The 144,179-nt window shown below is 44.0% G+C and overlaps 1 protein-coding gene and 2 pseudogenes across 1 annotated transcript; all 3 read left to right on the top strand.

The window, feature by feature from the left end:
• Nucleotides 1–3,795: 3,795 nt before the first annotated feature.
• LOC136642511 (5S ribosomal RNA) lies at nt 3,796–3,915 on the top strand (annotated as a pseudogene).
• A 6,198-nt stretch (nt 3,916–10,113) lies between these two features.
• Nucleotides 10,114–10,232, top strand: LOC136642730 (5S ribosomal RNA; annotated as a pseudogene).
• Nucleotides 10,233–74,299: 64,067 nt separating this feature from the next.
• SLCO4C1 (solute carrier organic anion transporter family member 4C1) lies at nt 74,300–134,050 on the top strand. The gene is made up of 15 exons (XM_066612557.1): nt 74,300–74,516; nt 82,064–82,327; nt 98,624–98,821; nt 101,646–101,742; nt 103,008–103,129; nt 104,075–104,190; nt 106,977–107,121; nt 109,021–109,216; nt 114,503–114,659; nt 123,671–123,852; nt 125,303–125,367; nt 128,072–128,209; nt 130,071–130,174; nt 132,337–132,399; nt 133,991–134,050. The coding sequence occupies exons 1-15, from the start codon at nt 74,300–74,302 to the stop codon at nt 134,048–134,050; spliced, it is 2,124 nt and encodes a 707-aa protein (XP_066468654.1).
• Nucleotides 134,051–144,179: the final 10,129 nt, after the last annotated feature.

Raw genomic sequence — 144,179 nt, 5'->3', positions numbered from 1 at the left:
TCCTTGACTGAATTGCTTAAGCTTTCCATCTGTTTTGAAATGTGCTTTGAGAAACATGAGTCTTGCAACTAACTGAAAAAGAAAAGTTAACCAAATAAGAAATATTACTTGTTCCGTTTAAAAAAACAAAAAAAAAGGTATGACAGGCATTACAAAGTGCACCCGGAGAGGTTGAAATCATCTCTGAAGCAACAACACTACTACATCAGAGAAAGCCTAAAAAATGAGATGTCATATATTTCCAGAGGTCCTTGTTTCATCCACCGCATTGTTCAGACAATACCCCGTTCCTCTAGCAATTTCCTCAAGGACTTTACAGGTTTATGAAGCCAGGTGATGGCAAGAAAAAGACGTCTACCTGTTCGGTAGGAAGACCAGTTTCTGACATATTATCCTGTAGATTTTCATTTCAGCACAAAGATTATTTGTGACTGCCTAAGAGGGCACTTGAGAATCTCAGCAAATCATGTTGTTGTTTTTTTTGCTTTTTCTGCTTCATGGGTAAACCAAGGAAGGTGACCAGAGTGCAACAGCACTTCTGCGTGGATGTCATGACTAGAGTGGGCGTTTGATTCATAAGTCTCATCTTCTGAGAGAAGCAGATGCATCCATCATAATTGTTCCGGCTGTTTGCTGCGAAAGCATCTCTAAAGTTCAAGTATAAATGTTCTCATAGAGAATTACCAATAGATGTGGCACATAATTCATCAGCAATGATTTGGGTTTTTTTTCCCCTGAAAAAAATGTTTTTTTTTCTCCCTTCTCATAAAAATAAATATAATTTCTTGCGTTGGCATTTGAAAATCGCATTAGTAATGAATACTTCTGGAAACAATTAACAATTATGAGTACACTTTAAATACTTGTGTTTCTTTTTGATTTATACATCTGTCCTATCAGTTACAGTTCCAGGTGAGTTAAAGTACTTATTCTCAAGCAAGACAGTTTTCTGACTCCCCCACCCACTAGGCTTATACTAACAGATAGGTAAAGGATAGGAAAAAATGGCAAATACAGAAGATCTAGGTTCGAATCCCTCCTCAGCCACGAAGCTTCCTGGGTGATCTTGGGCCAGTCACTTTCTCTCAGGCTCACTGACCTCACAAGGTTGTTGTGAGGACAAAAGGAGGGGAGCAGCTGTGTATACTTCCCTGAGCTCTTTGGAGGAAGGGCAGTTTAAAAATGTGAAAAATAAAATAAACAATATTAAGTATAAATGACTGAGGAGGCACACTGACTTGGGAGTAAGTCCCACTGACCTCACAGCAAAATCGGATGCATATCTATTCAGAAGCAAATCCCTTTGTGTTTATTGAGGCTTACTCTCAAGAAAATGCATATAGCATTGCAGCCTCAGTGAAACCTAACTCTGATGAATGTGAGTAGAACCAGAGTATGAGAAATTCAGCCTGAACACCCCCACCCTCACATCAAGCTCAGCGAACACACAGATTATTTCCTTCATAACTTGTGCCACTTGCTCTGCTCGTTGGTAGATCAGGCACCGTGGCTCGAGCACCATGATGCCAGCTCACAACAATTCACTGCCTGAAGCAGAGCACTAAATGGTGCCCCTTTCCCTCTGGCATACCTGGGGGATCAGGGAAGCAAATGTTCTAGGGTACCTCCCAGCAGGGGCACCACCAAGACCCCCCACACACACTTTTTTGTTTATTTACTTAAGGTTCCTTTACAGGGTCATAAAAAAGGCTTTCAATGTAGGCTTTCAGTGTAGGCTTTCAATGTAGCTGGGGTAACCCTAGCTGTTACCCCGCACATGCCTGATCTTGTCTGATCGTGGAAGCTAAGCAGGGTCAGGCCTGGTTAGTACTTGGATGGGAGACTGCCCGGGAATACTGGGTGCTGTAGGCTTATACCATAGTCTTTCGAGACTGAAGGTTGCCAACCAGCAAAAAAGGCTTTCTGAGGGCCGGGAAGGTCACATACGGCCCCCCTGGCCTACAGAAGTCCTAAAAATGTCATTGCCGGTTTTCTCAGAAAACAGGTGTGATGTTTTAAGGTGGGGGGGGGATGGCGGTGGCATTTTGCAGTCCTGGCTCCAGGCAGCACAGGGACTAGGATTGCAATTGCCCCTCCTTTCCTCAAATTTTCTGTTAAAACCTTGTCCCCAATTCTTTCTTTCCCTTACATTTCTCCGCCTTTCTTTTCTACTAGGAAGGGAAGAGGAGCCTCTGCCAACGGTCTGCCAAGCAAATCATGGATTCCCAGTGTGCCATGGATGGGACCCCAGAGCCCAGCAAAACCTGGGCCTGGTTCAGGATGTTGGTAATAATAGCCTATCATATTTTGTTTGCCACACAATGCTATGTCGTTCCTCTTTTCCAAAGTGTTCCTTGTACGTTTGGCGCACACTTTGACAATATAATCCTACTCTGGTATTTGTTTTTTTCTGAAGGAATAAGATAAGGTCATAAATTGTACAGAGTGATCTACCTCATGGGGTGCTTCCTAGCTGATGATCTGAGAAATGGCAAATCCTGGAGCATTTATTTTCTTTGACACAGGGTCATGATTGCTGTGTTCAAGTTCTCCTGTGTTCTCCTTGGACAACTCTGAAACTATTCAGAAACTTACAACATTTACAAATGGGCACTAAATCAGTTGATTTAGAAATTGGCCATCAAGTTGGAGGATTCTTGGACCAGAAGGTAACTGGCTAGACTGATTACCAGTCACATTCTTGAGAAGAGAATAGAGCAAACTCAACCTGGTCTTGATGGCTAGGTGCTGAAGCTCAAACAGACCGTAACAAGAGTTCAAGAAGAGCACCGAATCCTTACATGGTCCAGCAATTTTGGAGGATAAAGATAAGGAAGTGTTCAGATCCAGAAAGTGCAGCTGTTAGCCAGAAGTTTCCTACAGAGATGGGGTTCCAACTATCCAAGGGGTGACATTGTCATAAGGCATTCAGATCTTGATTCAGGCCAAAGTCAGTGGAGCTCATTGAGAGGCAGCACAATACTTTGCTAAGCAGGGAAGCAGAGTATTAAAACAGCCGTGTTTCCAACTTGAAAAATTCCTGGGGCTCCTGCAGCAGCCTTGAGTAATGTGTTTCTATATTAAGTGCTGAATGAGGCTTAACTGTACTAACAACATTGCAATAGGAAAATCCAGCTGAAATTAAATAATCAAAAAGGATAGGTGAGTGGTGATTTCATGAAGTAAACAGTGATTGAGGAAAGGAGAGCGAACAGCAGGTCTCTGCGTGAAGTAAATTAATTCATGCTGGAGTTTTATACTCCTGAAGAAATTAAATTGCCCACGTCTTAATCAGCAAAGTCCCCCGGTATATCATTTCCTTTGCTCTCATGCCCCCACTTTTGTCTTAAACTTTAGTTTTTTTATGTGAAATCTCCACGATCATTGACAAGAACCAAAGCCCTATGTTGGAACCATGCCAAATCATGTTTCACTATATTTTTAGCATTTTAAGAAGGAAATGGGTGTTCCTTTCCATAGTGCAGATTGTGATTTCCCCCCAGTATTTTAGATCTCTGCATGGTTGGCGGGGAGGGTTCATACTACTATGTGTCTCATGTACTGCTGTGGGGGACAGCATTGCAATTCTACATATGGCTGCAAGTAGCAAAGCACTGACCAAAGAGTTCTTCTAGAAGTGTCCACGGTAGCTCATTAACTCCGTTGTAGCTCGCTAAACTTGACCCCAGCTTCAGACCATAAGATTCCTGATTCCATGGCAACTATAGGGCCAGTTCTGATGGCAGCCTACCTTTGTTACAGTGCAAGCCTATCAGAAATAAGCCCCACCAAATTTAGTGCAGCAACTGTTACCCTGCACATGCCCGATCTTGTCTGATCTTGGAAGCTAAGCAGGGTCAGGCCTGGTTAGTACTTGGATGGGAGACCGCCTGGGAATACCAGGTGCTGTAGGCTTATACCATAATCTTTAGAGACTGAAGGTTGCCAACCAGACAAACCATTCAAGTTCAATGAGACTTAGGGTCTGATCCTATGCGACATGCAACGGCCTGGCACCAGCATGCACTGTCGCAAATGTTTCATAAAGCACGCCTGTGACAGACTCTGCCAATCCAGTGCCAGAGAAGGCTCAGCATGATGACCACCAACCACCGCCCAGAGCTCCGGTTGAGTGCCAGGAAATGGAGAGGTAAGCCTGGGTAGGAGGGGGAGGCATTCCGGAGCAGAAGAGGGCAGGGGGAAGGCTTGGTGGGGAAGGAGCAGGTCTGGAGGGGGGTGGAGATGGCAGCAGTTCATACTGCCATAACCGGACCCCCCTCCAAGCCCAGGAGACCCAACACTGGTCTTCTTGAATGTGCACCGGCTCAACAGCTGGCACAGATCCAAGGAGGCCCATTGAGGAGGCCTGACCTTTAAGCTTCCTTACCCCATGTAGCTCTGATGCTGCTTCCCAGCCCAGCTGGATGCAGCAGTATCCACTTTGGTGCCTCTGCAGCCCTGGGAAGCTCAGGATTGAGTTGTTACTCCCACGAAAGTGGGTATAGGATTGCAGCCCTAGAAGGCTGCATCTGCATCTTTGAGAGCTTCTTGCAGTAGAGAATTCCAGCTTTAAAATGTTAGAAATAATGGAGACATTCTACAGGTGCACCTAGGATATGTTCCCATCTGGAGTACATTTCAGGGGCCAAATCCCAATGCTAACAAGTTGTACTTAAAGATTAACATAGGACATTCCAGGGTTCCAGTCATGAGGAGGATAGATCTCCATTTTTGTATGCAGCATTTAATCTTGCAAGGGTGAGGGCATGGCTTCAGCAGTGCATTGCTAGTAGGGTGTGGCTACGTCAGGTGTGCTACCAGGAAGTCTTTGCGCATAATGGAATGTCTAACCTCTAGGCAAGTCATCCGTATTGCTATATAACTAGAGCATTGGCCAACAGAAAATGCCCTTGGCTACTGCTATAGTCTGATGTTCAGGCACCGTAACAGATCCTAGTAGCACCCCAAGGCTGAGAATAAATACCCCGACAGTCTAGGGAAGACTGAACACCATAGGCCTGCCAGTTATCAATGACTTTTGTCAGCTTGTACATATTCAGTTCCAACTCACAGACGTGGGTCAGGCCAGATTTGGATGCAAACCAGAAGGAGCTGGGAATTGGCGGGATAATATGCCACTTTTACTCTCAGGTATTGAATCATTCAGCATCATTGTTCCTAATCTAACTGAGTCCAGATTTATGACTGCATTGCCAGTGGAAAATGTAAATCGTTGTTATAAGCTGTATACAGGTTTGGGTATAAATCACAGTATTTTGAAAGTGACATCAGCTTTGGCAAGACTGGCAGCCAGAATGTAGACATTGAGCTTCATGCAGTATTTCAATCTTGGGTTGGGTTATTTGTTAAGGTTTCTATAAATAAACCCGGCCGCACTTGACTTCCTTGCATACATTACAATACTATTTTAATAATGTACTGCTTATATGCCTTACAAAATGTGGTGGCAAAAGGGTGCGTGCTCAAAAATAAATATTTTATTTGTGAGTTAGTGGAATGCCAACTGGTCAATAGGACATGGGTGGCATCAGGAAAGTTGTCTGTACAAAGTGCAGAATTGGGATTTCTGCAGTGGTTAAACAAAGACTTGACCTATACAGCTACCAATCTAGGCAGGCTAGGTGCAAAAATTACAGGCAGACACTGACCCCATTGACCCCACAGCCGTACAACTTGGGAACCACTTCCCTGTATTTTTGTAGTATTTGCCTTTTGCCCCAATTCTCCCGTTCCACGTTGTAGTGTGCAGCTGCACCAACTGAGGCTGCACTGCATGGTAGGGTGGGAGATATACCGTATTTATCGGCGTATAACACGCACAGGCGTATAACACGCATCTTCATTTTAAGAGGGAAATTTCAGGAAAAAAATAAGGGTAGCTGCATTCTGTACAACGCCAATCATAAGTAGTGAGGCATTTCCCAAACGTCAGTATTTCTTTGCCCCCACCCCACCTCACCTCCATCTCTTCCCCCACCCCACCTCACCTCACCTCAATCCCTCCCCCTCCCCTCCCCAAAGAAAGGGTCTCCACTTACCATATTCATCAGCTGCCAGCGGCTGTGATAATATGCGGCGGGCGCAGCGCTGACATCACGTCACGACGCTGCGCCGCCGCTAGGCACTATTGGGAACGGGATCCCTTAAAGAGGATTCCGTTCCCTGGACATCGGCGTATAACACGCATACATCATTTGCCCCCTATTTTCAGGGGGAAAAAGTGCGTGTTATACGCCGATAAATACGGTATACATATAAAAACACATTTTTTACTTAAACCCCGGTAGACTGCCTGATTACCAGATTGACAGCTGCCTAATCACCCATGGGTCTCCTTGGATCTGTGCCAGCTATATAGCTGGTGCAAGTCAGAGGAGAGCCAAGTGGGCAGAAAAATAAGATCTGGAATGTGTGACTGCTGCCAGATCCACTCTATGACACACCCCCTGGTTCCTCCCCAAGTATGTCCCATTACTCCCCTCCACGCCCATGAACTGCCCCCGCCGTGCAGGCTTACTTGCTCCAGTGCAGGTCGGCAGCTGTGGCAGCAGGCCTCCAATGCTGCTTTGCTTGGAAATGGTGGTTGGTGGTGTGTGTAGCACACTGCCAAAAATCACTTTACAACAACAGGAGTTTGTCCCGGTAACACTGGGCAGCCCATAAGATTGGGTTATTGATACTGAAACCTCATACTGGAGGCAGGTTATTGCAGGGATGGAGCACGTGGGTTGATTGTGCTTGCACATCTCACACAGTGGCAGAGCTGCTTTTTGAAAGACTGCTTTTTGAAGGACTCTGAAGGACTCTGACTCACCTGCCTCCCCCCCACTGCCTGTCTCTGGGTTATTGGCATGATTGCAGTATCCTGGGGCATGACTGGGTCAACATTCTGGAAGGATCTATGTGATTTATCCTACATAAGGACAGCCCCACTGGATCAGGCCATAGGCCCATCTAGTCCAGCTTCCTGTATCTCACAGCGGCCCACCAAATGCCCATATCACCAAATCCTGCCCATATAGAACCTCCAGTATTCATGCAAATGTCACAAACGGTGTGAGATAACAACAACATAGGGTCGTGGCTCCCACAGTACCGTAGTTGAGGTGTAAATAAGGCCTTGGTTGCTTTTACAGTTATTTCAGGTCAAGCCATTATGATCCCTGATATAAAAGGACTATAACTGTCTCTATTACGAGACATTGTGGGCCAGCAACCTTAGTCAGAGCAAGCACAGGGTTCATTCTACATTCTTGCCAATTCCTGTTTGCATCTCCATCCTCTACTTACTCTCTTGCTAGCTTATAGCTCACCAAACCTCCTGAATAAAACCTACTAGACCAGTGGTTCTCACACATTTAGCACCGGGACCCACTTTTTAGAATGAGACCCACCAGAAGTGATGTCATGACCGGAAGTTACATCATCAAGCAGGAAAACTTTTAACAATCCTAGGTTGCAATACTACCCAGGCTTGAGTCCCATTTACTTTCATTGTTAAAAATATACATAGTAGCTTGTTAAAAATACAGGTCTGTAGCATTTCCCCAAATGCACTCACATGCCGTGGTAGTATCAAGTCTAATAGATTAAAAATAAAATATTGAAATGAATGGGAATGCACTTAAAACCCACCCACAGTTTGAGAAACATTGAAATGAATGAAAACCACTCATTGAAATGAACGGGAACCCTCCTGAAACCCACCCACACAGATTGAGAAACACTGTACAAGACTTTGGACATATGCACTTGGCTTGGCTTGAGTGTATGCTAGTTTAATAGCTCTGATGCCTGTTTTTGCCATAAATGTGAATTACGAGGGCAGTTACAGACAGCAATATTGGTTTATTTCACCAAGCAAGTCTATATTACCAATATTCACTTTTCTTTTTCTGTGGCTTGCAGTTTCATCTATGGTCTCCTAATCTCTTTTAAGAATGCTGTGGAACATCAGGGGTTAATCAGATCACTCACCAGAGACCTCACCTGGCCAGGCTGCCCTGAGCTAACAGGACAGTTAAAAGACGTGTTCCATTAGGGTTGGCAGGGAGACACCAATGCCCAGTACAGGGCTTCGCTCAAGGGCCCCCAACATGCTGGTGATGGCAATGGCTCTGAGCCCAGTCCTATCCAAATTTCCAGGACTGATGCAGCCACACCAACAGGGTGTGCCCTGCATTCTGCAGTGGGTGGCCAGTTACAGTTATTTGTTCCCTTACCTTGGGGCTGCACTGCACTGCACTGCAGCTGCATCAGTGCTGGAAATTGAAATTGGTTCTGAATTATAAAGCCGGACCTCCCTGGATTGAATCTCACCTCTGCCATGAGCTCACTATGTGGCCTAAGGCATTCCCTCTCAGCCTCAGTTCCCCAGCGGCAAAAAGGGAAGAATTATACTCACCTTACCTTAAGTATGCCAAGAAGCCTGGCTTCTATATTCCTTCTGTATCCCTTTGGCTGAGTTGACTCTGATGTCTTTATAGGCTCACCTTTTGGCAGGGGCCTGCTTGATTAATATTACCAAAGCGATGAAGTTGCCAACTTGAACAAGCCTTTTGTTTTCTTGGCAAAATTTCTCCTTCCCCAATGTCTCACTTAAAATTCCTTCCGACAAAGTCACAAGCTATTGTTAGCACAAGTGATTTTTGATAGGGGTTGACACACTGGTAGCAGTTTTTCGTAAAGCTGCTTAACCTCCCTGCTTTCCCTCATGTAAAACATGTTTTATTTTCCTCCGTGAAAATAACTGGAAGTGCCGTTCCTGTCTCCTGTGCTGAAGAAAGAGAATAAATGGAGTCCCATTTACATTCCAGCCACGGCATTCCTTTCCGCTTTCTTCTTTTTTCCTTTTGAGCAGCTAACATGTGGTCCCAAACTTCCCATTACTCCTGACATACTGGGGATCACTTCAAGTACTGTTCTCTTTCATTCTGACAAGTGAAATTAAAAAAGACCCAAATGATAAAATTTGTATTTGACACAGTCAAAAAGACTCGACAATTATTCTAGAAGTCTTTTGTGCCCAGTCTCGCTTCTAGAGTCATAAGTATAGGTATATTTCTTGGCAGCGGCTGCTGTGTTATGAATTCAAAATGCATTTAACATATTGTACCTCCTGGGACGTATACAAAATGCTCTCAATATGTGCTAGTGGAAGTCAGATTATCATACTGCCATTGTCAGGGAGAGGCAAACATTGGCAAAAATGAAAAGTGATTCTCTACCCCAAACCTTTTAAATGGAAGCAAACTTATATTTCAGTGGTAGGAAATATTCTTTATGTCTGTTCCTATCTATTAATTGAAATTTGCTCTCGAGTTCTCAGATGGGGCACGGCACCATATAAAACGGTGACATTTTCAGAACTAGAGTTGCAACAAGGTGGACAGAATTGGTGTAAGGCACTCTGGTTTGAAAGTTGTCATCATCCTGACAGGAAGGGCAATTGCTCAATAGAAGAGCATGTACTGAAGGTGGCAGGTTCAATCCTCTGCCCCTCTGGGTAGGACTAGAAAGGTCACACCTGAAAACCTGGAGAGTTTGTTTCAGAGAAATAGCCATAAATGACTGTTGCAAGAAATTCTTCGCCAATAGCCCAATCCTCAATAAATCACCCCCTTTTCCAATGCAACCATGACACCAGAACATCTGTTGCATCCTCCAGGGAGCAGTCCAAGCAGTTTCTTCTGGGTAAGGGAACATTTGTTCCCTTGCCAGGGGGTAAGTCTTTGGTGCCTGAGTGAGTCTTCTTGGACCTGCACCAGTGATTTTGATGGTGCAGATCAGAGTGGACACAGGAAGGCAGATTGAGGCCTGGAAGGGGGATAGGATATCGGTGCTGCTGCTGCCACCAATACTACCCTGTTCCCAGACTCAATCTGCCCCTTCCTACCCTGCCCTCTTCCTCCCCATCCCTGCCCTGTTCTGCCCACCCTGCCCCACCTACCCCCTGTGCAGTATTAATGGCATTGGAGCTCCTTGGCTCTACAGCATCTTCAGGGAGTATCTTTGTCCCAAACTGTTTATTCTTCAAATAAAATCATTCAGATATAGTTTCCCAAAGCATGCAAGTCTGTAGGAAATAATTCTTTTGAAATCAATGTTACCCTGCACATGTCTGATCTCGTCTGATCTCGGAAGCTAAGCAGGGTCAGGCCTGGTTAGTACTTGGATGGGAGACTGCCTGGGAATACCAGGTGCTGTAGGCTTATAGCATAGTCTTTCGAGACTGAAGGTTGTCAACCAACCAATGTTGTTTAAGTTAGGTGTAGCTAACTTCTCTTATTGATTGTTTAGGGGGACTTATGTATGACCAAGTACACGGCATATGGTATAATATTCACTCTATTGTTTTTCAAATTCAAATTCAAGAGATGTTCTATCACAACAGCATGCAACCAATTTCATATTGCTTCCATCCCAGGTAGCACTCTGTCCCCCACTCCATGCAAATACATGTTATTGGTGCTTCTTTTTTATTTCTTCACATTTTCATGTCTCTGACAGGTATCTCATTTTTCTTCACACATTTACTACGCTCCTATAACCTTAAATTTTCAACTGTTCCTATAAAGCTGCTGCAAGTAAATTCAGTTTTTCACAAAAGCTATAAATTTGGGGGGAGACAGATGCATCAGAAAACTTGCAATTAAAAAAAACTCATGTGCAGTTCTTGGGCACAGCTAGTAATGTGCTAATTCAAGAACTGTCCTACTGGTAGCACTAGTACTACTTATGTAAAATAAAGTAGTTTCCTACTTGTGGTAGTTAAATACATTTCTATTCCTGCTGGGATTGGGATAGACATGAATTATGGGAGCAAAATTAGGCTACAAGTCTAAGCACCTCCTAGTGAGGAAGTTCCATAACTTTGTATCCTAACCCATCTGTACATGGAAGGAAGTTCCCATAAAGGAACTTCCTCATCTCACAGAAGACCTCCACAGTGCTTCCAAATCCACCTCAATGGTCAGGAGACCATAGGACACAATGGATATGGCCCAACGGGGTATTGAGGTGGGACTGGGTACAAAAATGTCTCCACTTATGCATAGAAAAGTGCAAAAATGCAAAAGATCTTACCCATTGAATACAATGGGACTTGCTTCTGACTAAACCTGCATAGGATTGCACTGCAGGTTATGGAATTTTACAAAGATCCACTTGCCATGCTACAGCTGTATAAACAATTGTATTTAGTTGATGGATAACTTGGTTTTAAAACAGATCAATCAATCCATGTTTTTTCCCCCAATCATTAGCATATTACTAAAATCATTAATAGAAAGAAGACGCTACCCTGACTCAGCCACAAACGATTCTGTAATTGGAATTATATCTAATCCAATATGTGAAATAATTGGTTATGAATTAGAATTTACTCCATACACTTAATTATATATTGGACTGCATTTTAAAACAACTTCATGCATGGAAATTGAATTCCACTGCACAAGCATGTTCAGCAGATATTGAAAATTCATGAAATGTCCATCACAGAAAGAACGGGCAGACAATATTTACTACCGCAAAATTAACTCCTTATAGGAGAGTGGTGAATGAAGAAATGAACTGATTTTGCTGATAAACACCACTAATTCATTATTTCAGAAATAAGAGTCAAAAGAATTTTCCATTTATGAATCACTGTGATTTCTTGAATGAGTTTCAAGTGTATATATGAAAACAATGAAAATGACAAAAAAAAAATAGGAAGGAAATTGTTTTTGACTTGGTGTGTGTGCTGAATGCTGCAGATGCCTGGTGTGGTAACTTCACTTTTTCTTCCAGTAGTGGCACCTGGTGGGCATCACTGAGGTTGCTGACTTGCAGGCATTCCATTGTTTTTTGGGCCCACAAGGCAGCAAGCACCAACAGCATTGTCACCCATCTGGGCCTTGGTGAAGTGGCCAATGTGAGCTGGGTGGCTAGACAAGGAATGTGGTGGAACCGGTTGCTGCCCATGGTTTGGGAGTGTTTGTAGCAGCAAGTCCCTCCTCCTCCCCTCAGGACCTCCTGATACAATTGGGTGAAGATTACTTATGCCAGAGGACAGATTTGTCCTTGAGGTGCCAGGCATCTCACAATCGTTTAGGAGTGGATCTCTGGGGGGAATTATATTCTCGTTGAATCTGCTACAGTGCACGGTATGATGGGGTGTAAACAGCAAAGGAGAGGATAGAAAGAGCCAGGAAAAAAGGGTAATAGAGATCTGGGAAAGGCAGTGGTGGCAATGGGTGGTGCACTTATTACATACCCTATCATCATGTTTTCACAGCCTGCATTGTCCGGTAGCAACTGGGTGCACTAATTGGAAAGCAGTAACAATTTTGTGTGATTTGGGGCACAATCCTAACCAACTTTTCAGCATCAAAGTAAGGGCAATGCAACTCCAAGGTGGAAAAGCTGGGGTTGCCAGTTGGCAATCTCAGGTTTAGGCCAGGTGGTAATGCTCAAAGGGGAAGCAACAGGACTCCTGTTTCCTCCAGGCTAAGTTGCCACACTGAAGAGGAGTCTCCTATTAAGAGGACCTGCTGCATGTTGGTTATTAGATGTATTAATCAATAAATGTGGCCCATATTACCCAGAACAGGTCTGATCTTGTGCCATTTGTGGGGAATGCCTGGGCAAATGGAATGGCAGATACTCCAGCGTGGGTCTGTCTCCTCTGACTGAAGCTAGCCCTGGAGGTTTTCTTTCCCAGTGTGATGTGGTATCATTGAGCCAAGGAGGCTCTATTGAAGCCTCCAGGATTGCTTTCAGTACTCTCTGGAAGTTTGATGCCAATTTCTGGAGACTCCAGGTCAACCCTGGAGGGCTGGCAACCCTACTCTGGTTCCTACTAACACTTGACACAAGGAAGAAAATAATAATTGGAATGCATTTGATGTGTTGATACTAGATAAGTGGGGTAGGAGAAGAGCAGCTTTTTGAATGGAAAACCTATTTCAAAATTCTGAAGAGAGTTTCATGGTGTTCTTCATTCTTCATGATTTCCTCAAATTGTCTTATTTCTACATAGTGATTGCCCAGACTTCACCATCTCAGTCTTCATAAAGAAAATGGAAACAGCATCTACTTTTTCATACGGTAGTGATTTTTCTCAACAGCAAATGTGTAGGAAACTTCAGTAGTTTCTTTTTACACAGTCTATTGTATATTGTTCTCTTCTCTCAGCAGTGGAAAATGGGCAGATACTGCTGACACTCTTCTCAAAATGATCTTATTTCCACAATGATTCCATGACTCATGTTGATTGCTTTTCAATGATGGGTTTTGCAAAAGTTATCCCCAGTACTTTGAAAGTGCATCATTGTGCATGGAATGGTTTTGTGGCTTGCAGAAATGTTTTGAACAATAACACGCTTGCATGTTTATAGCACATATTGTTTTATACAAATAGTTTTTAGAGATCTGAATGGATCATTGTTGGTATAGGATCTCTGATGCATTGAATAAATGTATCTTTTAGGTGGCTCACATTGGCACCTGGGGCGGAGGTGGGAAGGCACCAGGCAGGCCTTCATCTAGGACAGGGGTGCCCAAACCCTGGCCCTGGGGCCACTTGCGGCCCCCAGACTCCAATGAGCTTCTGGCCCTCCGGAAATTTGTTATAGCCCGCATTGGCCCAACGCAACTGCTCTCAGCATGAGGGCAACTGACCATTTGCATGAGCTGTGGGATGAAGGCTCCCTCCACTGCTTGCTGTTTCACATCTGTGATGCAGTAGTGGCAGCAAAGGAAAGGCCAGACTTGCTTTGTGCAAGGCCTTTTATAGGCCTTGAGCTATTGCAAGACCTTCATTCATTCATATAAGTTCATCTTTAATATATTCATTTATGTAAACTTATGTAAATTTATTCAAATTTTAAATGTAAATTAATTCTCCCCCCCCCCGGCCCCTGACACAGTGTCAGAGAGATGATGTGGCCCTCCTGCCTAAAACTTTGGACACCCCTGATCTAGGACATAATGTGTGAAGCAAGTGGGATGACTCCCCAAGTCCTTCACTTGAAAAAGGAGAGAAACAATTTTAGGAATTTGATTTGTATACCTGCATCACAATGTATATGCCTGTATCCAAATGTATTACGAGGCAGGTGGTAGTGTGAACTGCTCCTCTACCACATAGACATGAGAAACAATCCCAGAAAATTATAGAAAATATTGATAAATTTGGCCAACTGCTTTATATATGAAGAGTACCACTATAGCAGTGATTCTCAAACTGTGGGTTGGGACCCATCAGGTGGGTCGCGAGCCAATTTCAGGTGGGTCCCCATTCATTTCAGTATTTTATTTTTAATATATTAGAATTGATGCTACCGTGGTATGTGACTGCATTTGGAGAAATGTTACACACCTGTACTTATACATCTGTAACAGGCTACTATGTATATGCTTTTAACAATGATAGTAAATGGAACCTACTGGGTAAATGGGTAGGATTGCACGTACTGGGTAATTGTGGATTGCACTTACTGGGTAAATCCAGTAATTACTGGGTAATTGCACTTACTGGGTAATTGTGGATTGCACTTACTGGCTAAATGGGTAGGATTGCAGCCTAGGATTGCTAAACAATTTCCTGCTGGATGATGCCACTTCCTGTCATGACATCACTTCCGGTGGGACCTGACAGATCCATATTTTAAAAAGTGGGTCCCGGTGCTAAAAGTTTCAGAACCACTGCACTGTAGAATTCCTGATGCTGCACATTTTGGAGAACAGTGTAATATTTTGGCCGTTTGTTGAAGTACTGAATGGGCATTCCAAAGCCTGTGATTGGTGTTCCCTGAAATTTTCACAGGGACTGCGCAGCGCCCTAATGGAGCTGGCAGGGGTAGCTCTATAACACTTGGCAATAACATCATCATAATTACTGAGCTCTGGAGCACCTTGATGGAAACTGCTTAAGACTCTAATTCCACATAAGACTGTGCACTTTTGCGGGAACACTGCTTGTGATTTCTCTGTATCTAACTAGCTGCTGATGACTGTGTTACACAATACCTCAACCTAAAACTATGGGAGCCAGAAGGTGCATATTTACATAGTAAATCTTTACACCCTCTGGTTATATTATTATTATTATTATTATTATTATTATTATTATTATTATTATTATTATTATTATTATTATTATTATTAACAACAACAACAACAACAACAGTATTTATATACCACTTTTCAACTAAAAGTTCACAAAGTGGTTTACAGAGAAAAATCAAATAACTAAATGGCTCCCTGTCCCAAAAAGGGCTCAAAATCTAAAAAGAATACCAGCAGACAGCCACTAGAACAGACACTGCTGGGGTGAGATGGGCCAGTTACTCTCCCACTGCTAAAAAAAAAAAAAAAAAGCATATGGCTGATTTAAAAACTGGGTGCATTAAAATCTTACCTATAGGGGTCATAAACTGTAACAATACCTCTTTGATCACCATATGAAAATGTAGAAACCAAACTTGTTTTTTTTCAACAGCTAACAATTCTTGACTTCAAAACATTGCTCAATCCAGTTGAATCCCAGTAAGATATAGATGGACAAAAAAGACTGTTTTTCCGGCTAATGAACCCTGGATATTTCTCACAGGAAGAATCCTTTAAGGTGAAAAGGTGAATCAAAACCAAAAGGATAGTTGAATCAAAGGTAAGGGGGAAGGTTTGAATTAAGATTCTATTTGTCATAATCACATAAAAAATACAATTTTTTCCCCTTGGTATTCTTGATAGTATGAAAACAATTGCCTCTAAAGACTACAAGAAACTGAACAAAATGGTATCATTAGGGATGGGTGATCAACCTACACTACATTGTTGCTCTCTGTTTATTCGAGAACCAGTGTATTACGTTACAGGTCAACCTATGGATTTCTTTTACCTTCAACTGGCCTGAGACTGGCTCAGTGAAAGTGACATTAGAGGCAGGCTTTAATTTGACTGTTGATTAAAATGAAGCACAAGATCGATTAATCAAAAATTACTCAGTTTTATAGCTAGAAGGACCTGAAGACTAAATCCATGGCTGATGTTTCATCTAAGTTACACTGTTGAAAACTTATGGGCTATTTTGGCCTTCATTTCTGCTGTACAAGATTTGTAGGCTTGTAACTCAGCTTGGACTCTCAGATTTCTTCCTTTGTAGTTCTGCTTTTTCTTTGCTGACTCTAGGGTACCTTAGAAACTCCTCCCCATCCAAGTCTAAGGCATGGGAAGGGAAGTTTTCTAGAATCCAGCCTGTACTAGTCCTGTATTCCTAACCCACCGGTACTCTGGTTTCTTACTGAGCTAGGCAATCGGTAAAACCGATTAAATGACAACAGAGTTGCCATGTAGTGCTGCTTGGGGCTCTGTCTGATGGACCTAGTCTGAATCTGGTCAACTGATTCCCACAAGTCAATGGGTATGCATCAGTCCTATATAGTCTTTTTCTCAGGCTAGTTCTCCAATCGGAACTACTGTTTGCTTGGAGAAGCTACAAAGACTCACACTTGTCTGCCCAATTTGGAATCCAATCTCAGCCCATCCCTGACCATATCTTCTGTATGGTACTCTGCTTCTTGGCCAGTATCCAACACTAGTCCCTCTATGGCTATAACTTGTATTTCTGGCCCTCCGATTCATGTTTGCCTGCTCTAGAACCAGCATCTGGTTCCAGTTTTGACCTTCAGAAGTGGGTCAAGGTTCTAGCTCTAGCTTGCTGAGGCAGGATCCCCATAGGAATGAAAGCCTGACTCTATGCTACAGCAGGGCCCTCAGCTCCTTTCTGGGAGTATAACAACCTCTCTTCTTTAGAGAACCTCTCTAAAAAGGTTCTATAGAACTTTTTAGACAGAACCTCTCTTCCCTACACATGTTGTAGGTTGGCTACCCATAGTCCAAGTTCTTTAAAGATCAAACTGGATGTTATATGAAATCATTAACATAGAATGGTGCTTTTAAGGTTAAACAAAAATGGCCAGGGAACCATAAAATGGAGCAGATCCATAGTGGTGTGGTGGTGATAGGGTGTTTTTAGGACTTAGTCTTATGATGGTTCTGATCCAGATTGCATCTCCCTGCACACTATTTTAAAAAGAAAATAAGCTTTTACTGAATGCCAATGTAACTGCTGCCACCGTCCTTCCCTGTTTTGCTAACCCCTGTTTTGAAACAAAAAACCACCATGCCATGTCACTCACTTCCCAATCTTATACATGCTCTCTGTCTCTGGAACCAGCATTCTGACAATGGAATACACTTTCTGCCATCACAAATGGTGATCCAGAAGCATGTGTACTCACATACACCCAGACCGTCACCAGAGAGGATGCAGAGGCCCCAGGCACAGTGGGAAGGCAAAGAAGGCCCATTGACGATGGTGAATTAGCAGGGTGGGCAGAATGGTAGAAAGGGGCAGAACAAAGGGAGAGCAGGAAGCATGGTGGAGGTGAGAGGGGTGGTACCCACCGTGAGTGACTTGCAGCAGAAGCTATCCCCCCTGGAGTGAGTCGCCATACCCCCTTTGTCTTTTTGGACTTGTGCCAGCTATAGAACTGGCTCAGGTCTGAGATGACCTATTGGGGGGTCACAGGGCTTATAGAGGGGTAAAGGAAAATTACCTTTCCTTGGGAGGGGGAAGGAAAATGTTTCCCCTCCCAAGCCTCCAAATCTCACACACACACACACACACACACACACACACACACACACACACACACACACACACACACACACCCCCGACATAGCTTGCAGCACAGCCCATTTTGGGCTGTGTTGGGAAAACCCTCATTCTCTCTAACTTCTAGTTTGACCCTTAGAATTGTGGCCAAATTCAGGAAATTATAAAAAACCTAAACTCTACCAGAAAGCAGGGTGTTTTGCTTTGCAAGCTGACATTGATAACCTGATCAATGAGCAAATAAGAGAAGGATACAGTTGATGTACAATGTCAAGTCCTCTTATCAAAGAAGAGATTCCTAAAGCAGAACTGCCAGGACGTGAAACTGCTTAATAAAATCTTCCTTTGTTTTAACTATTAGATGTGGCATTTTAAATAAATAGGCAAAGATAATGTCCTGTAGTAATGTGATCCTATTTACCAGGCAAGTGCTTACGTTAACATGCCCAAAATGTTAAAGGAAATCCCAGCCCACCTGCAAAGCAGCCTTCCTACCCTATCAGTACGGCAAAGGAAGACAACCCCCAGAACACAGAAAGAACAGGATGCAAAATTGTGTCTGTTTGAAGAGCAATTGCTAAAGCACTTTCATCATCATTTGGGTTATATTCATTTACTTCTGAATTTCCAAGTCTGGCAGTAAATGGAGATGTGTATTTGGGGAAACAGATGAGGCATGGATACATAAAAATTGCATGGATAGATGCAAACCACCATCACGCACAAATCCAGTAATTTTATAGCTTGTTAAAGAACCATCTGAGAAATTATTATGCATCATCGAGCTTCTGAATTCAGAGAGGAAGATTAGCAATGTGCATTTAACCTCTGTCCTACAAATGCATGGGCTTTCATTTTGCAAGGCGATAACCCATAGCTCAGCATCTTTCTTATCTAGCAAAATAGACCAGTGATCAAACTATGATTAAAAATGCATGGTCTTTTTATGTATTTTGATGCTCTCCTTCATTACCTTTTGATAATTAGTTGCTTGATCTTTTCATCAAGTAGTTTTTCTTCACTCTTTACATCTCATAGAAACTAAAGCTCAAATGAGCTGACTATTTGAACGCTCACCCTTCAGAAGAAATGATTGAACTATATATTCTTTTTTTTAAAGTAGTTTGCATGTAGATATGTTTAATGTTTCACCAGTATATAATTCTAATGCAAAAGAGCTCTCTTTGTGGAGAATTCAGCCTGCCACTAGATGTTTAAATTTTCAGTGTCTGTTGTCATGGCAACCAGAACTGAATCTGGTACCCACTGTGTTCAACATAAATTAATTTAAAGTCATAGTATTTGAAAGATTTTATTCATTTTTTTCAAAAACTCTTACACTGCTTTAATTTATGTGTAGTTCAAGTAGCTATATTTGAAATATCATTAAAATACATTTATCCTGAGATAATTAATACTTTTATTGACAGGATTCCATACTTTGAACATAATGAATGATGCATTTAAGGAAACTGCTTCCTAGATTTCTTGAAATTATGAAAGACGAAATTAAAGGACTCAAATAACCTAAACAGGATAGCTAAATGAATTTTCAGTTTTGCTCTTAAGCTTATATATTCCAGGCCATTCCCTTTAACATTCTTATTGCTGTATGAAATTTAGTAAATGAAATGTTAATGTTTATATTTTCCTCAAATTTATTTTCTCCTTTGCTGTCTCGCAATCATTTTATGGAAGCAATAGAACTATTATAGCCACTTCTTAAATATCATGTTTACTCCATTAGGTATGATGAGAGAGAGAATTTATTCTTAAATTTAAGATACTAATCAGAGGAACATAAATTTTTCATGGGCTTTTTCTCTCATGGGGTTTCCAGATTTGTGCAGAGGATTACAGTAAGGATAATGTATAAAACAGCTGAAAGAGAAAGGGTAAGTTTATAGGTGCATAACGCAACTAGGTTATGGTATCTGAGCAACATTCAGAAGTGTCACGTACAGTTAATTTCCTCACCTAATTGTATTGTATTTAGCTCACACAAATCTGCACAAAAGCATAGCTTATGAGGGGCTGCATTAACTCTCTGCAATGGCTAGATGTTAGAAAGACGTGGTTAATGATGATGCTATTTTGCATATCATATAAGATCTTTTAACTCTTTCTGTATAACCGCTCCTGTAGCTGCAGAATCCTGCATATTTTTACAACTGTTCCTCATTAGAAAACCACAGATTAAAACAATGCCTTCTTTCAAAAGGCTCTAGTCCTTCAAGAAGGTTAAAATTACTTTTCATCTTACTCTGGCTCTGAGGTTGATTTATGGACTGTTCAATTAAACAAATGTTGCACTTAAAAACTAGACACGGTAGAAAGAGAAAGCAGCAAAATGTTATCAAAGGACAAAAAATGGGGGGGGGGTCCATGTGTTAACAACATTTTGGTGTGGAGATTTTTGATTCTAGAATCCTTCAGATGCAATTCCCATTTAAAATGGAATGGGCAGTCAACTGCCCCATATGGCGTTCTGTGCAAAGGAACATATTGTGAAAACACAGTGAAATGCTGTTTTCAGAATGTATTGTGTTAAGTGTTAGAAGAGCCTGCATATTAAATATTTAGATTGCCAGCACTACCGCTGCTGCAAACATCTTTAATGTCATTGTCATCGTCTCTGTGTGCCTGGTAGTTATAACCTTCCCATATTGACACATGCTGTATAACGAGACATTTAAGAACACAGCTCAGCATGACTCATTTGCACCAACCACACAGGGTCATTAATAAATGCAGCCAACTCTTAGGATCCCTGCAGGGATTTGTTGTGCAGTCTTTTCTGCTGCAACATGAATGGCTGGAAACTTTTTTGCTCATTTGCCTTCATTGCTCTCCATTTTAACAAGCATGCTGTCACTCATTATGTTAAATCTTCTTTAACAAGCTCCGGATAAGATAGACACTCAGGCATAACAGATGAAACAATGGAAGATTCCTGAACGGATCCTTTTATAGCTTTGTCCAATACAAGCTGAAAACAAAGTGGGACCTTCTGATCATTACCAAGGAGGTGAGGGTGAGAATTAAAACACACACCCCCCTTCAACAGTTCAGTGAAAATTGGCACGTTCAAAGAAAAGATGCTGCTTAAAAGAGAATGCTTATGTAAATGGATTGGGAAAGGTTCACACCAGTGAACATAGCCACGCTTGGGTAGACTGCATCAATACTCCACTTTATTTGTTTTAAAGCTCATTTGGAATGGCTGATAGTTGACTCTGAAACAAATGAATTGATCTCAGTCTCCCTTATCAATTATTAAGTCTTATTGGGCAGGCGGCCATCATCAGAATGTACCAACTACCTTTTCTCTTTGCCCACCAGAATAATGTTTGTACAATTTTAGCCAAAAATGAACATGAAAAATGCAGCCACTGGCTGCAACTGTATGACCCATCTGATACTTTTGCAATACATGGAACATGCTTTAGTTTCATTGGTCACATGGCCACATCAACCATACAAACCCTTTTTTTTTTTTGTTCAGATCAGCAGGGAATGCTTGGCTCTTTCTTCCATCCATTTAATGATGTTAAACAGGTAGAACAAAGCCTAGGACAAAGACTAGGGGGGTTTCTGTTATGGCACTGATCTTCTGGAGCTCCTTTCCAAATGAGGTTTGCTTGAAGAGCTGAAAGCCTTTTTCAAAAAGGAGATTTGGGGCTGTAAGCAAAACCTACTGCTGCTCCTTGAATGCTGATCCTGTTTCACTGACTTGTACTATGAATTCCAGAGCGGCAGCCATGTTAGCCTGTTGCATGTAGCAAGAATAACACAGAGTCTTGTAGCACTGCTATGAAAGCTTATACTAGAATACATGCGTTAAAATCTTTAATGGCTCAATCCTATCATGCATTGGGTTGGCATGCGGAAGGCTTTACAACAGTGGAACACAGGCTTGCTGTTGTAAAATATCCTCCTGAGGCAGTCACTTTAGGTGCACTGCTGCACCATGTGGAAGTGCTGGAGGCCTGCCACTGGTTTTATAAAGATAGGTGTGACACAGAGCCTCCAAGAGGAATCCTATCAGGGGATACAAAGTTTCTTTGGGGCCCCTTCCCACAGAGGTAGGGGGTAAAACAGATGGGAGGGGGAGATGGCGTGGGCAGCCTTCTGTAGCAGCTGCAGCTCCACAGCTGTGTCCCTGAGCTTGCATCCACTTCTTCATGGCAAGCAGATCCAGAAGCCAAAGAGCTCCTGGAGCAGGCCAGCTTCCTCCCAGATGTGACACTGTTAAGGAACATATGCATTCCTGGGCCTGGTGCATGTAGCTTCTGGCAGTACTTGCCACCATGTGCATCTCATGTGGGCAGTGAGTCTGGGTGAGATTGGAAAATGTAAGATATCAAGAAATTTCTGGGCCCCCTTCTTTGGCGTGGGAGCGTGGGAGGATGGAGGCCAGAATGTTAAACCAGATCGGAGTGTAACACCTTGAATGTAGTGGTTATTGAAAGAAAGAACCTTCTTTCAATTTGTAAAAATCCCTGCGTGGATTTAATAAGCCTGCCTATGTAAACCGCCTTGATTAACGTCTTGAATAAAGACCAAGAAAGGCGGTATATAAATACTGTATATTATTATATTATATTATTATATATTTGGCACCTGGGCCCCCTTTCTGACCCTGACCCTGGGTAAAAATTACCCCCTTTACCCCCTCTCCTGGGCCCTGGTGTGACAGTGGCAGAATGAGGCCAGGAGGGTGGTGGACTAGGGGATGTATTGGTGACACTCATGTGCACCAATATCCTAACCCCATCTGTCTTCCTTACCACCACTATTATACCTGTAGGTATAACAGCAGCAATGCATCTGGAGAGACTCATGGCGGTGTGGAGGATTTCCTCAGGGTAAGTGAGCAAACGTTCGCATTCATTACCCTTACACAAGTCTTGGCACTATGGTGAGAAGTGGTCTACGAAGCCATCAAAAAACGGGCTACCCAACTTTTCTCAGATGTGTCTGTGATATGTCTGCAGATGTCTTGCACTCCATACCTCATCCTGGCCAGGGTTAATGATAAATGGTTCATTTTCATTTTTGTTTCAGGTAAGTCACTGCCGTAATTTTAAAAGGTCTAACACAGTGGTTCTCAAACGTCTAGTGTCAGGTCGCACTTTATAGAATGAGAATCTGTCTGGACCCACTGGAAGTGATGTCATGGCTGGAAGTGACATTATCAAGCAGCAAAATTTTTAACAATCCTAGGCTGGAATCCTACTTACACTTTCCCAGGAATAAGCCCATTGACTCTAATTGTTTAAAGCATATACATAGTAGCCTGTTAAAAGTACTGATCTGTAACATTTCCCCAAATGCAGTCTAATACATTAAAAATAAAATATTGAAATGAATGGGGACCCACCTGAAATAGGCTCATGACACACCTAGAGGGTCTCAACCAACAGTTTCAGAGACACTGGTCTAATATCTTTGCAATGTAACATTGAGTGTGCCGGAAGTCTGGAAAATTTGCAAGAAAATCCCGTTTCACATAGATGCTCCAATCTGCCATCTAAGGGCCCAATCCTATCCAATTTTCCAGCCCCGGTGCAACTACAATGCAGCCCCATGGTAAGGGAACAAATGTTCCCATACCTTATGGAGGCCTCTGTGACTGTATGCCCCACATACAAGACTGCATGCCCCATTAGCACAGTTGCACTGGCACTGGAAAATTGGATAGGATTGGGCCCTAACATGACAAATGTCTATTAGAAAGTGAATCAGAATGTGAGGAAGCATCCCACCAGTGATTCCTGTATTATGCTTGGCACACATGGATTGTAAAGGTGCAGAGAACAACATAGGGACGTATTGAGACAAGGACAGACAAACCGAGAAGAACAATGACAAATGGTGCTGGTGTAGGCACAGCCTAAATTAAATACCATCTTTAAACTCCAGGTGATTATTTTTGACAGCATGAATAGCTTGATATCTCTCCTGGTGTAATCATGAGCTCTGCTACCTGTTTATCAGCAGTTTCACCACTGAATAGGAAAAATGATATAAATTAAGAAATCAGTTGGGTGTTTGCAAAGGCAAGCATGTGATTCCTTCTAGGACAGCTTGTGAGTCATCTGCACAATGACGCGATAGCCTTTTGTGCACAGAGCAATTCCATATTCAGAGCTGCTAATGATTCCCACTAAACAAATTATTCTCAATAATCTGTGTGTGTTATGATGAGCCAAGTACCCTGTGTGTCTTGTAATGCTACGTTTGGAACACAGGAGAACTTGAGATAAGTGTGTTGTTCTTGCTTATGAGCAAACTATCTTCTATTAGGCACAATATTGGATTGAAGAGCCCTCCGCCTTCTCCCAAGTTCCAAAATAAACTTTTGAAATTCAATTGTCATCAGTCTGAGGTTTTACCAAATCCAATCTGGAAGCCTCACTGTAAGGCTGCAGGCATAGTGCAGTCTCTATGGAGACCTTTGCATCACATTTCTCTGCCCCCGGAAAAGAAAAGAAAAAAAATCCAAAGCCACCCGACTCTATTAAAACTTGACATTATAGCTGTAGGTTACAGGGATCTTTTATATTCTTCATTGCATTTGCAATCAATGGAAACATTTTATCCTTAATTGCTATTTAATACCACTTGCTTCTGCCATTTGAAACACGCCTGTCAGAGAGCGCAGAGCAGTCCGAAGCTGGAAAAGAGACAGTCAATTTATTTGCAGTGAAGGCACTCGCATGCCAGCAAGTGTCTCAGTCCTCTCTTCCTCCAAAAAACATTAAAAAATTATGTCAGTGATGACATTGCTCCAGTGTCTGTGCATCCATGTGTCATTAAGCTGTAGAGTGGGTAATGTTGGGTACATTCATCATCTATTACTGGGATCTGGAATGTTCAAAAACAGTCTGTGCTATGATGAGACTGGTTTCTTCTGGATCCTGATAGTGTATGTTGGAAAAAAAAGAGGTCCTTAGTATTCAGAATTTTCCGGTCTTTGATCTGGAGGATCTTGTTTTCCTATCATGTTGTTGCTTCCAGGCATTGGCTGAACCACCCAGAAGGATCCAACATGTGCTTGGCAAGCCATAAAAATTGAGCCTTTTCTGCGCACTGAAAAACAGGAATGAGCCAGCTCCTGGTGGGTTGCCCAGGTGTTTACAAGGGTTCTGAATATAGGAGCTACTGTATGTAGCCACATTAGGAACATACCTTTGTGTGTGAGTGCTTCTTTTTATTTCATTTTGGATAAGAACCTGTATATTTTTATCCTGATGAAAAAAGATGAAAAAACCTCGCTTGTTCTAAACAAGGGGAGGCAACAATTGATATCTTTGGACTCCAGTTGAAAATACAGTCAGTTCTCGTTAACCACAGAGCGGTGGCGTAGCTCGAGGGGGTGGAGCACTCAGCCTGGCAGGGAGGTGGGTGAGCCGCCCCTCCCTTCGGAGCCATTCCCGGCGGGGGGACGACGACACAAAATGGGTTCACGCCTGCCTGAACCCTTGGAGAGCGGCTGCTAGTCAGTATAGACAATACTGAGCTAAATGGACCATAGAAGGCATATTCATTTGTAAAAGGCAGGTTCATATGTTTTGTGTTCATATGCCATTCCTGCCAGTCACTCTTTTAGGTGGCTGTCCTATTCATAGAGTAAACCCATTAAACATGGCTCCCTAGTTCTGCTGTTTCCAAACTCTCAGGGAGTTTGAAGACCACAGTAAGTCCTTGCAGGGGAGGGGAGGGAGGCAGCGGGCGTGGGGAAAGGCAGCGACGCAATCTCCAGGATTGCGTCGCTAAGGGGGCTGCAAGGACTGGGATGCACTCACCTGTCCCTGCAGCAGTTTCCTGGGAGTGCAGGGAGCCCTGCGCGAGCGTCTGCAGGGCTCCCCAGCCTTCCAAAAGTGAAAGTGGAGTGATCGCACTCCTCTACCGGTTTTGCAGGGGTGGAGTGCGATCACTCTTCTTTCACTTTTGGAAGGCTGGGGAGCCCTGCAGATACTTGTGCAGGGCTCCCTGCACCCCAGGAAGGCTGCTGCAGGGACTGGTGAGTACATCTCAGTCCCTGCAGCCGCCCTGAGAGATACAATCCTGGGGACCGCATCACTGCCTTCCACCTGCCCGTGCCCCTTAAGGGGGTAGAGGGCAGTGGTCTCAGGCTGGGGGTTGCGACGCCCCAGTTTGAATAGCTCTGCCCTCGTTTCTTTATTCTGCAGCAACTAAATACATTGCACAGGGTGGCCAAATACGATGGAGGGCATAGTACCTATATTTTTAACCATTGTACAAAAGAGGGAATTTTGATAGGGGCATCTTAAAAAACCCTTCCATGTTGAGCTTCTATCAAACTGTTTTTTATAGATAAACCCATTTTCATTTAAGGAGCTGCACTGTCTCCACTTTAAACCTGCCTTAAGTTCTTGGCACCAGAATACTGGAGTGTAAAGTGGGCTGAGAGCTTGAAAACCTGGAAAGGAGTGTGCCTCCCTCAAGGATCCTCCTTCAGGGTCTCAGGTCAAGAACTTTGTGGCCATCACAACTTGTAGTTTCTTGATGGTGTCCTTACAACAACCCTATATTATTATTATTATTATTATTATTATTATTATTATTATTATTATTATTATTATTATTATTATTATACAACAACCCTATAGTATTATTATCCCTATATTGCAATTAGAGACCTGAGGTTCAGTGGCTTGCTTGCCTGGTGAGTTCATGGCAGAGGTGAAATTCAAACTCAGAAAGGCCTGATACACAGCTCAGACTCTTAGCCACTACACTACACCAACTTGCAGGGGTGGGTGGATAAGATTTACACAGTAGCCAAGGCGCAAACTTTCATCTCAGTCACTCATCTGACAATTCTTGGACAATTTTTTATTCTTCTGGATTTACTGTGAAGGATTCTTTGGTGTGTGTATTTTGCTGAATCTGTTTACCTGATATGGACTGAGCATAACATTTCAAAACAGATACAATGGAAATTGATGATGAGGTCATAGAGCACTGGCCAGCTGCAAGTCTCATTAAAATAAATTTCTGAATTGAGGCTTGCCAGTGCATGATCGTACATTTTAGCGTACTGTCCAGATTAATTTGAAATTACCAGAGCAATAAAGCTCACACCACTTCCCTTGGGAGATTATTCCACAACCTCATAGATCTCCCTGACAGGCAGTTTTTCTAGTGAGCCAGCCTACATTTTCCTTTTTAAATTTCTGATCAGTTCATGTTCAGGATCTTAAGCTTTTTCATCCTAGTCCGATGTTTGCTTTTCAGATTTTTCAGGGGAATGTTTGAAGCCAACAAAGAGGCTCTTCACTGGTATTTAAAGAAATCAAGCAATATTATTAATATTTGTTTTCAAATTAAAATATTTGATTTAGTTCTTTTAACTTGCCCTATTCTCGTTTGCATTTTTGTATACTTCAAAATCAGAAAGTTAGTGCCAACAGTCAGTCTTTCCTTTGTGATGAATTTACAAATTAACCAAGTATAGGAACTTCTGAGTGCAGTACCAGTACCACACTTTTGTAATATAAAATGCATACGCATTATCCATACTTATGTGGGCACAGCCAACTGTGTTGGATGGATCAATATAGGGCTTAATAGAACCCCAGTTTGACCTTCCTTCCTCAGTGTTTGAACACAGGGCAACATCAGTGTGCCAGGCCATTATAGGGAATGGGAGGCCTGGCACACTGATGTATAGGGATGCATTAGAGGTCAATCATATAGGGATGCATTAGAGGTCAATCAGATAGGGCCATGGTCAAGCGTCCCCAGGGCATCAGCACTCCATGTGTCTCTCCTGTATTTTCATTCAGCCTCCACTTTTGTCTGGGTGCTCCAGTTTGTGCTAATAGGCCAGTTCACTGGGCTATGTGTATGTTAAGGACTTAAAATATGGAGTTCACACATATTTCATTTTTGCTGTGACAGTTACTCCATTTCATTGAGCACATACATTATCTTAGCCCCATGAGAACCCCCATTAACTTGCCTGCTCATGTTATTTGTAGACGAATTCTTTGCAAGTTGATAGCAGTGCACAGCAAATATATTCTGGTCCTGGTTGGATGAGACAGTAACCCATCTTAAGCTCTTTATCCAGATTCAGGTTGTTTGTCTGGGAAAGACCTGAAGCTCTACCTCATGGGGGTCATGAGGCTGTTAACCAGCTACAGGAGAAGATCACTAGGAAATTCTTCCTCTTTCATGTCTCCTGAATCAAGTTATGGCTCACTGTTAGCTAAGCATCAAGCTGTGACAGGCCCAGCTAGGAATTTTACAATAAATTAGGAGGGAGAGGGAGATCTCCTTCCTGGACCAAATCCACCTCCTCCTTGACCCTGTTGGTACCCCATTCAACCCTTCCCCACCCCATTCTGCCCTGTCCCCACCCTTTCCTGCCTCTCCCATCAACTTACCTGGGTCAGCCGGACTTAATGGATCTATTGCTGTGTATATGGTCATTCACGCCTCCCCACAGGCATGTTGGCAGTATGTGGCTTTGTGCAGTGCTGGAGATGTGTTTACGAATGCCATTAAGTAGTTGTAGCTGGCAGAACACTCATTCTGCCCACAGCAGTGCCCAATACGATTGGGCAGTTAATGACTGTCACAGATGAATTGGCTACTGCCAATTAAACCTGTTAGATCAAATATCCCAGATCTTGCAAAGCATTTAAGCAGGAGCTTCAGTCACTCTATAAACTAATGAATGTCCTCGCTGAGCCTGAATTTTCATGTTACTTTGTCTGACATGTCAAATCACCACAAAATGATTGTCTCATGTAAATTGAATGTGAAGAATGTTTTGTGTGAGTATGCAAGAGAAGTTGAGAATTGATGTGGATCACCACACCAGACAAAAACCACTGAATTCTAGAATTCATCTTGATTTAGTAAATACAGAATTTCAATGAATGGTGATGCATTTAGATCAGCGGTTTTCAATCAATCATTTCAATCAGCGGGAATTAGAGGAGAGGTCCTCTCATGGATTGAGAACTGGTTGGAGGCCAGGAAGCAGAGAGTGGATGTCAATGGGCAATTTTCACAATGGAGAAAGGTGAAAAGCGGTGTGCCCCAAGTATCTGTCCTGGGACCGGTGCTTTTCAACCTCTTCATAAATGACCTGGAGACAGGGTTGAGCAGTGAAGTGGCTAAGTTTGCAGACGACACCTAACTTTTCCGAGTGGTAAAGACCAGAAGTGATTGTGAGGAGCTCCAGAAGGATCTCTCCAGACTGGCAGAATGGGCAGCAAAATGGCAGATGCGCTTCAATGTCAGTAAGTGTAAAGTCATGCACATTGGGGCAAAAAATCAAAACTTTAGATATAGGCTGATGGGTTCTGAGCTGTCTGTGACAGATCAGGAGAGAGATCTTGGGGTGGTGGTGGACAGGTCGATGAAAGTGTTGACCCAATGTGCGGCGGCAGTGAAGAAGGCCAATTCTATGCTTGGGATCATTAGGAAAGTTATTGAGAACAAAACGGCTAGTATTATAATGCCGTTGTACAAATCTATGGTAAGGTCACACCTGGAGTATTGTGTCCAGTTCTGGTCGCTGCATCTCAAAAAAGACATAGTGGAAATGGAAAAGGTGCAAAAGAGAGCGACTAAGATGATTACGGGGCTGGGGCACCTTCTTTATGAGGAAAGGCTACGGCGTTTGGGCCTCTTCAGCCTAGAAAAGAGACGCCTGAGGGGGGACATGATTGAGACATACAAAATTATGCAGGGGATGGACAGAGTGGATAGGGAGATGCTCTTTACACTCTCACATAACACCAGAACCAGGGGACATCCACTAAAATTGAGTGTTGGGCGGGTTAGGACAGACAAAAGAAAATATTTCTTTACTCAGCATGTGGTCGGTCTGTGGAACTCCTTGCCACAGGATGTGGTGCTGGCGTCTAGCCTAGATGCCTTTAAAAGGGGATTGGACAAGTTTCTGGAGGAAAAATCCATTATGGGGTACAAGCCATGATGTGTATGCGCAACCTCCTGATTTTAGAAATGGGTTATGTCAGAATGCCAGATGCAAGGGAGGGCACCAGGATGAGGTCTCTTGTTATCTGGTGTGCTCCCTGGGGCATTTGGTGGGCCGCTGTGAGATACAGGAAGCTGGACTAGATGGGCCTATGGCCTGATCCAGTGGGGCTGTTCTTATGTTCTTATTTGGGGAAATATTACAGATCTGTACTTATAGCATGCTACTATGTATATGCTTTTATCAATGATAGTCAGTAGGACTTACTCATGGGTATGTGTGGGTAGGATTGCAGCCTAGGATTGTTAAAAATTTTCCTGCTTGGTGATGTCACTTCTGGTCATGTCATCACATCTGGTGGGTCCTGACAGATTCTCATTCTAAAAAAGTGGGTCCTGGCTCTAAAAGTGTGAGAACCACTGCTTCTAATCTTTTCTCTAAGTTCTTGCTGCATCTTCATTCATCAAATGGTACTATCAAATGCAAAAAACAAAATGCCCTAAATAACCCTAACAAACATATTAAAAAAATAGGAGGGCTGGTTATTAACAAATGTTGGCAGCGCTACAGTAATCAGGGAAGATGGTCATGAAAGACCCAGCACAGTTAATGTATGGAGGCAGAGTGTCAATGAATTTTAGGGAAAGGAATACCCACACTGTATGACTCTCTCAAGACCAAGCCCTATCAGCTGTGATGCTGCCATCTCCATAAGGCAAGCACAGCATGAGGAAGGCCTTAATCTTTGTTTGCCATATCATGCTGGCAACTTCTATCTATTGCAACAACTGCTGTCACCACAGAGCATGCTAATGACTGGGCTATTACTCTGGGCTCTGGCCCACAATAACAGCAGCCTAATTTGGTGACTGCATTCTTCCTGCATGGCAGCAAAGCCTGAGGAGCAAGCAAAAGGTAGGCCAACCATTTCTTGTTCCATAGTAGCAGTGACCTGCTACACCAAGGGCTTCTCCTCCCTTGTCCCAAAATGTCATCTTAAAATGATGGTTGTTTCACATTTGCAATATGAAGAAAATTTAGTGAATGAGGATAAACAGGTACTTTGGAAAACTCATACTCAGAAATAAACTACACCAGGGATGTCAAACTTATGGGCCGAAGTTAGCATTCTTGGCACCTGCTGGCTGCCAAAAGTGACAATTAAGCAGGAAATGACATCATTAAGCATCATTAAGCAGGAAATGGTGCCATTAAGCAGGTGATAACCAGAAATAAGCATATTGCTCTCACCTAGGAACTCATTAACTACAAATGACAGAAAAGAAAATATGCAAATCTTGATCATATTTTCAAGATATGGGAGAGCCCAATTATCACAAAGGCCGCCCTTTCAGCAATACTGCTTCCCTCTAATATCTTCCCAACCATGTGGAGCAGTTAATGACCTGAGTAGTACCTAACCACTGTCACCTTAAAATGGGCAATGGCAAGTCTGACCTCTAGGCAGTAAGTGAAACACTGCTCATGCACCACAGCAACAGCAGTCAGGTGGTGTGTTTATATAGAGTTGTTTTACATGACATAACAGTATTTTAAAGCAGCCTCCAATGGTGCAACACTAGTTATCAATGGTGATCCTGGCCCCTCTGCCGCCCAGGGCCAGGACTGCAGAATGCCACCACCCCAGTTGAAGGCCTCCTTGGGAGCCTTGGAGGGCCGGAGGGAGACCATGGGCAACCTCTTCGGCCTCCTTCTGAGGCTTCTGAAGGGCTTTTAACTTCCACTTCCGGTTTTCACTGAAACCAGAAGCTACATTTTAAGGCTTTCTGAGGGCCGGGGAGGCTTCCCCAGCTCTCAAAAGGTCTTCAAAAGGCCTTAAAACGTCACTTCAAGATTTTAGTGAAAACAGGATGTGGGTGTTAAAGGTCCGCCGGAGGCCTCAGAAGGCCTTTGGAGGGCTACTGAGGCTCTGTGTGGCCTTCCCGGCCCTCCAAAGGTCTCTGGGGGGGGGGGTAGGAAGGTGACGGTGAGGACGGTGGGGTGAGGACGAAGGTGGGAGCATTTGTCCCCTTACCCCCCAGGTACACCACTGCTAGTTATGCTGGTGGGGGTGTGGTATAGGATTGGACCGTCAATCAGTTTTGTTTCTCTTATGCTATAATGTAATATTTTAAAGGGAGAATAATATTTAAAACACTGTGGGTGCAATACTAAGGTGCCCTTGCACCAGCCCAGGAGGGTCGCAAACGTGCTGTAAAGCACGTTTGCACCTCCTCAGCAATAAGGCGCGCCAGTGCACAGAGGTGCGCTGGAGTACAGAGGTTGCATCCAGCCTCTGTGCTGGCTTGCCCCAGGAAGGTTGTGTCAGCCTAGCTTGGCTGATGCAGTGGTCTGGGGAAGGTGGGGAGGAGGCAGGGTGGTGGCGCGAGGGAGGTGTTCCAGGACGGGGGGTGGGTGGGTGGAGGGTGGATCCCGACCCCCATTCCCAAGCAGCGTGGAGTGGCCGCAAGCTGTTCCGCTCTCCTTGGACTTATGCCACCTCTAGAGGTGGCCCAAGTCTGAGGAGGCCCATTGGGGCTGCTGTGGCTTAGCCGGTGGTGAGGAGAAGAGTTTCCCTTTACCTCCAGCTGAGCCACTTTGGACACCGATCTTGCTCTGGATATAGCACAGGCCTCCTGGCCTGCCTGTTCCAGCACAAGATAGGATTGCTGCATGTTGCCAAAAGTTCATTACAGTGGAGAAGTTTTAGCACGCATGCTATTACTATGAAGGCTTTTAGAGAGAGCTTGTTTGAATGCAGCCCAATCTTCTCCGGCAAGCAGAGAGAAAGGATCTCACTGCTGCAATGAAAGTCAATCGAAGACAACGACAGGGTTATGGTCAAACCCAATATAAAGAAGCCACAACTCATTGAAGGGTATTTATTGGTTTCGTTTGCATTTAATTTTAATACTCCATTTGAATAATGTATAGTGGTCTGAGAGAATAACAACATTCAAGCTATTGATTTGCTTGATCCAAACAGAACAAAAGATTGTATTCTGGTAGCTATTTTTCTTATGAGAATTAAAATTAGGAGTGAGTATTTTTATGTTTCTACAGGGACTTCAAACACTGAAAATGATATTGCTTTTATGTTCTTCAAAACCAGTGACACAATATTAATTGCACAGTGAGTGACAAGAGGGAATTTATTTAAAACAGTTCCAAATGATTATATTGTTCCTTCTGACATGGCTGATGAGGTTAGTAAAATTGGTTTCCTTTGTAATTTTTTTTGTCATATTTTAGCTAAATGCTTTACTAAAAGAAGTATGTGTGTGTTTGTGTATACATGTGGGTGCATGTATATGTACATATATACTTTTTTTCTTTACAGTTGTGCTTCGTGATGGAGCAAAGTCAACTTCAGCATGGATTTTGAGCTTAGTTCAAGTGGATGTAAGAAATAGAAATATTCAAGATATACTTGCAGGTTATTCAGCATTGTTTTATAGGCATTATTAGACTATAACAATGACATAAATGCATATTGACTTGCACTCTCCCAGTCTACAGAGAAATGAAATGAAATGGAAGGAAAAGAAGATCACTACAATTATTGGAATGAAACCAGGTATAAAGAAAAAAGATTGAGGGTGAAAGGTTAGGAGGAAAGCAGGTAATCTTGCCATTGCTAAATATTTGAAGGCAGGAAATTTTGTACACATGTGCACTAGGAGTCAAGCTGGGGCATCAGCTTGCATCTGCTCGTGGAAATGTGTATCCCCTCATGTATATCCCCAGAATTGTGCAAGGCTTGAACCCCTTCCCACCTGAGCATTTAGCAGACTGGACGAGGCTCAGTCAGGTTGAGACAAGACTCATGACCATCGGAGGGTTCATCTTGTGGTCTTATCCCTGAACCACCAGCACCAGCAGCAGCAGTTGTAGTACCCAATGCACTATTGGGCAAATGCACTATTGGGTAAATGGGGGGTCCCATTTGGGATCATGGGGGGGGGGGGGTCAGGTCACCCAGTTCAGTTCACCAGGGCCTCTGAGAAAATTTTTACCAGGGGGTATGAAGTTTCTTTTGGGCCCATTTGCAAATGGGGAGGGGTGAAAAGAGCAGGGGAGGGGTGTTGGGCCGGCAAAATAGGGTCAGGGAGGAGCAAAACAAGGTTGGGGGAGGGTGGAGACAGCTGGAAAAGTCTTTGGAGACCAGGTCTACCCACCCATGTGGCATCAGCAGCTACATACCGTAATATGGAAAACAAAACATGCTCCTAAGTGTCTCTAAAATCTTTCAAATATAGAAAATCATGCAGAAAATTAGCATCATTATATTTAGGCTCACACTAGAATGGAAAGTGTCCTGTGCATACCAAAATTTGCTTCTGCAGCAGCTGTAGTCTCGCAGCTGTGTCCCTGAGCTCCAATACACTCCTTCGTGGTAAGCAGATCCACAAGCCAAAGAGCTACTGTAGCAGTCCAGTTTTCTTCCAGATTTGACAATCTGGAGTGTCATGTATGCATTCCTCAGCACTGCATATATGGCTTTCCAGTAGCTGCAGCCACACACTTGTGGTACTGTCCTCAGGATTCCATGTGGGCAACAAGTCTTCTTAGATAGGAAAATGTAATATTCCAGGAAATTTCTGGGCCCCCTCCTTTGGCTGCTGGGCCCCCTTTTTGACCATGGGCCTGGGTACAAATTACCCCCTTTACCCCCTCTCCTAGGCCCTGCAGTTCACCCAGTTCAGACTTTGCCCCTGCAGCATGCCACAGGTACTAGGCTCTGACAAATGCAGCCACAGCAATAACATGGTGTCCTCTGATTTTAAGATTAGAGAAAAACAAAAAGGGGACATGAGAAAATGAGATGACTATCAGGACCTAAGAGAATTTTAGAAGAAGGGACAATAAGATTTGAAATGAATGAGAACATTTAAATATTTAAAAAGAAATGTGGAGTGAGCAGAGAACATGACAAAGAAAAGAAAGATAAATGAGGAAAGATGGGAAGGAGAAAAACCAAGAACTTTGGAGATATGTGACATTCAAATGTAGGTAGTTGGGTGAGATAGGAGATTTTTGCCTCATGTCACCAGCTGCAGTTTTAAGTGAGTATCTAGAACAGTGTTTGTCAAACTGCAGTTTGGGAGCCAGTAGGTGGGCCGCAAGCCAATTTCGGGTGGGTTCCCATTCATTTCAGTGTGAATTTTATTTTTAATATATTAGACTGACTGCTACCATGGTATGTGACTGCATTTGGGGAAATGTTACAGACCTGTACTTTTAACAGGCTACTATGTATATACTTTTAACAATGATAGTGAATGGTGCTTACTCCCATTCCAAGTGCAGATAGGATTGCAGCCTTTGGGATGTTTGGGGAATTTTTTTTTAAACAGATCAGCAACTGCTTGGAAGGATTAGGGTCTTCCTTATTTTAAATAAATTTGTAAACTTATACATATTGTAAACTTTTAATTTACTTAGGCTGCAATCCTATGCACACTTTCCTGGGAGTAAGCCCCATTGAACACATGGGAATTATTTCTGAGTAGACATGCATAGTATTGTGCTGTTACTTAATTTGATTTGATTTTGATGTATGGGGTTTGTTAAAAATTTCCTGCTTGATGATGTAACTTTTAGCCATGACATCACTTCCAGGTTAATGACATCATTTCTGGTGGGTCCCAACAGATTGTCATTCTAAAAAGTGGGTCCTGGTGCTAAATAGTTTGAGAATCACTGATCTAGAAGTTTCTAGCAGCTGTTCTTGCCTGTGTCTAGCAGGCTTCAACATGCTCAATTGTTGTGCATTAATTGTGAATGAAGTTGCTTCTGAAGGACAGGCCAGCCGCGGACGTCTACAGCCCCGTGCCCAGGGCAAAGTTCTGCGATGGCGTCCCCCGGGGGCTATCGCTGCCCCCGGCAGGCAGAAATCTGCCCCTCCTACTCACCAGAAGCTCACAGAGCCTCGCACAACCTCCTCCCACACCAGGGAAACCTATGTGAGGTTCCTTGGTGCTATAAACTGTGCTTCCAGCAAACCGAAGCACAGTTTCCGCCCCTGTTGGGAGCTTCAGAGAAGTTTCCACGGGGTTCCAGCAGCTGGCACCTGGGGCTTTTGCCCTGTCCCAGTTTATGGCAGACACGGAACTGGGACAGGACTTTGATGACAATTTTAAAATCAAACTTGCTTACCTGGAAATTGAACATAGTTGATTAAACATTGGTTTTTGATGCTGCCATGGTGCATGTGTTGAGTACTGATTGTCTAAGATTACATTCCTACATTAGAACAGTAAAGTTAGCCAGACATCTGGGCAATCTGTTACAATCTATCACTTCCCCAGCTTCCCAGTGGTCACTCCCAGACATTACTTTTACATGCAAGCTGTCTCATCCTTTCACACAGGTGCCAATTTTAGGTCCTCTTGTAAGCTAGTTTGCTGTCGCATCTAGACCTGCAATTTGGAGGGCCTCTGCTGAGCCTAATCTCTAATATTCTTTACAAAAGGTGGCACTTGTTTTCAAAACAGTGATATTCTGAAATGGGGACTGGCCTGGAGAGACAGAGAAAGGAGCACATTCTTCATGGGCATTTAATGGAAAACACAAAGAAGCTCCAGAGCAAATGCAGCAACAGTATGTGAGATAAATGCAGTTGAGAAGTGCAGTGATTGAGGAAAAGGGGGAGGGGTTTGATGAAAGAGAAGGTTCAGCATTCCTAGCATTGTGTAGAAGGTGCCTAAATCAGCTGGATTGAGGGGGCATCTGAATACGACTGGATTCACATGGCTGCATTTTCCATTATAAGGTGATCTTTTTAAAGCCACCACATCATGGAGCAAGGTGTGAGGGCCTAGTCTGTGAACATATTCAATACTAACCCATGGCTTCTCCCCCAGCCCTGGCTGGCCATTATGACTTTTTCACTGGGATGTGGATCTTTTATTGCAAAATTCATCTTTCAATGAAAACTGTCATTGTGGAAATCCCTGCTAACGATGAGAATAAGGCCTGTGTGCTCTCCATCTCACATGCAATTCTGCTCTTGAAAGTCATTACACTTTGGTGGGGTTCCTGGATCTCCCTGCTGGGTTGGACCATCAAAGCAGAAGGCAAGCAAAATTATTGATCACAGAGGCAGGCTGGGACCAGTTCTCACACAGTAAGATGAGTGTTGAGGAGCAGGACTGGAAAATGAAGGCAAACAAGGAATAGGCTCACAGAGTAGAGGGAATACACAGGGTCAGAGCAGGGCAAATGCTTGTGAGCAGCACACAGAGGAGCTATTCCACAGATGAAGTCAGCACACCAGAAGGAGAAGTTATATATAGAAAGGCGAGAGAAGGGACCAATACCTGGCTCTAAGGCAAGGGTTTATTAAGGTATTTAGGTCCAAAAGTCTATACTTGAGCATAAGGATTCAGGGCACAATCGTAACCCACTTTCCAGCACTGACATAAGGGCAATGCAGCTCTGAGGCAAGGGAACAAACATTCCCTTACTTTGAGGAGACCTCCGTGAGTGCCACCCAACTGCAGGATGCAGCACATGCCCCATTGGCACCGCTATGCCAGCATTGGAAAGTTGGTTAGGATTTGGGCCTCAGTTGCTCAACAAGCAAAGGGTCCAAAAAAACCAGTCCACCCATTACTGGTACCTCCCAAGAAATTTCATCATCATCTGAATATTAAGCCAGACTTGCATTTCAGGGGGTAAATTCTGTCTTTTGTGGTTGACTGCATCTCTCCCACTCAAACTGCTTCATTGTGAGCCACGGTGATACGCGATAGTTCAGTATATCACTACGAAATGAATTAGGGGAGTGCTCGGTGATAACACTGCTTGGTCCTCCCTTGCCACGGAAGGCTGCCTCTTTGTTGCACGGGTTCAAAAGCAGTTCTCCAAATAATGGGAAATTCCATTTTTAGCCACAGCAGAAAGATGGCACTGCCTGGGAGTACTTTCATTCTAAGGCCACAATTCTATACATGGGTACCTAGGAGGCAATCCTATTGAGCTCAGTGGGGCTCACTTCTGAGTAGACATGCCTAGAACTGCGCCATAAGAGACCTGAGTTGTACATGCTTCAGAAGGAGGTAGGAATGACATGGGGCCCAATCCTATCCAACTTTCCAGCATTGGTGCTGCCATCATGCAGCCCCAAGGTGAGGGAACAAATGTTCCCTTACCTTGAGGAGGTCTCTATGTCTGCCCCTCCACCACAGGATGCAGTGCATGCCCCATTGGTACAGTAGCACCGGTACTGGAAAATTGGATAGGATTGGGCTGATGGTCAAATGGACTGTGCCATTTCCGAGAGCAGGTGGAAAAGTATAAAATTGTTGAATACTTCCATATGCTAACCAAAAACAAAACAAAACCTTCCTATAAGTAGAAAGCCAGTCCAGCAGAAAGTAAGCTGGTAGCTACAGAGTCTGGTTAGTCTTAGATTTTTTTTTAATGGGGGAGAATGAAAATAACTATAATTCCTCCACCTGCAGTGTCATTCAATCAATCGGCTCAGAATGCTGTCACTTCTGCATCATTTCTGCCCTACTGGGCCACATTTGAACTTGGGTTCTTGAAGCCTTGTTCCTATGTAGCACAGAGGGGTTCCCCCCACCCCACCATCCAACATTATTTAAAACGTGAGTTCTTTTGCAAAATTGTTTGTAAAAGTCAAACTTTCTCTCTTCCTCCTCCCCACCCCCGAAAAAAAAGTGGGAAGCAGAACTTCATTAACCCAGTAAAACATAACTGAGTTTCCTTTTAGTTAGAAAAATCTATTAAGACTTAATAATATAACACCATCTTGTGGTAACTAAAGGAAGTTCTAGCCTCCTGTAGCCCTTCTTTAGTTTCAGACAAATTCTAATGCAGGGATATCAAACCTGTTTCATACAGCAGGGCAAATAGCACCCATGGTGCCTGCTGAGGGCCAGAAGTGACATCATTACATAGGAAATGGCATCATTAAGTAGATGATAGTAAGAAATAAGCACTTTGTTCTCACATAGGAACTCATTTAGATGCAAATGATAGATGAGAAAATAAGTAAATCTTGATCATATCTTCAAGATGTGGGAGAGCCCAATGATCATGCAGGCTGTCATTTAAGCTACACTGTTTCTACCAAGGTATCACTTCACAGTTCAGGTGCTCTGTAAAGTGATGCCAGGGGGAGAGCCCAATTATCACATGGACCAGATAAAGAAATTCTGTAGGCTGTATGTTTGACATCCTTAATGCATTTGACCCTGACTGACAAGAAGAGCTTAACCGTCTATACATATCTACTCAGAAGTAAGCCCAATTGAGCAGTGAAACTTACTCCTATGTAATTGAGGATAGGATTTCAGCTTACATTCCTTTCTTTCCGCTAAGGCGGAGCTTCCCAAACTGGGGCATCGTGCAAGGAAGACCTATCCCTGTCCCTTTAAGGGGCAGGGGAAAGGTGGAAGGCAGGAAGTGATCCCCAGGATCCGGCTGCAGCTGGGAATGGGAGGGTTATTTTTTTTATTTACCGTAAACCAGCACAGGAGTTCAGGGGAGTTGGGGCTGTCTGGGAAGCCCGTCACACGACTCCCCACACCTCCAAACATCTTTTAAAAAAAGGGGTCGGTTGAATCTCTTTTACATATATTTTTCTACTGCCCTCAGTAGACAATAGTGCCCGCTCCACCTATCTAATGCCCATCCTGGTTAATAGGGTAGGTCTTCCAGACATGGTAAAAATTAAGCTACTATTAAATGATTGCTCACCTTCGGAGTTGGAAAAGGTTTCAGAATTTTTGATGGCAGTGATAAGCCATAACTACTGAATGTTTACAGTCTATAACCGAGACTGTGGCAGTCTATCTGTAGCAGATGGTGGCAAGTAGACCCAAGAGAGGCTATCCAGTATATTTTATATGTTAGGCCAGTATGTTCTATATGGGACAAATATATTTGATTTATTTGGTTGTTATGTATCCTTATCATAGGCTTATACTCACTACTGTTGTTCTGTTTGTTGTGTTGTTGTGTTTGTGTTTGTTATGCATGCCAATAAAGGTCTTACCTATCTTTTAAAAAAAGGCACTTCCAATTTTTATCGCGGAATCAGAAGTCCCCCCTTTCTCCCCCCCCTTTTTTTGTTTAAAATGTTTGGAAGTGCAGGGAGACTTGTAGAGGAGGGCTCTCTGGACTTCCCGGACCGCCCAGAACTTCTGTACTGGCTCATGGTAAATAAAAAACCCCTCCCATCCCTGGCAGCATCACAATCCTGGGGATTCTGGAGCTGCCTTAGCCCCTCCCCCTCATACGCTTACCTTGGGTCTCCAACTCCCCTGGAGTTGGAGAATCAAGGTCTTAAGGGGTACATGGCTTCTTTCTCCTTGAAGGAGGAGAGTACCAAAAGCCTCTTCAGATGGCTCCTACTTGGTTCCTACTTCAGATGGCTCCTACTCTGACACTTGTAGAGATCTGAACAGTTAAGAACATAAGAACATAAGAACAGTCCCACTGGATCAGACCATAGGCCCATCTAGTCCAGCTTCCTGTATCTCACAGTGGCCCACCAAATGCCCCAGGGAGCACACCAGATAACAAGAGACCTCATCCTGGTGCCCTCCCTTGCATCTGGCATTCTGACATAGCCCATTTCTAAAATCAGGAGGTTGCACATGCACATCATGGCTTGTAACCCGTAATGGATTTTTCCTCCAAAAACTTGTCCAATCCCCTTTTAAAGGTGTCCAGGCCAGATGCCATCTCCACATCCTGTGGCAAGGAGTTCCACAGACCAACCACACGCTGAGTAAAGAATAAAGCAAAGTTCTTTGTTCACCATGGCATAGTCTGAGATTGCCTCTTTTAGATTGTTGAAGATGTTTTTGATGAGCTAGGAAGGAACATCAGGGACATATAAAGAGTGTGGTGCAATTTATGCCATAGGTTTTTAAAAACCTTTCCATTGAGGTTTTAACATACTCATATCTCTATACAGAAAATAAACACCGGCAAGTGCGACTTCACAAATTAAGGTTTGGTCTAGAGTTTGTTTGGTCTTTGTCCTTTTGGGACAAAGGACAAAGGGTACTGATGTCCTGCCCTGGTTGACAGAAGTCAATGAATAAGCAGAGCCCAGGGATTTCTGTCATGGGGAATGATCAAGAACGTTTTCCTTTGTTCAACAGTGATGACCCTACTTTAAGATATGACCAATGCATATACAACCCCCTCTCTAAATACACAGGCCAACACACATTTTGCTTCCTTAAACATTACACCAATTCCTGGGTATATTTGGGGTGCTGATTCCAAAAATGGCATCTGTTTTGCTCTATCACATCTAGTTTCAGAGACACAGCATAGCCTCTTTAGTGAATGGTTCAAGCAGCTTCCTCATGAGGAAGCCTGCACCACGGCTTCCTCATGAGGAAGCCTGCACCATGGCTTATGAGGAAGCTGCTTGAACAATTCACTAATGAGGCTACACTATATCTTCAAAACTAGACGTGATAGGGCAAAACAGATGCCATTTTTGGAATCAGCACCCCAAATTCATATCAAACCACGATAAAGTTTGGGAAAAACTTTTCTGACCCTCAGTTTTGTAGGCCTGTGTTATCAACAGTTGTAAACTGGAAAAGAGAAATACTCCAAGGACACAACTGTAAACAAACAAACAAAAACACTTTAAATGTGTATAATGTGTATACAACAATTTATTTCAGATACAAGTATTGGGAATTGTTTGTTGACATTGTACAGAAGTTCTGGCAATGCATTCCTGGTACATCCTAATCATGTAGGGGAGGAATGTTGGTGCGTTTGTCCCATGGTGGTATCTAGTCCACAAGTTGAGGGGACATTCATGTGATCAGTGCTGGGGTGGCAGGCTGGATGGAGGGCAGATATGTGAAGCCACATTCCTCCCCTAAGTGACTGAGAGGGATGGTTGGAGTAACATCCAAACTGATTCTGTTCCAGTAAAATAATTCTGAGGTTCATAAAGTGACTCACAAGGAGCATTGTAAGATATGACCACCGAAAAAAGAAGATAGTAGAATAAGAACATATCATTAATCATAAAGGCATGGGCCTTTTCTATCAGCAGCTTCAGCGCCTTTTCATGGGCTGTGAAATTTAACAAGTCACAACCATATCAATCTGGATTTATAAGTACAAGCCACTGTACAGAAGATTAACTTTCTGGGGCCATTGCATCAGTGAACTAGCTGATTTAATTAGATTTAGGAGCATTGGTTTCTGTCATCCTGGAGCCTGAAAAACCTAATTAATATTATTGTCTGTTAAACACTGATAATGTGTTTGAAAATGCAAGCTGTCAACATGCTACCCTGAAAAACTCTGGCATTTCTATGTAGATGCAGCTGAAAGGGCAGATGAATCAAGAAACTCATGGAGGAAACAGCAACTTCAATAACGTTCCCTTGCTCTGTACTTGGTATAGGAAGGACCTCATAAATTGTTCAAACACCTGGCAAATGCGATAAAGCTGTGTGAAAGAACAGAAATTATGTTGGTGCCTGTGTCGAGTGTGTTTAAATATAGCTTGTGGCTGAAAAGAGGGATGATTTTGTTGTTCACAATATTTTCAAAAATGGTCTGGATCTTTATTATTATTTTATGAGGGGATCCTGTAATTGGAGGTGAAAGTGTTAACCTGGTCCTAGGAGAACATGATAAATTAAAAAAAACAAAACAAAAACATTTGTTGCTTATAGTTAACAAGAATGACTCCTGCACCATTTTCTTGTGAGAATATGATTACTAAGTTGTCCAGTGTGGGTGTTTTATGTCTTTCCATGAAAGCCTCTCGTTCTGAGTCACTTCAGTGACAAATTTAACCTGATAGGGCAATTTCTGCTAGAAGATGGATAATGCCACATTTCATCAGGAACTTAACGCATGTAAGTTCGACAGGGATTTTTACAAGCACGGTATAAAGTCTGTGATCAAGAGACTTAGAGATTCGTTTAGCCAGAAACAAATAGCTGCACTGGGAAAACTGCAACTGACTAGGCAGATAAACCTGTCTGAGTTAGAATAGCTAGAGATTTCAGCATCTGTTAGGTGATATAACTGTGCACAACTCGGTGCCCTTCGATGCAGGCAGGGGGGCATCAGGGATAAGTTAGGTTGAACAATGACTACGTGCCCACAGCCATCAGAGACCCCATCAGGCTAGGTTTACTCCTGAACCCTCAGTACTGAAGATAGTGGTAGTATCCAAAGTACCATTAGGAGATAGGCAGAAGGATCTATGGGGTTGGAAGAGAGCAGGAGAATCAGCACAGGAGATGAGGCCCTTCCTTCCCCTGCACTGCAGTTCTGACCTTCTGCAGCAGTTTTATGAGAAAGCAAAAGAGTTCCCTCATCATGTCTAGTTTAACTCTGTGACTTTACTACCTGACTTAGCAGAACGTTAATCTGCAGATCCTTCTCTGCTCTCTGGAAAGATCTGGTGATGCAGTGAATGAATAGGTTCACTGCCTACTCCCTCCCCTGAACCACTCCCTCCCCACCCATGACACACTCTCCTCTGCCACCTTATCATTTTCGATGTGGGTGGGTGAGCCATTAGTTGGTGTGCAGGGCCTGCGGCCATTCGCACCAGTGGTGCCAGAGCGCCTGATTGTGGCACACCTTTTACACTGCTGTTTAGTGGGGGATAAGATTGGGCCAAAACCAGATTTAGGGGAAAGGGCAGATTTTATTGTCTCATAGCCTAATCATGCCTTTAAAATGAACTTGCAAAACGTTGTATCCACCACATGCCATATTTTGGTGCCCACCAATTATTGTAATTTAGATTCCTAGCAATTATCATTTTTCTTCCTTAGCATAAACCTACGACACATGCAGCTTTGGGTTAAAAAAAACTATTTTCAAACTGAGGGTTGCTTTGTCTTTCCTCATCAAACCATAAATGAGGTTACGCTTGATGGTCACTGTTTTAAGGTCCAATCCTATCCAGTTTTCCAGCACTGATGCAACTGCAATGCACCCTAGAGGTAAGGGAACAAAATTCGCTTACCTTGAGGAGACCTCCGTGACTGCTTCCCCACTGCAGGATTCAGTGCATGCCCCATTGGCACGGCTGCATCAGCACTGGAAAGTTGGAGAGGATTGAGCCCTTAGCTAAGTGAAGTATTTATTTTGAAATTCCATAATTGTGTTCTTTTCTCTCCCTGTTGTTTCTCTGTTGTTGTTGTTGTCTGAGACTCCGTACTCTTTTTCTATATAGTTGCTTTGAAGATGGGGAGCATGCCCCATTGTTGTGATGTGCCTGGACCTTATCTAATATACTCATGCTGATTTCATCCACTTTAGCTAGAAATGGAATTTTTCTTTAATTCTTTGTGGCATGATTTTATTACCAGCAAACCATTTCCAATCTTCTCTTCAGCAGCTAAGTTGTAATCCAGGTTGTAGCTGGGAAAATTCTGAAAGGGTATATGTTTACTAGTCGCTGAATGAATGATTCTCGCTTTTTACATGTAGACATTCCAAGCCCTGATATTCATTTCTCAGTATCAGTCTTCCCACACTTATCCGATCCTGTTAGCTTTATGACAGATCCACCCACTTCTTTTTTTTCATGAAGGCAAGAGATGTGTTTGTGATTATGATCTTCAAAGGACAAAATGAATACAATCAGCCTAATCAGGGATCAGAATATTTCTGAATGATTCATTGAGTTTTCATGACACAGAGAAACAACAGATTGTGTCAATCACACTATTCAACACTGTATTTCTTCTATCTTCATCCAGTGTGCAGTGAAACGTTTTTAAAAAATCAATTGAGTCTCAAAAATTATCAGTCTGTTGTCAATCTTATGAAACAGTTGAAATTAAACAACATCTAGTAATCAGCAGTAGTTTCTATGTAGAATTTATTAACTCCCTCTAAATATCTAATATAATATATGGAATAATTTGATTCATTTTACTCTGTAAATCACTTTGTGAACTAATTTTGTTGAAAAGTGATATTTAAATATTCTTCTTCTTATTATTATTATTGTTAATAATAACAATGACAATAATACTGAAGATGGTATTCAGCAGTTCAACCCCATATAACAGTTACAGTGAAGGAGAAATTACATGAATGACCATCCCAGGTGACTGGATTTATACTGGGCTGCACCAATAGCTCAGTACCTACCAAACCTAATGTCAGAATCCTGACAATTTTTTCACTAACACAAGACACATTTCGTCTAAGCAGGGGTAGCAGGTTTGTGCCAACTGGTCTCACCTACTGAATTCCTTGTAGTGGCTGGTCCATTTCCAACCCTCATGCACCAAGGCAAGGGTAACAGCTGGGTTTCTACACACGCCCAATAATGTGTGTGTGATGATGATCAGGAACATGATCAGGAACCTAGCTGGAGTGTTCCTGCTCTCCCACCATTCATAAAGTCAGAGTTCAGTGTTTGTGAGGACTTATAGAGCCATATCTCAGTGGAAGAGCACCTGCTTTGCATAGAAAAAGTCTTAGATTCATCTCCTGGCATCTCTAGGCAAGATAGCAAAAGACTCCCACTTGGAACCCTGGGGAGCTGCTGTCAGTAAGTGTAGCCAATACTGAACTAGGTAGACCAATGGAATGACTCAGTAGATGACAGCTTTCAGTGTATCCAAGGAACACCTCCCCCCCCCCCAAGTATAAAGCATAAACCTACGTCACATGCTTCTATCACTGTAGAAACAAAATTGGGATTTTTATTAGTTTCACAGTTTGTTAGCAGTGGTGGTAGGGAAACTTTCATGGACTCATGTGGGTTATCCTGCCATACCATAGAAAATATTTGAAGGAGCAAGTACTTGTGATCTTTTGGCTTGTCTGTTGTTTTTGTGCCTTCAGCATTCAGTCTAGAGGTGGTGTCAGCCTGCTCAGGCACTGGCCAAGGACCACGTCTTGGCCTACTTGGCCAGGATGACTCCTGAATCCTCAAAACCAATGGTAGAGGTTACACTATTAGGGAGCAGGTGGGAACCCCATGGGTGGTCCCCATGTGCAGGGAACCCCATTCAGTGTCGTCGTCCCTCACAAGTCATCCAGCAATCTGTTGTCATCACTGATTCCTGTAAGCAGCTGTTCTTATTTCCAGTCTTAATAAAATGTTGCTATAACGTGGTGTGCCATGTTATAATTGGTCTTTAGGAATGTTTACCATTTGTCTCCTTTGCCCAAAAGTATTGTTGCCAAGCTATATAATGGTGTTTTCTGACCACACTCTAAAAACCAACCAAAATCCAGAAAGGGCTCACAACTTTTTAACCCTGTTACCAGCACCTAAGCTGCGTAGAGGTAGTACTGACACATATCTTTGGTCAATGCTACCAATGCATGTAGCCCAAGCCAAACCAAAGGTGATGCTAGAAGCCCATTAGGCTACAGTTGGATTGAAAAGGACATCCCCCCCTTTAGACTTTTCCTCTTGCCTTCCTCCTTGCTTGGAGAAACTTCAGGAAATTTCCTGAAGTGGCTGCACTTATATAATTGCATTATTGAGATGTGCAGGGCAAAGCACAGCCATTTTGATATCCTGCCCCTAGAGAAAAACAAGGCTATTTACATCAACAAAGGAATGGTGATCTCATACCTCTGAAACCTTCCACCACACCTTAGGCCAAATTCAATTTCCTGGCCATCTTCAGTATCCAAAGAGAGAACAGCAACCAAGCCCCTTTTGAGAGACTGAAGATCTCAACCTTCAACTCAGCCCTTAACTCAATCCGGTACTTGTGGTACGCAGGAGTACCACAGGATCTGCCATTGTAGCAGTACCCTCTGAGCAGAGCTGCCACCAGTGTAAGGGCTGGAAAGCCATGTGCCACCAGCAGCACAGTGCGGAATGGCTGCCAGTGGGTTTTTGCAGCTGGAGGAGCCAGGAGTGGGGAGCCAGATGGAGGAGCCAGGAGTGGGACAGAATCACATGGCATCAGCACCTGTCATATCCCAAACCTCTGGTCCCTCCTGGACACAGCTCCAGCAGGTTCTTTGGAGGAGTCCCATTGGGAATCATGCAGCAACTGGAAAGGCAAGTAAAGTTTTTCATTTCTTGCCTCTAATCTAATTATATCAGGGAAGTTGAACTTGCCCAACCCTAAAAATGCTGATTGTAAACAGTCAGACCTTTGGGGGACAAAAGACAGGCAGAAATGAATCTCTCTTGATTTAGAACAGGGGTCTCCAAACTTCTTGGCCAGAGGGCTGCATCAAATATCTGGCATGGTGTTGACGGCTGGAAAAAAAATTTAAATATAAAATTTAAATAGAGATGGAATTTAAATGAGTGAATAAATGAATGAATGGGGTCATTCATTCAACCTCTATGGCCCTCAGAACACCCTCCAGACACAACCAGAGCACAGCTCTGGTCATGTACAGTTGAGTGGACCAGAGGCTTTCACTGGACAAGAGGTTGGCCGGGGCCAGATAGAGGCTTGTTGTGGGCTGCATCTGGCCCCCGGGCCAGGGTTTGGAGACCCCTGATTTAGAATATGCCTTCTCTACATTCAAAATATAAAAGATCTGGCCACCAAAGACCTCCTGGTGTGCATTCTCATTCTCTCGTCCAAGAGTCACCCACTGTGCTGTGCTGCTACACAACCACTGCATTGTCTCCCCATAAATCTTTGTGCCAAACCAGGTACCTAGAAGGTAATTGCCTCTAGTTCCTTTTCTTGCTTTTATTATTTCCTCTTCTCCTGTGTCACCTCCTGCTAGTTATTCTGTTTCCATTGGGACCAAGTGACATACTCCCCTGAGTTATGTAATCACTCCGGGCACTCCAGCAAACACCTCAATTTCCCTTGCACTAAGTGCCTTCGGAACATTGTGGGCCCTCTTTCCCCCCGTTAATCACTTCACAACACATACATTTTGTTGGTTGGACTGATAGTCTCCAGCTTGGAAATGCACTTGTTTCTCGGAGGTGAATTCTTTATCTCCGTCGCCCAGCCTTGAGATCCCTTCCTTTTCAATCTCTGTGTTCCAGCACATCTCAAAAGTTGTCTCAGCAGAGTAAGGAGAGGTAATCTTGGCTGTTGGCCCTACTTCCTATTTTCCTCTTTCCTGCATATGGACAATTGGCAGGGTAATTTTCTGCTCTTTCTTTCCCTACTCCTGCAGGAAACTAACAGCCCAATCCTATGGGCCATTGCAACGGTGGGAGGAGTGTCTGCTGCTCCAAAATGCCCAGTGACAGTGCCCAGAGTGCATCACCACTGGGCGAGATTGAGTCCTGCTGCTGTGGACCATGCAATGCTTCAGATTCAGTAAGTCAGCAGAAGGGGCATGTGGAGGACAGGGAGGGGGAAGATCGGAGAGAGCAGAGGACATTCTGGGGGAGAGAGGGGGTGGATTCCAGTGGTAGTGACTTGCACCAGCATCCTATCCTTAAAACCCCACGGCTCTCCCTGGACTTGTTCCAGCAAAATGGTTAGTGTGGGTCTGAGGAGAGGTACATGTTGGTAAATAAAAATGTTAACTCCAGTTTGTTTTCAGGTCACACACCCCCATAGCATGCAGTACTGCCTTTTTGGTGTAGCTATATTGTATACTGTGGCGAGGGGATAGGATTGGGCTGTAAAGGACTCTCTTTCTCCCTCATTCCCCTGGAGAAATTGTAAGGTACAGCACTATCCTATAGGCATTGTGAATAAAACCATAGATGATTGTTCAATCTCATCGATTGCATTTTTGTTTTTAATTCTCTCTTCCTATTGTAAGTTTACATCCCCACAATAAATAATGCCACACTAGAATCTATATTTGACTCTCTCACCTTCCGTGAAGACTGCCTTTCTTTGAGGTATACCACAAGCCAGTGGTCAAGGGTCCCTTCAAAGTGCCTGGTTCAGTTTACATGTAAGTGAATTTACACAGGTCACTGAGCAAGTTTTGGTAACACCTAAACCCTCTCACAGAATGATCATCACATAGATTGCATGCACAAACTTGACCTAAAGTTGCTACCATGAAAAACTGCCACCATGAAAAGGAACAACTTTGAATTTTGAAAGCAAGTGGTAACTCAAATCTTTCAGAAGATCTGCCTGAATACTGACTGACCACCTAATATTTATATTAAGAAACTAACATAATACTTGAACACAGTTCTGAAATTATCAGTGGCATAGCAATTGGGACATGGAAAGTGCAGCCTGCCCTGTGTACCAGGCAAAAGAGGGTACAAAGGGGGTACCAGTGTCACTCTTGCCCCTGCCACACCAGCCTGGCAGGAGAACCAGTGGTACTCACCGTGGCCAGAGTCAATGCGCAACCACACATGCGTCCTCCACCCTCTAGCAACTTGGAGACTCAGCAACCATGAAGTGATGGGATGATGTCATTGCACTGCTGCCAAACTTTGGTTCTGCCAAGTTCCACAATGGGTGCCAGCACCCCCAGCGATGCCACTGGAAGTCATAAACTGCTGGAAACCAATTGACATCATTAAAATGAAAAGTTGATTCAATTTTTTTTTCTGAATGGTCACATCATACTTTGAATTTTGGTCACAGATGGTAATCTGATACTCTCACCTGTGGCAAAGACAACTGGCATCTGTGAGAGAGTAACAGAGACTACTCTCAGTCTTAAAAAGGAACATTTCTTTCCCTCCACAGCCCAATCGTCAGTGCTTATACCTATTGGTATAATCCTTCATTCCACCATGTAGCAAGGAAATTGCCCACCCAGCATTCCCTGGTGCCTAGATGGCTGGCTGACCGCCTCCACATCAATCAAGGAATGAAACTATGGGTACTTTTGGACATAAATGAATGCAGTGTCAAACCATGATTTGACATGACAAGAATGAACCCTGAGGAGACTTGGACTCTTGTGCTTCCCCTTGGCAATTGAACTTTTCTTCTTTATAGCATTTGAGTTTCCTGAGAAACCAGTCCACCTGCTCAGATGAAACTGCCTATTATAGTTTGCTACAAATGAAAGCTGGTAATTACAATCATTGCATGGACTGAGAAGAGAGTAAGGGCAAGAGGAGGGAGGTTTGTGCCTGCTCAGTTTCATCTCAAACCATATTTCCTGAGCACAGTAAATCAAGCCATTTCCTTGGCTGTCCTGCGCTAATTAAATAATGTGGCAGGAACAATGATGATCTTTGATCCTTTGGAGGAAAGGCCCAATATGACCATGCAATGCAGAAATGAAGCAGGTGACCATTCTTAGGAGGAGCGAAATGTGTGAGCTAATTACAATGATGCAGTAATTGGTATCACCAAGGCTAGATCATAGTATAATCTCTCTAGCTGAACATTGACTGTTTAACAATGTAGTGAAAGAGAGGGAAACTTCATCTTTGTTCAAGCCAAAGGGAAGAGTCCAATTACTTGTTAAATTCTAGTTGAGCAGTCTCTTGCTGGAGGTAATGTTTATTTATACACAATATTGGACTATATTCTAGAACAGGGGTGTCAAACTCATTTCATACGGAGGGCCACATAGCATTCATGATGCCTGCTGAGGGCCGGAAGTGATGTCATTAGGCAAGAAGTGATGTCATTAAACAGGTCATAACAAAAAATAAACACTTCTTTCTCACTTAGGAACTCATTAGCTGCAAATAACAAAAGAGAAAACATATGAATCTTGATCATTTTTCAAGATATGGAAGAGCCCAATTTTCATGTGGGTTGCCCTCAGCACTACTCAGCAGCTGAAAGCCTGAGGGCCGTATAAAAAACTTCCGCGGGCTGCATCCAGCCCTGGGCCTTATGTTTGACACCCCTGTTCTAGAACAAGGGTATCCAAACTTTTTGGCAGGAGGGCCACATCATCTCTCTGACACTGTGTTCAGGGGGGGGGGGCTGGGAAAAAAAGAATTAATTTACATTTCAAATTTGAATAAATTTACATAAATGAATATATTAGAGATGGAACTTATATGAATGAAAGAAGGTCTTGCAATAGCTCAAGGCCTATAAAAGACCTTGCACAAAGCAAGGCCAGCTTTTCCTTTGCTGCCGCTGCTGCATCACAGATGTGAAACAGCAAGCAGTGGAAGGAGCCCTCATCCCACAGCTCACGCAAAAGGTCAAACAGTTGGCCGTCACACTGAGAGCAGTTGCATCAGGCCAGCATGGACTCCCGCAAGTCTCCAGAGAGCCAGAAGCTCACTGAGGGCCGGATTGGGAGTCCTCAAGGGCTGCAAATGGCCCCAGGGCTGGGGTTTGGGCACTCCTAGAACACAGGCCTTGCGAGGTTTGCCCCCCCCCCCCATATCAATAATTAGCAAACTGCTCTCCTATTTTGAGTCAGTTAAGTGCACTTGCATTGCACACACCCATTCACAGGATGATTCATTGTCCCACTCACATAATTCTAGAGATGTTCCTGGGATAGCATTACTATGAATCCTGTCTTGTGAGACAAAAGACAGTTTTCTATCAGCAGAAGGGATGATATTTGTTCCATTACTGCTGACAACATAATGCTAGAAAGCCAGGCACTTTGTTCTCTTGGGAGTGATGATCTATGATCTTTTCAGCAGAAAATATTTCCTGAAAGTTTCTCATTGCATCCCTCTCTATTTATCCAATATTGCCTTTCTGCAGACACTGTTTATTTTTAGAGATGAACACCAGGCCAGATCTGTGGCCAGGCTATCTTATTTAAGCCATTCTGCCCAACGTTGCATAAACACAACAGGGACCAAATTTGTACACTGTGGGCCAGGCAAAAATGGGTTAACCTAGCCATTATCATTCTTATGAATAAAATTTTCTGCCAACTCATCCCCTTGGTTACTAACTGAATTCTGCCCCCCTTCCAAAATCCAAGGTAATTTGTCGGGTGGGCCGGAGGAGGGTTGAGGGTCAACTTGTTATTGAGAATAAAAATCAAAAGTCTGTGATCAAGCGAAGTTATGCAAGCGTCCTTTGGGCAAAAGTCTAAGCACATTTACGTGGAAGGAAGTGCCATTGAAATAATTGGATTTACTTCTGCATAAGCATGTGGGGCAAAATCCTTGATTTCTCTGTAATGCTTGTTTATTTTTCTCTCTTTTGGGGACACTTTTGCTTGGCAACCTTCAGTCTCGAAAGACTATGGTGTAAGCCTACAGCACCCGGTATTCCCAGGTGGTCTCCCATCCAAGTACTAACCAGGCCTGACCCTGCTTAGCTTCCAAGATCAGACGAGATCGGGCATGTGCACACTTTTAATCCCCAAGAAACTTTCTGGTGTCACAGCACCATTAAAGCTGCTGAGACCTCCTCCTACAGTAGCTCTTGCCCTTTTTTGCATGTAGCACCATTCCAAAGGGCTCTATGGCATCCCAGATAAGCACTATGTAGATTGGTTGTCTTCCTGGCTGGATTGCCCCCTAAAAAAGAATTCTAGCCAGCTTCTTGCTAGTATGTTCCCACCAATAAGGCAGCTAGGCCCATCTGGTTAAACAGAGAGGCAGAATTGGATTCCCAGATGATGCAAATTAATCCAACTGAATGACCTGATGACATCAGCAGCCCTAGTTTTTTAAGTTCACACCCAAACTAGGGTTTTTGACTCTGGTTCAGCATGGTGCCATATCCATGTATTAAAACAAGACTTATCCATGCCTCGTATGAGTGCAGGAACTGGATATCTAGACAGTGTGAAGGATAGTAGGAAAATAATTCATCTGCATTCAGTGACTTTTATTTTCCTCTTGTCTTTTAAACTCCATGCCAATTTTTTTTTACTGGCTACCTGTCTTTGTCAGTTCTGTTTTATCTATGATGAGAGTCTAGCTGCTTGATCCACTGCACTTCTCCATTCCTTTTATCTTCCTTGTTTAATCAGTTCTTTAAATAAACTCCTTTCTATGGTTCTTATGGCCCAATTCTATCCAGGCTTTGTGCTCATGGAACATGTTCCATCTGGGCAAGTCCCAGGCTGCTGGTGTGGCAGCTGCAGTGATGACACACGGGGTGAGAATTTCCAGGGTGTCTCTCTCTCTATCTGGCTTCCCAGTCTTGGCGGTGGCAGCAGAGACCTACCCAATCCCCAAACTCAGGGCCTAGGAGAGGGGGGTAAAGGGGGTAATTTGTACCCAGGCCCACGGTCAGAAAGGAGGCCCAGGAGCCAAAGGAGGAGGCCCAGAAATTTCCTGAGATCTTGCATTTTCCGTTCTGACCCAAACTCGCTGTCCATGTGGGATGCTGAGGGCATTTACTGTGGGCACATGGCAGCGACTACTGCGACAAACCATACACACCAGGTCCAGGAATGCATACATTCCTTAACAGTGTCACATCTGGGAGGAAACTGACCTGCTGCAGTAGTTATTTGGCTTGTGGATCTATGAAGGAGTGTAAAGTAGTTCAGAAACACAGCTGTGGGACTGCAGCTGTTGCAGAAGTCAGTTTTGATGTACCCAGTCCATTATAGTGTGAGCATAAATACAATTTCCTTCCTTATGAGGAAAGGCTGTGGTGTTTGGGCCTCTTCAGCCTAGAAAAGAGACGCCTGAGGGGGGACATGATTGAGACATACAAAATTATGCAGGGGATGGACAGAGTGGATAGGGAGATGCTCTTTACACTCTCACATAATACCAGAACCAGGGGACATCCACTAAAATTGAGTGTTGGGCGGGTTAGGACAGACAAAAGAAAATATTTCTTTACTCAGCGTGTGGTCGGTCTGTGGAACTCCTTGCCACAGGATGTGGTGCTGGCGTCTAGCCTAGACACCTTTAAAAGGGGATTGGACAAGTTTCTGGAGGAAAAATCCATTATGGGATACAAGCCATGATGTGTATGCGCAACCTCCTGATTTTAGAAATGGGTTATGTCAGAATGCCAGATGCAAGGGAGGGCACCAGGATGAGGTCTCTTGTTATCTGGTGTGCTCCCTGGGGCATTTGGTGGGCCACTGTGAGATACAGGAAGCTGGACTAGATGGGCCTATGGCCTGATCCAGTGGGGCTGTTCTTATGTTCTTATGTTCTAATGATATTAATCTCTTACAATGATTTTCTATATTTGAAAGATTTTAGAGAAACTTAGGAGTGTGTTTGGTTTTCTGTTAACTAGCTGCCAATGCCAGGCAGGTAGAGCTGCCTGCTCTGCAAAGACTGGTAGACCTGGTCTCCAAAGACTATTCTGGCTGTTGCCACTTTTCCCCTGCCTGTTTTGTCCTCATTTTGACACTGCCACCACCACCCCCTTTGGGAAGGGGCCCACAAGAAACTTTGGACCCCCTGATAAAATTCCTCTCAGAGGCCCTGCCCAAACTAACCAGTGGGAAAGCGAAGAGGAAGAAGAAGGGTAGGAGGTTTGGTGCTAACCCCTAGAAACAGCATCCATTTTGCCCTTCACCCATGCTTCCAGCATAAGAACATAAGAACAGCCCCACTGAATCAGGCAATAGGCCCATCTAGTCCAGCTTCCTGTATCTCACAGTGGCCCACCAAATGCCCCAGGGAGCACACCAGATAACAAGAGACCTGCATCCTGGTGCCCTCCCTTGCATCTGGCATTCTGATACATAGCCCATTTCTAAAATCAGGAGGTTGCACATACGCATCATGGCTTGTAACCTGCAATGGATTTTTCCTCCAGAAATGTGTCCAATCTCCTTTTAAAGGCGTCCAGGCCAGATGCCATCACCACATCCTGTGGCAAGGAGTTCCACAGACCAACCACACGCTGAGTAAAGAAATATTTTCTTTTGTCTGTCCTAACTCTCCCAACACTCAATTTTAGTGGATGTCCCCTGGTTCTGGTGTTATATGAGAGTGTAAAGAGCATCTCACTATTCACTTTATCCTTCCCCTGCATAATTTTGTATGTCTCAATCATGTCCCCCCTCAGGCGCCTCTTTTCTAGGCTGAAGAGGCCCAAACGCCATAGCCTTTCCTCATAAGGAAGGTGCCACAGCCCAGTAATCATCTTAGTCACTCTCTTTTGCACCTTTTCCATTTCCACTATGTCCTTTTTTAGATGTGGCGACCAGAACTGGACACAATACTCCAGGTGTGGCCTTACCATCGATTTGTACAACGGCATTATAATATTAGCCGTTTTGTTCAATACCTTTTCTAATAATCCCAAGCATAGAATTGGCTTTCTTCACCGCTGCTGCACATTGGGTCGACACTTTCATTGACCTGTCCACCACCACCCCAAGATCTCTCTCCTGATCTGTCACAGACAGCTCGGAATCCATCAGCCTATATGTGAAATTTTGATTTTTTGCCCCAATATATATGACTTTACACTTACATTGAAATGCATCTGCCATTTTGCTGCCCATTCTGCCAGTTTGAAGAAATCCTTCTGGAGCTCTTCACAATCACTTCTGGTCTTCACCACTCGGAAAAGTTTGGTGTCATCTGCAAACTTAGCCACATCACTGCTCACCCATCTCCAGGTCATTTATGAAGAGGTTGAAAAGCATCGGTCCCAGGACAGATCCTTAGGGCACACTGCTTTTCACCTCTCTCCATTGTAAAAATTGCCCATTGACACCCACTCTCTGTTTCTTCAACCAGTTCTCAATCCATGAGAGGATGTGCCCTCTAATTCCCTTGCTGTGGAGTTTTCTCAGCAGCCTTTGGTGAGGGACCGTGTCGAATGCCTTCCGAAAGTCCAGATATATAATGTCCAAAGGTTCTCCCACATGCCTGTTGACCTTTTCAAAGAATTCTATAAGGTTTGTGAGGCCTTATCCTTACAGAAGCCATGCTAATTCTCCCTCAGCAAGGCTTGTTCGTCTATGTGGTTTGAAATTCTATCTTTCAGGCAGGAGGTCTGGCTCAGTCAGTAGAGCTGCTGCCTTGTATGCCTGAAGATCTGATGCTGCCAGTTCAAAACAACCGGAAGTACCCAAGAACTGACGACACGCTGATATACTGATGTGCTGACCCTCGGTGGCAGAGAGGAGTTGCCATCAAGTGGAGCATGGGAGGCAAAGGGCCAGAGAGAGACCAGACCAGGAAGGAATCCAGCTGGAACGAGGAGTTCTATGAAAGACGAACTATTCAATTGTAAAAATCTAAAAGGGGTTTAGAACAGCCTGCCTATGTAAACCACCTTGGATTAAAGTCTGAGGAGAAATCTGAGGACCAAAGAAAGGCGGTATATAAATACCTGTATAAATAATAAATAAATCTTTGATGAGGCATTCCACCATCTTACCTGGTATAGATGTCAGGCTGATCGGCCTATAGTTTCCCGGGTCCCCCCTCTTTCCCTTTTTAAAGATTGGTGTGGCATTTGCTATCCTCCAATCCTCTGGCACCATGGCCGTTTTGAGGGACAAGTTGCATATTTTAGTCAAGAGACCAGCAACTTCATTCTTCAATTCCTTAATAACTCTTGGGTGGATGCCATCAGGGCCCGGTGACTTATTGATCTTTAACTTATCAATGAGGTCTGAAACATCTTCTCTTTTAACCTCTATCTAATTCCTTGGTCAGGAGGGGCCATTCGGGCAGCGGTATCTGCCCGAGGTCTTCTGCCGTGAAGACAAATGCAAAGAACTCATTTAATTTCTCTGCCATCTCTAAGTCTTCTTTTATCTCCCCTTTCTCTCCCTCACCATCCAAAGGGCCAACCGCTTCTCTGGCGGGTTTCCTGCTTCTAACATACTTGAAGTTTTTCTTATTCCCCTTAATGTTGCTGTCCACGTGTTCCTCATAGTCTCTCTTGGCCTCCCGTATCATCTTCTTACATTTCTTTTGCCACAGTTTATGTTCCTTTTTATTCTCCTCATTAGGGCAAGACTTCCATTTATGGAAGGAAGCTTCCTTGCCCATTACAGCCTCTCTAACCTGGCTGGTTAGCCATGCGGGCACCCTCCTGGACTTAGTCAAGCCCTTCTTCCTTTGTGGTATACACTTCTGCTGGGCCTCTGTTGTTTTAAGCAGCCTCCATGCACCCTGGATTGATTGGACTCTTTTTACCTTCCCTTTCAACCTCCTTCTAACCAGCCTCCTCATTTGAGGGAAGTCCGCTCGTTGGAAGTCAAGGGTTTTTGTGAGAGATTTGCCTGGTGCTCTTCCCCCGACATGCATGTCAAAACGGATCGCAGCATGATCACTGTTCCCCAATGGCTCCATAACATTGACATCTCTAACCAGGTCCTGAGTACCACACAATATTAAATCCAGAGTCACCTGTCCTCTGGTGGGCTCCATGACTAGCTGCTCCAAGGCACAGTCATTTAGCATGTCAAGGAATCCGGTCTCCTTTTTGTGACCAGAACACAAATTGACCCAGTCTATATGAGGATAATTGAAGTCCCCCATGATTACAACCCTGTCCCTCCTTGACACCTCCCTGATCTGTTTCCTCATTTCAAGGTCCCTTTCCGGTTTCTGGTCTGGAGGACGATAGTACGCCTCCAGTATTACATCGCTCCTCAGGCCTGGTAATTTAACCCACAGAGATTCTACGGTGGAGTCAGACCCACCTTCAATCTCTACTTTGCTGGATTCTATCCCCTTCTTAACATAAACGACCACCCCATCTCCAAAACGCCCCTCCCTGTCCCTCCTGTAGAGTTTATAGCCCAGGATTGTGGTATCCTACTGGTTCTCTGCATTCCACCAGGTTTCCATTATGCCCACTATGTCAATGTTTTCCCTTGTCACCAGACATTCCAGTTCTCCCATCTTTACTCAGAGACTTCGGGCATTTGCATAAAAGCATTCGTACATGGAATGCCCCAGGATGGGCTGCTTATTAGCTACTTTATCCCTGCACCCGTTCATTGTGCCAAACCGTCTATCACATCCCATCAAGCTACCATTCCCAATTTCTTCTCCTACTCTGTCTTTGCTTGTTGTTCTCTAACCTCCCCGTCGTCATCCCATAGGGACAGATGCCCCTCGGCTCCTGCCGGCCTTCCCCCAGGGGAAGTACTGGCAGGTGTGGGCTGCATGCTTGTATGACTGGCAACTCAATCCTACAATCCTAGGTTACAAAAGAAATCCTGACTTTCACTACATGTGTTCCTCAAGCAGGTGAGACTTTGTTTCTTCATTGGTTACATCATTCTGAAAACTGGGGGGGGGAGGGGAAACCAACAGTATGTTGAACACATGCACACACATATATAAGTAAAAATAATGCTCTCCCTGAGCCACACTCCCCATGTGTACATTGTTTGCCTGCAATGACAAATCCTATACCGAGAGACCCAGTGTTTCACATCATGCTGATGTTCTCTTTATGTGTACAGAGTTTGTCACTGCAGACTGATACTGCAGTGTTGAGGTTTTGAGAGCATATCAGCCTGGGATTTTGAGAGCACACTGGTACAGGGATGAGGCATGCTCTCATCCCCCCTCCATTGTGTGGACAACATCTATGCGATTGAAATGAGTAAATAGGGTTAGAGAGACTATATCAAGAAACTTACTCTTAACAGTTGTAATTAAAGAGACTTTGACTGACCACAAAGGAACACGAGTATTCTTTTGTTAAATCTCAGACTCTGATCATGCACTGCTTTCAGACAAATCCATAGGAGCCCTATTCACAACAATCAAGCAGCAATTCCACAACAACCCTCTCACTTTTGTGCAATCACTTAGTGCACATTTGCACCTGTGCTAAGTGGCTATTCATGTATCTGGAGGTTCAGATGTAGGGTTGCCACCTCTGAAGCTATTTTTTCACTACTGGATTTCTTGGAGGCCTTGTTCAAATCTCCAGTATAACCTGCCCAGCCACAAAGTGACCTGACATGGGTTGCATCAGTAACAGATGACAGAGAAGTGAAGGGGGCAGAGGATTTGGATGCCCTTCACCCTCGGTCTGCTACTGCCTCTCTCCAGCCCACTGTGGATATGAGCACATTGATGCAGTTCTTTCCCATGCCCTGTCTCATAGTTTTCGCAAATCTGGAGGTGCAGGACTTCTGGTTTAATTTGCAAAGAATGTGTGAACGAAGGAGCACCTTCATTTGTGTGGTCCCTTTAAGCCATTTCTGCCAATGCTGCATATATGCATGTATGCAACAGCCATCAAATGTGTACAGCTGTGGGCTGGGCAGAAATGGGATAAATAAAACTAGAATATATACACATATTTGTTTTATATGCTATTTGTTATGTTAATTTAACTTATTTGATTGGTTTTTCAGGTGAACTTCCCTGAGCTGTCTCTCACTGGAATGGTAATATATAAACTTTTATCCCCTACATCAGAGGAAAACCCATTTTCTGAAAAAAGCCATTATCCAACAAGAGAATAGAGTACTCCTAGTTATTTGCAACACTGCATTTGATTTGTAAATTAAAAGGTGGAGGGAGATATATCATAGCATAGCCATCAATGTGTTAAATACTGGAACATTCTATTATGAGGTTGATTTCGACTTAACTATGAACTTTTCTTTCTTGTTTCTTTTCAGGTTCTAAGTCACTTCTCAGTTTACAGTAAAGAAGCATGCTTGTTGACTGCATGGAAACATGAGTCAGAGTTATTTCTTCAGAAACATGAAGCCCTATACAAATGGATTCAAGTTAGCAAATATTTTCACTTCTCTTTTTACTAAACTAGAAGTGAAGGAAGAATTCAGGCCCCAGGCTAAGACCTGCTAAGTCATTAGCTGGCTAACGAGTAACTGGATCATGTGTCTCTATTGTAAAAACAGTCACAAAGGACTGATTTGCTAAGTCAAAGGGTCAAGTGTAAAAGAACACTGGAATAATAATATAGAGCAGTTTTTCTCAAACTGTGGGTCAGGACCCACTAGGTGGGTCGTGAGCCAATTTCAGGTGGGTCCCCATTCAATTTCAATATTTTATTTTTAATATACATATTAAGCTTGATGCTACCATGGCATGTGACTGCATTTGGGGAAATGTTTCACACCTGTACTTTTAACAAGCTACTATGTATATTCTTTTAACAATGATAGTAAGTGGGACTTACTCCTGGGTAAGTTTGGGTAGCATTGTAGCCTAGGATTATTAAAAATTTTCCTGCTTGATGATGTCACTTGCGGTGGGTCCAGACAGATTCTCATTCTAAAAAGTGGGTCCCGGTGCTAAAATGTGTGACATATAGTAATATATTATGTTGGAAATTAAGGTAAAGAGGATGTTTTTAAAGAGTAAAGATGGAGATTTTTTGCTAGATAGGGAAACATATAGCTTTATGGACAGGAAAATAGAAAGGACAAATGCGCATTACATTTTGGGCAAGTCTTTTTCTTTCCCTGAGGTTCTAGAAGTTTGCAATCACAAATTTAAGAGAAGCTGTCAGTGTTTGACTGTAACACTGAAAACCTCAGCATCCTTACAGGAAGTCATTCTCATTAAAACAAACAGGAATTTCTTATGCAATACCATTACTGCAAATATAAAAATACAGTTCTAATTTCAGTAATGATTTGAATGAAGAATATACATTTGGCATAAGAGCCACCAAGTGGATAATACTGGGCAAGCATTTCAGGGACATCTACTAAAATGGTACGGTCACACCACAGGTTTTTGAGCTGTCATGTGTGAAGTAAATGGGAATTTGAATGATTTGTGATATGTCATGTTTATCCCAGATTTCATAATCATTCCAGTATATTTGAATGTCTAATATTGCCAAATTTCTTGAGCAGGCACTCAAGCACAGGGAAATTCCTTTCATGGACTTGGTTACCACTGTGTAAATCATTCATCTGTGCAAATGTGTGAGATGATTCTCTTTGTGCTTTTTTTTTTATAAAAAAATTAGCACTTTGGCAGAAATATTTGCTTTAGAAAAACTTTTAAAATGTCATAATTTCCTAAATTATGTCAGATTCAGTAAATCCTAAATTGGTCAGATTTTCACCATGCTCCGGTTCCACTAGTACTGCTCGGAAATTCTTTTATTGCATGCCAGCATAGAAAACCGAAGTTTCCTAAGCTATTAGGTTTATCCAATTTGCAGCGAACACTGTGAACTAGTTTATATCCTCAAAAGCAACTCATGAAAGAAATTCTGGTTGTTTTAACACAGCATTTCTCAAACTGTGGGTCAGGATCCACTAGATGGGTTGCGAGCCAATTCCAGGTGGGTTCCCATTCATTTCAATGTATATATTATTTTTAATACATTAGACTTGACGCTACCATGTTATGTGACTGTATTTGGGGAAATGTTACAGATCTGTACTTTTAACCAGCTATTATGTATATGCTTTAAACAATGATGGTCAATGGGGGGCTTACTCATGGGTAAATATGGATAGGATTGCAGTCTTTGGGATGTTTGGAGAATTTTTTTTAAACAGATCAGCAGCTACTAAGGAAGGTTAGCAAGGGGGATCATAATTTTAAATATTTTTTTTTAAACTTGTAAAGATTTAGAGTGCAATCTAACCAACTTTCCAGCACTGGCATAGCTGTGCCAGTGGGGCATGTGCTGCATCCTGCAACTGGGGGGCAGTCATGGAGGCCTCCTCAAGGTAAGGCAATGTTTGTTCCCTTACCTCGGAGTTGCATTGCCCTTATGTCAGTGCTGGAAAGTTGGTTAGGATTGCGGCCTTAATTTACTTAGGGCACAGTCCTAACCTACTTTCCAGCACCAACATAAGGGCAGTACAGCTCCAAGGTAAGGGAACAAACTTTGAGGAGGCCTCCATGAGTGCCACCCAACTGCATGATGTAGCACATGTCCCGTTGGCCCAGCTATGCCAGTGCTAGAAAGTTGGTTAGGATTTGGGCCTTAATTTAATTTAATTTAGTTGTAAGGGGGGGCGTTAATTATCCAGCTTGATGATGTCACTTCTGGCCATGACACCAGGTTTATGACATCACTTCCGGTGGATGCTGACAGGTTGCCATTCTAAGAAGTGGGTCCTGGTACTAAAAAATTTGAGAACCACTTCTTTCAGGGATATTGACTGAACTGCAATGTCAAAAACTCAGGTTTGTGTTGGTAGGGCTTAGTTCACAGTTGGGAATGCTAATGGACCTCAGAAAAGCTTGCAATCTTAAATGACGTAAATGGTATATAACCTCATTATTTGATTCTAAAATAAATATGTATGGATGAATGCATTATCATATCAGTGGAAACATCTCAAGAAGATTGAAGGGATATCACTAGCCACCTTTGAGTTCTCTTGGACACAGATCACAACAACATAATCCTCATTATGCTATTTGGTTTTGCAAATCCAGCACAGCAGGGAATGAGTCTTCCATTTTCAGAAGAAAAGGTAGAAGTCACTTCCTGAACAGCTAGGAGGTGGGATGAAATCAGTAGAAATGCTGAGAAACTAGGAGCTTGCAGGAACTCCAGGGACCACAACATAAAAAGTTATGCTTATAATTTGAATATGGTGGGGAAGGTCAGCTTCAAGAAGAGAAGAGGGTGCAGTGAGAATTGCCTGTTTGTCCTCATGGTATTTAATTGAGTTCTCTGAGCTAGGATGCAATCACTATTTTCTTCCTGCAAATTGGCACTGCTGGACATTGATGACATGGTTCTGCTATTATTATATATACACTTAACCCCAAGAGATCTATGAAACAATTATAGCTTCTCCTCTGCTAGTGAGTCCTGCAGCACTGGCAATCAGGATTGCAGCCTAAGAATGTGATTCTACATGCAGTTAGGTTGCTTAACTCTCACCAGCTTCAGTGGGTCTTAGGCAACCTCAAAGCAGCCTGTATACTGGTAAGCCTGCACAGACCTGATGTATGGAAGTAGGCCTACTGTAAGGGAAGCTGGAGGGCAGAATGGAAGTAGTGCCTAGCAGTTAGCAACAACTTCCACTTCTCTATTCTTTGTTTCCCTCTCCTTACTGTGTTACTGGGATTTACAGGGGAAAAGGTAGTCTTTCTTACCACCATCCAAAGAGGCTGCCTTGGGAAAACCTCTCTCACATATCAAGAAGGAGCCCCTAAATCCAAAGATCCCTCTAAAAGCCAAACTTTTAGGAAACTTGAATAGTCTGGTGGGCATGGCAACCCGCTTCCTCCTGATATCAGGCTCTATGGTAGGCATAAAAGAGGTTTATTTCAGAGGCATATCAAAATGGGTTGTGGGGGGCAGCTGAGAGAAGAAAGGGGAACCATGGGGGAAACTAGGACATTGTTGGTCAAGGGGGGGGGCATTTGATGCACTGTCTCTCAAGTAGTGAGAGGTTTTGGGTAAGCCCTGTTGGGTAAGAATCAAAAATAAGATCTAAGATGATACAGGGATAGGAGCTCTTCAGGAGGTAACTCATGGTGTTAAATGGATTTAAATATGTAACACAGATGTGAAAATAACTATTTTAAAACAGCGAACAACCCAGTTTTAAAACAGTGCTCAAAACAGATGGCAATGAATGTTTCAATTTTTGGACCAGCTCTCTCATTCTCTTTTGTTTCTGTTCAAGGAAGCTTTTGTGAAGTAAGCTGATACTTGGAACAGAGGCATGTCACATTTTTGCTGTAGAAAGCCAACAGAAGCCAGAGCTATATTTGAGATTCGGTTTGGTATTTATTGGTCACCCACTTCCTTGTAGCTAGAATATATTAGCTGTGCCAGATTCAATTTAATGGATGGCGAAGCACAAAGCCGAGGACCATGTGTTCTTAGGGAAACAAGAGTGAAAATGACCCGAGTTTCGAAACACAAAATCCTCACTCAGGAAGGATCTTGCAGGATTTCCAGATGAGCTCCCTATCATAGTTGTTCCACTTGCGGCTTCATGAAGAACTGCAACATTCCTTCAGCTCTTTAGTAATGTAGAACAGGGGTGTCAAACTCTTTTCATACAGCTGGCCAAAGAGCATTCATGATGCCTACTGTGGGCCGAAGTGATGTCATTAAGCAGATGCTGACCAGAAGTACTTTTTTCTCATTTAGGAACTCATTAGCTGCAAATGACAGAAAATACGCATATCTTGATTATACAGTATTTTCAAGATATGGGAGATCCCTTTTATCACTCTGGCTGCCGTTTCAGCAGTGATACCCCAGCCCAGTTCAGCAGCTGAGAACAGCTGGTGGTGGTGCGGGGAGAGCCAGAGAGCCAGATAAAGAGCTTCCACAGGCCACATCTGGCCTCCAGACCTTATGTCTGACACTCCTGATAGACTATTTTCAGGACACAATACATTGTGTTCCGCCTGTGCCCTCTTCTTTTACGCTTCTCAAAAGGGCAGGCATAATTTGCAAGAGGCAAGTTCCATAATACCCCTCCCTTTTTATCAGGTGAGAGTCAAGGCATTTATAACTTTCACTCATGCTCCAAAAAGCAAGGAGATTGTAAGTTAAGGAACACACACGTTGTATACTGGCATGTATTAGGCTTGCTTGCAAATTAGGCCCCATGGACCAATCACTTGGAGCCCAATCCTGAGCTTTGCGCGCCGGCGCAGGGCAGGAGGTCTGGTCTAGAGGGTAGAGCCTCCGTCTGCCTGAAGATAACATCCACAAGGTCACCAGTTCGAGGCCACCGGCACCGTGCAACCTTGGAGCAGCTGACAAGCTGAAGCCGAGCTATTCCATCTGCTCTGAGCGTGGGAGGATGGAGGCCAGAATGTGAAGCCAGATCGGAATGAAACACCTTGAATGTAGTGGTTCTTGAAAGAAAGAACCTTCTTTCAAATGGTAAAAATCCCTATTTAATAAGGGATTTAAATAAAAGCCTGCCTATGTAAACCGCCTTGAATAAAGTCTTGAATAAAAAGACCAAGAAAGGCGGTATATAAATACCTGTTAATAAAAATAATAATAATAATAATAATACTGCTGGTGCACACTGTTGAAAATGTGACATAAGGACCGCTGAGCAGCGGAGAGGTGTGGGGGGAAGCGGGGAAGAGGCATACCGGGGGAAGGCAGGCGGAGGGTTGGGGGAGGCATGCTGGGGGTGGGGTGGGAGGGAGGCTTCGCTCCACTGGATCCAAAGCCTCCATGTTGGGCTTGCCACCTGACATGGAGGCTTTTACCTCATTTTCGGAGGCTTTTACCTCATTGCAGGGCTACTGCGCTTACCTGGGGAAAGGGGACGAAATTCCCTTCTCCCGAGGTGCCACCGGCGGCTGCTTTGGGCATGCAGGATGCGGCGGCGGCCATTTTCAGTGCCACCACAGCCATGCGCCCTGGGCAGCTCAGGATTGGGCTCTTGGTCTTCCAACTCGACATTGGATTGGATTGCTCATTTAGAATGTTTCAAGTTTCAATGGCAGAATGGAGTTTGATCTATCCAGCTGAGGCACTCCTGTGCCTGAATATCTTTTATTGGACAATAGTGGAAATCCTGACTTCCAAAGGCTTGTCACCATTCGGGGAAGGGACGGGGTATTAGTTGATCTTCCGCTTGTATTTCTCAAAGGAATATGTGAAAGATAGGATAAACTTTTATCCAACAGAACAGAATTTAGACCGCTAGGAAAAAAGTGTTCAAAGGCTGCAGTCCTTTGAAAACCTACCTGGGAGCAACTCAGTGGGATTTACTTCTGAACAGACAAGCAGAGCTTGTGCTGTGACTTTTGAATCTGAAAAACATTACAATTTAAGATTTATTTTTGTGAAATAGCTTTTTCATTATGTTTCTATTTAAGATGCAATTAGACTACCTTTTAACCAAAGGTTTCCAAAACAGGTTACTAAAAATATTTTTGTGAAATAGCATTTTCATTATGTGCAGTCTCAGTGTGCAAAACACCTCATGTGTATTATTATGATATTAAGAACAACCCTGTAAGGCTGGTAAATACTGGTGTAGCTGGGGGAAGTGACTTGCATAATGAAAAAGGTGCTTGAATTTCCAGTAATATTTTACGGCCATCTGTTAGCAAACACTCATGTGAGAAGTGCTGCCCATTGCTATTGGATGCATTGGTGCGAAATCAAATTGCCTAGGCAATATGACTTTGCATCAAAGTATCCAATATCAACAGGAGTTCTCACATGAGTGTTTGCTAACAGAAGGCAACCTTTGAGTGGCTCAATTCAATATTAAACTTCCAATTCATTCCCTGCAGTTAAACATGAATATTCTCATCAGATCCATGATCATGGCATGGGAGGAAAGGGTTAAATACCCTTCCCAGTATTCTGTGGTCCCAATCCTGGTTGCTGTAAAAAAAATTGTGGGGCTAAATTATGCATTTATGTTTTTTGTGGGAAAATACATTAAAAAAAAATTATATCTAGCCTCATGCAAAAAGGCCCAAGGTGGCTCTATATTAAAGTAACATGTGGTTTGGCCCTAAGAGGTGAAGGATGTCATTCCCACTCAAATGTCCAAGGAATGGCTAGCTTACAGAGAAGGTTATACAAACATACTACTGTGCCCTGTGCCCATGCTTGGCAAATAGGGCAAGTCTCTCCAGCTATTGCTGTTTGTCAGCTTAAAATCCTACTCTCGAAAGCTATTGCCAAATGTTAGGTGTTAGCTATTGCCAAACAGAGAGTTCATTATGGAGCAAGTCACCACCAGTCCTGTTTTCCCCACAGACCTATCCACCCAAATTTGTTATGGCTTTGCACAGTGCCCATAAGCTGCATCTAGTATGTCTCTGATATCCTAGTCCCAACCTATGGGACTGTTGCCATGCTTATTTACAATAGCCATGCTGCTGCAGCCTAAACAGCAACAGGGGATGAGGGTTGTTAATCATGTTCATCAATGGCCAATGGCTGCCAGTTTGTCATCCTTTCTAAGCTGATACTCGCAGTAAACTGTAGTTAGCGGACACAAATTGTCCATTTTTTCCTTTCTAGTATTCTTATCTAAACTATATGCGGTAATTAGCTACTCAATCAACAACTCATTTAAAAGGACTTGAGTATCCTATAGTGTCAACTCCTAGTAAGATACTCCAATCCTGTTAGCCTCTACTCAGCTGCAACCCTATGCACAGATGAGGGACTACAGAAAGGGGATTTAAGCCTTCTGCACTGCAGTGAGTATCCTTGGACCTGCACCAGCTCTTTAGGTGGTGCAAGTCTGAGGTGAGAAAGGAGGCGGGAAGGCTGTGGTCAGAGGGGACAGGACCCAGTGCACACCTTCACTGCTGGATTCACACTCCTCCTGCAGCCTCCCCGCTCCGTTCCTTCCCCCGCTTTTGCCCCTGCAGAAGCAGTTTAGCCAGAGGCAAGGGGAAACTTTTCTCCTTACCCCTGGATAAGGGCTGCTGGCCCCTATGGGACTCCTTGGACTTGTGCCACCTCTGGAGGTGCAACAAGTCTGAGGAGAGTGGAGCTGCTTCAAGTCGCTCCGTTCTCCCTGGGAACGGGAGTTGGGATTCGGCAGAACTGCCAGATCCCAGCCCCGCCTCCCTCTCCCTGCCCACCCGCCCCCAGGGCCACCCACTCTCCCTCCCTCCGCCCAGGAACACCTCCCTCCCACCTACTCCACGCCTACCTTTTACTCTTGTGTTGGCCCAGTTGGCCAATGCAAGACTGCGGGGAAGCCTCCACGGAGGCCGGATTCAGCCTTCGTGTGTCAGCACATCTCCTTGTGCCAATGCGGTTTCTTCGTAAGGAGGTGCAAATGTGTCTTAGGGCACATTTGTGACCCTCCTGGGCCAGCACAAGGGACTTGAGTCGGTCCAAGGTGCAGTTAGGATTGCACCCTATGGTACACTAGCTCTCAAAAGAAACTTGGACAAATTCACAGAGGACAAGTCTGTTTGTGACTTTTACTCATGATGCCTACAGGCAGGGCCTCCAAGAGGAATTCTATCAGGGGTACAAAGTTTCTTTGGGGCCCCTTCCCAAGAGGGAGGGGGTGAAACAGAGTGAGGGGGGCCAGTGGGGGTGGGCAGTACTTCTGCAGCAGCTATAGCCCCACAGCTGTGTCCTTGAGCTCCCATCCATTCTTTCATGGTCAGCAGATCAACAAGCCAAAGAGCTCCTGGAGCAGGCCAGCTTCCTCCCAGTTGTGACACTGTTAAGGAATGCATGCATTCCTGGGCCTGGTGCATGTGACTTCTGGCAGTAGTTGCCACCATGTGCATCCCGTGTGGGCAGTGAGTCTGGGTGAGATTAGAAAATGTCAGATCCCAGGAACTTTCTGGGCCCCTTCCTTTGGCTCCTGGGCCCCCTTTCTGACCCTGGGCCCGGGTACAAAATACCCCCTTTACCCCCCCTCTCCTAGGCCCTGCCTACAGGCATTCTGTCTCTGAACTGCAGAGGGGCAGTGGTGGGAGAAGGGTATGCCTTCATCTTTTCCTTCTGGACCTCTAGAGGCACCTGGTTCATCACTCTGGATAACAGACCAGAGGATCTGGCAGGTCTCTTCACGTGTTCTTACATTCTTAGGACCTTAGCTATAGTCCTTCAAGTAGAGAGAGTGAACATACACGTGTGTGTGTGTGTGTGTGTGTGTGTGTGTGTGTGTGTGTGTGTGTGTGTGTGTGTGTGTGTGTGTGTGTGTGTGTGTGTGTGAGAGAGAGAGAGAGAGAGAGAGAGAGACCCTCTCCATGCCCTTGTGAGGCTTTCTGCAATAGCAAAGTTCCCAACTGCAAGTACAGAACCTGTGCACATCCTTTTTCTGCACACGTCATTTGTAGAGAGGCTCATGAGCCTGTGTAGGTTGGAGGCAGAGCTTGCTGCTGAGCTCCCACTCTTCCCCCCCACCTTGCATGCACATTCGCTCTCCATGCTTTGAATATCTGAACAGTTTATGATACACATAAATGCAGATTTCTTCTATAAGGGAAACTACCTTGTAGCCAAATCAATTCCAGGCATGACCTTTAATAGGCCATTCTTAAAAAGTGACATTTTCATGAGTGCTGATCTAGATCTAATTTATTGGCAGGTGGGCAGGATTATAACAGATGACCTACAGTGTTTCTGATTAAAGTGCCCCTCTAGCTCTAGAAGTTTATATTAGCTAGGTGATTTCAGCTGTGCCCTTGATTTTTTTAAGCAGAATGCCAGCACATTAATCTCAAAAACACATCACTTGTCACTGAGGATTCAGACACGTTGAGTATAAAGCCGCACAACAAGTTTGCTTAATCACTTTTGTTCTTCCATAAGAAAAACTAATGCCTGCACCGTCTCCTGTTAATGTCAGTGGGAGTTTTACATTCAACCTAAAGAACAATATTCACAGGATTTTTTAATCCTTTTGCTATGGGTATTGAAGGGCCTTCAGTATGAATTATTTCAAAAAGAGATGTATTTATTTTTTGCAAGTCTTTACTAGGTCTATTTACTTCTGCATAGACCTCCTGGTGACCAATGAGTCTCTTCAGTTCCATGCCAGTTAAACAGCTGGCATAAATCTGAAGAGAGAAAGGCACAGCAGCAAAAAAATGGGGGGTAGGAACTGGTGTGTGCTTTTGCTGCTAAGATCTTCTGCCTCCAGTCTGCTCCCTGCCCTCCCTCATCCCTGCCCCAGAATGCCCCCAAACCTGCCATTAACTCACCAGTGCCTGCGGAGTCTCCCGGAGCTTCTGCCACATTTGCCGCATCTCTTTCTGTTTGCAGAAGCCTGGCACAGCATGACAACAGCCCGGGTTTTTCATCACCATAAAGTACCTTGTACTACTGGAATGCTTGTTCCGGCAGAGCAAGGCCACAATAGGATTGGGGCCTGAATGAATTATCTCCAGACAATTTTGAAAGAATTACATTTGCTAGCGATACTTGCATGAAAAATCTGAGGTTATGGAAGAGTCCATGAAGCAGTTCTCTTGCACAATGAGTAGGCTCTTTCCAACAGCAGATCCAAAACAACATGATGAGGATTGGCATGCATATTCTGGCCTTATAGAAGCCATTTCACAAAACACAAATTGTAGCACTGTAATTCATAATAACCTTAGAAGCACTAGTGGTGTCAAGGGTTGGTTAGGTTGGACATTGGCCATGGGCCTACACCAATCAGAGGACCCATCTGGTTAGGCTGATCTATCGGTACTGGGGGCACTGATAGCCACCCAGTGCATCAACAGGGAATGATCAGGGGCCATCAGCAGGGTCCCTGTGCAAGGCCTTGCCACAGGATTCCAGGCACCTAGCACCAGCACTACTCAGAAAGTAAACAATTTCATTCAGTGTAGCAAAACAGGGATTTTTTTTTCAAGTTAAATAAAGTTCAAAAAAGTGACACACAAATATCTTGACACTTCCTACTTCATCTGAAAAAAAAATTCTGCCTACATTTTTTTAAATACCCAGCTTATGAATTCCGATAAATGTAGTATTCAGAAACTACAGTGGGTGTTTCCCATATACTAATGACAGTACAAATTGCGCCATACTACATGTGTGGGAATGAATCATGGCCATGAGCTATGATTTCATGCAGTAATTTGAGAGACGTTCTCCACCCTGCAACTTTCTAGCTATGTTCTCTACCCTGGGTCTTGGCCAGAAGTGTGACATTTTTAGAGTTGTATAAAAGTGTCATCACTGTCTATTGTGCATACTGACTTCCTCTCCTTCCCACCCCCATCCACCCATGTTTCAGTGCAGATTCTGGTCAAACTATTTTTTGCTATTTTTCATCACAACCTGATTCCTCTTTCCAGACTAAAAGAAGAATATTGATTTTACAGAGGCGTGTCTTTCTGTCAGCTCTTGACCAGTGTCAGTGATTGCTGGAGCCAAGACTCCTCCTGCCAGACCTTAGGGAAAAGTTTCACCATTGTTTCTAAAATGGTTTTTACCATTTTTCACCATTGTAAGAAAGTGAAGAATGAATGCATATAAAAGGATGCAAACCCTTGCGAACTGAGAAAAGAAGCACCTTTGGAAGTGGTGTCCCCTTATATTTAGGTGGGGGAGAGCAATTGCCCCTCTTCATGGTTTCTTTTCCAGCTTGTTTCACTTATGCATCTTTATTAAGATTGTGAGTCCTTTGGGGACAGCATCCCAATTAGCAATTAGCATCCCAATTCTATCTGGGCTCAGTGGCATAGCTAAGGGGATGCAGGGGGCAGCAACTACACTGGGCAACAAGCTTTAGGGCTTGACACTAGTGGTCAAAACTGTGAATACCTTGGTATTTTCAAAAAATACCATCATGTTCTATACCATCAGATGTGGAATTTAATGTAGAATGCAATGAAACAAACCACATCAAAATATCTCTATTCTATCAAACATTATAGCTAAACAACCAGAAAATAAAAACACAACTGTACTATGTAACAAAAACAGGATTTTCTTAACTCAAAACTGACTGATGAGATTGATTGTTCAGAGTCAATCAGGTGTTTTTATGATACAGCAGGGAACTGATAAGGTTTTAATATGGGGGGGAGCAGAAGAAGTGGGCAGTGAGCTGCTGAGTGAAGGAGGCAGATTTTCCCCCATTTTCATTTTTTTTTTTTTAATTCAAGGCCTGACATTACTTCCAGGACATCATTTTAAGCTCAGCACCAGTCTACACAATCATTAGCTATGCAACTGCCTGGACTATTCTGCAGCAGAACACATGCTTGTTTTACCAGATTCCAAGGCCAAGCTCTGCCTAGAGAATTATGCCCACTTTCAGCTAATCAGCTCCCCTCCTTTCCCTCCAAAGGACCCTAGTTCTGCCTTGCAGCACCACTGGATCCCACCACCAGGGTAGCTCACCTGTTCAACCTACAGAGATCATCCTTCCTTCCCTCTCCTGCCAGCAGCTCCTCCCACCACTACAGCAGCACATTGGTCCTCCACAGGTCTTGGGTGTGGTAGCCACACACCACTCCAGCAGCCTCTAAAGTCCATTCCCACACTAGTCTCAAGCTTTCCTCCTTCTGCTACCCACACTAAACTCTCCCTTCATCAGGTGCTTTTATGTCTGAGGGCCCTATTGCCTTCAAGTGGCTGCAGCTGTACAGCATGCTCTCCGCTGAATGCCGAGGCCTTAACCCTTAAAGGGGACACAGCTGACACCACATCCTACCTCCTCACCAGATTTTCCACATTTCCAATACAATGTTCCACTGGTGGAAAAGCTGCTGTGGCGCATGTGATAAGGCCACCAGAGCACATGGCTGGTGGCTGCATGTGCAAGTCAGAAGAGTGGCCTCCCACTGCCAGCACCAATAAGTTGGTTGCCTGGACAGGGGGTGGCAGGAACAGAGTAGGGAGGAGAGGGTGTATCTTGACAGAATCCTAACCCTGTTCTTCTCCCATTCCCTCCCTCTTAGTTTCCTTTGTTTTGCGCTAGCAAAATGGCTAGTGCAGATTGAGGACACCCATTGGGGCAGTAGAAGCTTGCCCTGGAGCAAGGGAACAATGCAACATTTAGTTCCTTTGGCACGGCTGCATTAAGTTAGGATTGTACTATTAGCTATGTAAACCACTTTGTGAACTACTTTTTGATGAAAAGCAGTATATATGTAAGTTAATAAATAAATGCATGACTCTATAAACAAGAAATAATTGTGCAACCTGGCCTATTCATCTACAATGTTTGGGCCTTTCAAGATTACTTTAAAACTATTTTACCCTCATCACCTCTGCAGCAGTGGTTCTGCTAAAAGGGTAGCGCTGGGAGAGCCCAATTATCATGTGGGCCACCCTTTCAGCCACCACCCTCAGGCGGGCCTTTTGTCTGACACGTGTAGAATTGGTCCACGTGCCTTATATCCTTCCTTCTTCTTGGAGGCAGGAAAATCCCTGTGAATAAAGTGAAGAACTGCAACACACGACATCTTGTGAAGGAGACAATAAAGGCTTTCTGGGAAGCACTGACATTGTCCTGTCTGTATCTGAACACACTGTGGCTGCCTGCTACTGAACTTGTCTTCACAGCAAACGGGTTTACCCCTATTAGCAACATGATGTCTCTATTAGTAAGACAGGCCAAATATGCGTGACCTGCTTTTACCTGTTCTTCAGGTTCAGAGAGAAATGTTAACATAACCCAAAGTTGTGATAAGGAGAGTTCAACATTCCAAACCCTGCCAGAACATAGACGGAATGATGTAACTTCGATATAACAGCAAGAGTGGGGAGAAAAGAGCCCTGTGTTTACACACTGAATAGGCACTTAGGCTGCAATCCTAACCAATTTTCCAGCACTGACATAAGGGCAATGCAACTCCAAGGTAGGGGAACAAACATTGCCCTACCTTGAGGAGACCTCCATGACTTCCCCCTAACTGCAGGATGCAGCACATACCCCACTGGCACTTGTTATGTGCCAGTGCCAGCTATGCCAGTGCTGAAAAGTGGGTTAGGATTGCACCCTTATTCTCCCACCAACTTTAATCAATTCAGTGAAAACAGTGAGGGTAACTATAGTCTAAGGCAGTGGTTCTCACACATTTAGCACTGGGACCCACTTTTTAGAATTAGAATCTGTCAGGACCCACCTGTCAGGACATGTTGTCGTGACCAGAGGTGACATCATCAAGCAGGAAAGTTTTTAACAATCTTAGGCTGCACTCCTACCCTCACTTACCCAGGAGTAAGTCCCATTTACTACCATTGTTAAAAGAATATACACAGTAGCTTGTTAAAAGTACAGGTCTGTAACATTTCCCCAAAGGCAGTTACATCCCATGGTAGCATCAAGCCTAATATATTAAAAATAAAATAGTGAAATGAATGGGGACCCACCTGAAATCGGCTCGCAACCCACATAGTGGGTCCTGACACACAGTTGAGAAACACTGGTCTAAGGCCCTCACTTTAACATGCAGTGCAATCCTATACATGCTTCCTTGAAAGCAATTTCAGCTATTTCAGTGGGGCTTACTCCTTTGTAAATGAACATAGGACACAGCCTTAAAAGCCACAGGTGGTCTAACGTTTACTCCTCTGGATTAGGTTCAGAAAGAATGCAACTTTGCAGTGTTCGCGCCTTCATTGCAGTAGCCAGAGAGGGTGCAAAGCACTAAGTTTTGCACAGAGCCTCACTGCCTCTCTCCGCCTTTGGAGCCATTCTGGGCAGGCCTCTGTTTTGCTCCCCCCACCTGGTATAACTTCAAAGGGGAAGGGGGGCCACTTGCACGTTGTGGTGAGGCTCCCTTCAAAACTTAGAGCTTTGACCCCCTCTAGCTATGCCACTGCTTCACTATGGTCCAAATTGACTGCACTACCACAGCATCTCTGGGCAACTGTCATTCTTAACTGTCATGGAATAACTTGCCCAGAACATTCCTGATGTAGCCATGTGGAGAGATGCCTGCACCAACTCTTGGATGCACTATCCCTATTAGAGGGATGCCTATGCACTTATTTTTTGCCCGCCCTGTTGCCACACACGAAAGCATGTGCCTGCATGTGATGGTTACGCGCAGTCGATGCACATGCAAGTGTCAAATGACCTGTCCAGTGGAGTGTTATTTTTTTAATAAATCGTGTTGTGACCCCAGCCTGACACTGCACATGCCCTCCTTCCTGTGATTCCAGTGCAGACTCCAAAGCTCAGTGTGGCCCACACGCCACACATTGCATGGACACTGGTGACCCCTGCTGGTGCTTTGGGGTCCTTCCTCTGGAAGGCGCGCTGGGGGGCCCCCAGGAGGGAAGGCAGCCCATTCTTGGCAGCTGGGGGCCCGGGACAGCTCCTGGGCTTCTTCCCCCGCGATGGGCAGTGCCAAGAGGACTGGGGCTTCCAGCAGAGGCGGCGGCAGCGCTTGAGCCGTGCGCGGAACGTTCCCACCTCCTCCGCCTCTCTGCCCCCGGAGCGTGCAGCGAGTGGCTGGCAGCCTCTCCGCCCAGCGGAGCCAAAGCCTGCGCGCCAGCCAGCCAGCCAGCAGGTGCTCCGGCGCAGCCATGGCCAAGCGCGGCGTGGACAACCCGGCCTTCGAGCCGCCCACCCCGAGCCGCGGCAGCGAGGACAAGCTCTCCCAGGACCGCTTCGACCGTTCGCCCAGCTACCTGCCGGAGGAGCAGCTCTGCGGGATCGGCAGGTTCGTGCCGCCCGCCCTGCAGATCTGCAACAACGCCAAGGGCTACCTGCTCTTCTACAGCCTCCTCTCCGTCTTCCAGGGTAAGCGCCGCCCGCGGCGGGCGGGGGGTCCGCGCCTTGGATGCTTCCTCGGAAGGGAAAGGTGATCACCAGGTCTGCCCCCCCCAGGAGTGCCCCCCCAACCACCCATCTCTCCCAGCTCCAGCCACATCATCGCACCACGCAGGCCCACCAGGCATCCTGGCCAGCAGTGACCTGCGGCCCCCCAACTCTTTCCTCTTCTTGCCCCCCAGCCCCCTCCCCTTGAGTGCCTCCCTCCAACCACCCATCTCTCCCATCTCCAACCACATCATCACACCACGAAGACCCACCAGGCATGCTGGACAGCAGTGACCTGCAGCCCCCCAACTCTTTCCTCTTCTTGCCCCCCAGCCCCCTCCCCTTGAGTGCCTCCCGCTAACCACCCATCTCTTGCCTGGGTGGCATCCTGGGCAGCAATGACCTGCACCCCCCCCCCAAACATCTTCCTTCCCCCCAAGCACACACCTTCCTCCACCTCCTGCTGGATGCAGCCACTTCTGGGCTGGAGCCCTCTCCCTGAGAGTTCAGCGGGTTGAGAGTGAGAGTGCCCAGTCTTGCTATAGCAGCCACAACTCCTTTGCAGACATCTCCCATCTTCTGTGAACGCGCTTCGAGCAAGGGACCCCCCCCCCCAAAATAAAAATAAATTATTGGCATGATCTCCAGGAGCGAGGCAGAGGGGAAGCAACAGCCCTGGCTGCAGAAAGTTTAAGTTTGGGGAGCCAGCCCAGCTCTTAAGGGATCTGGACCGACTTTCAAGCGATCCAAGTGGATCACTAGAATGTAGTAAGAGGTGCTCTTACTGGAGTGCTGGAGGGGAGCAGTGGGGGAGAAATGGGCAGGGCAGAGATGGTAGGTCATCACTGGCTGTACAGAACCCAGTGGGGGTGGGCTGAAAAAGCTTAAGAGTCCCCCCCTTAAGGACTGGCCACTCTCTTCTTCCATCATTAAAGATCAGGGCCCTCTCCAGGCTTGTTGGAGGGAGAGGTGGTCATCTCCATTGGCAACCTGTCTGTTCTACACTTGATCTTCATCCTTTCTCCTCCTGTAAGCCCAGCATAGCCAGGGAGGTTGCTCTACCTACTGTTTATATCTGATCCCTGACTGATGTTCACCCCTGACTCCTCAGTACTGGGTGGCAGTGAAAATTCCCAATAAGAACATAAGAACAGCCCCACTGGATCAGGCCATAGGCCCATCTAGTCCAGCTTCCTGTATCTCACAGCGGCCCACCAAATGCCCCAGGGAGCACACCAGATAACAAGAGACTTCATCCTGGTGCTCTCCCCTACATCTGGCATTCTGACTTAACCCATTCCTAAAATCAGGAGGTTGCGCATACACATCATGGCTTGTACCCCATAATGGATTTGTCCTCCAGAAACTCGTCCAATCCCCTTTTAAAGGCGTCTAGGCTAGACGCCAGCACCACATCCTGTGGCAAGGAGTTCCACAGACCGACCACGCGCTGAGTAAAGAAATATTTTCTTTTGTCTGTCCTAACCCGCCCAACACTCAATTTTAGTGGATGTCCCCTGGTTCTGGTATTATGTGAGAGTGTAAAGAGCATCTCCCTATCCACTCTATCCATCCCCTGCATAATTTTGTATGTCTCAATCATGTCCCCCCTCAAGCGTCTCTTTTCTAGGCTGAAGAGGCCCAAACGCCGTAGCCTTTCCTCATAAGGAAGGTGCCCCAGCCCCGTAATCATCTTAGTCGCTCTCTTTTGCACCTTTTCCATTTCCACTATGTCTTTTTTGAGATGCGGCGACCAGAACTGGACACAATACTCCAGGTGTGGCCTTACCATCGATTTGTACAACGGCATTATAATACTAGCCATTTTGTTCTCAATACCCTTCCTAATGATCTCAAGCATAGAATTGGCCTTCTTCACTGCCGCCGCACATTGGGTCGACACTTTCATCGACCTGTCCACCACCACCCCAAGATCTCTCTCCTGATCTGTCACAGACAGCTCAGAACCCATCAGCCTATATGTGAAGTTTTGATTTTTTGCCCCAATGTGCATGACAATGTATCAGGGTGGTAGGGAAACCATGGGGTTCCCATTCTCAGGCTTTGCTCCAAGGTCTGCAGTAACCTGACAGTGCACCAGCACGGCTCATGTGTCCACATCTTTTGAACTTGAGAAGAAGGGTGTGGAGGCTGCCACTCCCTCTCACCATCACCATCACTTACTCAACTGAGCAGTGGATCTGGATGCTAGGAGCAGCCTTGTGCACTTGCTGACAGCACAGGGCACCCCATTGCGCCACCTGAATTGGAAACTGAAATGGTGGAAGCTGCTCCTTGCAGCCACCTTTGCAGCTCATTTTCATGCGGGGAGAAACAGGTGGCCTCTTCAATGCTGGTTTCCCAAGAGCTGCAAAGGCAGCTGCCAACATTTGTGCTTCCACTTCAGGCAGAGCGATTGGAGGTGGGCTCATTGTGCTGCCCAGAGGGAGAGAGCTATTGGACTGCTCATTGCAACCATCTCTATTGCTTCATCTTCCACTGGAATGAGCAAGCAGTGGAGGTGGGTGCACGGGGTGGTGGCTGCCTTCACCTCCTGGCCCTGAGGGAGAACTGGACTTGTTGAGGAGGAGCTGCCAACATCTCGTGCTTGCAGGTGTGCAGAGCTTGGGCTCGGGAGCATCAGATCCAATCCTCCCCACAGCGTCTGCCTGAAGGAGAGGGTACATGGTCAGTGCTTGGTCAGTGCTTTCCTTCCAAGTGGTCAGACAACTGGCAGAGGTAGCTGACGTGAGCGTTGAGTCAACATCTTGCCTCCATTTGTGGAGGAATGTTCTATCAGAACTTGTCTCTCTTCTGTGTGAAAGGTTTTTTGGTGCCATATCCCTTTTATACCCTTACCATAAAGTTTGTTGGCTGGCCGGAGTTGAGATTTCAGTTACCACAGTGACTTTTCCCTTTTGGAGCTGTCAACGCCATGACTCAAGTCTCAACTCTCGTCTGTTGACTACAATTCATGCACAAACTGCAGGCAACTTCTTTTTCCTGTGCAGAGATCCTTGTGTCGTTGCATTGTTTTGCCTCCATTCTCCTATGTAGGAGTGCTGCTCTTTAAGGTGAGGGAGGCTGACACTTTCCTGTTTCACTGATACTGGCTGACACTTTCCTGTTTCACTTCATTTGCATGAGGTTACATTCTGACTCTGCAGGAAGAGTCATTGATTTCATTGCATGATATCGGAAACTTTGTTCTTGTTTTGCAGAATCCATCTATATGCTAATAGGTGGTGGAGTGCCTGTCAGTTTGTATGCAAAATGGGGCTACCCACAGAGAAGGTAGTGGTTTCTGCATACTCAGGGGACTGCCTAGGCACACAAAAGTAGGTGTGTTTGTAAATTAATAGAAAAGGAAGGAAACCTCTGACGGCATGATGTAGACTTAGCATCCAAGGCCACCCCTAGGAGTCTTAGAATGTTGAGGTGTTGGTTGGAGGTAAAAGGAAAACCATAGCTAGACACATTATAGGGAGAGAGTTGACATGCTTGAGCAATTAGGACCAGGAAGGCAGAGCATTTCTTTGCAGGGTCCTCTTGCGGGATTCTAATTGGGAACTCATGGCTATAATATACATGTGTCTTGTAACATTCAACGTTTTCTGATGCTTTTTCAAAATGTGAATCTTAGATTCTTCCTGCATGGTTATAACGGAATTTCTGCTTGAAAATCACCAAGTTGAGCCTATATCCATTTTATGCACGGGATGTCATTTTACAATGTTATTTTTGAAGATTGGTGTGCATTAATTTTTTCAAGATGAATACATGTGCACTTTTTTTGAAGATGAGTGCACATCTTAAGATGCTTGCAGGTATCATGCATAAAGAATTGCATGTACCTCTGTTCCTAAGACAAGCTCTGTAAATCTTCCCTTCCTCTAAAAGAGATACAGTGATAGTACTTTTAAAAGATTGAGAGAGGAAGTTGGGATAACACCATGGTGCTCTTTTCCTGAATCCAAAGGCCCAACACATTTATCAAGGCCATATGGGCTTAGCCATATTTTGCTTCCTAAGGCTTCAGTAAATGTAGGTACGGAGGAAGATATGATTGCAGTGGCAGGCCCCTCCCACTCCATACATTGGTCAAATGTGTGCACAGTGACCTGTGCATACAGATCCCTGTATGTGTAAGGTCCAGTTCACAATCCATCTACTTTTCCGGTGTCCAGGTCATGTGTTTTCAGGTCAGTGCCTTCACACAAGTACTGTGTGTACATTTGACAAACATGTGGAGGTCAAGTACGAAGGTGGGCTCCAGTGCTTATTGCTTGTGCAGTCTCTTTGCATCTGTACAGAAAAGAATGTCTGCACAGATCTGTACTGTTTCTGTACTGTTTCCTGCCTCAACTGACCCTGTATTGTATGAGCACATTATGCTTCAGTCTTTCAGCAGGTTTTAAAAATAGAAGCTTAATGTAATTCTGTTTATTTTCAGTGGGTCTAACTCTCAAGAAAATAAGCATAGAATTGCAACCCTAATATAGGAGGACAATATCAAAGTAAACTCTAGCAATGGATTTCAGCTACATCTGCATTGTGACACTTTTGACCCAATCCTGTGGGCCATTTATGACAGCAGATGTACTGATAGCCCTGCAATAGAGCAAATGTTGTGCTGTTGTTACATACAACAGAGCCACTGGCAGAAATGTCCATCTGCTCACACACCAGAATCATCTGGATGCTGTGCCAACCCAAGGAAGGTGTGGAGGGGGTGGTTCAAAGGAAGTTTGGGGTGGGAAAGGAGGAATGCAGGGATGGGGAGCAGAGTGCAGGGGGTGGTTCTTGGTGGCAAAAATGCACACCAGATCCTATCCCTGATTTTTCAGTGTACCCTTCTTCTCCTCAGACTTTGCTGTCAAGGGTCTGAGGAGACCCACAGGTGATCAGGTGGCCTACTGGGAAGTAAGTTAAAACATTTTTTACTAACCTCTCACTGGTCATCTGATCACCACCACCACCCCAACAGCATGCACTCCATTAGCATGGCTGCATGGTGAAAGATGGTGGGGGATAGGATGTCACAACTAGGATAACATGTTGGTTAAATAGTCAAAACTAATTTGAATTGGTATCGTGTCACAGAATTGGTATCATCATATATATGATGACGATATCAGATATGTGAGAGTTTTCCCATGTGCAATGTGACTGCACTTGCTCCCGGTGTGGAAGGGATTGTCACTCCCGAATTGGCCTTTTCAGCCACACTAGACGCTGTTCCAGAACCACCATTCAGAGCGCGATACCATAGTCTTTCGAGACTGAAGGTTGCCAACAGGGGCAATGTGAACACACAAACATTGAGGAAGTGAAAATACATAATCATACAGCAATTACGTTTAATTTCTTTACATTCGGCACGTGAAGTATTAGTGGGTGGAGGGCCTGCAAGACAGGTTCTACCTCTTCTCGATAATCTTCCAAGTTGGCATGTGACCACGCTTTAGTCATTTATAACTGATATATAGCTTCTCGAGTGACAATTTTGAATTAGGCAACTATTTATTAGATTGACTGTTATAAATGCCAACACCTAATATTTTTCATGGAATTCTATTGCTTGCCCAAGGGTTCTTGTTGCAATGATACTGACTTGAAAAGTAATAAGACTGAAACCGGTTGCTTGATTGGCATTAGAGGCCTCAATTGTTCTATGTGGGAAGGGCTACAGTGGCATACAGTGGCATACAGAAGGGCTACAGTGGGATAGCTCAGTGGCAGAGTTACCATCTTCAATCCCCAGCAGCTCAAACTGAGCAAGTCTCTGGAGAGAGGTGATCCATTTTTGGTTCCTTTATGCAGCAAAGCTACGAAGTTATGATTTAACAAAATGGTCTTATACTGAATTAGGCCACTGATCCATTGACTACTCTGCTGTGACTTCAAGGTTTCAGACAAGGCTACTTCCTAGCCTGCCTAGATTTACTGGAGACGGGGCATAGGCCCTTCTGCAATATGGAAAGACATAGAAACCATTTAATCAATGAAGGGCCGCTTTACACAGGCACTCAATGCCCCCATCCAGGAATGCCAGTGGTTAGCAAGGCCCTGATTGGCTCCCCAGATCATTTGATCTAGCTCAGGGGTGTCCAAACTTTTTGGCAGGAGGGCCACACCATCTCTCTGACACTGTGACAGGGGCCGGGGAAAAAATAAAATTAATTTACATTTCAAATCTGAATAAATTTACATAAATGAATATATTGGAGATGGAACTTATATGAATGAATGAAGGTCTTGCAATAGCTCAAGGCCTTGCACAAAGCAAGGCTGGCCTTTCCTTCACTGCTGCTACTGCATCACAGACGTGAAACAGCAAGTAGTGGAGGGAGCCCTCATCCCACAGCTCACACAAGAAGTCAAACACTCGCCCTCATGCTGAGAGCAGTTACATCAGGCCAGCATGGGCTGTAGCAATTCTCTGGAGGGCTGGAGGCTCATTGGAGACGGGGGCCTCCCCATGGGTCAGATTGGGAGTCCCTGAGGGCCACAAGTGGCCCCTGGGCCGCGGTTTGGGCACCCCTGATCTAGCTGGATGCAGATCAGGATGCAGTACACCTTCCATCTTTAAGATAGGCTGTGATCATCCCAGCAGTCTCTTCTACTTGCAAGCAGCTCCAGCTTGCATGTAAAGCACCTGAGCCCTGATGCCAGATTCCCTGACTACAGATTACCAGATTGCTTCCCTGCTCCATTTAGGAGATAACATTGACCAGTTTGCTGCTTTGTAATTGGGACTGGGTCCACATTTGACATAGGCTGGGGGCAAGCAAAATGCCCGCTACTGAACCCCTATATACATTACCTCCTTGGACACCGAGATGAGCACTGACACCGTTATCATTTCTGTCTGCTATTGCTGCTGCCCATCCAGGCCGACTCACATGGGGACCCATCTGGGTGACTTCTGGGGCTGTTAGCAGTGGTGGGCAGAGGCAGCAACTTCTGCAACAGCAGCAACACAGCAGCGATGGCAATAGCAGGTTCAAAGCTCAGCTCTTTGTTTGTGCTTGCATGTGTCCTGGCTCAAGTTGATGTTTCGTTTCACAATAAATGAGTGCCTTGTTGAATAATTTTGAATTTAAAGGACGGAAAAAGTAACCTAGCACTAGGGGTTAATTAGCATTAACCCCTGCTAATTGGGTAAGAGGCACTTTTTCAAGTGGGTGCTCCTTTTTTTAGCAGGGGGAGAGTAACTGGCCCACCTCACCCCAGCACTGTCTGTTCTAGTGGCTGTCTGCTGGTATTCGTTTGCATCTTGTTAGATTGTGAGCCCTTTTGGGACAGGGAGCCATTTAGTTATTTGATTTTTCTCTGTAAACCGCTTTGTGAACTTTGAGTTGAAAAGCGGTATATAAATACTGTTAATAATAATAATAATAATAATAATAATAATAATAATAATAATAATAATAATAATAGCACAAATGAGAAGAAATTACTGTTTATGAAAGCAATGATCTAGACAAAATTTGATTTTTTTTTCCTAATTTCTATGTCTCTTTTAGGCACTTTGGTGAATGGATTAGTCAATGTGGGCATTTCCTCTATCGAGAAGCGTTACGAACTGAACAGCTCCCTCACCGGCATCATCTCTGCCGGCTACGACATTTCATTCTGTTTGTTATGCCTTTTTATATCTTTCTACGGCGAGAGAGGGCACAAACCAAGATGGCTGGCACTAGCAGCTTTCCTGATAGGATTAGGAGCACTCGTATTTTCTGTGCCACATTTTACTGGTGGACTGTATACATATGGAGATAAAGTGGAGGGTAAGCTCTTCTTACTTTTACAGTTTAATTATTAAGATTAATCTTTTAAAGTTACTTTTGAGGTGTGATTCCAGTGACATGCAATATTATTATACAATCAATACGTATGGTTGTTTTTTTCCTTGGGTTTCACAGCACTCATCTGAGGATTTTGCTTCCAGTGTGCATCTTCTCTAGATGGAAAGAACACACGTGCACATGTGCTGCTGGTTTGAACAGAGTACTACATAACATAGCACTAGCACTTATTAGTTATTACTTGTGCAGTGCAGTCCTGACTTGTGCTGGAGCGGGCAGACCAGCGGGCCCAGACAAGTTTGGGGCCAGAAGTGGCGCAACCCGAGGCAAGGGGGAAAGTTTTCCCTTACCCCGTGTCACGCTACACTGGCCCCAATGGGTTTACTTGGATCTGCGCCACCTCAGGAGGTGGTGCAGATCTGATTACAACAGAGCAGCAGAGGTTGCTCCGTGCCACCCGGGAATGGGGTCAGGATCCGGCATAACCACTGGATCCTGGCCCCACCTCCCACTCCCTGCCCGCCCCCAGGAACACCTGCCACCCTCTCTCTCCCACCTGAAATGCCTCCTCCATGTCCTCCCCATGGCCCTCTAGACCCCTCCATTGGCAGAACTCAGCACATGCAAACTTACCCCGCTAGACCGGGATCTGGCGTGCGCTGGCCTCCCCGACTCCTGAGTTGGTGCAAACATGCCTTATGCACATTTGTGATGCCCCTGGGTCGGCGCAAGTGACCTGTGCTGGCCTAACAGAGGGGTTAGGTTTGCTCCCTTATTTGTTTATGCGTAATAAGCAGCATCTAGTGATAGTATGCAACACTGCAGACCGATGCAGCAACCTTCAGTCTGTGAATGGCAATTATTGACACCTAGTGTTGGAACACAGAATTGCCCGAGATAGAGATAGCCAAGCCTCAAAACAACTGCTCTTTCCATTCCGACCTGTGATAAAGCTTCTCCAATTCAGTGGCTGTCAAACAGAACTATTTTGGGGGCTGGATCTGCATTATCAGTTGGCTGTTCCTAGCCTGAACTGTACATATACAGTATTGACTAAGGTTGAAATCTGAAAAAAGAACTGCCACTCTGTCTGCTTCTGAGAACTCATCTGAGAAATGATTTGAGTCTTTGGCAGAAGCAGGCAGTTGCAACAGAAGGGAGTTGGAATCTGTTTCTTGGAATTTCCCTTTCAAAAAAATTGAAATAAACAGGTTAATAATCCTTTTGAATGTCTAACATACAAACTCAAAATACGTGCAGGAAATTGATTTATTCTAGTGGTAAAACCTGTTGCTTTGGATGATGTTTTCAGAGAAATTTGATGGCTGGTCACTGACGATTCCTTTGCTGGGCTCATATCATCACCCAAGACGATGGACTGATGGGAGTCAGTGGTTAGGACAGGGGTGGGCAAACTTTCAACTTTAGGGATCCTGAACTTTTAACAATTGTATAGAAGAGGGAATTCCAGCAGGTGCAACTTGTCATCTCAGAAATGACAAGCTGCCCCTGCTGAAATTCTCTCTCCTACACAATTGTTAAAGATCCAGGATCCCTAAAGTTGAAAGTTTGCCCACCCCTGGGTTAGGAGATAGTTCCTTGGTAGCTGAAGAATCTCACCACATGTGAGATTCTTATTCAGACACCCCCCAGCTGAGAACGGCAGGTGTTTGTGTCAGATTGAGTGAGAAAGCATGGAAAACACATTGGCAGTTTGGAAAAGATACAGATGGGATTAGCTGAAACTGAGAGTGCAACCTGGTGTTGTCCAGATTTCTTGCTGGGGATCTACCTCATAGGAGTGCTTGTTTATTACCATCATGCTCTCTTTGTACTTTTGTAAATAAAGCAAATATGACATAGTTGCCAAAAATCTCCAATGCTTTCTCATCCAAAATAAATTGTATTTCTCATTGCTTGAGGAATAGCAGAACATGCCAGAGCAAGTGGAGTAGAGTGGCAAACTAACTCAGGCTTTGTATTTGTATGTATGAATGAAATGAAACTTTTTCTTTGTAGTGAGAGTAATTTCTAAAAAGTGATAGTGTTGTCAATTGGACCTTAGGTTGTTTTATGCAAAACAATCATAGTCAGCTATTTCCCTATGAAGTACAGTCATTTCTCTTTACATGCAAACTAGCTATCTGCTAATTTGCCTGTTCTCATTATCTGCAATTCTGTTGTTGTTATCTGCGAATACTGTGCTGGTGCACTTGGGAGGAAGGGCTTGGCACAGCTACAAACAGGTAGGGGTGAGAGAGGTTGTGGGAGGAAGAGGAGAAGAGACAGTGACCTTCTCACAAGCTGAAGCTGGTGCTGGCACCGTGTTGGGGCAAGAGGAAGAGATGCCTGTACAGTATATGGTCAGTGGGAGAGGGGGCATTGGACCGTTTGTGAACTGGACACATTTGTGTCAATTTCCAGACTTGCCCCACCATCTTGGGCACCATTTTGAGGATTCCAGCTGAACGTTTACAACCCTCTGGAAGGCTGCCTGCTCTGGGGCTGGGGCAAACCCAGGGAAGAGACCAAGAGACCAAGGTGTAGGAGAAGGACAGTTGTAGCAACCCCATCCCCACTGCTGAACTCTGAGGCCTTGTTGTTAAGCCAGCTACCTTCAATGCATTGAGGGATGTCCAGCATGGAGGAGGAAGCATTAGATGTTGGGGATGTTGATGAGCACTTGCTGACACCCAGCTCCACAGACTTCAAGTAAAGATTCAGGTTCATAAAATTAAGAGTGTATGGTGAAGAAGAGTCCCTAGAACCTAACCCTATTTTCCCCATAGGCTCAATGATTCAATATCCGCTTATTCAGTATCCACTAGGTTTTCCAGGAACCTAACGCTAGCGGATAATGAGAACTGACTATATAATGCAAGAGGCATACTTAATGTGATAGTAACAAAGATATCTTTTCAATCATTCCCCCTCTAGGACCAAGCTAACTCATGTAAGCTAAAATAGTTCTTTTAATGACTAAATTATGACGCTTTAACCTGTCTTTGCATACTGAAATAAACCTAGAGCTTTCATTGTGTGCTCTAGGAGATGTTTGGAGGATTAGTAATGATTTGCCTATTTTCAAAATGACCTGTTATATCTGATGCATTTCAGTGATAATAATGTTCGGCTTTCCACTTAAGGTAGGATCACATGTAATTTGTCAATCATTAAATAACATGGGGAATATCCTTTTCATCACTCATTAACAGAAGTTGAGACCTAAGAAGAAGGCAGTGGACTTTGAAAGTTAAGAATTACTATTTAGTAGATCATATAACCTGCCTGCAATATACGAGAGCATTGTCTTTTGTTAGGCTCTGGGAAATCAAACAATTATCTATTTTATATTGACTTTTAAATACTTGTGAATATGAGTGATGTTTAGTTGACTGTCTCTAGGAAGCACATTTTCCTTACTTTTCTTTTTGTATCACTTTTGTATTCTTTTTGTATCACAAAAGTATCGCTTTTCTTTACTTAGATATTTGGGTGGTGGTATTCCCACTTACAGTTCTGATCATTGTTTAACGACTTATCTAAAACAGTGGGAGCCTCAATGATATGAGTAGCTAAGCACTAGCCAGTCTCAGCATGAGAAGAAGCTTTCTGCCACAGCCATTTGGTAGCTTTGGGTTTTGTCTTGAGCGCTCTGCAATGTAAAGTTGGTGTGGGCACTGTCAATGTGATGGGGAAAGGTGAAAGTGCACTAATAAGGCCCACTATTTGCTGGCTTATTCATGATGCCCCTTCCACCACATGTCCAGCATTTATCAGCACTGACAAATGCTGTATCCAGGGAGATTTTCTCCCCAGGATTGGGAACATTGATTGCCCTTTATTCTCAATCACAGGGAACAAGTTTCCCCAGGTATGGCATTTACCAGTGAAAGTAAATGCTGTGCACACAGGGAGATAGATAGGAGACATGGTTTACCAACGTGGTCTTGGCCGCACCCAAAGTATGGTTACCATCCATGTGAAAGTTAAATCTTAACATGTCTTAGGGTCCATTTGGGGTCTTAGCTGGTGGAACTCATGTTCCTGTGACATAGTGCCCTTTGTGGCTATTGAAAATACAACTCTGCTGGAGGGTGCAGCCTGGCTGCTGCTGGAAGCAGCAAGCAGCCAAGTCCAAACAGTGATGAATGCTAGAAGATTGCCTCCTCAGGTAAGGCTGTGCAGGGGCTGGGAGGGAGGCAGGGAGGCAGGGCAGAGTGGGGTGGGAAGAATGGGCCAGTGACAGGGCAGGGAGGAGGGTGGCTTGGGTCTGGGGCGGTTCAGTGACAGCAGTGCCAAAAAATCACAACCCCTTCCTGAACCTGATACACCTTCCCAGGTCAGTGGAGACTTGTGCCAGTGATGTTGCTGGTGCAGGTTTGAGTTGACCCACCAGGCCCACAGGGGCTTACCCTGAGGAAACTTCCTGAGGCTGAAACTTTCCTCATGAGATTCCGGGGGGGGGGGGGGAATCCGAGATTTGTGGTGGATTGGGCATAAAACCACTTTTATGTATGAATCTGATAATGTAATCAATCATTTGGTATCTTCCTATGTTTGCATACTCAGGAGAATGTTTTCAAACTCTTTTTGTTGCTCTTCTTATCACAAGCTGTTGGTTTCTTCTGTTTTCACCTCTGATTAAAACAGCTGGGCAGGAACTGCGATAATCCTTTGCAGAGGGTATCCTCAGAAAAAGAATTTTATTACTCAGCTGCTTTGTCTTAGATCTCTTTCATTTGAGATAATCCAAAGCTTGGTTACCTAGGAAGTTTACACTGGAGAACAAGTCTTCCCGGAAGCATTTGGTTGTCCATTCTGGGAAATAGGATGCTAGATGACTTTTGGGCTGATCCAGCAGGGGAGGGGGTCTTATGTTCCCATAAAAGTGGTGAGAAGTTCCCTACTTATATCATTGCTTTGCTCCTCAGTATTGGTCAGCAAACATTCTTACTGCTGGCAGTTGATCGATCAATCCATAATTATGCCAACATAACATAAAACCAGTGATAAACCTATGCTGAAGTTAGGAAACAGAGGGAGTTGGCATCCTTCAGTCTTGCAAGACTATGGTATCGTGCTCTGAATGATGGTTCTGGAACAGCGTCTAGTGTGGCTGAAACTGTACAATTTATTGTACTGTGCAATTTTTTAACTGCCCATATAATCAGTCCTTAGTTTTGTTGCTGGCATTTAATTGGAATAGTTTAAGCAGGTCATTATGACCAGGTTGAAATAGCATTCATTGAATAGTCCTTTTAGCAAGATCTTATTTGTCAAGATTATTAATCATTTTATTCATTCTATCATTTGTATGAAGTCTCCTGTTCAAATGTATTTGAACATATGCATATGCATATGTTCTCAAAATGCATATATTCTCCTATTTTTGACATCTGCATTCTGAACTTTTTATCATTAAAGTTATTTTAGTTTTCATCAGTTTGTTTGCCTACTTTTAAAAATAAAGCCTCTAAAACAATATTCAGGCAGGAACCAAATATTAAAACTTCTTTAGTAAGATCTTTAACATGTCAAATTTCATTTGAGTAAAACTCTTCTAAGTATTTAATCTGAAGTTCTGAACAATGCCTAATTCTTACTATGTGCTGTATTTGTTTCATTGCTCCTAAAACTTAGGAAGGTGTGTGCTTGGACTGCACGTGATTGCAAAATGGGATTACACTTGCCCTCCATTCCCTCTGGCCGCCCTGATGTCCCACAGGTTGGATGTCATGTTTGCACAGGGATCTATATATGATTGATAGCCCTCAAAATTGTGGGGGATAGATTGTATGGATTGGGCCTGTGTACAGTTAGCCCTTGTCATCTGTGAGTTTGACACCTGCAGATTTGACTCTGCACCCCAGGTACACCAGTGTTGGAAAGGCATTTCCAGTTTTTGGCAAAAACTGGAAGTGCCAATTGGATGCCCTCAGGAGGCTTTCTGGGGCCCAGGGAGGCCATGCGCAGCTTCCCTGTGCCTCAGTGCACCCCACCAAACATGACTGGAAGGTGCTTCTAGTCACATCCAGGAGGTCCTGGAGGGTTTTCTGTATTCACTGAAATTGGTATTCATTTGGGGGGGGGGTCCCCGGAACAGATCCCCTGTGAATACCAAGGGCCCACTGTGTTATCCAATGCACACACATCAGGCAGGTCCAGGGCTGGGGCAACTAAGCCCAGTCCTTGCATGTGCATATATTCCTAGTTGCATCTCTTTGGAAAAGACTTCCTGGCCAAAGTGAACGCAACGACATCTTACAAAACTTGCCCCAACTTGAAATCTACTTTGCATTTGGCAGACTTGCAGGCGTGTTACCACAGAAGGGTTTCAAAAGATGTCACCTGAAAGCATGACATTTTAGTATTTAGCTCTGAGCAATTTCAAAACATTTGTAAAGTTGGTCTTGCAATGCTCAGTAGGTTTGTGGTGGCTTTTGTGTCTGGGGAACCAATCGGTCTCTCAGGAGAAGTTGTTCAGTCCTACTGTAATAGCAGTTACATAAAAAAGCCAACAGTTAATGCAATGCCTCTTACAGAGAAGTGTGGTTGGAACACCCCTTTTGTTCTCTTTTCAAAATAGGATATGAGCTGTTTTTATTTAGATTGGCAGGGATGTTTTAACCTTACCTCATCATGGGAAAAGAAGGATGGGATATATGAGAAGATTATTGATTGGTTTCTTTTGTGGAAAGAAAGATATCTTTAATCTTGCAGTGAATGTACTGTAGTCGTTTGTCAGACTTTCAACATTTTGTAGCCAGATCTGCAGTATATATAAAATCAATTATATCAACAAAATCAACAAAGCACATATATGATCCTGGATGTTTCTAGAATGCTCTTTTGACCATAGCAAATGAACGTGTGCATCTCCTTTGCTTCGTTTTTTTCTTTTCTTTTGTGTGCTCATTTCTGCTGCTGTATTTCCGTTTTGTCAAAACCTCAAACCACATTTAAAATTAACAAGCAATTCATGGGGGACACTGAAAAGAAAATGGGCTGTAAATGCTCAGAACTGGATGCCGAAGTGGATTAGGAAATTCACAATCTTTTGAACCTTTCAAAAGTTCCTGGAGGGTTCATTATTCCCAGTGTGTTTAGAGCAGTGATTTTCAACCTTTTCATTTCATGGCACACTAACAAGGCACTAAAATGGTCAAGGCACACCATCAGTTTTTTAACAACTGACAAGGCACACTATGCTGTCAATGGGGGCTCACATCCTCCATTGGCCCTACTAATAAATAACCCTCTCCCAAATTCTCGTGGCACACCTGGGGACCATTCATGGCACACGGGTGTGCCACGGCACAGTGGTTGAAAATGGCTGATTTAGAGTGTGACTGATAAGCAAAATATTATACACTGTGGTTTTCTTATATAAAGATGCAGTCATCTGATGCTCAGTGCTATATTTTCAGGATGTTATTAATGTTGTAAGATTCAGATTGTGCCATCACATTCATTCCCTTTATAATCAGCAATCTCACATGGAATTAAACTTGTGGGTATATTGTGGCATTGGTAACATAATAGGAAGAAAGAAGACTAACAGCCCAAACCAATGGGTCACTTGGTTCTGGTGATCTGCTGCTGCACTTAATAATAATAATAATAATAATAATAATAATAATAATAATAATAATAATAACTAGGTATTGGCCTTTTCAGCCACACTAGACGCTGTGCCAGAACCACCTTTCAGAGCGCGATACCATAGTCTTTCGAGACTGAAGGTTGCCAATACAATAACTAGGTATTTATATACCGCCTTTCTGGTCATCGAATTACTCGTCTGACTTTATTCAAGGCGGTTTACATAGGCAGGCATTTCTAAATCCCTCAAGGGGATTTTTTACAATCATAAAGGTTCTCTTTTTCAAAAACCGACAACATTTCAGAATGGATCTTCCTGGTTTGGTCTCACTTCTGGTCTCCAGTTCTCCCATGCAGGCTGGCAAGCAGCTCCATCTCTCACATGGAGGGCAGCCAAGATGCTTCTTGCTCACACCAAGAGCAGCTGGAATCACTCAGCTCGGCTTTGTCAGCTGCTTCAAGGTCTCGCCATTCTCAACCATTCAGGGAGCTGCCAGTGTCTTCGAACTGGCGACCTTCTGATGTTATCTTCAGGTTAACGGAGGCTCTACCTTCTAGACCAAACCTCTTGCCCAAGGCTTATGGCACAGTTGATGCCATAAACTTTATGATGGCATAGTTGTTGCCGGTGCTAGCACACTGGCCCGCACTGGCCTGCATGTGGTGGCACAAGGAGTGGTGCATGCCAGAAAAGGTTACTTCTGCGCTCAGCAGTGTGAAGGTAGAACGGGTGGGGGGAGGGGGTGTAATGGGGCAGAGGGAAGGTGACGAGGGGGTTGGGCATATCAGGCCTGGGAGGGGGCCTGGTGAGCGCCACATCCCATCCCCTCTTCCTGAGCTTGATCCACTGACACAGGGCAACGTGAACTTGCACCAGTGATTGAGCTCACACAGGTTCGAGTTGCCCCATTGCAGCTGGGGCTTACCTCACGGAGACTTCTAGCAGTTGAAAATACCACGCAGGATGCAGCTAAGCCTGCACTAGCACCACTGCATTGCTGCACGGGGATTTGCGCTGGAATGAGATGCCCAGCAGCCCATTGTGTCTAGTTATCTAGATTCCTGTAAATTAGGGTTTGTTAAAATGCAGCGAGTTTTTACCACTGAAGCTGGCTGTGTAAATGAAACTTCCATTGCAATCGTATAAATGGTTACTCTGCATTTGGTCTCAATATATTCACTGGACTTATTCCCAGGTCAGTGTGGATAGAATTGCATCCTGCATCAGTCTGCAACTATAATAAAATATTGCTTGTGTCAGAAGTGATTCGTATAAGATCTTTGTTCTCATAAATCTTAAATCGTAAATCTTATTGTTGGTCCTTACTACAAGTGGGTTATGCTGAAATTGTGTTATCTGATTATTCTAAGAATTTCTGGCAGGAAGCAAATATAATCCTATTGCTCTTAATCACGTGGAGTCAATGAGTATAGAAAATATTATATAGTGGGGAAGGATCCAACTTGTTTATATAGCTATCCTACAGAGAACATACCTAAACAGTCCTGCAATCACCCTGCCTCTTGGAAGGGTGCCATTTTTGATTTTGTAACAGGTTGCTGCATTTAATGCAGCAATTTAATACAATTCACGACATAGTCCTTCTGATCTTTTCAAAGTAGAGTCTAAGCATGTGGGGAGGGGGAAGGAAGAAAGGGGGGAATTCCTGAATTTGGGAACCCAAGAAGAGTCCATCTGGGCTGCAAAGGACTAAACTACCTATAACTACATTATAGATAATGTCTGAGCATGTTGAAACATTATACTAACCTTCTTCCCTGTATCTATATAGTGAAACTTACAGGAGATAAAGAGGTTGAAAACAGACAAGATGCAAATGAGGCCATATCTCTTGCTGGTTATTGCCTTAACTAGTATACCAACTGGCTGCCAGGGACTGGCTATAGATTAGGATTAGAAACAAGGCGTATGGGGAGGGGACATGCAACCCTTTTCCCTTGAAGTCTGTTCCCAGTGAAAATGACCCTTCTGAGCCGCTCTGAGTCCTGGAAGAGAAGCCTCCATTAGTTAAAGCAGTTAATGTTCTAGTTCTTCTAGTTACATATGAATATAATTGCAGCTTGTTAATTGAAGCCCTGCCTGGAGAAGAAATGGCTACCAACATGGCACCCAGGCCTAGCCCAAGCCAAGGTGGCACTTGAAACTGTACCGAAATTCCAGTCCGCTTTTTGTTTATTTATCTGTTTGACACGTGAGAGTCTGTGCACAGGAACATCACATGCACAGTCACCTGCTGCATCTTGAAAGCTGACTGGGTGGGGTTAGGCGCTCCCAAAATCCTCTCTGCCCACTCACTGCAGGCACAGAAACAGAGGGAGGCAGTGGTCCTCTTCTGATCATTGGAGAGCTGTCAGAAACAGGCTGGCAGCAGCTGAGTGGAACAGGCATTTGGAGGGTGCACTTCCTGCCAGGTCACTGCCTCTCCCAGCCTGCTGGCTGAAGCAGCTGATTCAGTCTGCCTAATGGGTGTGGCTGTCCCTAATTGCACCCTTGCTGTGTAATCCTTGGCATGTTTCAGCAGAAACGTCCCCACAAGTAGGCATTGGCATCACACCATTGCAGGATGTACACCTTTCAGGGAGTAAGTTCCATTGGATTTGATGGGGTTTGCTTCTGAGTAAGCATGGCAGGATCACATTGCAGATACCTTCCTGGCTTGCCCTGTTACTTCACTCTGTAGTCCTGTGCATACTATCACTGAACACAGTGGGGCTTTTTTCAAAGGAAACCGGTAGGGATCTGGCTGCATAGGAGTGGCAGCAAAAAAAATGCTTTGTAGAGTGTGCCTGGTACTTTTGGTGTCTAAAATTTCACTCTGTGGCTTTTTGGGACAATAAAAATAATATATAACACTATGGCTGCAACCCTAACCACACTTTCCTGAGAGTAAGCCCCATTGAACAAAATAGGACTTACTTCTGAGTAGACCTGGTTAGGATTGTGCCCTATGTTTTGCATTTTGAAGTTTGGAAAGAGACCCTGATTATGTTTCCTCAGAAGTAAGCCCCCTCTTTTTGATTGGACTTATTCCCAAGTATGTGTGTACAGATACTCCCAAGTAAGTGTGTATAAGAGTAAGTCACAGTTGTGTTTCTCAGTAAATATATCACGTATGCTTCTATTAGAATTTTTTTCAAAAAAGTTTTAGATTGGTTGAGTCCTCCTTAACAGCAAGGTGGTATAAGCCACAACCATCTGTGCGCTGGTATTTGTCCAGTAGTTTTCTGTAGCAGTTACCTAAGATTGATCTTTGGCATGCTAAGGTGTAATCTGGCATAGGTATGTTTTGGAGTAGGCAGCTGCTGATTCCCAGGTGGTGGAGAAAAAAAGAATGTGGGCAAGATCAGGAAGGGAAGCATTCCAAAAAAATGCTCATTTATTTCATCTGAATGTCTGATTCCACCACCTAGGCTGGTACCAAAGCATTAAAAACATGTGTATTTGCGTGAATATGGCTGGACTCCAAGTATTTGTAGATGATACACCATTCTTTAGCCCAGGTCAACCTGACCTGCAAAAGCAATTCAGAATTCAGACTGATATGGTTGCATGGTGGACAGTCTTCTTATAGAAAACACATGGAAAACACTGCAGTCTTTTTAGACCAGTCTGCAGTATTAGGTATGTGTTATCAGTTACAAAGGGGTATTGTTTGCAGCCGTTCATGAAGCATTCCTGTCTTTGTAACATCCTGACTGCTGCAGTTAGTTCCATGTGGGATGCCTTTGAAGACTGGAAGCTGCAGCTTGTCTCTTTGTGAAGACAGGAAGATAAGAAAATATTTCAGCCAGTTCCAGTCAGTGGAGCAGAGGACACCTGGTGACAAGGATGGGCCAGTTGCTGGTCAAGTAGTGTGGAAGGGGGTGAGCAGGCACAGGTTTCAGGACAGCTTGCTGACTTATTGCCTTCCCCATCCCACCACCTGATGCCCTCTACTGCTAGGATGCCCTGTAGCAGGTGAACTGTTCGCATAGAGGTGCTTGGAAACCATTCATTAGTATGAGAGAAACTTAAGGGCAAGTGCCTGGGGGAATCTGCAGTGGCATCCAAGCCTGTCTTGCTTAACCTCAATGTACGGCTGTTCTGCCAGATTCCCACTCCAAGCCTCACTTAGGGAACTTATGCCCACTCTCAGCTAATTAGCTCCCCTTTCGTTCCCCAACAATGGCCCCAGTTCTCTACAGCAGCACTGCTAGACTCCACCACCAGGGTAGCTTGCCTGTTTAAACCTTCAGGGACCCAGTTCCTAAGGCAGCAGTCCTTCCCGGTATAGCAGCATACCTCAGCTCTCCGCAGCCTGGTCAAGTAGTCCGTTAGTCACAAAGTCAGTCAGAATATCAAGGGCAAAGTCAATAAGCCCAGTCACAGTCTGAGGTCAGATTCCAAAGTCAGTCAGTCCTCCAATCTGCACTCCTTCTACAACCCACAAAACCTTCCTGCCTCAGGTTCTCCTTATATCCTTAGGCAGGGCCTTTTTTTCTAATGGAAGGGGGGGGGACGGAGTTCTGGCACCTTTTTGCAGGGGCCCCTCCCCTTCAGAGGCATTCCAGGAGGGGGAGAGCCAAACAGAGGCATTTGCTGGGGGGGGGTGCAGGTTGGGCGGGCACCTGGCCCCTGCCTGACCGTACAACAACCCCCTCCTGCCCCCATCTCCAAGCTCTTGCCTGAGCCCAGTCTGCCTCCCCTCCCCCCACGCTCTGCTTCCCCGCACAACTTCCAAGCTGGTGGAGGGCGTGGGGGACATGCGCTGACACTGAGGAGGAGGGAGGATGGACGGACAGCCAGCCAGCCAGCCAGCCAGCCAGGGAGATGGGCTGCGGCACCCATGGAATGCCCAGGTACTGGCTTGGCGGAGGAGGAGGGGAAGGAAGCTGGCTGGTGCAGCCTCTGTGCCAATCTGCAGCATGAGCCTAGGCGTGTCTACTCAGAAGTAAGTCTATTATGCTCAATGGGGCTTGCTCCTTGGAAAGTGTGCATAACCTTGCAGCCTCAGAGTCCAAGCCTATGCATGTCTACTCAGAAGTAAGTTCCATTGTGTTCAATGGGGCTTACTCCCAGGAAAGTGTCATAGCCTTGCAGCCTGAGTAGACAGGCAGAGGAAGGGCTCTGAGGCTGCAGTCCTCTCCACACTTTCCTGGGAGGAAGCCCCATTGACTCTAATGGGACTGACTTCTGAGTAGACAGGCACAGGATTGGGCCCTGAGGCTGCCATCCTATCCACAGTAAGCCCCATTCACTAAAGTGGACTTCTGAGTAGACATGCATAGGATTGGGCTCTTAGGCTGCAATCCTAGGCACTTTCCTGGGAGTAAGCTGCATTGACTAGAATGAGACTTACTTCAGAGTAGACATACCTAGGATTGGGCTCTTAATCCTGGCAGAGATATATATCTGCACCCGTTTTCACACGCTAAGGGCAGGTGAAAAGGGATTCTATGTGTGTACAACGTGCTGTCCAGCCTTGCCAGAGATCCTCCTCATCCTTCCCCCACAAGCATGCCCTCTGCCAGCCAACCATCGTTTGCAGCTCCTCTCCAGCAAAGCACAGCAGCTGCTCAGGGCAGCAGAGAACATACAATTGCATGCCAAGCACCTTCCCAAAGACACAGAGTATTCTGATACCTGAATTAAACCATATTTAATAGCTTGTTTGCAAACGTAGCTGTTTCTATGTGCACCTAAGGACCCCTCTCGTGTAAGAATTCCTTTTTTGTTCTTACTCCCACAGTTGCTTAGAGTAATTTTACTACATGGAACTCATGTAAGCCATTTTTTGGAATCCATTCACTGCTTCCTCTCCTCGAAGTAGTGCCACACTACATACTACACGCTACAAGTGCACTTGTACAGTATTTTCCCCCATGTGTAGAAAAAGTAGCTAGGGGGAAGGGGATGTGGAGATTGACAGCCCAATCCTATGCATGTCTACTCAGAAGTAAGTTCATCTTTAGGGGGGAAGCACATAAAAAATATTTTATTTCTCCAATAAAAAATGGTTTAAAAATAAATAAATAAAAGATTAACAAGTTGTGAGTTCCTGCACCTTTTTTTTAAAAAAACAAAAAAAGCACTGTCTTTAGGTACCTCATTGCCTCTAGTGGCTGCAGCTGTGCAGCACACCCTTTACTGAAAGCCCAGGCCTTAACTCTTAAAGGGGCCACTGCAGACACCACATTCTACCTCCTCGCCAGATCTTCAGAGATTCCAATACAATGGCACAGGCCCAAAATGAATGCTTGTCATGCACCTTTATAGGGAAAGAAGTTCTGCAATTGGAGCATTATAGCAGAGGAGAGCAAACTCTGTCCTTGATGCTTTGTGACCTGGGCCCTGATGACAGGAGCATCCTAACAGATACCGTGAGAATTGCTTTACATTTTTTCACCTCTGGAATCCTTGCAACACAGGTGTGCCCTGTTTCCATGGGGGTTCCATTTTGGAACTTTGGTTCCAAAGTTACATGAAACTGTGGATATGGGCTAATGCTTACCCTCACTCTCTGGAGCTGAGGGAAGCTCTACTCCCCTTGCTTCTGGACAGTCCTTGTAGCCCAGCAGTTAAAAAAACACAACTTTAGGTTTCTCCAAGAAACCAAAAGTGACGTTTTTAATGCTCGCAGACCTGATCTGTGGGTAAGTGAATCTGCGGATACGGGATCAGCAGATACGAGGTTCCCCCCTGAAGTCAGTTCCTCTGATGGGCATGTTGTCAGTACTGTCATGTTTCACTCTGAGAAAATGATATTCATTGCTTGGAATACTTGGAATATACTACTTGGAATAGAGAAAAATTCACTGCATCAGCAATTCATCACTTGGAGGAAGATCAGGTGCCCACAATGTGAAGACATCACTTTGTTTTCTCTTCGCATCCCCGAACCCCACACATGTAGTCAGGTGAATGGTGCTTTACTAAATGATTTTTCTGATATTGTTAAATGGGAGCTCCCTCTAGTGGTACTTCATATTATTGTGCTAATACATGTGCAATCTGATCTGGTATTACTGGTTGTAGAAGGACTTTGCTTGTCTTGGAAGCACGCCTTCAGCAGAAATGTCATTTCTCCTGCGCTCAATTTTTTTGGTTATATCTGCTTTTGGAACCTGTTGTCAAAGGAGCTTCAGAAATATGTGATATTTAAATCATGGCAATGATTCAAAATGAAATCTTATCATTGTTGCATCTTATCATCATCATCATAACTTTACCTTTTGTGTTGTTATTACTAATGAAAAATATCTATATACTGCTTTTAAAAAATTCACAACATGTTTTACATAGCTAAATAAATGCAGATAATTCAAGTATTCAGTAAACAAGGGTATTCAAAGCAGATCTCATACATTATTTTGGTAATTCTTACAACTGCTCTGTGACATGTCAGTATTATCCCCTATTGTAGAGGGGGATGGAGGGAGCATTGAAGCTGAAAAATTGTTTCATTTTTTCCCTTTGATTCAAGATGTGATAGTAAATGTGTTAATTTGCCCTGCATGAGACTCTTTCTTTCTGACTGACTGACTGACTGACTGACTGACTCAATCCTAACCCCTTATGTCAGTGCTTTCCAGCACTGGCATAGCGGTGCCAATGGAACATGTGCTGCATCCTGCAGTTGGGTGTCCCTTCCTCAAAGTAAGGGAATGTTTGTTCCCTTTCCTCACAGTTGCATTGCCCTTATGTCAGAGCTGGAAAGCACTAGCATAAGGGGTTAGGATTGCGCCCTAACTAACAAACTGTGATGGCCCCATTCTGGAGCATGGCATGGAAAGAGATTTAACCCTTTTCTGCCTGCCAGCAGACCTGATCCAGATAAGATTACCCCTGCAACTGCTTTTTACCAGTAAACATCAGGGCGAAACAACTTGTCCAGCCATGTCTTGTCAGTTGTCTTGAGGGGTTCTCATTCATGCCCATGTGGCCGTTGCCACTCAGGTTCCATTCTTAAGGGAAGAGTCATCTCAGACTGAATGCTTCTCAGCTCCTCTCAGTGGGAAGCTCTTCTGAAAATGCTGATGAAGCGACCAAATGCTGGTCATAAAATTCCCTGTTTTTTTGAAGAAGTGCTGACCTGCAGTCAGTGGTGGTTCAGCTTTTGGAATAAAAGCCCCATGGAGTCCTCCAATGGTGTGTGGAAAGTGCGTGCACGCACCAGCTGCTGCTCCATGGTGTCTGGGAATCAGACATCAGACGGCCGCAAGTTCTCTTTCCTGTTGCCACCTGCAACAACAACAGTGGTGGTGAAGGAGAGCTCTTGTCTGTCCACTGCCTGGTTGGCTTTCCCTGGTGGAAGTTTGCCAGGCAGCACTGAGGAGAAGTAAGCAGTTCTGTTTCCTCCCTTGTTGTTTACATTCCCAGATGTCTCAGCCTCTGATGCAGAATTGATGATGGGACATCTGGGAATTGTAAAATGGCACTGGGGGAAGAAGACAATAAGTGTGGTGCTGCCATTGCTCACCCATAATTGCCAATAAGCATAACTATGGGCCTTGGTGGGGAGCAGCAGCTGGTTTTCACTGCCTCCTGTGCTGAACAAGGCTCACATATGGAGCTACACTTGCCTGCAGTGCTTCATGGTGGGAGAAAGTACTCTGTGTTTATTTTCTTTAAAGTCAGATATTTCATTTACTGAACAATGCCTGTATTTCTAGAGACCTGCCCAGTGACTGCAACCAAAAAACATAATGCCACCATGTGTGCTGCTAAACCCAAATCTACACTTTCCAACTACTTCTATGTCTTTATGCTGGGACAGCTGCTAATGGGAGCAGGTGGAACTCCCCTCTACACTCTGGGAACAGCATTCATTGATGACAGCGTCCCCAAACACAAAGCATCTGTCTACATAGGTAAGCTCAGCTACACTTTGTTTTTTGAAATTGCTGCTTATCTTGGAGGTACACCCACTTTGGGAAGCCGTGTGCAGCATCGCTCTGAGATTTTTCTTTGCTTGCTCATGATGACAGTCCAGTACTCAATAGCTTTGCAACAATCTGGAAACTTTTCAATGTCTTTGCTTGTTTGAGAAGGTGTCACGTTTAGCACATTTTATTTTTTTGCTGAGTAGATTTGATGTTAATGATGGCTTCATCCCCCCAGAACAATTGTTGCAATAGAGGATTTACAAGATGTACCTTTGCTGTGTGTGGAATTGATTGATTTCCTCAACTCCACTAACAGTCATCTCTCTTATTGACTGTAAAACTTGCCTTAAAACCCACCTTTTCTTGGAATCCCTTGGCCGAATCCTGTAGTCCCCATACAGTTTTGCAACTAAGCCTAAATACGTGTCCATGAAATTCTTGCATATTTTCCCCTGGTTTTCCCATTTCTCTCCCCCTTCCTCTGTTGTTTTCCTTGTGATTATTTTTATTTTTTACTGTGTGGCAGAGAGCCATCTTCTCATTCTTTCTCAGCTGTCCCCTATATGGATGGTACTATATTAATAGTACTGTAATAACAATTTGACCGTGCATGGGTATCAAAAGGAATAACAAACAAAAGTAACAACTGCAGAAACAGTGACAGCCAGTCCCATTGAGTCGCTAGCTGCTGAGGGTCCAATCCTATCCAACTTTCCAGCACCTGTGCAGCCACAACGAAGCCCCAAGGTAAGGGAACAAATGTTTCCATACCTTGAGGAAGCCCCTGTGACTGCTTCTTCACCACAGGATGCAGTACACACCCCATTGGTACGGCTGCACCAGCACTAGAAAATTGGATAGGACTGGGCCCTGAATTTTCTCCCTTTAGAAGACTTCCTCTGCAGCAGAAAGCAAGTCTCTAGTAGTGGTTTCCCACATCAGATAGGAAAGAAGCATTGTACAGGAACTGTTGTAATATTCACCACTACCAGCTCTTCCTTACATTCTTTTTACGTCCAAGCTCTTGAAGTGAAAATTGATGCACTTGGATCCAGATTTTGGAAGTCTCCTTCCATTTTTAAGAACCTATTGGATCCCTGGAACTTCCTTCCCAGCAAAGGAATGATCAGAAGTCTCTTTCTTTCTTTTTGTCACTAGAATAATGCCTTCTTGGGGAAATTATTTGCTAGGCTAAATCCTGGCCTTCCTTCCCAGGCAGGTGAATGTGGACTGGCTTGTGTGTCTGAGAGGGCATCAGGGCATGGTGGGTGGGTGAGAGAATCATACAGGAGAATTCTTATTGCCCAGTACTTTGGACTGACCCAGGACAATTTTTTCTAGCTATTTCTGTGTGCAGAAGATTTCTGTTTGGAGTTTGAATATTTTTATGACTGTTTAGCATGATTTTCCTGCAGCCATTTCTGGACTTTGAAAGCACTTTATGCAAACACACACAGGAGGTTGTAGGATTGTGTTAGCAGTCCCTAGCTCTGACATATGTTGATTTGCTGCTCTTGTGTGTTCAATTGTGCCATCACAACTGTGACAAAATGGTTACAGCTGTGGAGGATTTCCCCTCCAAATTCTGAGATGCTTCAGATTCCAAGGAGAGCTAGCCAATTAGAGAGCTGGGAAGATGGGGCCAGAAAAAAGATCACCTGGGAAGATGGGGCCAGAAAAAAGATTGCCTGAGGACATTTTCTTGCTCTCTTCTTTGCCCTTCTGACTGAGCAAGTCAGGGAGAGCCGACTCTCTGGGGATCAGAGTGGAAGGCTGCTGGGAAGAGCCCCCAGGTACATAGAAAGGGACCAAGTATCAGCCAGGAGCATTAGGTTTTGTTTATACTAGTTTGGCATCCCCATCCAGATGTTGAGATCTCTTGTTCCCTTAACTCAGGCTAGGCTGGGTTAGGATCCAGGCTCTCAATCTAATCCAGCAAGGCTTGCGTGTGTGAGGCTCCCCTGCAGAGCCAGCACCATTCAGGGAATGTTATCCTGTGAGGAACCAAGCCTGTTTACATATTTTTCCCCACATCTGTTAATAAAAACTTTTTTGCTTACAACCCTCTGCCGTATTCTGGGATCTGTGGATATGTCAGCCACCCTGCTCTGCAGGTACTATTGTCAGAGTGAGGGCATTTTAACAACCCTAAATAGTATTCTGGGGAGGGGTATTGCCCAGGGAACCCCTCTTGGGCTGGTGGCAGGGGACTTGATCTACCAAGCCTTGTCCCACCAAGTTGCACGTCCAACCGATTGGAAGAGTGGGGGATGGGATGGGAGTGAGCGCTTGGCACTAGGCATCTCTGCCCTGGATTAGCAGGTGGTTGCTAAAAGTCACACCACCTTGCATGACAAGGACCCTTGCCTAAAGCAGTACGCACTCATGCAGGGATTGTAGCCACAGTCAAACACATATGACATTTTGCCACAGTGATACTGCTGTCCTCATCACATTCCCTCTACATGCCTTGTCTGAAAAGAGCTTTTATGGAAACCAAATGAGCAGAATATGTGTTTTCACTTCTCAGCTGTTTGTCCATTTCAGACTGGAAGTAGTAGCCAGTGTGATGTAATGGTCGGAGAAGTGTCAGATTAGAACTGGAGTGGTCCAGGCTCAAATCCCCATTCAGTTATACATTTCTGGGTTACATTGGGCCCGTCCCTTTCTCTCCCATCCTAAGGTACCTCCTCAGGATTGTCATGGGGATAACAAGGGATGCGGAAGAACCGTGTGAACTCTCCTGGGCTCCTTGGAGGAAGGGTGGGATATAAATGTCATCAATAAATGCAGTCTTCCTTCTCTCTAGGAATTGGTTATGCCATGTCGTTGTTGGGTCCTGCTTTTGGCTATGTGTTAGGAGGACAGTTGCTTAATATCTACGTTGATTTTGATCGTCGTGTAAGGCAAGACCACTTTTTTATTTCTTTCATTATACCAATCCTCCAGTTCTTATCTTTGTTTTGTTTAAACAGGAATTTTACTGAGCCTTGTATCAGGGCCAGCGAACCTGCACAAGTTCTAGAAGGAGCTTACCTTGCAGGTGGGAGCAGCAGGAGCCCAGAGTGCTTGGTGGGGATTGCCATCATCTTTTTTTATCAGTACTGCAATGACTTGATGGCTGTGTTGTGGTTACATAGCCATGGGAGCAGGGACGATGATGAAGCATTGCATTATTTGTAAAGAAAGATGGCCACCATCAGTGCATATGCCACATCTACTGCCAAAGTAAACCCCATCCCAAGAGGTGGAGGGAATTTCATTTTGGTGGCAGAAATGACTTGGAACACTTCTTTGCATCTGCTTTCATTTTTACTGGAGGACATCAGACACTGGGCAGGGCTCAAGTGTTTGGTTGTGGCCTTCTGCTGGTCCTTGGCTCCTGTTCAGTACCCCACATCTCTGGCCCCTAATACCCTGTATATGGGTGTACCAAACAGTTAATACACACTTGGCAAAGTGGTGAGAAATAATTTCTTTCTGACCCCTTCCAGCAGGGGTCTTCTTGTAATCTGGTCTGACGTTGGACTGGACTTGACAGACCGGTGTTTGGATTCCAGATCAGTGATGGAGCTGAGCCAAATCACTGTTTTGCAGTTTTTGTTTTCTTTCAATAAAGCTGGAAAAGAATATGTAGTTGAAGGTGCAATCCTATCCACACTTACCTGGGAGTAAGCCCCATTGACTATAATGGGACTTACTTCTGAGTAGACATGCATAGGCTTGGGCTTTGAACCTGCTAACTACTTTCAGAACTTTAAACATATATACTGCACATTATGGAGAGAGAAGCTGTAAGCTGAGGTGGTAGAATTGTGGACTGTTCCAATTCAAACTGTGCAGGGGTGTGTGTGTGTGTTTGCACGTGGAAACTAAGCACAATGGAGAAAAAATTTATCACAGAGCTCTTCTTGTCTTACTGATTGTTCCTGGCCTTGGAATAGTCCAGAATTCTGCCACCTCAGATTATCACTTCACACTGCGTCATTGATGATATAGCTGCTTATATAATTGTTCTCAGTAAAATGGGGCACAAAGTGGTAATAGTATGATAAGTATAAAAAATGCATAACTGTATCAAGCATGATAACTTGGGCTAAATATATTGTCCTTTGACTCAGTTCATCATGGCTAAGTTCAAACCTTGTTTGCTGAATTTACTTCTTTCTAGCCTAGACATCAAACCAGACGATCCACGCTGGATTGGCGCTTGGTGGATAGGATTTGTTATATGTGGTTTCGCTACATGGCTGTTGGTTGTACCATTTTCATATTTTCCGAAGCATTTGCCAGGTAAACAGCTTAAAGGAGGGTGAAGCCAACATTAGAGGTTTGGATATACTGTATAGGGCACTCCAGATGGGCTTTTAGTGTGGGATCATCACACTTTGCTCACTCACACTTTATTGAGGAAGGGTCTGTGCCACACATCATCATCCATCCATTGTATTTTCCTTGTGCTTGATTTGCAACATGTATTGGAGTGGAACATGCATCAGTTAGAACAATGATACAGCAGTGCAATAACTGCACATGCAGATAATCCTTACTTAGCTCTGCTCTTCTTTCTTGAGAGACATGCACAGACACAACAGTTCACAAGGAAAACAGGGTAGGTGAAGGGGGGAGGGTCAATGTATGGTACCCAAAACATACCGTACAGTAGTATGGAAGGAAAATTTCAGTTCTGCTTGGGACTGCACAAGAACCATGTCTGGAAGTTCCTTTACTTGGAACTCCTAAAGTTCTAATGTGAAAAGGGTTTGTTTGGAACATGTACCCTGTGTGGCTTCAGTATTTTGTTTGTTTTGCAGTTTCTATAAGAGCCCAAGCCTATGCATGTCTACTCAGAAGTAAGTCCCATTATAGTAAATGGGGCTTACTCCCAGGAAAGTGTGGGTAGGATTGTAGCCTGAATCTTGCTTTTTATTTTTATTTCTTTAGCATTCTTGGCTACCAAACTCATTGGCAAATAACCTTAAGTGTTGGATCTGAGGGGGTCAAATAAACAGAAAGCCCAAACTACCTTTTTCTGTGGTAATAGCAACAATAAATCTTATGATCCTTTGCATTTTGGTATAGTTAGTTCATCAACTTTGGGCGCAGTCTGCCAAAGAAACACTGTTGTACTAATGTAACTCTGCCCCTTCATGGCACAGTAGAGTTCGTTATTAATCATGCTCGTATGCTATGAGCAAAAACATTGATGCTTTTCTGATATAATTTCTTTTTGTGTAGGTTCAGAAAAAATACAAGCTGAAAAGATTTCTGAAGTGTATAAAGGCGAAAGCAATACATGTTCTGAAAACAAGGAGCTTGGAAAAAGCATTAAAGACTTTCCAGCAACTCTCTGGGTAATCTGAGCTATAAATCGATTCTACAGCAATATTTGTAGCAGCCTAAACTGTTTTAGTTTTTCCAGTTGCATATTTTGTGACAAATGTGAGTTGAATGTACAAGTAATAAATGCACACACCACAACACTCTGTGCAGCGGCGTCACAAGAGTAGGTGTCACCCAGTGTGGGAGGCCAGTGTGTCACACTCATGATGGACCTCCTCCTGTGCAGTGGGCGGGGCAATACCTGGGTGATGGGCATGGTGATTTACCATTGCCTCACTCCACTGGTTTTTTTTTGGCTATAACTTTTGATAGAATATAAAAGTTCTAAGCAGTTCGTTTCATTGCATTCTGCATGAAATTACACCCAGAACAATATATAACATGACGGTATTATTTGAAAGTACCAACATTTAAAATTTTTTGACCCGTAGCGGTGTCACTGCCCCGTGCATGTCACCTGTCGCGGCCCGCGGCCCGCTAGTGAAGTCACTGACTCTGTGTTATATTTTGTGAGTGATCGGGTTCTAATCAAAGATAAACCTGTGATAAACCTGTTAATTTGGAAAGTGTCAATATAATTTACAGCCCAATCCTATCCTTCCACCCACCCATCCCCTCTACTGATGCAGGTATGCCAGAAAGGTTTGGGATGCATCCTGTAGGGGAGGAAGTTTGGGAGGGTTGGGAAAATTTTTCCCTTATCTCCCTGTAAGCCCCTTGACTGGCAGTGGGTCTCCTCGGCCTGTGTCAGCTCTTGTGAGAGGGACTGAGAAAGGGATTGTGTCGGGATGTTGCAACTTTGGATGCAATCCTTGGATGCCAATGGAAGCTTTTTCAAAAATTAAAGATAGAGCATGCAGAGGTGGTGTGATTGGAAGGGGAACCATGGCAACAGCAAAGTTCTAAATCCATCCAAGCCCCCTCCAGTGCTTTTGTACTTCTTCGTTCTCCTTTAGTAAGTATAAACAAGCGATGGCAAACTAACCCACATCATTTATTAATTTTTTGGGCAAGTTTTTATACCGTTTTCCTCTTGGTAACAGTACCTGGTGCCCAAGGCAGTTGGCAACCTCCGTTGGCAACCTTCAGTCTTGACACGTATATACATAATAAAACATATTAAAGCCACAGAAGCATAAATGAAAACCTAAACACAGCAGCTAAAAATATGACAAGAGACAGTGAAAGATCCAGCAGTCACCTCCCACTATCCCCATCAGATCTGTCCTCCCACCCTACCCACCATCAAAAACCATTGAAATATATATTTAAAAAAAATCTTCAGGATTATTATACAGTTTTGGCAATGTCTAATTTACTCTCAAATGTTACAACCAAACCATGCTTTGATTATCAGCATGAGGAGGACTCACCCTCTCCCTTGTACATTATCTTACACTTCCTGCATTCTTCAGCAAAAATTATAGTTTGCTGTGGCAATCAAACCAGGCAAACTATAGTTACTGCACCAAGGTATGCATACATTGTTGATCTGTCAAAATGAACCATCATTTATGTGGGAATGTGTACCTGGGTAAAGATGTGCTATGCCTGGGTTCAGCATAGCGTGTAAGCAGTCCTAGAATACCACCTAAAGAAAGATTCATTTTTGAGTTCTAGGCTACAATCACAAATCCTATCCCAACATTTAATAAAATAAATCTAAAAAGTAGTAAGGTGTCAGCTAACTACTTTTTAGTTTAATTTTATTTCCTTGAGAAAGTTCTACAGAGTTAGGGCAAAACATGGAATAGGATCTAGACTTCGTGAGTGTAGCCTAGAACTCAAAAATGAATCTTTCTTTAGGTGGTAACTTCGGCTACAGACACCTTTAAAGATTACATTAGTCCTAGAAAACATGCATTGGTTGTGAATCTGTAATTCTTGACTGTCAATGCTCTGAATTCAGAGAAATTGCCACTTTGCTTTAGACCAGTGGTTCTCAAACTTTTAGCACCCTGACCCACTTTTTCGAATGAGAATCTGTCAGTACCCACCGGAAGTGATGTCATGACCGGAAATCACATCATCAAGCAGGAATTTTTTTTTTTAAGGATCCTAGGCTGCAATCTTACCCACACTTACCCAGGAGCAAGTACCATTTACTATCATTGTTAAAAGCATATACATAGTAGCCTGTTAAAAGTACAGATGTGTAACATTTCTCCAAATGCAATCACATACCATAGTAGCATCAAGTCTAATATATTAAAAATAAAATATTGAAATAAATGGGAACCTACCAGAATTGGCTCGCGACCCACCTACTGGGTCCTGACCCACAGTCTGAGAAACACTGCTTTAGACCAGTGCAATGGCAAGGCCCTTGACCTCCGATTAACAAGAATACATTTCTTATTTTGTTTTTGGCTTGTCTTGTGAAAGCAAGATTATGCATTCCACACTTGATTTTGTCTGCAAAATAAGAAAAAGTGGATTCTGGCACTATTTAGTATTTAATATCGTTCAAGTATTTAATTGCCCAGTCCTATCCTTGCCATATTATAGCATGAAGCTGCACCAGTGGAGGCTGTACTGTATGCTTGGGGAGGGGGTGGGTTCTGAGATTGGAAGGCCTGCAGGAAATAAGTAAAAATATTTTACTTACCTTCTGGTACCCAATTGACTGTGGGTCTCCATAGACATATGCCAGCCATTTTGCTGGTGTATGTCCAAGGAGAGAAAAGGGGCTTGGCGGTTTGGGAAGGAAGGGATAAGATCTGCATCTGCATGAAGTGCAGCGAAAGCTTTAATGGAGTATATGGAGAATCCAGGTCATTTTTCCCCCTCTTTCTAGGTACTGCTGAAGAACTCTGTGTTTATGTGTCTTGTCATTGCTGACTCATTAGAAGCTCTAGTTGCCACTGGCTTTGCAACTTTCTTGCCCAAATTTATAGAAAATCAGTTTGGATTTACATCTAGCTATTCAGCAACCCTAGGAGGTAATGTATTTATTTTTTTAACCAAAATTAAATGTTGTGTTAATGTGTTACTGCTTTTATTTAATAACAGTAATAGAGTAAAACTAGATCTGGAATATTAGCAGTCTTTGGCACTTCTGTGGAGTAGCAGGGCTTGCCCAAGACCTCCTGGCTCCTGAGGAAGTGGATCAAATTGCCCCCTAGCTGTCACTTTGTCTCCTCTTCTGGCTCCCTGGATTCAAAAATGTACCTCTGAATGCTTTCGCCCCATTCTCCTCATTTTGAATCTGAGGAGGAAGAGTGGTAGAGGCAGGCAGGTGAACAGAGGTGGATGGTGGACACCTTTGCCAACCTGCTGCCTGAGGCAATAATCTTAGTTAGCCTCATTGATGGGGCCAGTCCTGTTGGAAAAGTAGGGTAACAAGAATAAGGGTACAATCCTAACCCCTTATGTCAGTGCTTTCCAGCACTGGCATAGTGGTGCCAATGGGACATATGCTGCATCCTGCAGTTGGGTGTCACTCAGAGGCCTTCTCAAAGTAAGGGATTGTTTGTTCCCTTACCTCAGAGCTGCATTGCCCTTATGTCAGTGCTGGAAAGCACTGACATAAGGGGTTAGGATTGCACCCTCAGTTACAAGAAATAGTTAGGCTGCAGTCCTAAGCAAATTTTATGGGAAGTAAGTTCCACTGAACTCAGAGGGACCATCTCTGAGCAAACAGGCTCACGATCCAGTGTGCATTATCAAGATCAACTGGGAATTCTTTCATTCAACCAGTATGCAACTTATCACATAACAGCCCAAAGCAGCAGAGTCGGTTTTGAAGCATAAGATATAACAAACATGTATGAAAATTGCCCCTAATTAGTCACAGATGGAAATAAAAATTAGTTTAATACAGTTTTGATATGGTTTTCATATAGCTGTATCAATCATTCCTAAGTATTCATAGCAGAAGAATCTGGCATCTTCTCCATTGCCCACAGCTTTAATATACTGAAAGGAGAGAGCTTCCTTTGGGATGGCATTGAGCTGTTGTGCACCCATTCTTGTGAATTTCACAGCACAATCCTACGCATGTCTACTCAGAAGTAAGTCCCATTGTGTTCAACGGGGATTATTTCCAGAGAAGTTTGTATAGGATTGCAGCCTTACAGCCCAATCCTGTTAGGGCCTTATACCACCGGAATGAGCATTCCATTGGCGTAAGGCACTCAGCGGACCAGGGAAAACCCTATAATTCTGTAGTTGCTAGTTTTTCATACTTACTTATTTTTTAGGGGATGCCACAGTGAGTAGAGGGCTTGGACTCTGCAGTTGTCTGCCAACATCTGATGACACTTGCTCTGCAGTACTCAGAATGACGATGAGTGAGAGAGCAACATGCCAGCAGAGGTGAATGAACAGTTGCAATCACAGACCTAGTCATTGGCTTTTTCTGTGTAGCATCTCATGTGCACTTTCATGATTGCATGGAACAATCCACAAGAATATCGGAAGCTGACTCAGACCATTGATCCACTGACAGCTCCAGTGACTGACAATGGCTCTCCAGGTTTTCAGACAGAGATCTCTGTCAGTTCCACCTGGAGATGCCAGGGATTGGACCTGTGACCTTTGCACGCAAAGCATTTGCTCTACCACTGTGAATCCAGTTGTGGACAGGCCCTGGGATGTGCAGGGAAGAGCTGACTTGCAGAGGACCTGACTGCAAAAACCAAAGTAGTTCAGACAAATATGTAAACTGTGAAAGATGAATCTGATAATTAGGTCAAAACAACTTAGCTTTCCATCTCCTCTTAGTGGGATCTGTTACAGTAAAACTGAAGATGTTTTCTTCAGTTTACACACTGAATGGGTTTGTTGTTGCTTTCTCTTTCCTTTAATAGCTTATCCAACGTTGTTTGGTTTTCTTCCAGGAATTGTATTAGTCCCAGGAGCAGCAATAGGCCAAATCATAAGTGGTTTCTTTATTTCCAAGCTCAAACTGAGTTGCAAAAGCATAATCAAGTTTATTGTCGTGACATGTATGGTGGCATTTGGATTGAACATGGTGTTTTTGTTTGCCAACTGTGGGAATGAGCCTTTTGCAGGGGTAACTGAAACATATAATGGGTAAGTATATTTTAATGCGTGATTTGCCTTAACTAATGTTCACGATAAGAACAATTTGCTACTTCTTGTAATTATCTTGTTATTACTATATACTGTATACTATATACTGTATAAGGACATCTGCAAGAGGGATCTGAAGGCCTTAGGAGTGGACCTCAACAAGTGGGAAACCCTGGCCTCTGAGCGGCCCGCTTGGAGGCAGGCTGTGCAACATGGCCTTTCCCAGTTTGAAGAGACACTTGGCCAACAGTCTGAGGCTAAGAGGCAAAGAAGGAAGGCCCATAGCCAGGGAGACAGACCAGGGACAGACTGCACTTGCTCCCAGTGTGGAAGGGATTGTCACTCCTGAATCGGCCTTTTCAGCCACACTAGACGCTGTTCCAGAACCACCTTTCAGAGCGCGATACCATAGTCTTTCGAGACTGAAGGTTGCCAACATTTAAGAACAAAAGAACATAAGAACAGCCCCACTGGATCAGGCCATAGGCCCATCTAGTCCAGCTTCCTGTATCTCACAGCGGCCCACCAAATGCCCCAGGGAGCACACCAGATAACAAGAGACCTCATCCTGGTGCTCTCCCCTACATCTGGCATTCTGACTTAACCCATTCCTAAAATCAGGAGGTTGCGCATACACATCATGGCTTGTACCCCATAATGGATTTGTCCTCCAGAAACTCGTCCAATCCCCTTTTAAAGGCGTCTAGGCTAGACGCCAGCACCACATCCTGTGGCAAGGAGTTCCACAGACCGACCACGCGCTGAGTAAAGAAATATTTTCTTTTGTCTGTCCTAACCCGCCCAACACTCAATTTTAGTGGATGTCCCCTGGTTCTGGTATTATGTGAGAGTGTAAAGAGCATCTCCCTATCCACTCTGTCCATCCCCTGCATAATTTTGTATGTCTCTATCATGTCCCCCCTCAAGCGTCTCTTTTCTAGGCTGAAGAGGCCCAAACGCCGTAGCCTTTCCTCATAAGGAAGGTGCCCCAGCCCCGTAATCATCTTAGTCGCTCTCTTTTGCACCTTTTCCATTTCCACTATGTCTTTTTTGAGATGCGGCGACCAGAACTGGACACAATACTCCAGGTGTGGCCTTACCATCGATTTGTACAACGGCATTATAATACTAACCGTTTTGTTCTCAATACCCTTCCTAATGATCCCAAGCATAGAATTGGCCTTCTTCACTGCCACCGCACATTGGGTCGACACTTTCATCGACCTGTCCACCACCACCCCAAGATCTCTCTCCTGATCTGTCACAGACAGCTCAGAACCCATCAGCCTATATCTAAAGTTTTGATTTTTTGCCCCAATGTGCATGACTTTACACTTACTGACATTGAAGCGCATCTGCCATTTTGCTGCCCATTCTGCCAGTCTGGAGAGATCTTTCTGGAGCTCCTCACAATCACTTCTGGTCTTTACCTCTCGGAAAAGTTTGGTGTCGTCTGCAAACTTAGCCACTTCACTGCTCAACCCTGTCTCCAGGTCATTTATGAACAGGTTGAAAAGCACTGGTCCCAGGACAGATCCTTGGGGCTCACCGCTTTTCACCTCTCTCCATTGTGAAAATTGCCCATTGACACCCACTCTCTGCTTCCTGGCCTCCAGTATTTATATACTGTCAATGTACAGGCACTTTACAGTCTTACATAAGCAAAAAAACACCTCCATGAAGCATACTATATGAATTGGGGGGGTGGGGGAGAAAGAAGAGGGCATTGAACAAGAGAAAAGAGTAACAAAAAGTGGAAAGTGTATGGGAGAGACAACAGTACATCATGAAGCTGCCTTGGTACATAATAAAACTTGCCATTTTGCTTGGTGTTGCTGAGCTAAGTGTGAATATCTTTCCGGGGCCCTTCCCTGCCCAGCCTGAAGATACCAGGGATTGACCATCTGAATTCAAAACATATGCACCCCCACTGAGCTACAGCCTTTCTTCAATTGTAGGATTGTAAGGGAGTAATAAGGGATGAATGTGTGCAGATAGTTGCATATAATCAGCTTTGTTTCACTTGGAGAGGAGATGCGTTTCTTTAAGAGCCTTGTGGGTTTTGTAGAAGGATTTTAAGGAGAGAGATAGTGGCACCATATATGTATTATAGGAAGCAGGCATAAGAGACAACAAGCAAGAGATTGGGTGAAGTCATTGACGAGAACAGGACGCCTTCAGGCAGGTGAAGATCACTCTTCCCTCTAAGTTGTGTGACTGTCCAGGTGAAATCAGAGGCCTGCATAGCTTCTGTTAGGGTGCTCTGGAGCTTTGTAGGGAACATTGGTGAAGAAACAAGAGCAGGAGGAACAAAAGTCACACACATGGTTATACTGAGAAACCAGGACAAAAATCTGTTCAAACAGTATAAAAACTAGGGTACGGCTGACTGGCTCTGCCCTGTGCTGGCACGCTCCAGAGCTATACTTTGGCTCTCCCTGAATACAAAATTTGTCTGAAGTTGGGCAGCCAATGTTCCAAATCACAGGAAGAAACTCTCTCTGGGCCCAGTGTTTGCCCTTGCAAACAAACTCCATACCTGTCCTGCCTCCTATTAATGTTCAGACTGTGTGCCCCAGTATGCAAGCTATTTGCTCTTACAGTATCTGCTAAAGCATGAAACATAATAAAGAAATTTGAAGATAATGGGTGTGGTGGGCCACAGGGGTGAGCAGCGGTGGACCTCCCCAGTCCTGTGCCCAGGGCAAAGGTCTGCGATGGCGTCCCCTGCAGGCTGTTGCTGCCCCCCCTCACCTGAGGCTCATGGAGCCTCGTACAATCTGAGCCCATATCAGGGAAGCCTCTCTGAGGTTCCCCGATGCTATAAACTGTGCTTCCGGGAAACTGGAAGCACAGTTTCTGACCCCGCCGGGAGCCTCAGATAGACTTGTGCCAGATACTAGAGGCTCACGTCTGGGGCATTTGCCCCGTAGACGTCTATGGTAGGTTCACAACTGGGGGTGGGACCCCATGAACCATTACACTGAATGGGTTCGCCCATATCCACAGGGGCGGGGATGGAACGGATCACCCGCGGATACATTGGGACACCTGTAATTTCTGTATTCTACATGTTTGCTTCAACTATGTATAGAGGGCTTTTGTTTCTGCTCATATGTGCAACTCAAAAATCTTCACATTTTTTGTTGCATGTCAGAGATAGCTCAAGGTGTTTTGGAGTCTAAGATAGAAAATCCAAATGCTGATCTCATGGTACCAACAAATATAATAACACACTAAGTATTTTTACGATTAACTGTCCTTGATTGGATATTTCCACAGAATTTGCTGCCCGAGACAGACCATAGGATCCAACACCTCCCTGAATCAGTTGTCATCAGTGGTATTAAATAATTGAATGGGTCTTAAGCCTTATACAGATGCTAATAATGTCGGTTGATGGAAGAACATGTGGTCCAGGGGAAGCCGGAACATTGCAGGGAAGCCCTGCTTTCCCTTCGAAGCCTGAATGCAGGCTTGGTCTGCACCTAAACATGCTGAATGTGAGAAGAGATTCTCCCTATGACAATGAATGTTGGGAGCTGAGGAATCTCCTTGTTTGTGGGGGGTGGGTTTTGGTGCGTCAGTAAGGGAGCAGGGCTTGCTGGTGTGTTCTTCCCGTCCCCCAGCCATGTGTTCTTGAACATCTGCATAAAGCTTGTGTGACTCAATAATTACGTTACTCTGAATAAGCTGGTTATGCTACATTTGTGGTTCTAGTGTCTTCAGTGTGAACTTTTGCACTGGGAATTTGATACTTTATAGAATTGCTGAGTTAGGATGTAGACCCAGCTTTGCAACTGACTTGTCAGGTTTTTTGTATGGGAAATTACCAGCAAATACCTTATAAATGGTTTCATTTTAATTGTTTATCCATCTGTCTGAGAAGATTTGGTCTAGTCAGAGAATATAGTGACAGGCAATGCATTTCTCCCATCTTAAAAAGAATATATTTCTGTAGTACTGTATCTTAATGCGAGTCCACTGATAGAACAGCTTAATGGACAACAAGTGACAATAACAATGCTCAAGAAGCATACATGGGAATCAAATGGCATTCTTTGCCAACTCTTAACATTATGAGGCCAAATTCCAAGTGGACTCAGGGTTACGTTTATAAAATCTGCCTGATTTGGAGCCCAATCCTGTCCGACTTTTCAGTGCTGATGCAGACGCAATGTAGATGTGAGGTAAGGGGACAAATGTTCCTTTACCATGTTGAGGTCTCTGTGACTGCTCCTCCCCCATCACAGAATGCAGTGCACCACCTGTTGGCATAGCTGCATCAACGCTGGAAAGTTGGATAGAAAAAAGGACATACATTTTTAAAAATCTGAAAGCACCATCAACATTGAATTCCAACAGGTATTAATAGCAGATATTTCAACACTTTTATGTTCCGACACTTGAGCAACAGCAAATTGTATCAGTGTTCCTGGATTTTGCTGTGGAAGCACAATTATCAATATGTGTCCCAACCCCGTGAGAGCAATCCATGTACACAACCAATTTCTCTACACAGATAGGCCTTTCTGTGCAGATAAATGTATCCTATGATAGCAAACATTCCCTTACACGTAGGATTCAGGGATAAAATCCCTGCTGCTGATTATGCACCTGCCACATGATAGCTGACTAGTGCTGTCACATCGGACAGTGCAACTCATCTAACAGATGATGGCACCATCATGAAAGGGCTCATCATCTATCAGGTTAGGTAGGGCAAACACAACCTGTCTGCTGCTTTCTTCCTCTCTAGATTGGAATAACATGTTCTGTGCTTGGCTCAGGTCATTTATGGTTAATTATGCTGATTATATGGGAGGAAAAGCTGTAGCTGTGCGGTGGGCCGCATGGTTTGTGTGCAGCAGAGGCAAACCCTTGGCGTCTACACTTTTAATCTATTTATATAGAGCCAGAAGTGTACAGTGTTGTACAATAGATGAGAAGACCGATTCCTGCCCTGAAAGGCTCACAGTATAAAATAGACACAGTATAAGGCAGCTTCATATTTTCATATATCATACTGACACTGGTTCAGTGGGGTCACAACTAGAGCTAATGGTCAGATTCTTTCTTCAGTCTTTGGTGCTAGCAAATTGAGCCGTTGACATTTCTGCCTTCACTCATCAGGAGGATAATGTGTATGATGTTACATGCCTCCTCCCCTGAATATATGAACCCCATGCCTATGTTTTATAGCTATCAATGATTCTGTATGTGTTCTTAGGGAATACAGGACATTGCACAGGTTCGGTTCACTTAACTCTTTCCTTTCTGTTTTAGAACAGGCACATCATCAAGCTTTGCCGCGCCCTGCAATGCTCACTGTAAGTGCTTACGGTCGTATTATGTCCCAGTCTGTGGCACAGATGAAGTCCAGTATTTTTCTCCGTGCTATGCAGGATGTAGCGAATCGCACATCACAACATCCGAAACGCGTGTAACGGTATTGTCATTTTACAGCATGAATTGCACATTTACAACTTACCAGAGGTCTAAGTTCTAGTATTCATACAGATTCTCTGCTGGTAACAATTTTAAAAAAAATTATATAAAAATTTATATTGATTTATTTTGAAAAGAACTTATCAGCTAGTTCTTGAAATGATGGGTGTTCAAGCAAATAAGTTAGAATCTCTTTTGGTAAAGTACAGTCAGCTCACATCATACGCAAATTTAACTTGCACAAATTCAAGCACAAACACCTCCCTCCCCCATATCCACAGAGGTTCTGTTTTGGCCCCCTCACAGATATGGAAACCATGGATCCAAGGGAGCCCTATATAAATTACAGTACTCTATGCTTCCTACCCCCCCCCCCACTGATTATCTCTGTTTTATTTGCTTTCTTAACAGTTTCTTCCTTAACTGAGGAATGTGACAGGAAGGCAAGGAGCCTGCATGCTAGAGGGACAGTCAGAATGTTAACAGGAAGCAGCACAGTTCCTGCTTCTGCCTGCACAAATCAATGCAGACTTGCACCATTGATACCACTGGTGCAGGTCTGAGTTGACCCGTTGCAGCTACTGGGGCTTGCCTGGAGCAAGGTGAAGAATGTCCCCTTACCCCAAGGAGACCTTCAGCAGTCAAAAATTCCCCAAAGGTTGCAGTATAGCCCATACCTGCACCACTGCAACGTTTCGTGGGGACTTAGGTTGGATTGGGCTGCTTATGTAGCTTCTGCTACAAAGCGCACTCTAAACTATGAAAGATACTGTAGATACTCGAGTATAAGGTGAGAAATTTCTGCCAATAAATAAAGTGTAAATCATCTCACCTTATCTGGGAGGTCACTGGGAGGTCCCAGGGGCTGTTTCAGGCACATTGTAAGGTAGAGATAATGACAGGGCAATCAATCTCCATAGTGACCAGGCTTCAAGGCAAGCTGCAGCCAAAGTTAACCTTTTCTTCTCCTCCTGGAAAAAGTAAGCAAGGGCTCAAGGCTTCCACTGAAATCAAGCAAGCCTCTTTCTCTTTAGCAGACCCTTCTGTAGCCTTGTTCCATTTTGCCAATGTTTGGCAGTGGTCTGGTTTTTTAAACACCAGGATGTAATCCTCGTTTCCATTTGAAACAAAGTCCGAGGCTACATTTCAGTGCACATTATTTAAGAATAAAACCCATGGAAAGCAGTGCATCTACTTCTGAGTAAATAGGGTTGCAGCTGCGCTTGCTCCTGCTCATTCCTTATTGCTTGTCTCTGCTGTGAATTGAATTGCAGACTCCAAGTTATGTGTTATATGTAGAGCCGCTGGCTTAATACTCCAGGATTTGATTAATGGTTCTGCTGGTATGCTTACAGTACACTTACTCTGATAGTGTTTACAAAAAGGTTGTGAAGATCAGAATTTAACAAGTTAATGAATAAAATTTAACTTATGATCTTTTACTCTATTTTTTAATAAATTAGAGATTGTACAGTTCTTAGGTAACAATTACTGGTAGGTTATTTTTCAGGATCTGGCCTTGGGTAAAATCATACAAAACTACAGTCAGACACCCCCCTAAGTGACCCAACATCCAAGGGTCACAGAAAATTCCACGCTTTTTGGCTCAAAATCTGCCCTCAACTTATCTGTGAGATTGCCTTATGCTCAAGTGTCTGTGGTAATTCCATGAGCCTATTTCTGGGACATTTCCTTCAGCTAGTGTATTGGAATCATCTCTTTGTCTACATGTGCTGGGCTCCTGCCGGTGCTAGCCCAGTGCCAGCCGATGCTGGGCTAGCACTGGGCAGTGGCCCAGGTTCTGCCACTTGGCGGTCTCCTGGACCGCCGGGCTGCAGAACAGGAGGCGGGGGTGTGGACAGGGGCATGGGGAGGCGTTCCAGGGAGGGGGAGACCAGCAGGGGCGGGCAGGAGGTGTGTCAGGGAAGGGAGAGTGGTGGATCCACAGAACTGTGCTCTACAGGATCCAGGGCGTTCGTGCAGGGCTGCGCGCCCTACACGAGTGCCTTTACTTTAGCGCTGACCGTTTGGTTGGTGCTAAAGAGAGTAGCCCCATTGCAGGGCTGCTTACCTTACTTGGGGGAAGGGGACGAATGTCCCTTCTCCCGAGGTGCCTCCTGCAGTAGCGCGGGAGGTGCAGGATTCGGTGACAGCCCTCCTCGGAGCCACTGAGCCTGGGCGTTGTGGGCAGCTCAGGATTGGGCTGCCCATCAGGAAGCTATATAGTTCTTCATTCACCTTCACTCATAACATAGCTCAGTAGTAATCCATTGCCATTGTTAACCTATGGCCTGAGAAAGTGTAGTATAGCCATCTTGCTGTAACTAAACAGATCTTGGTCTGAATGGGTAAAAAATTATCTATGTGTAAAGGACTTTGTGTTAATTATCTTGAGCTCTATGATGGGGAACGTTTTTTTTCAATATTATTTGCGAAAGGGATAAGATGAACAAGAACTTCAATTACACTCTCCCCCCTTGTCCATAACAACGTTGCTCCTTCTCCCTCTGACGTTCATTACCCAGCTCCTCCCACACAATCATAATCCCAGATCCTCCCTCATATTTTCTCCAGCCGTCTAACTCACTTCTGGCTATACATCTGGCATTGATGTACCCGGTTCAGGCTAAGGTGACCAATTACATATGGAGGAGTCTGTGCAGACACATTTCCCACCAGTGTGCCTTTCATTCCTGCATAGTCACATGGCAGGGTGGGGTGAAGGAATAGCCAACCACCACTAATCACATGGATAAAGTAATTAATTTCAATGGAACTTAGTCATGACTAAACAAACTTAGGGCACAATTCTGACATCAGGTTAGGCAGGCCCAAGTAAGGCACATTTGCACCTCCTCAGGAGGACGCAAGGCCTCCGCTACCAGAAGCACCTGCCTGTGGAGGCTGATGAAAGCCTCCACACTGGCTTCCTCCCATTGCCTTGCATTGGCTTGAATGAGCCAATACAAGGATGAAAGATAGGCATAGGGGAGGCAAGGAGGAGGCGGGATGGAGGCATTCCTGGGGGGCAGGCGGTAGGCAGCCCCGGGAGTGGGAGGCGGGGCTGGGATCTGGCCATTATGCTGGATCCCAACCCCCATTCCTGGGGAGAATGGAGCGACGTGAAGCCGCTCCGCTCTCCTCAGACTTGTGCCACCTCCAGAGGTGGCACAAGTCAGAGGAGACCCATTGGGGCCAGCAGCCCCCAAAATTTCCCCTTACCTCTGGTTAAGCCACTTATGGCCCCTATCCTGCGCTGGATACAGTGCAAGCTTCCTGGCTTGCCTGTTCCAGCGCAGGATAGGGTTGTGCCCTTAGGCAACAATGTAATGTCTGGATACTGTTTTTTTCCCCCTGTTTATTTATTTAACTATAATAAACATAATAGAAAAACAAATACATACATAAACAAAATTCTAATAAAGCAGCACGAGCGAAGCCAAAACATTCCCATACTTATAATCCAAATACATACAGTCCAAACATTAACAAATATTAATCTTTACCACTAATACTTCAAAATCAATCTTCAAATCCAAAATACCTCAAATCCTCATCCTCTCTCTGATTCAAAAAATCAATAACTGGACTCCAATTCTTCAAAAAGTTTTCTGTTGAATTCTCCCTAAGCAAAATTGTTAATTTATCCATCTCCGCATAATCCATAAGTCTTATCCACCATTCCTCCACCGAAGGTATATTCATAGTCTTCCAATTTTGAGCATAAAGTATTCTGGCAGCGCTTATCATATACAAAAATAAAACTTCATTTTTTCTTTCCACATACTCATCTGTCATACCTAATAAAAATACTTCTGGCTTCAATTGTATATTTGTTTTTAAGATCAACTGTATCTGTGCGTGAATTTGTGACCAATATTTTTTAACTTTTGAACACGTCCACCACATGTGGTAAAATGTTCCCTCTTGTTTCTTACATATCCAACAACTATTGGACATAGTTTCATACATTTTGGCTAATTTACTTGGTGTCACATACCAACGATAAATCATCTTATATATATTTTCCTTAATGTTAACATTCAAAGTAAATTTTGCCTGTTTTATCCATAATTTCTCCCATCTGTCCATTGAAAGTTCATAGCCCACATTTTTTGCCCACTGGATCATGCATTCCTTAACCTGTTCATCTTCTGTTTCAAACTTCAAAAGCAATTTATATATTTTAGATATTACCTGCTCATCTGATCTTAATCATTTCTCCAATATTGATTTTGAAATAACATACAATTCATGTTTGTCAAAATAATACCTAAATACTTCATCTTCTTCTCCACTTTGAACCCAGTCTTATTCATCAACTTCGATTGGTCTTGTTCGTTCATATTTTTAGATAAAATTTTAGTTTTCTGTTTATTTATCTTAAATCCTGCTAATGATTCAAACTTCTTCAACTTAACCATCAACAACTCTGTCTTTTAAAGGTTTTTCTAAGATCAAAACCATATCATCTGCAAATGCTCTTAATTTAAAACATTCATTTTTAATCTTTGCACCATGTAGTCTTTCATCTTGTCTAATATCTCTACATAACACTTCTAAGGCAAGTATAAATAAAAGTGGCAACAATGGACATCCTTGTCGTGTTCCCTTTTGAATCTCAAACATTGTTGATAATTCTCCATTTACCACTACCTGCACAGTTTCTGATGTATAAATTGACTTTATCCATTGAATAAAGTTCTCTCCAAAGTTCATCTTCTCTAAGACAGCAATCAAGAAAGTCCAACTCAAATTGTCAAACACCTTCTCAAAGTTCAAAAAAAAATCAATGCTAATTGTTTCTCTATCCTTTTATCATAATATTCCAGCAAATCCAATACTATTCTAATATTATCACTCATGTGTCTTTTCGGTAAAAAACCACATTGATCTTCATGTATAAGATTTTGTAATATCTTCTTCATTCTGTTTGCTAAAATTGCTGTAAATATTTTACAATCATTATTCAACAAGGAAATAGGTCTGTAATTTTTTATATCCATCAAATCCTGTCCTCCTTTAGGAATCAAAGTTATATTTGCTGCCTTCCATGAATCTGGCATTTTCCCAGTCTGCAAAATATCATTCATCGTGTTAAGCAATGGTAAACTTACTTCTAAACATTTATAGAATCTACCTGTTAAACCAGTCTGGACCCAGAGCTTTATCTATATTAATCTTCTTTATTGCCTCTACAACTTCACACAGAGTTATTCTATTATTTAAAATTTCCCTTTGTTCTTCAGACACTTTTGGTAAATTTTGTTTATCCAAGTAGTTCTTTACTTCTACTTGATCTATTTTTTGACTTTTGTATAAATTAGCATAATAATTTGTAATTTTTTTTTATATCCTCCTGATCAGTATACATTTTTCCCGCCTCCTGCAATTTTAAAATTACTCTCTTCTCTCTCTGCTTCCTCAATTTGTAGGCCAACCATTTCCCTGGTTTATTGGCATGCTCAAAATATCTTTGCTTCACAAACTTTAATTTCCATTTGATTCACCATCATCAAAGATAATTGATGCTGTAAATCTTTTATTTGTTGTACTATTTTTTTATCTCCTGGGACTTCTATTAACTCATATTCCTTTTTAATTTCCTCCTCAATTTTCTGAAACTTAATTTGTCTCTTTTTTCCATTCTATACTTTTCTGAATAAAGTATCCTCTCATAAAGGCTTTACTAGCATCCCAAACTATCCTCATTTCTGTTCTTTATTATTATTTAAATTCAAATTAAAAAATTCCCTTAATTTCTGCTTAGCATCCTTTATTATAACCTCTTTTTGTAACAATTCATTCAATCTCCATCTATATGTTGTAGGTTTCTTCTTAATAGTCATAGTTATTGGATTATGATCTGAAAGAGTCTTTGATAGAATTTCTGTTTTAGAAGTTTTTATTGCAATATCCTTCGTCACCCAGAACATATCTATTCTTGAAAATGATCTGTGTCTTTCTGAATAATAGGTAAACTCTTTTATATTTCCATTCATTTGTCGCCAAATATCTACAACTCCTAAAGCTTCTACCAAATCAAAAAAAGTTTTTGGTAATTTCCCTTGAGAAATCTTAATCTCCTTCTCAGATTTTTTTGTCCCTTTGTGGTGACACAACTGCATTCCAATCTCCCATCAAACAATAACTTGAATATGAATAATTTAAGAGTACATCCAATAATTGCCTAAAAAAAAACTCCTCTTTCTTGATTTGGAGCATACAAACCCAAAAGTAAAGTTCTTACTCCCAAAATTATAACTTCCACAGCCAACCACCTGCCTTTTTCATCTGCAAAACAAAAGTTTTGGTTTTAAATAATCTTTAACATACATAACCACTCCATTTTTCTTCTTTGAATTTGTTGAAAAAAATTCTTGTCCTAACTTTCTCTGTATTAAGTAGTTTGTATGACCTTTTTTAATATGCATCTCTAAAAGGCAAATCACATCTTTTTTAAGTTTCTTCAAATAAAATATTTTTTTCCTCTTATTTGGCGCATTAGCTCCATTAATGTTCCAAGATAAAAACTTATACTCCATAGCTAATCTTCTGAACTAATTATTTGAAAGTCTGTTTGGGTTTGTTGCATATCCTTTAGATTTTCCTGTTCTCTTCTTTCTCCTCCTCCTTCAAATTCCTTCATAAAATCTTTAGCTTTCTGAACTGTATCTATTCTATACATTCTATTCTGAAATCTAAAGATAACTCCTTCCAATTCACACCATCTAAAGATAATTTTCTTCTGTTTCAAAACATCTACCAGGAAGCCATATTCTTTCCTTTTCTTTAGAATTCTAAGTGGAACCTCCTTCATCACAATAATCTGTACTCCTTCTACTGTAAGCTTCATCTTTGCATGTTGCTGTAAAACCCTATCTCTTGTCTTGTCTTATGAAATGCACTAATATATCTCTTGGAAGCTTTCTCAACCTTGCAATCCTTGTATTCACTCTGTAGACTCTATCTCCAACTCCATCTCATTAGGATCACTTTTCAAGCAAATTGCCAAGATTTCTCTCATCCTGGCTCTTATCTCCTCTCCTTCCTGTTCTGGTATAGCTCTGAATCTTAAAATATTTTCTTTTTGTGCCTGTTCCATCAATGCCAACATATCCTGATTCCTATCATCTGACTTCTAAATCCTCAAATTTTATCTCATGAACTTTCATTGTATCATTTATCCCTTTTATCTTTATCTCTGTTTCTTCCCACATTTTATCCCAACGTGACATGTTTGTTTGCATCTGTAAATTCATCTCCTGCATTTTTTGATGTAATGTTTCGAATCTCCCATCCATCCCTTCTATTTTTTTCTGCAAACAATTTTCCATCTTCATTAGTAAGTCTTGAATAGCTTCCAGATTCAACTCTTTCCCTGATGATCTTGGTGGGGATTTCTCTTTATGTATCTGTTCCAATGTATTACGTCTCCTGGTGGACATTTTCCCTTTAAAAATCTCAGTCTTTCACAATCCTCAGGTAATGATCTTAAATTTCCACAGGTGTTCCAATCTGTAACACTTCACAAGTAGTTATCTTAATTTGACACCAGATATCTTTATACTCCTTTATGCAAAAAGCTCAACAAGCAGCCTTTTAGTTTAATTCTATTATTAATGTTGGTAACTTAAACAAAGTATTGTAACCATAACAAACTTCTCACTTCCCAGAAGAGATGGTAAACACAACTGATATGCTCAGGGAGAGGAGAAAAAAAACTTTTTCAACACAACAAAAAACAAGACTGTCTTTCTTCTGTCCCACACACCGTGGAGTTTTATAAGAAAAAAAAAAACTTCAAAGTAATAAACTCCAAGAGGGTTTTATAAAAACTCTTCTCTTCTCGACAGTCTCAATCCCAGCTTGAAAATCCACCTGACTGGGCATTTAATTCTTAGTCCTTTAATACTTCTTATCTTGTTAATGTTGGTCCTTTATATTTCAAGTCCAAATATTTCTTGCTCTTTCCCAACTCTGTTCTCCTCTACGTGCCCCAGAAAAATAAAGCTGTAGGAAGGGGGGTCAGGCTTACATTTACGTCCGTGGCTGAGCTCGATAGTCTCCAACTCCTTCACTCTGAAACTGTTTTACACCCAGAGCCTTCGCCCCAGGAAGACAAAACAGGAACGTTCTGGAGTTAATTATGGTTAATCTCATGCCAAGACCCCTTTTAATCCAGGGGTGTTTAAATTAAATCCACAGACATATCTGCTGATAAGCAGAGCTTCCAGCAGCCATCAGCCCGCCATGCCTCCCTAACCGGAAGTAGTCTGGATACTGTTAAGGTTATGTTTGTGGGATGATTGGTGTAGGATCCCTGTTTTGTCCCAATATGAGCAGGTTGCAAGAAAACCAGCAAATACAGCAGAGTACTTTCAGCAGATGTATTTGAGCAAGGGATATCACAAGTAGAGTAGTCAGTAAACAGTCCAAGAGTCAGCACGAAGAGCAGTCAGTCCAAGTATAACAAATCCAAATCAGTTTCCAACAATACACAGTCAAAGGTTCAGTCCATAAGTCAGTAATAATATATACATACAGTATCCAGCCTCCTCAGTCACTGGCAGCAGTTCCACAGTTATCTCCAACTCCCTTACTGCTGCACTGGAAGCTCCAGCAGACTAATCTTATGTAGTTAGCTTAGCCAATCAGTGCTGGCTTGGTCGCTCCCAGGGTGTGTCAGTCCCAGGTGCCTGCTGATTCTGCTGACTCAGCAATCTACACCTGCTCCCTGAACCAACTTGTAAGCTGTGGTTCTGTTTCCCTCAGAAGATATCACGTACACACTGAAACAAATACTAAGGCAATTATATCCATAATGCTCTCTGTTGAAATAAGTGTAAGTATTGAGGAATTTATGTGCTACTATTATGATTTTTTTAAAAGAAAGTTTCCTATATAAACGCAATCCCTTCCCCAGTCCTGGAGAGATTATCCTCGTGTAGAAAACAGTTGATTTTTTTTAATCGTGCTAATATTTTATATGTACTATATTTACAGATGTATACCAACTGTTCCTGTGTTGTAAATCCAACAATTGTTATTGACAATATCACCCATGGGGCCACTGCTGGGAAATGTAAATCCAAGTGCACAGTCCTTCCTCTATTCCTCAGCATCTTCTTTTTTGCTGTTGTGTTTACTTTTCTGTCTGTTACACCAACCACTGTGGCTGTTCTCAGGTAATTTTTGCACAACTCCTGTACTATTTGCAGTGCCCTATAAAATGTTCTAGCCCTTGTCTAAAAACCTGAAAAATTTTTAAGCAAGTATTCTTCTACCCCCATTCGCTAATTCTGTATTTCATTTCAGGTAAGAACAGAAATATTTGGAGTGTATGGAAAAGAGAATAGTTGAGCTAGCTATGATTTTAACTTGATTAAAATCAAGATAAAGATGTATTTTCTTGCTGGTGTTGTTCATTTGTGGGGGGAAGGAATTGGCATACCAGTCTTAACTGTGTGCCGAAGGTTAATGAAGCAGGAAGGAACTGTAGGTCAGTACTAGAGCATATGGGGTTGGCAATTCAATGGTGACAGTGGTGAAAGCACTTCTGGGTTTGTGCCACTGCCAACTAATTAATTGCCAGACTGTGAAATTTATATGAATCTGAGGTTCCAGTCTTATCCAACTTTCCATCTCCAATGGAGCCATAATGCAATCCTGAGGTAAGGGAGCAAATCTTCCCTTACCTTGAGGTGGCCTCCACTGCAAAGGACCTAGCCCCCATGCTGCCCCAGGGCACGGGTCTGCAACATGCTGCTCCCCAATGCAATGCTCTGAAGTGCTCAAAAAACCTTCTGAGGCTTCTGGTGCAATCTTAAAAAGTTCTTCCAGTTTCCTGACAAAACTGGAAGTACTCTAAGATCGCTCCAGAAATCTCAGAAGGTTTTTTGAGAACTTCCAAGTGCAGCATGGGGCTTCACCTGCCTGCAGAATGGCTCTGATGGGCAGGCAGAGGTGGTGCAGAGGGCAGAGGTGGCAGCAGTGGGGTTGCAGTGGGTATGGCACCTGGGGTTTTTGTCCCCCTTCCCCTCCTGGCCCACCACTGGGCCTCCATGACTGCCCTCTCACCACAGGATACCATTGGCTGCACCCCCATTGACATGGCTGCATTGGCACTGGAAAGTTGGATAGGATTGGATCCTAAATGTATCTTAAGTACCAACACTGCATGTCAGGAATATCAGAGCTAATGTCAGCAGGCTGGATTGCAAGAACATCTTAGATACTTTGTAGACAGTTGGTTGAATCATTTCTCCTTCTCCCATTTGATACCCCTTTTTCACCTGCTGGTTTTTTGTTTTTTGGAACTATCACATGAAATGAAAATTGTAGTTTGGTATGATAAAAATCAAAGAATACTATCCAATTGAACTCTCCCCTTTTCTTTAAAAGCAAGTAAGAAGTAAGCATAGAACAATTTACAAATACATTATTGAACTTGATTATTTTGTTTACAAGTCACAGTTTGAGTTTTCCGATGTTTTTAAAGGTCATGTAGCTTCGCTATATTTCAAAGGAGGAAAGTTGATTAGAAACATGAGTTCAAAATATAAAAATGTTTAAAGGAAATACTAGATTGGAAGTTGCATTGGTGACATTTTCTTCTATCTTAACTTTGGTTTATAGGTGTGTACCAGATAGACATCGATCATTTGCTATGGGTGTTCAGATGCTGTTTCTACGAATTCTGGGTATGCCTTTAATTTTTACCAAAATAAGAATAATGGTCACCAGACTCACGGACCACTAATGTCCAATGTTCCCTTAGTTATGTATGGCAAATGAAAGATTGGCGTATGCCCTGTGTGAATATAAATCCTCTCCTTTCTATAGCTGGGAATTGGGCATCTGTGTTGTAATCCTTAAATCAGTGGTTCCCAAGGTTCTACTTGAACTTTGGGAACCCTGTAAGTAATTGCAGGGGAAGGGAAGGGACAGCAACATGAATTGGGACGGTTGTGATTCTGCTGTGGAATGAAGGGTTGTTCACACTCACCTGGGGGTTACTAAGGCTCTTCAGAGGGTCTGTAGAGACCCCCTCGACCCTGTCTGTAGCCCTCCCGGCAGCTCCAAACTGCTTAAAAGAAGGAAAAAAATCACTTCCTGTTTTCCACACAAAACTGGACCTAGACCCTCTGGAGAGGCTTAGTGACCCCCAGGTAAGTTTAAAAAACCCTTCAGCAGCAGCATGATCATCTTGATTGTGTTGCTGCCAATCTCTGGGCCCTTCCCCTTAAAGGGAAAGGTCCTTTTCTAGATCCCATGGTGGATTGTGACCCACCAGCTTAGGAACCACTACTTTAGATCATGATGTGTGTTGCAATTAATTTTCATTGCACATATCTCATTTCAGAAATACAGTTGTGTCCCCCACATACACAAATCCTGCATCTGTGGATTCACTTATCTGTGGTTCTTTTTTAAAGTCATATAGAAGCCATGAGGAGGGGGAGACGAGATCTGGAGGCCAAAGGATGCTCCCTGGGACAAACACCACCTTCAGGGGTGCAATATCTCTCCACCCCACCAAAGCACTGTGGTTCCACCCGTGAGCATTCTTCCCACAAACACACAGGGTCAAACTACACATTCAGTGCCATGTGTAGTTTATCTCATCCTTTAAGTTTAATATAAAAGAACTTTGAGATAAACATTAGTTAGCTTAAGTGGCTAGTGTAAATATTCAGAGAATCTGGAGGCATCCCTATGCAAAGAGATTTTGTATTTACGGTGGGCCGTCCTTATCTGTGGGTTTGGCACCTGTGGGTTTTACTAAATATAGTCAATATAGGTACCAAACCTGCAGCTGGAGGGCCTCAAGGATCTCCCAGACATTACTAGAAGTGTCTTCTGGTCACGTCTAGGATGCACTTCTGGTTTTCAGTGAAAACCAGAATTGTCTTCCAAACATGTCCAAAACGCCTTCTGGGGCTGGGGAGGCTGTGTGTGACCTACTAGGACTTTAGAAGGCCTCCCAGGTGCATTGTGAGATGCAGTGCACTCCTGCCGCATCCAGTAGATCCTGCAAAGGCTGACTGTGGATTTGATTATCCACATAAATCAGTACCCGTGGTGGGCAGTGGCACAGAATTGGGGTTGCAAAATTCTTAGGGGTGCAAAATTTCAAAAGAGAAAACAAATATTTTTTGGTGGGTCCTGACAAGCTGGTGTCAGCCATCTTGGAAGCTGGCAAAAGACCAGTTTTCACAGTACAGTAATGTTAGAAGCTTCCTGAAAGCTTTGGTCTGTCCAGGAGTCTTCCAAAGTTCCAATTGAATGCCAGAGCGCACCCTTCTGCTCTCTGGCCACATGGAGTCCCCCTCACTTGCACTGCAGTTGCCCTCATGCAATTTCCCTGAAAAGGCTACCAGGTTAACTCTGCCTCACATTTTCCCTGGCTGAATGCCGTGATATTTTCCGAGCAACTACTTGAGTATGCCCAGTTTCTCCTTTAGCAGCTGCTGTCTGCTGTGTGAAGTAGGAATACAAGCAGTAGCTCCTTCCTCTCAGGTTTAATTACAAGAATCCACAGGTTAGGGGGTGCAATACTTGTCTCGCCCCAGGTGCTGGCAACCCACCCTATGCAGCAGGGTCCTGGGGGGGAAGGGCATTGTATACCATGAAAATGAAAACAGGAAGGTGAATAAAAACAAGAAAGACCTGGATCATACTTCTAATTTTAAATTTATGAACTTTGTGTAGTTTTGTTTCCATGTAAGTGCTAGTTAATGCACCTCGCATTTTGAAAAATCTTGCAATTAAGCAATTTTAAAAGACAATTTTGAAGTGTATGGTTATATGACTGCATTCATAGTAGTGCTGTGCTGATTATTTTCAGCCAGCATTGACACTAATTTTCAGGAGTGGTTACTGCTTTTGGGCTCTGATCATCATCATCAAATCATCATCATCACAACTGCTATCTGATCTTGGAAAGTTTTTTGATGGGGTTTACAGCATGCTTCTGTCTTGCTTTAAACTGAAATGTCGCTGTTTCTGAGAAGCAGAAGCAGCAATGAAAGCAAGTGACGTCCCATCCCAGTGTGCTTCAGGATAGGAGATGGTGTCCTGCAGAAAAACAGTGCTCTCAGAAGGGGTGGTGGTTCAATAAAAGCCCCCAGCCCTACCCAAAACCCATCAATGAAAGTTCTCTGCCATTTTCCCTGGAATTTGGGGGGGGGGGGCAGAGAAAATAGAATGGGGCACTGAATCAGCCCTACTTCTACTCACACCTAGATGCCTCAGGCTCACTCACACCTAGATGCCTTCTCACACCTAGATGCCTTCTACTCACACCTAGATGCCTTCTACTCTCAGATGCCTCCTTTACTTTTATAGCATTATCTTAACCGAGTTGCATTTACAATTAATTTTGCACCTTTTCATCTTTTACAGGAACTATACCTGGACCAATACTGTTTGGCATTACAATTGATAGTACCTGTACTTTGTGGTCGGTAGATAAATGTGGAGTTAAAGGATCATGTTGGACCTATAACAACAGAAGAATGGCCTATATGTTAATGACGATAAGTAAGTGTCTTTCTTATTAACAACAAATAACTCTAATGTTTTATTCACGAAAGAGTCCTGGTCTGAATAATGCCATTGAATAATCTTCAGATGAAAACATAACAGAAATATGAGAGTGGAAGAAACGCAGCTGTTGTTATGGCTAATTTTTTAGTTTCCATTTGTCTGATATTCTGAGCAGACTGAATGCAAATTCAGAAGGTCAGTGCTTCTGATCTTCATTGATTGGAAGGAAACACCTGACATCAAACCACTGACTGAACAGCATGTCGCTGACTGAACAACGTGCCAAAATGGAGAACAAATGCCGGAGTTCAGCTTGGACCAGTGCAGATTCAGTGTGAATTGATGCATTTGCTGCGACAAAAATGGAAGCCAGTAACCTAATGGTGGAATCTAAAAGAGACTGGGGAGCCGTCAGCCATGGTTTGAGGGCCCAATCCTACTGAGCGCATGCTGGCTCACACTGTTGCAAATGTACCATAAGGCATGTTTGTGGGCATTACCACTGTTCCAGCACTGGAGCTGGCCCAGAGCGATCCTGCGCTTGGACAGCGCCAGTTAGAGGCCAGTGATTTGCCACCAGGTGCTCCGTGTGGAGCACCAGGTGGTGGAGAGGTAAGTCGAGGTGTGGGGGGAGGTGAGGAGGAGGCGTTCTGGGGCAGGTGGAGAGCAGGGGAAGGCGCTGTGGTGGGAGAGGGTAGGGCGGAAGGGAGGCGGGACTGGCGGAGCTCAGAGGTCACATATGACACACCTCCTTCAATCCACTGCTTTCAGTCCACTACTTTCTGTCTGAGGCAACTGCTTCACCAGGGATTATCAGTGGGCTGGACCTGGAAGTAAGTCACACTAAGTTCAGTGCAGCTTTCTTCCCAAAATGCGTGCATAGGTATACAGCCTTGGCTGATTAATTGTCTCTCTTTTAACTAATGAACTGATTAATTCAAATCAATTTGCATATCAAAACTTCAGCATAGGTGTCTTTTTTTGACATTCAAGGAATTATGAGATAAATGTACAATATAATTAGCAAAAGGCTGTCACTGGTTGCTAGAAGGCAAGACCATCTTTAATAACTTTCTTTTTCATAATGTCATTTTTATTCCTTACCACCATAACTCACCAGAACAATTATAGTCCCAGAGTGCCTTTATTTCTCAATCACACCAATTAAAATTTGAGCTCACTGATTAAAATTGACCACACTGATTAATCAATTAAATCTTGATTAACCTACTGTTGAAATTGATTAAAGCTTGCAGCCATAGTTTAAAAAAAACAAAAAAAAAACTTCGTTTGCATTGGTTTAACTGATTGAGAGCCCAATCCTATCCAATTTTTCAGTGCCAGTGCTGCTGTGCCAGTGGGGTATGCACTGCTTCCTGTGTTGGGGAGACAGTCACGGAGACCTCCTCAAGGTATGGGAACATTTGTTCCATTACCTCTGGGCTGCATTGCAGCTGCACTGGAGCTGGAAAATTGGATAGGATTGGGCCCTGAGCCACTGAACTTAGGGGTGATTAATCTATCAGTGGTGCACCAATTTTAATCAATGAGCTCACGTTTTAATTGGCAGAGTTGAAAGATAAGAGTAAACTTGTTTTGAGACCATTTTGTTATGGCTGGTATCCATTTTTCTCACCAGTGGCTCATGTACCAGCGCCCAATCCTATACTGGGAAAACATGTCACATTTTGTTCAATGGTGTATATTGCCAGGTACATGTGTTTAAGATTGATCTCTGAACAGTAATTTCCTAAATATATTGATTATTGTGGACTGATTTGAGTTGTTTGTTGTAAAGTGGAAGGTGCTAAGTGAATACAAAATATAAACAAGCATCATATCCATCCTTCCACAGGTGCAGTGTGCAAAGGAGTCTCCATTATCTTTTCATGTATAGCATGTTTCCTGTATAAACCTCCACCAAATCAAACTACACCATCAGAGGACAAAGACGAATCAGTGAATTCAGCACATCTGTAAGATGATGAACAGCTAAAACTTTTGGAGAAACTCATAGGGAAAAAAGTCTAAGGCAGATGGGACAGCTTCGGAAGAACCTGCCAACATCATAGCTGAACTGCCCGAGTCTGAATGACACCAGTCCTGGCTCACTTTTTAAGCAACTGATTCATGGGTTTTGTTTTTTTAAACAATACAACTTGTCAGGATAATTTTGTTCACATGAAACTATTTTTCATGCAGACAAACACAGAATATGAAATGGCCCTTCTTCAATTTTTTTTCTGATCAATTGGTCAGGCATACATGGAGCCTAAAAGACTTATTTAATTCAATTGCCTGGGTAAGTTTCTGACTGGCTTCCCTTCCAATTGGCTGTAGATGCATGTGGACTGCCAGCAGACTAACGACATTGTAGGGATCATATGGAATGCTCCTTGTATGAAATACAAGCACCTTCTTACAGGACCCATACATGTAACTATTGCTGTTGTGCCAGCAATGGCAGCCATATGTATAGACACCATGGATGGGCACTGATTTATGCAGTTGGTGGCTCCATGCAATCCTACTGAGGCTCAAGCCCACTGCTCCCGAGTGTCTGGGAGTGTCGGTACGCTGCAATGAACTTAAGTAGCTACTTAGGTGTTACTTTTTATTGTTTTAAATTTTATTTTAATTATATTTTCAGCAAACCAACAAAATACGAAACCATATCTTTGACTAATAAATCACAAACTCAAAGTTTGTTCCAGGCCAGCCTTTGCCTTTACCCTAAGGATAAATGTAGATTCATGTTTACACAGTTCACAGATTGAGAAATCAGAATGCAAGTTTAAAAACAACCGTAAGCTATTTTCTCCCTCTTTCTAAATTTTCTCCCCCATTTTCTCCCCCTTTCTAAATTAATGTTGAGCTAATTGATTGCTTTTGTTTATTTATATTAAAATGTCAGTACTTAGACTGGGTAGGATCTGTAAAATTACACTATAGTATGGTCATTATGTGTGAAAGTCCTTCTCATGCGACCTAGATAATATTGAATCCTGAAACTGGTTGAATCACATGTAGCCAGCTACTGTGGCAAATGCCTTGGTTGTGTAACATGATGTGTGCTGCAGATCCCCCTACGAGTGCTAATTCAGTTTACTAGTATCAGGCAGGACATTCATCACTGCTTGCACCTGAACACTAGAAGTAAATCAGCATTCTTGCACATGCTAATGTATGTTACAGTGATTCTCCAAAATCTGGTGAAGGCTGGCGCATGAACAGAATAGGGACAATCTCAGATCAAGTTCATGAATGCCTGAAAACTCAGAGGTACACCCATGAACGTTGATGGATGCCCAAATGTGGTTGTTGGAATTTACTGGTGCATGCTTGATAAGTTGGGAAATATAACTGTTTTTCAGACATTTGTAAATTTGGACATTCATCTGAGACAGTCATCATCTGCCAGCCTGCAGACATTTCTTGTAACATGTACATGTTCAGTATTAGCACCACAGAACCAAAACTTTCAGGCTTCAATTAAAAGTGTTCACAAAAGCTAGTGTACTCCCACTCCTCCCCATTATATTTCTTCCCACTCCTTGAGTTATGGAGCAATGAGACTGATGTACCTACAGAGTTGTGTTTTTTTGTTTGTTTTTTAAATACTACTTGACTACTCATACAAAAGTGATCCTGGGGGCTATCTGCAGCAGGACAGTGCTGCATGAATGTATCCTAAAATGCAGGATGTACAAGAAGCCAGTAGCAGTGAGGAATTCTGAAGCATACATACAAAATATACTTTACTTCTTCTTCACAAGTGTATTTTATCCTAGCACTTTTTCTGTTTTGTCACAACATTGATCACTTAAAGGAAAACCATTCATAAATGAATTCATAATCTCTTCCGGCAACGTTTGGTGCATGTTAATCAGCATTGCTTCATTTCTCTTTATCATGCAAAGACATTCACAAGGTAAGAAAACACTGTCCTAATTTCTTGGATTGTATACACATATTGGATGATTATTTTTAAGCTCTTGATGATTTTAGAAACATTAACAGCCTAATCTGAAGAGGTTCTTACAGTGGAGAACCTTGTAATCTACAACCCTAACGCCTGGGACATTGGCATGAAAGCTGTGCCACTGTCATTTGTTTCACAGCTACCAATGCAAACAGCCAGAGACCCGCACACATTAAAGCTTCCAGATGCCCTGTCAGAACAGGTAGGTTGGTGGCAGGGGCTGTTCAGGGCAGGGAGTAGACTGGGCAGGTGACAGGAAGGGAAGGATCTCAGCAGCACCAGCACATGCCAAGATCCTATTTCCCTTTCCCCACCTGAACTGTCCCCTCAGTCTCCTCAGACTTATGCCAGCAAAATAGATTCGGGGAGACCCATAGGAGGCCGGGCAGTCTATGGGATGGTAAGTAAGAAAAGGTTTTACTTACCTCTCCAAGGCCATGTGCTCACCCCCCCATAGCATGCAACAAATGCTCCATCAGCAGCACTGCATGGTCTGTGTTGGCAGAGAATAGGATTGCGCTGATTAAGAATATATTTGTAAGGAAATGGTAGAAAAACCATCATTTTAGGCAAGGAATTGCATTTTCGCTTGTACAAAAGTGCTAAATGAAATACCTTAAAAATTTTTTATCACAATCCAAAAATCCTGCCTATGTTATGCAAGACATTATGCACTGTACTTCAAAGCGTGAGACTTTTTGTGCAACAGACACCCCTTGAATTGTACTACAGTTTGCTTTCTGGAGCTCCTTGTGATGTGTGGAAAGTTCTTCCTTGTGCTGTGCTAAAGTAAAGAGAAGGCCACAGTTCTTTGCATGGATCTGGTACAAACACTTCTCCAAGTCACAGCCAGTTGACTGCAATCCTTTGCTTAGTCATGCACATTTTCCCTGTAGAAATCAAAGGACACAAGCATTTGTGTAGAAGATTGTAGAAAATTATTTTAACAGTCTATCCTGAAGAACACCAAGATTTTTTTTTAGCATCAAGGAATACTAACTGTTTTCTGGTGCCAGTCACAATATTATGGAGTTAAAAGTGTGCTTGAACTCTGTGCGGCCATGATATTTTTGTTCTTTGTAAGCTACCGCTACACTATGTTGCTGCTAAGTGCCAAATTTTTGCACCATCAGTGAATGTATTTTAAAAAACACATCCCATGAATGTATCCCTCTATGCAAATATCTTGAACAGACTGCATTCCTCTTTGGTCCAACAACCTTGAATAATATTGTAAATGGGAAAAAATGTATTTATTTTGGAGAGTCACAGCAAGCTGTAGATGCCATACAAATTTTATTTTGTTCAAATACAGATTCTATTTAGATATCTGAATTGAAATAAAGCTTTTTTCAAGTTAAGTAGTTGTGTGTGTTTTATTATGAGTTCTGCTGTCTCTCCAAATGCTGTAGAACTTCCTGGTTACCTTGAAAATTTTGTATTAGTTGTAGCAATTCCAGTGCTAGCTGTGGTCCTTCTTAGAGAAAATTACTTAGTTTCATGGGCTAGGGTGGCACTGACAAAGAAACTATGAAGCTCTGTCTCTCCCACCACCCACAGGCAGGATAGTAGTCCCTGAGCTGCAAGTATATCTATTTTCTTTCTATGAGGCTGTAACTAAAATTGTTCCTTCAAGTCCTTATATTTTCCCTCTCTGATCCTTTTCTCAAGAGATGAAAACTGGGAGGAGGGTTTTCTTTAAGGTTTTTCTAGTTGATGGTGGCTTTGGAGGTTTTTTTTTTTTTTTTTTTTTTTTTGCCACTTCTACCCTGTTTTGTTCTTCCCTTCTCCAGGTTTCTTCTGCTTCTTCCACAGATGATGGTCTTGGGGTTCTTCAGGGGCAGCCAAGTTGAGGAGGTATGGTCTAAGACAGCTCTGTGTGCCCTTTGGCAGAAACAGTGGACCAGCCTGGAGCTACTCTTTCCTTTGGCTCCAGGATTTGTTGGTCTTTCCAGTCCTTGGCTGGGTCCTTTTCTAGCGCTTTTCCTTGTGATTTCTCATGGCTGCCTCCTCACTTTCTGTCTCCTTTCAAACCACTTTTTGCACAGTCTATTTCTTGACCTCTCTCTCTCTCTCTCTCAGTTCTTGGCTCTTCTGTCATCACACCTTCCTCTTACTTTGCTCCTCTCCTCTCCATCTTCTCTATCTCACTATCCCCCTGCACTGCTGTGGCCACCCTTTTGAAATCCCTGGGCAGTTCATGCTCTTCCTCTTTTAGCCCGGGTGGCCCCTCTTGGCTACCCATATTGACTTCTGGGTCCATCTGTGGTGCCAGCATGCCCATGAGCGAGTCAGCGCTAGGTGACAGACCCATTGTCTGCTCCAAGTTGGTTCCATTGTCACCAGAAAGAGGGAGAGCAGCATCACCAAGCCCCATCGTGTCACATCTGCCACAACAATCCATGGTAGATTACTGAATTGCATTGTATGAGAGGTTGCCCTTGAAGAGCATTTTCAGCTAGTCCAAAACATACTGACTGGACTGATTACCATGCACACATTATGCTAGTGCAGTGGTTCCTAAACATTTTAGTACCAGGACCCACTTTATTGGGACCCACCAACACTCTATTGGGACCCACCAACTTTACAAGACATCACCAGTCAATCAAACCTCTGGTTTTTGGTGGTGGGTGGGGGTCACCTTCTGGAGTGTTGTTGAGCTCCACATTCATCAGATCAGGACCATTCTGGTGGCCTAGTGTTCCCCTTTGCCTGGCCTTTGAAAACAGCAGAGGCATGTTTGCCTCCTCATGGATAAATACATATATGTGGCTCAGTTTCACTTTCCATAGGGCTCAATAAATTTTCCTTGTCAGAGGAGGGTGTGGACTTAAGAGTTTGTTTGGGGGGGGCTGTATTCATGGGATTGGAACCATTCTGGTGGTGTTGCATTTCCCTCAGCCCTTCAAAGTGGACTGAGATGCATCTGCCTACTCATGAGTACACACACACACACACACACACACACACTGCTCTGTTTTCATTTCCACAGGGCTGAACACATTTTCAGCTACCAGCTTGTCAGTTTTGTGACCAACCAAAAGTTGGATCACCACCCACTGGTGGGTGGTAACCTACAGTTTGTGAACCACTATGCTAGTGTTAAGAGTTCAATTTCTGTCAGTTCATTTCTGAACTTCATTTCCGAGTCAGTTCATTTCTGAACTTAATTTAACATATTCCTTGTGATCATTAAAGCCATAAATGGCCTGGGACTAGGGCACCTGCAGTATTGTCTTCTCTCAAATCAACCTGCTCATCAATTACAGTCTTCACTGGAAGCCTTTCTTGGTGTGCTTCACACCTTTGAAACAGGTGAGATTAGATGGGTGGCTACTAGCTATAGGGGCCCTTTCTATGGTAGTACTCAGATTATGGAACTCCCCTTCCTAAATATAAGTCCTGCTGAATCAGGCCAAAGGCCCATTAGTTCAGCTTCCTGTATCTCACAGTGGCCCACCAGATGCTTCAGAGAGATGTTTACCTGGAACTTTTGTTATTGTTTGCTTATGTGCCAGATGAAGTCTGCCATGTTTCCCTTGGGCTTTTGATAATGGCACCCGATTCCTGTTTCAATTGCTTGAGAGTTGAACACTCATATTGAGTCACATCACTAATCTACTGTGGTTGGCAACCTTCAGTCTCGAAAGACTATGGTATAACCCTATAGCACCTGGTATTCCCAAGTGGTCTCCCATCCAAGTACTAACCAGGCCTGACCCTGCTTAGCTTCTGAGATCAGACGTGTGCAAGTGGCCCTCCAGAGCTTCAGGCAGGCAGAGCTTCCAAATGCTCAAGATGCCAGGGATTGACCCTGGGATTTTCTGCCTGCACAACATGGCAGTCTCCCTGACAATCTCCCTGAATCACTGATTCATTTTACTTGCCAGCTTACTGTTGGAGTTGTTTCTAAATGATGTGTGTTTTTAAAATTGTTTTACTATTTCATTGTAATGTGGTTTTGTTAGCCACCTTGATGTGCTGGCCTCCTTTATAATATGTTTAGAGGGCCACAGGGTTCTGTGGACCCGCATGACTTCCTGGATGCTGAAATATGTAGTCCTCCTTGGATGAGTGGAACCTGCCAGTGGCATCACCACTATGTTTGGCCCAGCTAGTGGTGACTGACAGCCTTTCCACTGCTTAATTGGTTGGGAGGGCTGTCAGCTAATGGGTAGGTCTAAAAGCTACTGTGCTGGAAAAGGGGGAGAAAGTGATGCTGGAAAAGAGCAGAAACAGGGGGAGAAAAAGCAAATGTTGGGATAAAGAGAGAAAGCAAGGCTAGGAGGCAAGAGGTGAGAAGATGAGGGGGAGGAAAAGGTGAGACAGAGCCACAGGACATGCAAAGGAGAAAGGTCAGAAAGCAGGTCTTGGGTGGCAAGAACAAAGGATAAAGGGAATGACTGGGGGTATTTGTCCCAGATAACCAGGTATATGAAGGAGCACTTAGGGCAAGATGAGAAGGGGAAGGAGTGTGTCTTGCCAAATTCCTGTTCTGAGCTTTGCCTAAACAACTTATGTCCAAAACTAAGTTCCCCCAGCTTGATCTAGCAGACTGCAAGAACTACCACCGTACCCCAGCACCAAGCCAGAAGGAGACTAGTAGATGGCTGGCTTGCCTGTGAGTCTGCAGGGTCCCTCCTTCAAGCAGCTGTCCTTTTGGGTACAGCAGCACCACCTCAGCTCTCCACCACTCAGCAGTCTGTTGGATTAGGCCATTAGTCAGTGGGCCGGTTTGTGGTTCATCCTCCAGTCAGGGTGCCAGTTAGCTGCTTGTTTGCCAGTCTGTGAATTAGTGTGCCAGAAAGTCAGTTTGATAAGTAGAGTCATGAGTCAGCAAGCCAGTTTCACCAAAAAGTCAGTCCATTTTGCCAGTAAGTCTCCTTTCCCTCCTCCACTCTCACACCAACTACAACACCACAAAGCTCTCCCTGCATAAGTTGCTCCTTATATCCCTGAAGACCTCATTGCCTCTAGTGGCTGCAGCTGTGCAGCACACCCTTTGCTGAAAGCCCAAGCCTTAAGCCTGTGTTCCCCAGGTTTACCAAATTAAAAGGCCACTGCTGACACCACATCCTATCTCCTCATCATATCTTCCACAATTCCAATACAGAGATGGAGAAATGGAAAGAGTAGTACCCCCTGGAGGAGGTGGTGGTGCAGAGGGTGAGAGGTGGCAGGATTAGGGAGGTGTCCAACACCCATGCAGGGGTTGGGGCTCACCTTACATGAGGCCCTACTGTCTATGGCTTGGCCTAGAAAGGCCATCCAACTCAGCAGGACTGTCACTCAGCTGGCTGATTGGTCAACCAGGCCCTCTGGTTTTCACAGGCAGCAGAGGCATCTGGGGACAAAGCTGCTTGTCCAAAGAGCAAGACCCAGATGCCAGTTATGACAGACCAACAGACTCTATTTGCAGTGACATAACTTTGATTTGTGCTGCTTCTTGGATGGGAATATTCTTGGATGGGAATTATAAGGATGATTAAAATGGGGATGAGATGACTCCCAGCATTTGTGCTACATCCTACCCACTTCCTACTGTTGTGAACTTCCTTCTGTAGGACAAGGAGGAAGGGGTGGCAACCCACACTTATTTCTTTGCTCATGGGAAAAAATGTATGTAAGGCTGCTTACAGTTAAGGCCATTTCTCATGTTAGTTATGAGACATGATACATTGTTCACTATTTATTCACTATTGTAAGTGGGCAAGGAATACTGATGAGCCCCAACTTTCTGGTGCACTCACCTGTTTATTTCATGTGGTTGGCTTCACATTTGTGCCACCTGTGCAGTTTTATAAAATGTTTTGTGCTACAAAAACTGTAATGTATAAAGTGGCCCATATACCAGGACAAAAGACAGTTGTAGTTCAACAGGATGAACTTGCTGTTTAGCATTCTTTGGCCAACAGATGGTGCTGTTGTTTCTTGTAACACAATCTCAGGCTGCAATTGAATAGCATTTAGAATCTGTTTTAAATTAAAGGAAAAAAAAAATCAGGGCAAAGACAATGCAGCAGGCTCCAAACATGTTATCATGAGAAGTGCATCCACCAGTTTTGTTTTTATAATTTGGAGTCTTTTCTTTTTTTTCCAATGGGGAAAACTGTAAGTAGATAGAATCTGAGGAAAGAATAGCTTGCATTGGGCAGTCTCTTAAGGTATTAAGATACTTGAGGTGGTATCTGTTGGTACTCATGGGACCCGCGTGCCTGGAAGTGAGACCAGAATGTAACATGGCAAGCAGCAGTAGGAGGCTTGGCATGGCGGGCAGAGCTCAGCATGTGTTTTTTTGTGCACTCGAAAACGCCCTCCTGTCCACCTTGAGCCTCTCCCGTTACTTCCAGTGGTACTTCCAATGGGTGGACCATGCAAAGTGGCACAGTGGGGAACAAACATTGAGATACACTGCACTGGGGTAATGAAGTGCATTGAAAGTAGATTTAAGATGTAGTGTAAATGCTGCCCCGGGTAGGCTGAGATTGCGGTATCCAAACTTATTTTGTAATAAATTTGTTTTGTACTGTATAATTTGTTTGTTCTGGCCCAGCTCTTCTGGAAACCTGGGCCCTGGGACTTTGCCCCTCTACTGCAGACCTGGGTATCATGTTATATTTAGCAGTGTGAGATCAATCTTCCCTCTTCACTCTAGCATGGGGTCTTTTTCAGTGGCTGTTGCCGGTGTCTCTTTTCCATCTCTTTTTAGATTGTGAGCAAAACATATATTTTGCTGTGTAAACTGCTTTGTGAACTACTTTTTGTTGAAAAGTTGTATATAAACATTTACTAATAATTAATAGTGACCGCAAGGAAGGCGGGCAGTAGGCGGGTGGCAGGACCAGGTATTATGCCAGATCCTATCCCCATTTGTGGGGAGCCCGGGGCAGCTCCGGGCTGGTCTGATCTACACCAACTCTTTAGGTGAGCAGATCAGAGTAGAACCATTGGGGCTGCAGCAGCTCTCCCCAGGATAAGGGGAAGCAATGTTAACTTACCCTGTGGAGACTTCTGGCCTGCAATTTCAGCACTGGATATAGCGTGCGCCATGCTTCCCTGCTATGCCAGTGCTGAATAGGTTTGGGCTGCAAGAGAGTGAAGGATGGGCTTGGAAAAGATAGAGCCAAAATTCCTTAACTGAGTTCTCTCATTTGCAGATGTGAAATAAACTTAAGAACTATTTGTAGTATGCAGAGTTTCATGGTTACAGCTTAACATGTGAACATATTAAGTTAATTAATCTATGCTAATTAGCCAATATCACACCTTGTTGCATTACTCCCTAGCACAGATAATCACGAGCACAGATTAAATTCTCCATTGTACTTTCAAGAACGTGTGGAAAACACAAAGGGGATCACAGACTGAGTTCAACCAGGGACTGACTGACTGACTGACAAGCAGGTGAGGTCACACAGGCCCCAATCCTATCCAACTTTCCAGCACAGGTGCAACTACAATGCAGCCCTGTGGTAGGGGAACATACCTTGAGGAACATTTGTTCCCATACCTCTGAGACTGTGTCCTCACCACAGGATGCAGTGCATGCCCCATTGGCACATTTGAAAATTGGATAGGATTGGGCCCACAGTCCCTTGATTCTATCACGAGTTTCTTTTTGTTTTGAACTAAAAAGGTGAGAAAAGGTAGAGGGGGGGTCACCCACAAAAGCTGCAGCCCAGCAGAACAGGCTGCACTGCAGATGACAGGATCTCAGAAACACCAAGCTAATTACCTCCAGTAAGTGGAGCCGTTCAAGTGAGATATTGGTGAATAAGCATATTAAAGCAGCCATAAGAAGAGACGTGAAATGAGACAAAAGAAATGAGGGATGAAACCGTAATGCTTGGAAGGAAAGGCTTTGAGAAGATTAAGAAAATGACACTGTATTTCAGTCTAGCCAAGGTGGGTGACCTTCATCAGAAATGTTTTGTAAGTGAGTTATTTGAACCTAAGGAGCATGGGCAAATATCAAGGTTGGTTGCACATGAGTTTAACCCTATCCATGAGAAACGTATGTATCTGATGGAAAATCACACAGTCTAATTTAAACTTCTAGGAAGATCACAACATTTCATAGAACAGTCAGCACGGCTGGTCCCTGGCTTTGAGGGGGCCATCAGTAATGCCTCTGGATGGGCCCTTCGTCTCAGTGGAGGACCTTTTCCCTTAGAGGCACAGTAGGATTTTAAGCTCTTTTGCTACTAATGTGTCAGCCACACAAATAAAGACATTCCAGCCTGAGGGAGTGCCTTGGCATCCTATCCCTTCCCCACAATGCCCCGGACATAGTGTGATGCTGCTGCTGCATCCATTGGGGTGCACAAAGGGTGAACTAGTAGTAGGTGACAGTGAGCACTTACCAACAAGAATGCTGTTGTTTTACAGCAGCATTTATTATTATTTTTTTGGCTGTGTGTCATTGTGAAGAAACAGAATTCAGAGTAACTATGTAATCAGAATCTCAAGTAAAAGCTGAGCTGGTAGGATCTGTGAGAAAAGCCCTCCAGCTGTTAATGCAGGTGGAGGGAGACTTGTCCGGTTCCCGCCTGCATGACGTGGTGAGCAGCTATTGGTTGGGGGAGGGGGCAAGCTGGGGCATGTAGTTTAAAGGCTGGCGCCCATGCTTTCCCAGCCTCTTTGTTCCTTGGCAGCAGTGGAAGGAGCAGTGGGGAGATACAGCATTGAGGCGACGAGGGACTAGCCTGGCAGGCCAGAGGGGCTGGGGAGGGGAATCTGGTACCAGGGGTGCGTTGCAGCTTTCCTCTGGAAGCTGCTGCAGAGCTTTGCTGCAGATTCCCCACCAGTGCTGGGCGGCACCCACGTGGCCTTTCTATTCAGCTTCCTCCTCCGCATTTTCTATCCCGGCTGGGCAGCCTCCCGCCTTCTCCTTTCAGCCTGCTCCGCCTCATTGTTTACCGGGCTGGGCAGCCCCCCCCCGCCTTCTCCTCCTCCCCGGTTTCTCTCCCTGGGCGGAGTAGCCATCCAGGAGCTCTCCCCGGCCGGGGTTCCTCCTCCATGGCCTCAGCCCATGTGGCATTAGGGCGAGCCAGGCTGGTGTAGTGGTTTGGGAGGTGGACTCAGACCTGGCGGATCCAGGTTCAAATCCCCCCTCAGCCACAAAGCTCAGGAAGCAAGCTCTGGTCACCTTGGGCCAGTCACTTCCTCTCAGCCTCATCTACCTCACAGGGTTTTCCCCCAGCTCACGAGGTATTCATCTGCTTCCTCCTTGTTTTTCCAGCGGTGACTTTGCACGTGTGCTCCTTGTTTACCCCTCCCTGGCCCCCGCCCACGTGGTATTCATCTGCTTTCTCCTTGTTTTTCCAGCCTGATTGTGCATGTGTGCCTGTTTATCAGGAAGGTGGTGGAGGTGGGGTGGAAGGAAGCTCCGAGGCTCTGAGCAGGAGGCTCTGAGCAGCGCTCTCATTTCAGTTGGGGAAAAGGGGGGCTCCCCACCAATCTTGGATTTAATCTGGGCTTAGGCAACTGGTGGTAGTCGTTGGTGGATCCTTAAGCATGCCAAAAAGAGTTCAGAAATCAGGGAGGGGGGTAGCCAGGGCACCCCCCAGTAAGGTGCGCTTGTACCTTCCTCCATCTGATGAGGGGGACGAGGAATCTAACCGGGGCCTCAGGGTAAGGGTGGAATTTTTGGAAAGGGCCTACAGCGGTAGGCCTCAGCATGGGGATGGAACACTCATGCAGTCCATTCTCTCCCAGCTTTCAATGTGAGTCATTCAGTGCAGTCCGTTCCACTCCATTTGAAGCACTCTTGTTAGGGCCACCGCCCTTGTTCTCTTTTTCGGGGACTTCCGCCCTGGTGAAGTTCTTGGCACAAAGTAGGTGGGACACCTCTGAGCGTGCCCTACAGGTCACGGATGTGCACTGGACTCAGACTGGCATGAGGCTGAGGTGGTCGAAGACGGACCAGGTTAGTCATCGACAGTGGGTTCAACTGAATGGGGCAGGGAACTCCCCACTTTGCCTGGTTGCAGGGCTGCGTGAATATGTGGCTCAAAGAGGTGTGTCCGCTGGGCTGCTCTTTGTGCACAAGCGGAAGGAGCACCTTTGTGCTGGGAGTGGGGCCGATGTAGCGCAGGAGGTGCACAAAGTGAGCAAATCCCAAGATGTCAATGATGGTTCCCCGATGGGGCAGAGGAGGCTGGGGCACCTCACCAGGTTCCAGTTCCTGGCTGTGGTGAGGAAGTGTTGGGATGGCCTTGGCCAGGACTTAGACAAGTTTGGCCTTCATTCATTTTGGATAGGGGCAGCAAGGGCTGCTGCTGGCATGGGTTGGGATAGCAGCGTGATCAAAAGAATAGGTAGGTGGAGATCTCCGGCATTTAAGAGCTACGTGCGCCCCAAGGCAGGTGGGCCGTCTTAGTTATCACCTGATTTCATGTTGTTTTGTTTTTCCTTCTTTAATTGTTAGGTTTGGGCCTTTCCCTGCCAGTGAGGGCACTGATTTGTGGCCACTCCACTGTCTTCTGGGCTCACAAGCAAGCTCTCAAGAGTGAATTCGGATCTCAGCTGGGCCTGGGAGCGCAACTTTCAGTGCAGTGCACCGCCAGAAGAGGGATGAAGTGGGGGCAGTTGCTGCCCATGGTGTATGAGTGTATACAGGGAGCTCCTCCTCCCCGGGTGCTTCTCATACACCTTGGCAGTAATGACCTTTGCCTGAGGATGGGGCTGTCCTTGAGGCAGCAGGCAGCAGAAGACCACACTGAGAAGCTGGATGCCTGACCTGATCATCATATGGTCGGATCTACTTCCGTGCCGGGTTTGGAGGTGTACTACAAGCCCAGATGGAGTTGATAGAGCCAGAAGGAAGGTGAATGCACACCTGGGGAGGGATGTGTTGGCAGCTGGCGGCCTGGTGCTTCGCCACCCCGATATAGTGAGCTCTCTGCCGCACCTTTACAAGGGAGATGGTGTGCATCTCTCAGAGGTCGGGAACCATATCTTTCTGTCAGACTTGCAACAGGTCCTGTAAGGACTCTTAGATGGGGCGGGGGGATGCTAAGTGCCAGGCTAACTCTGCCCCCCGTGTGGCAAGGTAGTGCAGGAACTGGAGGAGAAATAGGGAACTGGTGTCCACCTTCAGGCAAGCAACAGGCCGGGTTTAGGCCAGTGCTGAACCCCGAGGCAACCTGGATTGGGGGCAGCCTGGCTTGATCCCGGAATGGAATTGAGATGCTCACCTTCGTGGTTCCCCGGCTCAGGGTGGGCAGAACAATTTAGCTGGCTGGACCCCGTTTCAGGGGTTGGTGATGAAGAACCTGGGGGAGCCTTGGGCGAGCTCAGGTTCTGAGTCAAGGTGGTTTGCCCAAAGGAGGGCTCAGACAGAAACTGTCTCCTTCTAATTAGGTGCCCGCACTAAAGGGGGGTGGAATATAGTCAGGACCCATTGCATTTCACCAATCGCTGCCCTTGTAATGGAATAAATCATGGCCCTGTTTCAACCAAGTCTTTTGTGTCACGCATGTTTGTGGGGTATACCTGGGCAAATACCACAGATCTGTGGGATCTGTGAGAAAACAGATTTGTTGTATTGGCCTTACTGCTCACAGGCTGTGCTGAGAGAGAGAGAGAGAGAGAGAGAGAGAGAGAGAGAGAGAGAGAGAGAGAGAGCGCTTTATTTGACATAGTCATTGTATACCACTTTTTCAAAGATGACAGAATTATGGAGATCTGAGCATGCAAGGATGGTTAGGTGGCCATACCAGATAAACTAGAACCAGAATCATTCAAAAACATTGCTGAAATATCAACCAAAGGGTTGGCCAATTGATAGCTATTATCTAATCCTGTAACACTATTGTATTGGCAACCTTCAGTCTCGAAAGACTATGGTATCGCGCTCTGAAAGGTGGTTCTGGCACAGCGTCTAGTGTGGCTGGAAAGGCCAATCCGGGAGTGACAATCCCTTCCACACCGGGAGCAAGTGCAGTCTGTCCCTGGTCTGTCTCCCTGGCTATGGGC

Source organism: Tiliqua scincoides, chromosome 2 (assembly GCF_035046505.1).
Source record: "Tiliqua scincoides isolate rTilSci1 chromosome 2, rTilSci1.hap2, whole genome shotgun sequence".
In the NCBI taxonomy this organism is placed as follows: Eukaryota; Metazoa; Chordata; class Lepidosauria; order Squamata; family Scincidae; genus Tiliqua; species Tiliqua scincoides.
Note: the sequence above shows the minus strand (reverse complement) of the source record. Positions and strands in the feature narration are given on the sequence as shown.

Excerpts from the sequence above, each read along its gene's own strand:
- SLCO4C1 (XM_066612557.1), top strand. The coding sequence starts at position 74,300 with ATGGCCAAGCGCGGCGTGGACAACCCGGCCTTCGAGCCGCCCACCCCG. Across the intron at positions 104,191-106,976 it reads ACTTTCCAGCAACTCTCTGG|GTACTGCTGAAGAACTCTGT; the intron begins GTAATCTGAGCT and ends CCCTCTTTCTAG. Across the intron at positions 109,217-114,502 it reads GTAACTGAAACATATAATGG|AACAGGCACATCATCAAGCT; the intron begins GTAAGTATATTT and ends TTTCTGTTTTAG.